The following is a 111,098-nucleotide window of genomic DNA, read 5'->3' as shown; positions in this document are numbered from 1 at the left end:
TTTATTAATAAACTTTTATTAGTTAAAATAATATTAATAACTTTTATTCACAAGATTTATAAATCTTCTTAATAAACTAGTAAATTTTATTTATAAGAACAATCATTTTTAATTTTATATTTTTTCAAATCACATAAGTATTAATTCATAAAATTAAATAGTACTATGTACTACAAATACTCTAATTATTACTACAAATACTCTAATTAAGTCTTTAAGTACTTTAATTAAAATCATGAATACAATAAATATGTGCATAATAATCATGCTTTAATTTAACTATCATAACTAAGATATATCTTTCCAAAATACCTATAAGAGTATATTAGTCAACATTTAAAATAAATGTATGACAAAGTGACATAGGGGCATTATGGCATAGAGACATTATGTCTCTAAATCACTACTCAAAAAAAAATTTGCTATTGTACTATATTTAGGATTGTTAACTAACTTATTAGTTTAATACCTTAGTTTCCCATTGATAAATTCAACAAATTCAAAGTTTTGTTCTCCACTATTAAATTTTTTCTAAATCATAATTTACAGAATATTTGTTCATTATTCATTGCAAATAATCCAAGCAAACTCAATATTCATTTTCTTAGTGACTTTAGACCATAAGTTAATTTATCTCTTTTTCTCATTTCAATTTAATTATACAAAAACAATTTTTTATAGTATTTTTACTATATATTTTTATCAAAAAAAAATCACTACCCGTCTACGAAAATTGTCTAATTTTTTATATTGGTATGTTCACCAAATTTAGTGTTATTTGTATTTATAAAAAAAAATTCACCGATTTTGTTTTTTTCTCTTGTACTTTACCAACTACTCCCCCCGTCCCACATTTGGAGTCACATTTTGCCATAAAAGTCCGTCATAGTTTAAGAGTCACATTTAGAATTTCCATATTTTGTCATACAATTTTACCCTATTATTCATCAAAATTACATCCAAATGTCATTATCTACATTAAAATAAACCAAAACAAAAATAAAAAATCAAAAAGTCAAAAAGTTATCCACCTTCAGCCAACTCACTTCATTTATTACACACTACACTATCTCACTTCATTTATTACACACTCTACCATCTCACTCCACCATCTCACTTCATTTATTACACACTCCACTAATTCCTTAAAACTCGTATCATAACTAAATGGCACTCCAAATGTGGGACGGAGGGAGTATTTCTTTTTATCTGTTTAACGTTACCAATATGCATTATTTCATTCACAAATAAGACTATTTTTCGTTGACGATGCTAATATACATAGTAAAGCCCCTACCAACAAAAAATCATGCGTCTGGCCCTGTTGATGTTGCCACGGTTTTTTAAGAAATGTAAAGAATAGTGGGTTAGAAAAGTTAGTTAAATATGAGGCCCACTATTTTATATATTAATTTTATAATAAAATGTGAGCGAAGTGAATAGTAGAATGTGAGACCTAGTGACTCTTATTGTGAGACAAAGGAAGTAACAAATATTACTCTGTATTATTTTTAATCTCGCATTCAAAAGAAATGTATCACCTATAAGGGCATTAGCAATGGGGGCTCCCTAGGTCACCATTACGGGGGGGAGAGCCGATTTACCCTCCCCAACGCCTCCGGCCTTGAGCCGATATTAAGCCCCAGCCGATTCTTTTTTTTTTCTCTTTTAGTTCATTTTTTATACTCTTTATATACTCCATTCCCCACCAATTATTCACATATAAACCCATTTTATTTTATCTTACTCTATATTTTACTTTTCTCTAGTCACAATATTTTTAATATTTTTATCAATATTTTTAGTTTTTTTTTATATTTTTTATAAATGTAGGATATTTTCTTTTTAATGAAATTTATTTTTTAATGAGTTGTCTTTAATTTATTTTTCTTGCTATTTTATATCATTTTATTTCATACGAACAATTAAAAGTAAAATACAAAAATAGTGTTGAAATGAAATGAGATATGCTCTGAGATAGGCTCTGGAATAGACCTACTGACGTGGCAAGAGAAATGAAGATAAACTCTGAAATGGGCTAAGGAGAAGGGCCCTTATTGCTAGTGCCCTGGTGAGATGACAAAGTATAAAGAGTTGAGGTGATAGGTGAATTATTAGTACGCCTTTTTAAGATGTTTTAAGATGTGGACGATCTTGCAAAATTACAAATATCTCAATAGTGCTTATAGTACATCTATAATCCTCGAGATCCACATGCATTAATTCACATTGGCTTGTTTGATTTGAGTTCAAACTCATCTTGACAACCTCCGGCTACAAACAAACCATGGAAAACTCCACTCGATCATGTCCACGTTATGAATACTCCCAAATACACAAAAACGACGGTAAGTAATAATCTGCCCCGTTATGCTCCTTCCAGCCGCTATTAGGAGTCTCATTTTTTAACGGCATGAGTTTTAAGAAATATAAAGAAAAGTGGGTGAAAATTTTTTAACGGCATGAGTTTTAAGAAATATAAAGAAAAGTGGGTGAAAAAAGGTTAGTGGAATAAGGGTCTCACTTGTATATATTCCCTCCGTCCCACGTTACTTAAGACCTTTTTTTTCGGCACGAGATTTAAGAAAGTTGTGTTTAGTGAGTTAAATAAAGTAGAGGAGTGAATAAAGTAAAAGAAAGAAGAAAGAGTAAAATAAAAGAAAGAATAAAGTAGGTGTGATTAGATGTTTTATTTTTAGCTAAAAAGATAAATGACTCAAGTAACTTGGGACAACCTAAAAAAGGAATACGACTCAAGTAACTTGGGATAGATGGAGTATTAGAGCATCCACTATAGGGGAGCCGCGGCCGGGCCACGCCAGAGCTGCGAGCTGCGGCTCCCTATAGTGACGGGGGGGGGGGGGCATGGGAGCGCCACGATCGTGGCCCGGCCGCGGCTCTTGGGCGGGAGCCGTGGCTCTCCTATTGCAGCGGCCACGGGCCGCGGCTCTCTCTATTATCTGATTTTTTTTTTTAATTCTATAAGTATACACATTTTTTTACCTCATTCCTACACAAATTCTATAAATATACCCATTTTTAATTAAAATATACACAAAATGAAAAAAATAAATTATTTGGTGGATTTGGCATGTCCACTATAGTGTAAAACATGGGCGTTGGTGGCCCGGCCACGATTTTATGGTTTAGCCACGTTTTGTGGCTTGGCCCGGCCAACTATAGTGGACACTATTAGTTTTAAATGAAATATGAGTGGAATGATTTAGTGGAAGTTGAGACCCTATTACCATTTATGGTAAAAGTGAACCGGGACTTATATTCGCGGACGGATTAATATGGCAAAACGGGATTCCTTTTCGCAGATGGAGGGAGTATTATAATAACTCATCTTATCTTAAGGTAATATGACTAAAAGTGGTCTATATTTTTTTCATATTTTGTTAATTTAATTGTGAAACTAAACTATAATCTAGCATATTGAATAGTCGTTGTAACTTGTAAATATCATTTCCCACGTGTTTACACTGTATTTAATTATTGAAATTAGTTGGAATCACAACTATATAAAGCAATTTTTGGAGGCCTTCAAGTTCATGCATCATATCTTTTTTCATTATCAAAGCGTGTGTAGAAAATACTACTACTAAAGAGTCATAATTCGTTACGCCAGTTAAGATTTTTGGCTTATATCTGTGACATTCCAAAAATAAATTCAAAAAAAAATAGTAGGAGTAATCAGTTTGTGGGTGCAGACAGCAAGCATGTCGCAATACAACCGAAGCAGGGAAGTAGAAGCATTCGATGCCACGAAGAGCGGCGTGAAGGGGCTTGTGGACGCCGGGATCACAGAGATTCCTCGCATTTTAGTGCACGAAGAATACATACAGGAAGACAAGATTATCTGCGATCTAAGCGTTCCAGTAATTGACTTGGGATCGTTAAGCAATAACCACGGTGAAATCATCGATCAAGTTAGAGCCGCCTGTGAAGAATGGGGAGTTTTCAAGATCGTAAATCATGGCATCGCGAAAAGATTGATGAGCAAAGCGATGGAGGCAGTGAAGGGGTTCCACGAGCAGGACACGGAGACGAAGAAGCAGTACTACTCACGGGATTACGTGAAGAAGGTGGTCTACAACAGCAACTTCGATCTCTATACAAATGCTGTTGCTAATTGGAGAGACAGTCTCTACTTGATCATGGCTCCCGACCCTCCCACACCGCAGGAGCTTCCTCAAATTTTCAGGTATAAGTTGTCATCACAAAACATATCAGTTGTTGTTGACTTTTAATATCACAGCACCCAGTGATATTGAGTCATGAGCTGATATGTTTTGTGATGTCAGCTAATATTAATGAATCAATGAACTGATATTTGTTTAATGGGTTGGATTTTGTAACTGGATGATTGTATGTGTAGAGATCCGATGATGGAATTCTCGGAGCAAGCTAAGAATGTGGGAATCGGTGTGTTTGAGTTGTTGTCTGAGGCTCTTGGATTGAAGAAGAGTCACATGTTAGACATGGGGTGTGCCAAGGGAGAGTTTCTTGCTTGCAATTATTATCCGGCTTGTCCTGAGCCCGACAAGACATTAGGCTTCGGGAGTCACACAGACAGTGGATTTCTGACTTTTCTGTTGCAGGACGAAATCGGGGGCCTACAGGTCCTACACAAGGATCAGTGGGTTGATGTGCCCCCTTCTCCCGGATCTCTTGTCGTGGTCTCCGGAGATATGATGGAGGTAAGCAAGTTGGTTATGTTATTCTCCATCTGTTTCTTCATCTGTCCCTTAAAAACATATATTTTGAGAACGATGCAAGTTTTAATGTGAAATTGGTAAAATATGTAAGAGAGAAAGTAATTAAAGTAGTACTGTTAGCAGTAAATAGTAGGACCCACCTTATTAGTGAGTTAATGGGTTGGTGTTTGTTGCAGTTGATCACAAATGCTAGGTTTAAGAGTGCCTACCACAGAGTAGTGGCCAAGAATTCAGGCCCCAGAATCTCGGTGGCGTTCGTGTTCAGGATGCATCTCGCAGGAAGCGGGAGCCCCCGGCTTTATGGGCCGATCAAGGAGCTCCTGTCGGAAAATAATCCACCCATTTATAGAGAAGCCAAGGGAGAAGAGATCGTTGCGTGTCGATATGCGAAAGGAATAGAGAAGACTCCTTTACTGTGGTATTTCAAGCTCAATAAGCCATAATCAGTGAATGATTTGAAGAGCATTGCATACTGAGATGATCAGCTCAATCATATTCATTTTCACCATGTACTACTATTTGTGTGCTTATTTCTTTTCTAGTCTTTATCGAATAAAATGTTTTCCTTTCATGAATATTTGAACTTTGAATATTACCTAAACTATGCGTTTGGATAACTAGTAATGAGAGATAGAGAGCATAACATTAAACCTAGAAGAGTTTTAAAAAATGAATTTGAAAAGATCATTAAGTAAAAACTTTTTTGATAGCGCCAATTTCAATCGGAAGTAGATCTTGTTTACAATAAAACTTACAAAAAACAAAAGGAAGATGTGACTTGGCCGCACCCCTGCATTGTGGAGTATCTATTACTACCTCCGTCCCCCAAAATTTGCTACACTTTGATCCGACACGGGTTTTAAGAAATGTAATGGAAAGTGAGTTGAAAAAGTTGGTGGGATGTGGGTCCTACTTTTAAAGTATTAGTTTTATAATAAAATGTGAGTAGAAATGAGTTAGTGGAATACGGGGTCCACTACCAAAAATGGTAAAAGTGAAGTGTATCAAATTTTCAGGGACGGACCGAAATAGTAAAATGTAATATCAAATTTTCAGGGACAGAGGTAGTAGTATTTACTACTAGTAGTACTCCCTATTTATTTATATTAATTTTTAATTAAATTTAATTGAGATGGATGGATAAATCTTCAACAAATTTAAGTGTAGTTAAAATAATGTTAGTAGATAGTGTGACTTTAAATAGTTGTATAATTTGTAAATAATTTGATATATAGGGATAATAAATTGGGATAACTTTTTATAAATAAAAATGTTTATATTTTTATGAGACAAATGAAAAGGAAAGGTGAACATATTTTTATGAAACTGAAAAGTATAAGTTTCTTTTAATATAATCGATGTAGTATAACCTTTTCAGCTCGCCTCAAATGGTGGAATTGAAATCAAAATTAAAAGGTTGAGCAACTAACCAGCATGTAATTACTGGAAATTCAAAATACGACCAAACCTGTGAATTTAGGCTGTCGAATTGACTGTCATGAATCAAGACAACTAGTCTATCATTTAGCTAAAGTAATTCTAGGAGTATATACCAAAGAGAATTGACAGACAAATATCAAGACAATTAGTTTCTCGTTTAGCAAATGTTCTATATACCAAAGAGAGAGTGATACGATGTCTCCTACCTTAATTTGATCTCTCTTCCAATTTACATTAGACTACCAAAATAGCTCATCTTCCAATGATATTTTTTATTGGTGGAAAATAATAAACTAGGGATAAAATTCGTGATATTATTTGTTAATTTTAAAATTCATGGGAAAATCACTACCCGTCTATGAAAATTGTCTAATTTTTTATATTGGTATGTCCACCAAAATTAGAGTTATTTGTATTTATGAAAATTTTTTCACCGATTTTGTTTTTTTTTTTCTTTTACTTTACATACTATTTCTTTTTATCTGTTTAACGTTACCAATATGCATTAAAACTTGTTTCATTCGCAAATAAGACTATTTTTCGTTGACGATACAGGAAGTAACAAATATTACTCCATATTATTTTTAATATCGCATTCAAAAGAAATTTATCACCTATAATGAAACGGACAAAGTATAAAGAGTCGAGTTGACAGGTGAATCATTAGTACTACATGATTTATGCCTTTTGAAGATGTGGACGAGCTTGCAAAATTACAAATATCTCAATAGTACTTATACATACTCCTCGAGATCCACATGCATTAATTCACATTGGCTTGTTTGATTTGTGATCAAACTCATCTTGACATCCTCCAGCTACAAACCATGCAAAAGTCCACTCGATCATGTCCACGTTAAGAATACTCCCAAGTACACAGAAACGACGTAAGTAATACTCCCTCCGTCCCCGATTAATTATCACTCTTTTTCATTTCGGTACTCTTTTAATAATTGTCACACTTCACTTTTACCATTAATAGTAAGTAGATCTCACATTTCACTAACTCAATTCACTCACATTTTATTATCAAACCAATATAAAAAAGTAGGTCTCACACTAACTTTTTCAACCAACTTTTCTTTACATTTCTTAAAACTCGTGTTCAGTCAAAGAGTGACAATTAATCGGGGATGGAAGGAGTAATTTGCCCTGTTATACTTCATCCGTCCCACAAAAATATGCACTTTTTCCCTTTAGTCCTTCCCATAAGAATATGCATTTCCCAATTTTGGAAACTATTTTCACTCTAATGAGGTTTAACTCATTCTCCATTAACAATACATTAATTACTTTCTCTCTACCTCTCTCTTATTTTCTCAATCTTGCATTAAAACTTATGCCGAACCAAAAGTACATAATCTTTGGGAGACAAAGAGAGTATTATAAAGTTATATGACTAAAAATGGCTTGTATTTTTATCATATTTTGTTTATTTAATTGTGAAACTAAACTATATAATAGCAGATTGAATAGTTGTTGTAACTTGTAAATATCATTTCCCACGTGTTTACACTGTATTTAATTATTAGAATTAGTTGGAATCACAACTATATAAAGCCATTTTGGGTGGCCTTCAAGTTCATGCATCATATCTTTTTCCATTATCAAAGTTATGATTTTTAAATGATTTCGTTCGAAAGTAGATCTTACATGAGTATTTGTTTTTATTAAAACTTACAAAAACAAAAGGTAGAGGTGACGCTGCCCCACCCCTGCATTATTTAGTTCTAGTACTCTATTTATTTTATATTAATTTTTAATCAAATTTAATTGATATGGATGGACAAATCAACAAATTTGCGTCGATTCTATAAAAACCATAATACTCCTTTTTTATACAAACACATATATACCACAATCTACTTTAGTCCCTACCCACAATATTCTTTTTTTCCAAATCTTATAATGAGTTATGTAATGAATTGAACCAACCCAATATACACTATTCCAAATGTGGTCATACATTCTCGACTAAATTCCTTTTCACTCAAGTACATAATGATTTATGATAAACAAAAGCCAATACCTCATTTTGATTTGTATGTGGCGCGAATTTAATTAATAATGCGTGTACTTTTGTGGACGAGGTTGATAGTTGACTAAATGCTCCTTTAATAATCGGTACTTTATTTTTATTACAAACAAAACTCGTTATTAAGATATTTATACCGTCAATAATTTCATTTCTGTAGTATGATTTGTGTGATGGTTCATCATCTCATGATCTTTTAATTTCATAAGAGAGATTAGTCTTCTAGGTATCGATGATAACTAAAAATTGGAGTACCAAAAGGGGTCAAGTTTGTGTAGGATTTTGGTCGATAATAAGTTTAGAAAATGATAATTTGATCCAACTGCAATGAGGCCGGAGGAGATCAAGTTGGAGGAGAATCCGGTCGAAACACTGCCCATGCCAAGACTAGCGCTTCACTTGTACAAGCGCGTTGCCGTCGACACCATTTGAGCTTCTCTCTTCATCATGTATTTTGATGCTCTTTTTGCCATCACTTGTAAAATCAATTCATTGAATATAAGGATTTCTAGAAAAAAATATGTTAATAACCCCTTCTGCTCATTCTAAGAAGACTTATTCATTCTCCAAGTTTCACATACAAAAATAAGTCTCCATTCCATTCAAATTTATAATATGGATCAATGTGAAATGTCCAAACTGTTGAATTATGGGGAAAGAATGTAGAGATGTCCAAACATTACAAAAATGGTAGTAGGAAGTAACTAAAAAGAGCACCACTTATTCACTTGGATTTTACATGACTTTAGAGGGTAGTTTTACTTGGTTTTGATCATATATTGTGTATTTTGAGACATGGTTATAGCTACTCCTCTATTATGTTGGTATTTTGACCATTTTGTGAAGAATGTGTACAAAAATGTACAAAATATGTGGATGTGCAGCTGCTCAATGTTCGAGACAGCTTATTTGGAGATTTTGAAGTTCGATTCACATGTAATGCATACCATTCTCTTCATCTTCGAAAGAACTTCACGTGGATATCTTAAACGTCTCAATCGGAGTTCGGTAGAAGAAGTTATGGCCGTTTTACCAAGATTGCGCAGAGCAGTGACATAGCTGGCGACCCGCCAGGTTCGCATGCAAACGAACCTGGCGACCCGCCAGGGACGAAAAAAATGTCGTAAGCAGCTGGCGACTCGCCAGCTTCAACGCACACCCAACCTGGCGACCCGCCAGCTTCGTTCGACAGTTTATTTTGGGCCCAAAGTCAACCCTAGGTATATATATGCCTAGGAAACGCCTCCAAACACAACTTACACGCCTCCTACCCCAAAAATACTACCTTTTCACCTAGGAAGAAGAGAAGAATGAGCAGAGGACGAGTATTCATCGCAAGATTGAAGACGAGACCTCCAATCCGCCCAATCCAATTCTAGGAGTTTCGACTTTTAGTTTTATTCTTGTTCAAACAATGTTTTTGAATATTTCTTTAAATATTTCTTTGACTTTTGTGATGAACATGAGTAGCTAAATCCTTCGTAGAGTTCTACGGGGGAGATACAATGATTCTTATGTTTAATTGATTTCCTTTTTATATGCCTTGGCTCATGTGGTTATTTTGACTTCTCTTGTGCTTATACATTTATTTGATTGATCACCTTATAAATGCATGTGGATTTTACTACAATACCTGAGAAGTGAGTAGTTTAATTTGAAAGAAGAGAAGTTGACGTCTTTGCCAATATAATCGACAGATTTGAGCCTTTGAATGAAGCTAAGTATCTTAGGAGCTTTTAGGAGTTGTTATCTTAATTCTAGGAAGGACACTTCGGTTCTAGGTAGCAATCTACAAATTATATGCTTTGAGAAAAGATATAGTTTTACCTTAGTGATAGCTTAATAACCCTTGAGACCCTTTGTTGGCATAGTTAAGAAGTTAGTTGAGCGTAGGATAGTTGTTATCGATCCTGTAGGATTCTACCCTTCTCATCCTTGATCTACATTCGTTTTCTTATTTGCTTTCAGTTCTCTAGTTGTTTTTAATTTTTTTTTATCTTGCTTTTAAGTAGATTTAGAAAACCCAAACTTTTCGATTCATCTAGATAGTAGTTGAGGTTGGTTCGTGGTAATTAGGTTGACACTGATTGTCTTTGTAGATACGATACTCTTTGCTTACTATTTGCTACATTAGCCCCGTACACTTGCGGGTATAATTGTGTTAAAATAAGTTGAGTCAAGTTTTTGGCGCCGTTGTCGGGGACAATTTTGTGTTACTATAGCCTAATATCGTGATAAAAATTAAGATTACTAATCTAGATTTTACTTGCTTTATTTTTTTTTCTTTTCTTTTTTGAGTTATTCTCACTTTTGTGTTTTTCTTTTCAGGTTGTACGCTCACTCGCTCTAAAGGACAACCATTAGAGTTATTTGATCCTGAGATCGAAGCATCCAACCGAAGGAGGAACGCTCAGAGAAGGCTCAACCAAGGGCGATCACTTTCGCCTCTTAAGAGAGAACCGTCTACTCCAGTTGAAATAACAATGGCGGTGTAACATCCCGGATTTTCATACCCTAATTTTAGAGCCCAAAAATTTATTATTGATGACGTGGGAGACGTGAATTAATTTATGAATGCATTTATTGCATGAGTTGCTATGACCGAGTCGAGTCTAGGATTTGCATTGGAAGTTTGAAAAGTCAAACTTGTTGATTATGTGATGTGGCATGTGATTTATTAATTTATGAGGTGAATTAATTGTTTAAGGGTGAGTGAGAATATTAGAGAAAAATTTCCATAAATACTAGCCACCTAATTCTTGAGATTTTCGAACCCTTGACTTTTTGAAGGAGGAATTCTATTTTTCCGGATTTAATTTAATTCTTTGGATATTTATCCAAATTAAATCCAAAACCCAATTATTCCCTATTTCTTAATGGGAAAAATCGAACCATATTAATATTAAAGTGATTTTCAAAAATCACCTACCTTTGGGAAGGAAGAATTTATTTTATTTTAATTGATCTCTTATTTCATTTCCTTCCATACCTAGAATTTAAATATTCTACCAAATCTTTCCATACCTCAAGAGATCTTGCCATATCTTATTTTAGTTAATACAAAAAAAAAATCCATGCCTTATTTAAAAGGCATAGAAACGCCTATTTCCAATCCCTAGTTGGGAGAATTCTTATTTAATTTCTATTTTGCTCCGTGATATTTTATTCTACTCTGAAAAATATTCAAATCAAAATATTGGCTAATTAAAAGCCCCAAATTTTCGAAAATCATATGATTTTGCCTTAGAACTTATTTTTGGTATTTCTTCTTCCTTACTCCACAATATTTGTTTTATTTAATTGTGGAGAATAAAATCTTACCAAATATTCTATTTTAATTACCTAAAGATCTTATTGAGCACTATAAATAAGAGAAACCCCAAACCCTAGCCCCATAATTTTTGCCCCCCTCCCCCATAGTACACGTCTCCCTCTCTTCTCTCACCCTCTCCAATTTTTCTTCTATTCTCCAATATTTTGTCATGTTTTGAAGAAGAATTGAAGTTCGATCCAAGAATCTTGAAGAACTGAGTCTAATACTTAATTTCTACCGTTCGTTTTTCTCATAAGGTATTCTTATATTAATCTCCTTCTTTCTAACTGTTCCCCCTTCTTTCTAACCGATTAATCGGTATTCTTGAACTCTCATGCATCTTGTTTGAGAGAAAGTGGGATAAAGGGAATATGGAATATATGTGTGCATGTGTGTGCGTCGCGTGTGTGTGTTGTGTGGTGTGTGTATGTTGGCAAAATACCCTTGTGTGACACATGTGATGTTAGATCTAGAGTTGATATGCGAATGGAACTTATGCAATGAACATGACCTTGATTGATTAATGATGCTAAGATAAATCGGTGGGAAAAGGGAAAACCGTTGAGACATGCATGAGTTAGGAATTGGTGTTGAATCTGATTTGTGATACATGCCTATGTGATTAAAAGGTGAAACTTCAGTTGCGAAGCCAGATAACAAGGGAAAGAACATACTTGAAATCTAAGCAGTCGAGGTGGGCTTTACTCTTAAACTCCTTTATGCGCAAATTTATAAATGTGGAGAAATGAGGGTGGTTTAACTGTTATGCCATGCCTATGTCTGTTTTGTTGTGATATTGTGCGTCTGATGCCTAGTTTGTGAGTACGCTCCATTGGGCTATAGGGCTATGGATATGTTTATACGAATTCGGGTCTGAGTACGGGCCGCAAACCCTACCAGGCTGTGTACACGGTGGGATCGGGAGCCGTCCTTGCTAGTCGGCCGATCTCGTGGGCGAATAGTATGGCCACACTTTCGTCGCACTATGGAAAGATTGTAATCGATGAATTGTTGAGAAAATGGGAGATTGTTTGACTGGCCAGTCTATGGAAATAATTTTTGTGATACTCGTTGAATATTTATTTTGATAATTGTAAAACCTCGAGTTCACTATGGTAAGGGTGGCATAACTTATAAAATGTTTTGGCAACGAGTTCACTGAGTATTTCAAAATACTCAGCCCTGCATGTGTTTTCCTTATGTGCAGGTTGAACGACGACGAGCGGTGGCAGGTGTTGAGCATGTTAACTAATTAAAATGGATGTTTTGAACTTCAAGCGTAGTTGTGTCTTCATACATAGCTGCACTTTCTCTTAGCCGTTTTCCGCTGAATTTTCTTGAAACACTTTAGTATTATTTGGATACTTTGCACTTTTCCTTTCGGTTTAGAGGCTTTAGACTTCCGGTGGTTTATCTTGGAAACTATGTCAAACTCTTGAGATTTTTTATCGTAATTTATGGTACCTTTCTTTTACTTATTAAAGTTTCTAGGTTAAGATGTTGATTTATTGCTCTAATAGTCCCTTTAAATACTTTGGTCAAAACTCTTTAAAACCCTAGCCTACGTTAATTTCTTTTAGGTCCGTTTTGGTAGCAGTCGCCGCATTTATTGTACCCTAGGAGGGCGGGCTGTTACATGCGGACAACGAAGAGAACAATGCACCACATCCAGATCCGGTAGTCCAACAGCTCCAATTACAACTTGCAGATGTGGTGAAACAACTGAAAGAAAAGGAGGAACAACAAGCCACAGTGCCATTGCTAAACATGTACGCTTACAGAGAGGTAGAAAATCCACCAATTGGCAACGATGGGATCGATGCCAATCATTTTGAGCTCAAGCCAGGATTGCTTAATATGGCTGAGGCTAATGCTTTTACGGGGAAGGCCAATGAAGATCCCAACAAGCATCTCACTAAGTTTATTCAAATCAGTAACACGGTGAAGCTTAAGGGGGTGAGAGATGAACAAATCAGACTAAGGCTATTCCCATTTTCCTTGAGAGATGATGCTAGAGACTGGTACGACAGCATGGGGTCAGGATCTGTTAAAACATGGGATGCCATGGTAGACTTATTTTTGGAGAAGTACTTCCCACCCAGCGAAGTTCTAAAGAGGCAAGCAGAGATAATTCAATTCCAGATGAAACCTCATGAGACAATCCGAGAAGCATGGGCTAGATTTAAGACACTGCTGAAAAGATTCCCCAAGCATGGTCTAAGTCCGGGACACCAAGTCATAACATTTTACAGGGGGTGTACTCCAGATGCAATGCGTGAACTGAATTGGAGCGCAGGAGGAGCACTCCTTCAACTAGGGGAGAATGATGCCATGCAAGTGATTGAGAGAGTAGCTTCCACTGATGAAGGATGGAATAATGAAAGAAACAAGTCATACAGGGTGGCCTCTGCTACAGAAGATGATAGGATAGACAGAATGTCAAAGCAGCTAGATCTTTTGACCACTCAACTGGGGATCATAGAGATGAGACAATCTGGACCAGAACTGCAAGGAGGAGTTGAAGGTGTAAACTATGTGCACCAATGAGGGAATAACATGAACTTCAACAACTATCGCCCCAACCAAGGTGGTGGTAACTATAACAACTATGGTAACAAAGTGCATCCCAATCTCTCATATGGGAATCCAAACAATGCTCTGCAATCACCGCCAGGATTCACAGTGTCTAATGGGTTGGTAGAACAGCAGAAAAAGCCTACTACTAAAGATATCTTGGCAACATTCATGAATCAGACTACCAAGTACATGGAGAAAACTGACAAGTACATGGAGAACACTAGTCAAAGGATGGGGAAGGTTGAAAACGACGTGCAAAGCTTGAATGTGCATATGAAGAGCATTGATACTCAGATTAGTCAAATTTCTCAAGCTGTAGGTGTCCAACATCAGCCAGGGCAATTTCCAGCACAGACCATAAACAATCCCAAAGACTGCAAGGCCATACACTTGAGAGGTGGTAAAAGCTACGAAGGACCTTCCATGCCTGTAGAGGAAAAGAAGAGTACTCCAGAGGAAGATGTCAGAGCAGAAGAGAATTCCAAGGAAAAGAATAAGGTGGACATTCAGACCAAGAAAGACGCAATGCCAGAAAAGCTGCCCCCTCCCTCCATTCCTACGACAGTTAGAGTGCCCTTCCCATTTGCGGTGAAGAAGAAGAAGTTGGATGAGCAATTCTCCAAATTTCTCGATATTTTTAGGAAGGTGCACATTAATATACCATTGGTGGAAGCTCTGCAAGAGATGCCTACGTATGCAAAGTTCCTAAAAGATGTGCTCTCCAAGAAGAAGAAGTGGATTGATTATGAGACGGTGAACATATCTGAAAACTGTAGTGCGATAATTCAAAAAAAGCTACCTGCCAAGCTTAAAGATCCTGGGAGTTTCAATATCTCATGTGTCATTGGAAATGACAGACAGACAAAGGCACTGTGTGATCTGGGAGCGAGCATAAATTTGATGCCATTATCATTTTTCAGAAAGATGAAGATCGGCACTCTCAAGCCGACTACAATCACACTCCAGATGGCAGATAGATCAGTCACCTGTCCTAAAGGAATTGTTGAGGATGTTCTGGTGAAGGTACATGACTTCATATCTCCCGTCGATTTTGTAGTGTTGGATTGGAGGAAGACATGAATGTGTCGCTTATCCTAGGGCGCCCATTCCTAGCAACGGGAAAAGCATTGATAGATATAGCAAAGGGAGAGCTCCCTCTTCGTATGGGCAACAAACGACACATTTTGTCTATCTATAATGCTATGAAGAGTCGTGAAGATGAGGAACTTGTTATGAAGATGGAGTGCAAAGCTGTGCATGTTGTAGAGGTCGAAAAGACACAAGCAATTGAGTCCACTTTGGGGGATTTTTCATTGCCACGGTGGATGTTTGATTCATGTGGTGGATCACTTTCTAAAGAAGAGACTGCACCAAATTCTAAAGTGAAAGAGAAGAAAACAAAAGTTGCAAATTCACCGAAAGTGGAAACCAAAATTTGTGATGGAGCTTGGCTAGATCATATGCTTCCAAGATTGATAGAAAATCCAACACCACCATTTATGGCGTGACATGATGCAGCTCATGGAGGACGTCGAGCCAACGACGATAACCAAAGGCACTGTAGGGGAGGTAACCCCTAGTAGGTAACTCTTAATTTTATCGTTTCATTTTGTTTTTGGTGTGTTTTTTTGTTGCTTGCTTACCATGTATGTCTCACTTCTCCACCAACTTTTCAAACTTATTCTTTGCTTAGCTTTGAATAAGTTTGGGGGGATGATATGGTGGATAGGGACACTAACGAGGTACGTATCTTATTGCTTTTGTTGCTTTATTTTGTTTTAGGATAGAATTATTTTGTTAGAACTCTTTGAATGCTTACTTTGATTGGTTGGGTTTTGAAATTGAATTGAAAATTTTGGTAGTAATTTGGGTGAAGACTAGTCGTCTATGATAAAAGAACCTTCCACTTTGAGCTATCACTTGACCATTGACTTGAGAGTTTGAGTAATAGGATGCATAAGTAACGAATTGCTTGTTTGCCTTGATTCGTGCTATTTGCCCAGTGAGACTTGAGCTTTTAATTCTTTCATGCGTGATTTATCATCAAATGTGTATGTGTTTCTAGAACTTGCTCCTTGTCTTCTTGAGTCTACATAGTGACCTTAAAGATAGGGGAAGATGTTAGGCCATCGTTGTTAGCCTCATTTTTACCTAAACACTAACCTTATTATATAATAATACCCTTGATAGCCAAGTTTGAGCCTATTGCCTTTTTTTTGTCAAGCTAATCAAGTGGGTTGGGAATCCTAGACTTTAGAATTGTTGAGCTATGAAAAGAAGAATTTGGAGAGTTTAGTTGTTGAAAGAAATTGGTCGTGTTTAGCTTATCAAGTTGGAAATTGGTTATACTTAGAAAAAAAAAAGAGAAAATGAAAGAGAAAGAAAAAAAAGAAAAAAATAAAAAGAAAAAAAATAGTATATAGAGAATAATTTAAGGTCTTTGGAAGTTGGGAAGAAATTAGACAAAGTCTTGTTATTGTTGAGAAGTGTTTTGGTGAATGGTTGAAGTTGAAAGTGGATTGTGTAATGTCTTAGAATTTCACATCTTATTGGGAATTAGTCACTTTAGCCAAATATTACTCTACCTTACCAAAGAGCCTACATTATAACCTAAACAAAAGACCTTTCGGACTCTAGATTTATTGTCACACGAAGTAGAGGAGAGGTTAGACATTGAGCAAGCATATGGTAAACCATGCATTTTTGATTGATTTGAGTGTTAATTGATATCTTATACACTTTTGAGTGAGGTGAATATACACACATATATACATCCCGAGTGAAGCACGAATCCAAGGTGATATACGAGTTAGTAGTAAAAGTGCATTCGACGGCTTAACTTGATGGAATTTGTATTGTGATATGCTCCTTTATTCCGTATTCTTTGAGACGATGATGATGTCTAAAACTCTTTTGAATCCAAGTTTCTTCTAGTTATTTTTCTTTATTGCTCGAGGACTTGCAATTGTTTAAGTTTGGGGGAGTTGATTCACTTGGATTTTACATGACTTTAGAGGGTAGTTTTACTTGGTTTTGATCATATATTGTGTACTTTGAGACATGGTTATAGCTACTCTTCTATTATGTTGGTATTTTGACCATTTTGTGAAGAATGTGTAGAAAAATGTACAAAATATGTGGATGTGCAGCTGCTCAATGTTCGAGACAGCTTATCTGGAGATTTTGAAGTCCGATTCGCAGGTAATGCATACCATTCTCTTCATCTTCCAAAGAGCTTCGTGTGGATATCTTAAACGTCTCAATCGGAGTTCGGTAGAAGAAGTTATGGCCGTTTTACCAAAACTGCGCAGAGCAGTGACATAGCTGGCGACCCGCCAAGTTCGCATGCAAACGAACCTGGCGACCCGCCAGCAAAAGACGAAAAAAATGCCGTAAGCAGCTGGCGACTCGCCAGCTTCAACGCACACCCAACCTGGCGATCCGCCAGCTTCGTTCGACAGTTTATTTTGGGCCCAAAGTCAACCCTAGGTATATATATGCCTAGGAAACGCCTCCAAACACAACTTACACGCCTCCTACCCAAAAATACTACTTTTTCACCTAGGAAGAAGAGAAAAACGAGCAGAGGACGAGTATTCATCGCAAGATTGAAGACGAGACCTCCAATCCGCCCAATCCAATTCTAGGAGTTTCTACTTTTAGTTTTATTCTTGTTCAAACAATGTTTTTGAATATTTCTTAGACTTTTGTGATGAACATGAGTAGCTAAATCCTTCATAGAGTTCTACGGGAGAGATACAATGATTCTTATGTTTAATTGATTTCCTTTTTCTATGCCTTGGCTCATGTGGTTATTTTGACTTCTCTTGTGCTTATACATTTATTTGATTGATCACCTTATAAATGCATGTGGATTTTACTACAATACCTGAGAAGTGAGTAGTTTAATTTGAAAGAAGAGAAGTTGACGTCTTTGCCAATATAATCGACAGATTTGAGCCTTTGAATGAAGCTAAGTATCTTAGGAGCTTTTAGGAGTTGTTATCTTAATTCTAGGAAGGACACTTCGGTTCTAGGTAGCAATCTACAAATTATATGCTTTGAGAAAAGATATAGTTTTACCTTAGTGATAGCTTAATAACCCTTGAGACCCTTTGTTGGCATAGTTAAGAAGTTAGTTGAGCGTAGGATAGTTGTTATCGATCCTGTAGGATTCTACCCTTCTCATCCTTGATCTACATTCGTTTTCTTATTTGCTTTCAGTTCTCTAGTTGTTTTTAATTGTTTTTATCTTGCTTTTAAGTAGATTTAGAAAACCCAAACTTTTCGATTCATCTAGATAGTAGTTGAGGTTGGTTCGTGGTAATTAGGTTGACACTGATTGTCTCTGTGGATACGATACTCTTTGCTTACTATTTGCTACATTAGCTCCGTACACTTGCGAGTATAATTGTGTAATTGTGTTAAAATAAGTTGAGTCAACCACTAACTATTGATTATTTATATCGGAGTATTAATTGTTAGAATGTTAACGATATTCTATTCTTTCAATATTTCTTTAGAATAAAAAGCATAAATTTAAAACTTAAGTTATTAATATTGTTTAATATGTTGATAAATTTAACAATATAAAAATTAAGTGTTGAATTGGTATCATATGGATTATGGATGGTAAAACCAAGTAAAGATTTTTTCTTAAATCATTTTCGATGATACACTAAAACTTAAAACTAGGGATGTCAATTCAACCCAAAACCCGTGGACCGGTCCGAATAACCCGGTAAAATAAGCGAGTTAGGATTGTAATTTTATCACCTGAATACAAAACGGGCTAAACGGGTTGGCCTGAATGGGTTGACGGGTTAAACGGGTCGGCCCGAATGGGTTGCGGGTCGGCCCGATGGGTTGCAACTTTTAATTAAAAATTATTAAGTTTTATGGTTTTTTTTTTATTTTTGAATCCTCAATCTTTCTACATATAATCATTAGTCTTTATTCAATCTTCATTCTATATTTTTCCACTCGATCCCACAATATCAACTTTCAAGTTCCACATCAACTCATTATTCCACCTAGGCCTGTCAAAATGGATATCGGGTATTGGATACCCGATATCCAAACCCGAAAAAGTCGGATAATTGGATACCCGAAACCCGATTTTTCGGGTATCGGATCAAGATCGGGTAGTGAGAATTTTGGATTATCGGGTATCGGGTTACCCGATATCCGATCGGGTATACCCGAATTACCCGATTTATCCGATTTATTTTCTAAAGTTAATAAATTATATTTTTATTATATTTAAATATAATTTAATTTCTTAATTATAATTTAATTAATACCTAATAGTCAGCATATAAGATATGTAATTTAATTTTTTTAATTACATTTTAATTTCATTGACTTGTGATATTTTGAATTTTTGATGATATTATTGTTAGATCTTGATTCTTATGAATTATTGAATTGTGTATTTATAAAGGATGAATGTTTGAACTTATGAATTTTGATGGTTATTGACTTATTGTGGATGGATATAAGATGTTAATATGTATAACTTATGAATTTTGTATTTTTCAATGTTTTTAGTTATTTTCTTTTAAATTCGATCTACTACAAGAATTTTGTATTTCTATAAATTTGTAGTTATTTTCTCTTAAATTCGAGATACTATAAGAATTTTGTATTTCTAAAAGTTTGTAGTTATTTTTACTTGAATACTAGTACTTCAACTTTGTATTAAATTTGAATTAAATAATATTAAATAAATTCTAAAAGTTTGTAGTTAATTTTTAAAAATAAAATAAAATAAATTCAAAATCACAATTGGGACTGGATATCCGATTTTTCGGGACTGGATACCCGAGTCGGGTATCCGGGTACCCGAAAATTTCAGATCGGGTATCCGCGGGTATCCAATTTGACAGGCCTAATTCCACCGTCCCATCATCTACCACTGTCTTACCACCACCAAAGCCAATCAAGACAAAATTAAGAAATAATTCATCAAAATCTTAATATATTATCATTTTAATAATGATTCATGTAAGATGTGATTTTTAATTTTCACAAAGAATTAGTTACAAACAATGCCTAATTAATGACATGAATACAAGCTATAATTTATGTTGTAGCTGATCGAGATGAAATGCTTCTTTCCAAGTATTATTGTAGAATACTATGAAAATATGAAGATTTTATATGATTCTAATTATATGATTCTAATAAAAAGAAAAAAAAAGTATCTAAAATTAAAATCATTTTATAGATGAAAATTTTATACAAAAAATTATTTTCGAAAGCTTTTAGGCCCGAATAGCCTGATGGGTTAGCCCAAAACCCGGCGGTTTAGGGTTAGGGTTGAAAATTTATAACCCAAAAAATCCATAACCCGAATAGCCCACACCCAAATAGCCCGGCAATCTGAGTGGGTTGGCCGGAACCCGAACGGGTTAGCCCAATTGACATCCCTACTCAAAACAAAGTACTTAAGTAATTAGATTATCTCCAACTATTTACCATAAACTTAATTTTATTTTAATGCAAATGTCACATCAAATAGTGATTTTACTCTAACTATTTACGTTAAATTCAAACTTAGAATATTCATTATCCAATACCTTTTTTCACTCATAAAATTTGAAAAGGCAATCTAGTAAACCTAAAAATAAATACTCCCTCCATCCACAAAAATTAGACTAGTTGTACCATTTCGGATTGTCCATCAAAATTAGACTCATGTCATTCATAATTTTGTCTATTTATTATAGGAGGATGGAGTAATATTTTACACTATGATGAGATTAGTTAAAGTAATATCAACGTGACATTTATATTAAAAATAAGTTTTTAAATTTTCGCATCTAACACATGTCCTAATAAACAAATCCAACCGGTTTAATTATCCAAGGTTTGCTTATTCAGGAGATTCACGTATTTATGAACAATTTTTGGTAGCTGTAATTCAATTTAATTTACGCCGTTTTGACTATTATATGCTATAGTCAAGTCAAGTATTTAGATTCGTGTTCAATGAATATACCATATTCACGAGAAGCGTCTTTCGTTTGTCTTAAAGAAACATATTTAATTTTAACTGAATTATGCTTTAGCTTTATCGATGTAGTATAAATGTTTGAGCTCACCTCAAATGGTGGAATTGAGTTCAAAATTAATTGGTTGAGTAACTAACCAACATTTAATTTCAAAATACGACCAAGCCTGTGGATTAAGGCTGGCAAGTTAATCAGACAAGAATCAAGGCAACTAGTCTCTTCTATATACCGTAACTATTACTACTTGCATGTTAGAGTGATACAATGTCTCCTACCTTAATTTGATCTCTCTTCAAAAATTTACATTAGACTACCAAAATAGCTCATCTGGAACCAACTCACATGTTTTGGGTCTTCAACCTGTTCATCAAAGGTTCAATTTCTTTGCCTTGTTGCTGCAAACCAAAACAAAATACAGATTTCAATATGAATGCAGGAACAAAGAAATACTCCAAGTAATAAGCTTCGTTGGCGTACCTCTTGCAACGCTGCCCACCACCTCCGTGATTTTTCCTCAAGTTCACGCCACAGAATAGCCATCTCAAACTCGACTGTATTGTCCTGGGAGAAGTGTGACGTCGCCACTGCATCCCTCTGTAGAGGACAATTGTTTAAGTAACTTCATTGAATATTAGCATAAACCTAGAGTGGGAAAAAAACAAGAGGGTAAGTAGGAGAAACTACCGTTTCTTTGCGTTGCTTGTAAGCTCTGCCTCTGTCAACGCTAAGATGGCCAACAAACCTGTCAGCAGCACCAACTTTTCTGATGAATCTTCTTCGACCAACAATAGGCCTGTAAAGAAAGTAGCTGCACGCTATTATCGATATATCTAAGTTGCAAGCAGAAGAAAGAAATCCCAGATACAGATTCGACCCTTTGTTGCATGGGGAGGAGCTTGAATAACCATATGCTAAAGCCTTAAAAGATGAACGTACCTTCCATCACCAAGCACAAGACAACCATTGAGCAATTCTGACATGACCTTATCTGCTGCTTCTTTTGTTTTGAAAATTACAAGTACTTGTCCTATGAAAACCATTATTTAGGGCCACAAATGGATCAATCAAGGGTGTATAATACAATTGCGTGAAATGATGCCACAATACTATACCAGAGCGTACGCTGGAAAAGGCAGTGGATGGTACCATCTTTGCCTTAACATTTTCTCTAAAAACATGCCAAACAATATCCTGAGACAGGAAAAAAAGTAGTTTATGAAGTCTTGTAGATCCAGATTCTAACAATGACGCATTATAAGCATTCGACATATATGACTGCTCAGAAGATTAAATATCTCAATCAACTAACAACTGCAACTAAAATTGACCCCAGAAGACAAACTAGTAGTCAATCAACTGCAGAAATAAATTATTAACAGAAACAAACTTACATTTAGCGCTGAACTAGTTACTCTACATAAATTATTAACAGAAACAAACTTACATTTAGCGCTGCAACTAGTTACTCTACATATCCACACAAGTGTCATATTGTTTCCTAATATTGTTTCCTAGTTACAAATTTTGAAATGCTTTAAACTTTTCTAACTTACACAATGACATTCAAATAATTGATACCGGTACTAAGGTTTTAGGGAAAATGAAAACTTCATCTAGACAATGTGCAGACGCCTGAACAAGTTTTACTGTCATACTGGTACATGTGCTTTAAGACATCAGCTTACAAACATTATATATAGCAGGGGATGGAAGCTCTTCCATATGTTGAGTACGCTGACATGCACTACATCCATGATGATATATCTACGCCATATGCAGTAAAATAAAGCTAAAATTTCAAAAAAAAAAAAAACCCAAAAGGTAAAAATAGTTAAAATCAACACCTATCAATGAAATACCTCAACTTCTGAAGCCGCAAATGAAGGGTCAAGGTTTTCTAATACCAGTAACGTCCCTTTGGTATTTGCTTCATTTAACCTTTCCTCTGCCCAAACCTGGGAAATAACAAAGAGTAAATAAAGGCTATAAAATAATTGTACTTCTTCTGCAAGATTTTTTCTTGTTATCCTTTTTTGCATGAATTAAGTGATACTCGTGAATAAACCACCATCAAAAGATTAAGAGTATATCTTCAAAACATAATTGGTAATTCCATAAGTTAAGTAGATATCATAGAAGTTTGAGTTAGTTCCACAAGTCGAGCTTGCTTTCATGAAATTTGAGGCAACTAAAAGAAGACACGAGAAACATTTATGAACAAGTAAAATGACAAATAAGCTCAAGTAGTTAGGTTGCAACATGAAAACATAGGATGTAAATTAGCAAAAACCAAATTCAAAACATTGGCAATGATGTGTCAAACTTTCATAGGAAAGAGAGGTAGGAAGACAAGGTAATGGATATAGCGTATGATCACATATTGTATGTGTATGTTTCTTTAAGACAGGAAACAAAAAAATACTGATAGAGAAAGTATCAACTTAGACTCCGCAGTCCGCACACAAACATTTTACCTGGGCCCAAGAAAATGTACATTCAAATATTAACTAGTCTCCCCTCAATTCAATCTCTCTTTGCAAATTTTATTCAACATAAACATATTTCAGCAAGGAAATGATGCTCAGACTGGAAGTAGTAGACACCAAAAGCACATTCATTTAGAGAACAGTCACAAACATGGTATTCAAACATTTCACCTAAGGAAAGTAATATCATTTTCATATAAAAGATTATCCCCATTGGCCCGAAACTAAACCAACATGCATTCTAAGAAATATCTATTTGAGCTTCCAACTTAGACGATGCAAAGAGGATAAAAAGTTATTCAACCATACAAGAGGAGCCACGACCATTTCAATAAAGATATTCCCTTGTCAACTCAAATGCTACGAGTTCTAGAGATTCTTTAGAATAACATTGTCACTTGCAACTTTTTATATATACATTGTAATATTTCTGTCATGCTCTCGCAAACCAGAAGAACTATAGCCTATAGGAAGATCAGGAAAAAACTCACCTCCAGCTTCAACCATTTGCTGGCGTCCTGCAATCAACATATGCATATATGAAACCGATCATACCAATTGAATCCGCAATCTTAATTTCTCAATGAAACAATTCTTCAAAATTTAAGCTATAGATAAATAGAAAGCTATTTCAAGGAATCATTTCTGGTAAGAGACAGCTCAATTATTCACATATTCCAAAATTGATAATGAATTACCTCTAAAGTCTTTAAATGAATAACTAAGAATTAAATTCCTTTTGAAATAAGGAATACCCTACAAATGAGAGGGAAATATCCAAAAAACAAGCGAGGCCAATTCTTAAAGCCTTTGTTTAACTAAAATTACAAAATTTGCAAGAATATATATATAATGTCTGCAACTAAGGTAGAATGACTCACCATACCAGGCTTTCTTGTGACTTCCGAGAACTTTTTACTGATACCCATTCTTACTTGTTGCTTATTTACAGTTCCTTTCCCAGTAAACTCACTTGTTTTTGAGTAACTACTCTTCCTTGCAGAGAGATCTGTTTTTTTTCGGAAAGAAAACTTAACCTTTTTGTCTTCCCCTGAAGCTGTGGTTGGAGGATTAGACAATGCATCATCAGTTCGATTCCTGACTTCTGAGAACTTTTGACTGATTATTGTGCCCACATGTTGCTCATTAACTGGTCCTTTCCCAGTAAACTCTCTTATTTCTAAATAACTACTCTTCCTGGCAGAGAGATCTGTGTTTTCTATGCAAGAAAGCTTCACGTGTCTCTCTTCTCCTGAAGCCATGGTTGGAGGATTAGGCAATGCGTCATCGTTTTGATTCCTGACTTCCAAAAACTTGTGACTGATATCTGTGCCTACATGTTGCTTATTAACAAGTCCTTTCCCAGTAAACTCTCTTGTTTCTAAATAACTACTTTTCTTGGCAGAGAGATCTGTGTTTTGTACGCAAGAAAGCTTAACATGATTCTCTTCTCCTGAAGCCGTGGTTGGAGGATTAGGCAATGCATCATCGGTTTGATTCCTGACTTCCGAAAACTTGTGACTGATACCTGTGCCTACATGTTGTTTGTTAACAAGTCCTTTCCCAGTAAACTCTCTTGTTTCTAAATAACTACTTTTCCTGGCAGAGAGATCTGTGTCTTCTAGATTCACGTGTTTCTCTTCTCCAGAAGTGGTTGGAGGATTAAACAATGCATCATCACTTCGATTACCTTTAGACACAGCACAAATTAGAATCAACATCCCAGAGTAGGTGTCTGCTCAAAAACAATAAACTAAAGGATACCTGAAGAAGGTAGAAGTTTTCTTTTCTTCGTAGGACCTATATCAGATGGACTTGCTGGGAGGAACTGCACAGACCTCTTGATATTATCTCTAGCATGAGGCCTATCTGTTATAGAATTTTTTATCTGCCTACTGCTAGTGCTAGAAGTACAACCTGGTGCATCAAGACCTGCATGCATAACAAATAATCTGAAACCCTCTCTTAAGTGCTTGATTAATTCGTTAAGAACAGGCAACCTGATAGTATGCACAATTTTATCATGGTATGATAGAATGGAGGTCTGTCTTCTAATTGGCTTTAGCACATAAAGTTTTCAATTCATTGGAGAATGAGATTATATCAGATTAAGATACTCTTCCTTTGCAAGGAAACAACTTGAAAGCCACATAAAACTGTTACTTCACTGTTTTCTATTAATAAATTCAAGTATGTGGAGCATTAATATAACCTGATGTACCATTTAAAGTAACATTTTTCAGCCAAATCTACTCAGACAACTACTCCACTCCCTATAAAAGCAGGGCAGAGTTAAAACTCAGGATATAAATAATGTGACATGGTGCACCTGTTTTTTCTCTAAATCTGTCATACACTAATGAAGACATAAGTATATATATATATAGTATATATATATCAATATATATGTGTGTGCATACATGCTGTAAACATAATTTACTATTAACCAGCATAGTACATGTGACCTAGTCAACCATGGCATCAGTAGTTTAACGAGCAATGCAGTTCTAATTGCTTCATAGGTCAGGCCCAGCAGCATGTGTTTATCTAAGAAACGTTATTTCTTTTTCATTCACAAATTGCACGCATTATTTAACATTCCTATTTTGCATCTAAGTAGGCAGAGGACCAAGTGCTTACCGAAGTCACATTTTGGACTCTTGGCCTTCAGAGGTTCTTTACACTCGGAACCATCACCTAAAGTTTCAGAACTCCTCCTGTTAAAGAAATGATCAACTGCATAGATATTTAGTCATTTAAGATACAGACCACACACACGCGCAATAACTTATTGCAAGGGATCATTTCACAAACCTTTGATTCCAGCAATTGAGCTAGGAAAGTTCTCTAATACTTTGCGCCTTCCGACATCAAAAGTCCGATAAAAAAGGAAATCAGCCGATCCCAATTCTTTTTCAGTTGGTTGAGGGTTTCTTTGGTCCTTCGATGAGCAAACCATATCGCATTTCCCCATAATTGCTTCCTATGTAACCATCAGGAAAGCAACGAATGATGCCAGCAATGCATAAAGAGGTATATGTCTAAGAGCATTGGCTAATTTGTTCCAGCATGTAAAAATGTTAAAGAAAAACCCACTCTGGTATATGATGAAATCAGAGAGACAATTAAAAAAACAAAGTAAAAACAAGTTACCAATGGATTAACGTTTGAAAGACCTATGCCTTCACCGCAAGCTAGGAAAAGCTCTCGTTCAAGCGGCTTGACATCTCCTAAAAAGTTAGCTATGTCCCTCGGTTTAAAAAACCACACAACTTCTACTTTCTTCTCACGGTTGTCAATCTCCAATATCCTTATAAGCTTCCCAATGTCGATCCGATCATCGCGCCGCAAACACACAGTATCATAAAGTGAATATTCAACACCCTCCAGAGTGAAAGACTCATACAGATTGATACTCCCCCTTCTCACCCCCCAAGAAAATGGAACAACATGCTCTCGTTCCGGCGTTTTTTCATCATGTTCCATAGGCTGAGACATAGCACATACGTGTCTTAAAAAGCTTGGACTCAAATCTTCAATAACCTGAAAATAAATCAACCTCAATTGATAGAATCGAAGAATCTGCATCACAATGGCAAACCACAATAGAAACATATACCATAGGAAAGAACCCCACAAATTCCACTCAGATTTACATGTGAGCTTAATTAGAGAGCAGCAAAGCCACGTAGAGAAATGAAAAACCAAATTAACAACTCAAACTCTAGTCTCAAATGGTGGAAATGCTTGATTCTCTGCTTTTCAGTCATGTAAAAGAAGAGAGAATTGTAACATTTCGTTCACGACCTAGGTTTTGTGATGAGCGAGTACTGTATTGAAGCTGGGGAAGTTATTTTGTACAGAATTGTTCACAGAAAGTGTGTGTGGTAAAAGAAAAATTAGTACTATTAGAAATTCCTGCACCTTTCTTCAGTCTTCAATCTTCCAAAGCATTCAAAAAAAACAAAACAAAATCACACAGTAGAATGCAGAAATCACAGCACGAAACCCTCGAGAAAGGAAGAAGAAACAGAGACATGGTGGTGCAACAAATTTAGAGGGAGACGGAGATAATGCGCGTAAAAATAGTGGAAGTTGGGAGAGGAATTACGTTGGAGAGGTGGTAAGAAAACGAAAACGTGAGTTGGATTGTGGGTTGTTTATCCCGAAGAACGTGTGCTATTTAAGGGGGAAAAGATGGTGTTTAGCTTGGGAATTTGAAATACTCTCAAGTGATCTAATATTGGTAATGGAGGCTAGAATGCGCGGAGGCATTACGCCTATTGTGCGCCGGGATTTGTACGGCCAGCCAGCATCAGAGAGTAGCCATGCAGGCAAAAGCAGGGATGGAGCGAACGTTTTAATAGCGCACCTACACGCGCTTCTGCCTCGCGTGACTTTCTCCACTTTCCATAAAATAAATCAAGTTTTACGTCTTCGTCATTTCTACAGGGTCAAATGATATGAGTGAAGTGACCGATGCCCGATGGCAGTGATGGGTAAAAGTTTTAAGTCTTTCTCATTATTTATCACTATTTTCTTTTATCTCACTTAATTAATTAATACTCCTTGTTAGTAGTACTTATTTTTAAATAATGGATCTTTAGTTAGCTAAGTTCTTTTTTTGATAAAAATTTTTTTCTTTTTAGACTTTACTTTCTCTTCATCTATCTTACATTTACTTTACTCTCTACTTTAAATTGTAAAATACCAATTTCTTAAATTTCGTGTACAAACGAAATATCATAATTATCTTAGGACGGAGAGAATATATCAAAGTAGGACTTATATTCCACTAATTTTTTCAATCCAATTTCTATTATATTTCTTAAAACCCATATCGGATCAAAATGTGATGTTCAATGGTCAAAAGAGGCCAAATAATGGCCTTAAAACAATGCGAAATTTGAGCGTATGTGACTATTATTGTGGGAAGAATCGAAAAGACAAAATGTGACTCTTATTGTGGGACGAAAGGAGTACTACGGAGTACTACTATTTTTTATTTTTTGATGGTGTAGTTGTTTATAATTAAGTATTCAACTAAAATAATATTTGATTTTATTCATTTGTCTTCAGTTATTTTATTTTGTATTTTGTTCTTTTAATATTGGTTGGCAGATTTCTAAATTTAAGTGGTGGCAATTATAAACAAAAATAAATAAATAAATCTAATTTCATTCGTAATGTTAATAATGAGGTAAAATGAAATTGAGATAAGAGAATTATTTCACCAGGTTTAGAGTTATAGTTGAAAAAATAAAACGAAAGAACAGATTGTAAATAAAAATTTTACAATTAAGAGAAACTGAATAGTGCAATATCTTGTTCAAAACTTGGAGAATTAGAAGGCAATTCATCTTCAAATCTTCGTATTCTAGGTATCTAGTATATTCCATATACATTGATAAGACCTTGAAATCATTGAAGAAGCTTGTATGAGGCAAAAATGTGGCCAATGTATTTAATTGGAGAGAGAAGGTGAGTGTATATATTAAACTAGAAGGGTAATTATATTTTACATACGAAATGTTTCATCAATGTTTCAATTAAGTACAAAATGTTTTAAGTTAACAAATATCATACAAAAAGTTTAATTAGTGTTGCAAATTATTACATTCCGTCTAAAAAACACAAACATCATTATTTTTTCTTATTTTTCATCCTTTCGACTCTAAAATTAGCTACAAATATTGGCCGAAAGTTAAATGTGAATTCATTGTTTAATAAAATGCACATATGGCAATGCATAAGGTATTATTTAGAGAAATAATATCATGTTTTTTAGGGCACAATTTTGGAGAAAAATAAGAAAAAGTAATAGTGTTAGTGATTTTTAGATGGAATGTACTAATTCGTAACACTAATCAAACTTTTTATATGATATTTGTTAACTTAAAACATTTTGTACTCAATTGAAATATTGGTGAAACATTTTGTATGTAGATTATAATTACCCTTAAATTAGAGAGAGAGAGAGAGAGAAAGATGAATATTTAAATAGGATTGAGAAAAAATAGTTGGGTGTATTAATTGTAGAGAGAAAGTTAACAAAAAAGGAAATGTGTTATCTTAGTTGGAACAAATTAAAAAGGAAAACGTGTCATCTTAAGTGGTATGGAGGGAATAGTAATTTTATTAAAAAAAACAATACAATTGACTTGTCGATCTAGGTATCTAGTTTCCATTTCTTCACCTAATCCCAAACTCCAATTTGTTCTTGGCCACATTATTAGGTAGAAATCATTTAATAATTACTATCATAAACTTGTAACTAGTAAGTGCTATATATAAATTGTACTGTAGTATTTAAAATGATATTTTGAGATTCAACAAACTAATAAAGATATTTTTAAAACATGTAGACATAAAAATATGATTTTCTTAAATTTACTTCACATGGGATGTTTTATATTGCTAACTCACTCTTAAATTGCTAACTACAACTAAATGATAGGCATTAGATTTTTAAATTAAAGGTAAATATCATTCAACCCTTGAGGATTAATATCATGCACAAAAAATATCAATAGAGATATTAATGTCAATTAACTAAAAAATTAGTTATAACTAACTTTTAAAAGAAATCCCAAAACTTTAAATTCATATAACACATATCGAATTAAAGATAATTTTATAAGGATTCCAACGATATCCTACATGCATATGTTCCGACGTCAAAATTTGAAAAAAAAAATCAATTTTTTTTAATTTTTTCATACCGCAGAAATGACAAAATACTATATAAAATATGTCAATATAATACATGTAGAATGTCAATATAAGCAATGGATTAACATTCTTAAAGCATTGTGTTGATATTTTCGAAACACTATATTGACATTTTCATCCAAAATCCTAATTTGGAGTTATTTTTTTTTTCTTTTTTAATTTAATTAATAAAAACAAAAATTACACGTGGCAAATTGTAGACCACACGTTTTCTAAAATCATATGGCATTAAATTAGTTTTAAAAAAAATTAGTTATAGTTAGCAATCAAATGACGAGTTAACAATTAATCACTCCCCTACTACACCTATACGATTTAGGATTCAAATCAGCATAGTATATGCACTTGATAATCATTTAAATACTCAAATTACCATATACTTTTACATTAGCATGTGAGTGGCGTATTTTCGACGAGTGAGATCTTTTTTTTGAGTATACTAATTTATTTTTACCAAATTGGAATAACTGAGAAATTATGAATTTAATTTCGGGTAATACCTTCTATCCTAGAATTCATTGCTTAAATATGGAAAACATAGATGCCACGCCAACTATTTTAGGATTTAGGATAAGCTAGTCCGAGGCGATTGTATTAATACAAAGTAAGTGTTTGATCTATGACAGTAAACACATAATGATACATGTGGAGCAAACATAGAAGAAAGCTAACAAATTAAACCCCTTACCTTAGCATTGATGTTTTTGTCTTATCAAGTTTAGCATTTACCTAAATCTGACCCTAGTGGATTAGAAACAAGGCCATCTTCTTCTTCTTCTTCCAATTCAAACTACTCTAACCTTCTGCATCATAATCTTCCTCCTCTTCATCCCGTGTAGAACCGAGCTGCGCAAGATGAACAGGATCTATAGCCATCCTATCCATTTCAGAAAGGCCAGGATACTCATCACTTTTTACAGCAGGGGTAGGTTCTGTTGATGTAGAGGCTGCTGCTGAAGCTGGTTTCTCAGAGTTGTCGTCAGTGATAACTCCAGCATTCAGGTCAAAATTCCTCGAGTCTGAGCTGACACCGTCGTTAACTTTGTGCTCTTTTGGTGATTCCTTCAACTCTGAGCCATCTTCCATTGTTTGCCTTCCTGGACTGACTTGATCTTGTTTGACGCTTTGTGGAGTGTTAGTAGGGCCACTGGGTTCAACCTCAGGTCGAGGGAGGTCTCTCTCTGCCGCTCCGGCTCTGCCCCGTCCCCGCCCTCTTCCTCTACCCCTTCCTCTCCCCCTGCCAGTGCTACTTGGCTGGCATGTTTCAGGCTGAGAGTAGAACATGCAATTTCAGGTGAATATAAAGTGGACTTCAATCTCGTAAAATAACACCTTACAAATTCATTCCATCTTATCAACAAAGTGGGTTGCTGAGAGTGAGAGCAGACTATCTTCTATCGCCAAGGGAATTAGACAAAACATTGGTTTAACATCATAAAGCAACACAAAACAAGACCACTCAGTTTAACAGCACACAACTAATCAATGAATCGATTGGGTGGTTAACCAATTCTCATTATATCCATGTTTTTACAAATATACCAATGCGAGCAAAATTAGTAGATTCAAACAACCAAATTCACGGAAAGTCACACCAAAGCATACCTTAGGTTCAAAGAAAAATAACCATGTCATTTTGATGTTATTGATTAGATCTTAGTCATCTTACATGTACAAAAAATAAAGGCCACACGAAACTGGTGATATAACAATAGAATTATCATTTTCAAGAAAAGAAACAGATTCCACTACAAATAAACTCTTTTGAGGAGTCATTCTACCAATAATTTGGGTCCCTTGTAGCCTGATTTATGTTAAATTTTCCCTTGGCACTACAAAGCATGTTAAAATTTGGTCCTTTTACTAGATGAAAAATAGAAGATGAAGTAGGGACCCAGTTTCAACTCAAACAAAAGTACCAAAGTGCATGAACTTTAAATTTGAGAGTTGAAGACTCGATTCAAAAGGACTGGAAACACATGGATCAAATTCAAAAATAAAAATGAAATTATAAATAATAAATCAAATCCAATTAAAAATCAAGTCAAGTTAAACTAAATTAGAGAGCAAAAAGTATTACTTTATTTCTAGTCAAAAAAAAAGCAAATCTTACCATGATGTTCCTTTTGGGCTCTTCATCGCAGTCATGAGATTCACTGGCAACAATTCTCCTGGTAAAACAATTTAACATATTGATTTCAGCCATCACTTTGGGGATTTCATTATGAAACAGTTACAAAATACCACAGACCTTCTCTTTGACACATCAGCAGCAGAATCTGAGTGACCGTAATCAGGAACTTTACTGACTACTTCCTTGAGAAAGTCAAACACATTATAACTATGTACACAATGTTTCCTGCAGGCAGGGGGAGAAACTTAGAAGCTGTACCAAAAAATGATAATTGAAATTCGGTAACTAAAACATGTATTGCTTAGTATAAGCAGAGTCAATAACAAACATTAATTTAACAACAGTCGAGCTCAGTCCAAATGCACTAAACTAAACCTAACTTTGAACACCAATATGTAGAGGGTTCACTTTTCTTTTCTCCATCTTTTCTTCAAAAGTATAGTGTGAGCAACAAGAACATATAATTGAGTGACATCAGGAGTATCGAAACAGCGAAAGATTAATCTCATTCATTCAACAACTTGCATGTTGATACTGATTACTGAGAACCAAAAACGATATCAGCAATTCAGCATGCATATTTCAGCAAGCCAATAAAGCATATATGCACAGATGGCAGATGACGAAAAGAGGCACAAAAAGTTGCTTGAATGGTGAAGCTATTATTATGAAATCCATACATATGATCACTTTCCTAAAAGGACATTTTTGGTAAACACTCACATCATCCCATGGTTCATACAGAAACTTCCAACAATGACGAACTTATTTCCTAAAAGGATAGTGAAACCCTTGATATAAAATCGGCAAGCAATTAGCAAATCGTAAAGAAGAAACTTCTAAGTAAGGAAATCATCTTTCTTACAGACATTGAACAGTGAAATAAATGGCTTCTCCAGTAACGTCAATTTACTTTCTTGCGAGCATTGGAAAGAGATTAACATAACTGGATTCACCCGTAACGCAGGTTTGATAAGGAGCGACAAAGAGTTTGTCTTCCCAACTGCGTGCAATCAGGTTCCCAGCCCCAATAGCTTTGTAGGTCAGGGAGAATTGTTCGAATGCACATATAACATGAATTTAAATTGAAATCATAATCATCATCATAAGCATCTAGCATTTTTTTAAGAATAAACATTGATTTTCATAATAAGAAACAGAAAAGAAAAAAAAGAATAGTGAAAGGTTAAATTGTTCATTTTCTTTACAATTATGACTTAAATACTAATTGGTTTAAAAATTCATTTTTAAACCATCTCAGTTACAACATAAACTAAGTAAGTTTTGCAATTAAAACACGAAAGCTAAAATGGGAGCGAACTGGTCTAACACACCCAGTAAGACATACGTGAGAGCATAGTTTCGGCCAGGTAAAACATTGTCATCTTTACTAATTAATCTAATTTTATCCAAAAAGGGGGAGAGCAATTTCTCCTCCCTCAAATTTTGCCATCCAGGAAACAACAACGGTAAAATGACCCAAGTGGCTACAATTTTAGGAATTTTACAGCATGTTCATTATTAATCATAAAAAATACTAATAAAAAAAATCGCTAGAACCATTTCACTCCCCTTGTTTTCCATCAGCATCCTAGTGCCGCACTGCACACCAATTGACGCACTGAGATTGCCATTTTCTGTCCAGCATAGCGGCTTCATCTCAACAACATTTCTTCTCCACTGCCTGAACCTCTAAGACACCACAACTGAGCCCTAGTCTTCATTAAGGTCCATGCCAGAGCTGTTGTAAGTGTTTCTGTACATGACTGCCTCTCGAACAACTGCTTGTCTGTTCTTCGACTTAATAGCCGACTCAGCTGCTGCTTTTCTTTATTTTCCCATAAAAAATGTCACCCCTTTGCTTCAGTTGTTGTCGTCTGACCAACATAACTGTGTCACCTCTTCTCAGTTGCAGGGTGGAATTTTCAGGATTTGACTTTTTCATTCCCTTCCCATAACTCCTGCTATCGCTTGTTCATTGTTTCAAATTGCCACCTCTTGGTTTTACAATGTTATTGGTTTTTTGTATCATTGTATGAGACATCTACTTTGGGTGGAATAGTGGATTGATTAGGGGAAATTCAGTTAAGACAAAAGAAGAGATTACTTGGAGTCCTTTTCTACTTTCTTTTTTGAATCCACATCTTCTATACAACTGCTTGGAGAATATATTTCTAGGTAGAAATTAATTTAGTTCCAACTGTACTAATCCGCCTAAAACATCTATTAAAAGTACATAAATTAATCATAGCAGGCTAGAATCTATGTTTTGCATTTGCATCAACTCCAAAGTTCAGGTAGCGTGTGAACCTCCTCAAGGGTATGTTGACCAACTTCTCTGGTAGTAATTTGCAACATGGAAACACATTTCTCAACTCCCAAGTGCATAGATCAACGTGTATGAACATTACATCTTAATACATATAAAAATGTTTCAAGTAACTAAAAATTTCAGAGCCAATGGTGTAGACTAACTGTACATTGTCATTTAGACTTTGAACCAACACCAAAAGAAAATAATCCGAAAAAATCAGGAACTTAGTGAATTGTTGCGCCCTACACAAACTGATTCTCACAAGAAAATCCATAAATACCAGTAGAAGAGAATTCCACGACATTCTTTTGTTAGCCTCTTACATTTTTCTAACTAAGTTATTCCAGCAAAACATGACAAAAATATGACTGGTTTTGATCTTAATAACTGGGAAATAATGTAGCATGCTCGACTAACAAGCATATTTTTTATCCTATGTGAAAACAATGGGTTGCATTGCAGCAATCCTGTTAAGCAGACACAATAACTAATAAGAAAAGGCACTCTGACTTTAATTTTCTTCAAAAGCACCTATGGGAGACACGATAAAAATATGAGTGTTTTTTAACCAAAGAAACTAACTGAAGAAATCAGCCAAATATAGACTGAGGAACCACACCCAACCAGAAATAGAATAAATTAAGGAAAGGGGAGTAGGGACAAACTGACCCAAAATGAGAATCCAAAACTGTAACCCGGTGGTAGCCATGATCAGCCCATAAAGAGGATTTTATTCCAAAAACGCTAAAAATGCATTCAAATCAGGCCTATAATGCATTTGCTACTTGATATCATAGGAACCCCATAAGTCAAGGTCATATCAGGGTCTAGTATCTACGGATGAAATGACGCAGTAACTAAAAGAGAATGGATAGAAAGGGAATTTGGTACTCACAGATGCAATGAATTAACAGTCTTAGCTCCTCTTTGCACAGTAATGTCATATGTACGGTCACAGAGATCTTGGAGAAACAACTCCAAAGCTTTAGCTGCATTCATGGCAGAAGAGCAAAAGTCTATTAACAAAATGGGAGTTGACATGCAAACAGCCAAAGCCAATTAATACATACAGACTAATACAGGAACCGCCATGGCAATCTTCCCGACATCCTCATCAGCTTGCATAATCTTTTTAATTCGAGCCTGAGAGAAACATGTTCATGTCATATTTAAAAAGAAAATCATTGCGATTCCTTTGTTATCAGGAGAAGACAAGTAGATACTGATATACTGCTCTCTGATTATAGGCCAACAATATATAGAGAAACAAAAAAAAAAGATAATGATTTTAACACCCAGTGACTCTGGCAATGGGAAAAGGCAAACATCAGGAACTTCTCACACTCACACTTATCTACGTACATAAAATATACACATCTTTACACTTCTCACATAATAACAGTAGTTCCAGACACAATTACCAAATTCCCCAAATAATAAATTCCTATACCACCAATCCTGCTGCATACAAGGTAAAGTTGGAAAGCATGGTCAATCGTTAGATAATTAAGAGTCATTAATCTCATTTCCTACTCATTCTTCTCCCATTTCTAATTTCCTTCATCTGAAAAACATTGAGAAGTGCCAAGATTTGGTTTACCATGCAATCTAATTTCAAATTTTCTTTTTACAAATTATGAGAGTGTTTCACATGATCCATCCGAGTGACACAAGTCACACAACCAGCTCATCTCATTATGTAACTCCCAACTCCAATAGGGGCTTAAAGTTCTTTCAAAATGAAAAAAAAAATGCTGAGGAAATCGAGAATTGAAAAACATGGCTGGCTTGTATTCGCTTAAACTCAGAAATGAAAATACACCAAAATTGACTTTCTTACCAGATAATTTCACATCATTTATATACTACCAAATGACCTACTGTCATTTGCACGCCTACCTTGAGATGCAAAAACTAATTAAAACCTAGTCATGATACATGAATATAAATTGGAAACGGGACAGCTATTGCAGACTATGTGAACTCCATTTAACGCCCAACCCGGATTTCTACTAGTGAAATGCAAAGAAAAAGAAAAAGTTCAAATTTTTATCCAGGTAGGTAAATAGTCTCATTCAGAAACCCAAAACGACAACAAAAAGAGAGGAACGGGAAGAAGAAATCGCACAAAATTGCCGGCGAAAACGTCGAAGAAGAAAGAGGAACTTACAGCGGGAAAACGGGTATCGAGCTTCTTCTTCATGGCAGTCAGATTTGGGGAGCCATAACAAAAATTCAACTGAAAATAGAGATGGACTGACAGGAAAGAAAACCCCAAGCCAATCAAATTTACCTAATTTACTTTACCTATTCAATTCAACCATGAGTGGTGACCCATTAATTTAAAGAGAATAAAAAAGGGTTCGCCGAGGAAGAAAAACGATTGATGAAATGATGAAAAGGAGTGAGAAACGGGCTTTTGGAATCAGATCCGAAGCTCAGATACAGCAGCAGAATTAACGAATTCTTCCTCGACGAGTCCGTACAACGGTGGATTCGGAAGAAAGGAGCCAATTTTTTTATTAATAATTTTAGTATTTGCAGTAATATTTATTCAGTGACTGCTTATGCATTTGACGATTTGGGGGGTACAACTTATGCAGCACAATGTACCTTCGCCATATACCTGATTGATTTTTCATACTATATATTATAACTGATGCTTGTGTTAGTCAGAATAGTACTTATTATTTAATTATGTCGAATTTCAACACAAATAATTATGTCACGGTAATAGCTATGACTGATAAATATAAACTATATTTTGTTGAGTTTTGGTGGATGATTACTATGCATTGCAATTTATATGTGATAATGTAAATACAAAATTTCATATTTCTTTTTTGTTAGGATTTAATCATCTTGAGTTATTGATCGTGGCGGAACATAGAGATTTAGCAACACTATGTCACTAAAGTTCAATTTCCCATAATCCTTGATTATAGTGGAGGATGATGATGAACCTAAATAAGGAGGATATGATACCGTTACCACCCTATACCCAACCATCATCAAACCGAACATAACAATTCAGTAGGAGTACATGTTTTCGGTCCTCAATACTTTCAACATCAAACGTTAACATATACACGCAGGTAGGGCTGGCAAAACATACCAAAATACCGCACTTACCATACCGAAAATACCGAATTTTCGGTATACCGCACTTTTCGGTACGGTATGATACCTTACCGGTAGATTAAGGTACGGTAAAGGTATGGATTATGCATATACCGCGGTATACCGCATCATACCGCAATTACGGTATATACTGCAAATTACGGTATATACCGTAATTTTGCGGTATATACAGTTAATAAATATATTTTTTTAATATATATATTATTTATAAAATTATAATATTTATATTTTTAAAACTAAAGAAAGATTAGAGGCATACTTCGTAAAGCAGTAGCAGCCATCATTAATTCATTATTCTGCCCTAATTCTAAATCTCAATTCTTCAATATTTTATATATCAAACAGGTATGATTTGCGGTATACCGCAACACGGTACGGCATACCGAAATGTCGGTAAGGTAAAGGTTTTCAAATATTGACTTACCGAATTTTTCGGTATACCGCATTGCGGTATACCGAAAAATTCGGTAAGGTATAGGTATGACATTTAGTCATACCGCAATTTGCGGTACGGTATGCGGTATGGCATTCTCGGTGCGGTATACCGTACCGTGCCAACCCTACACGTAGGGGAGTGTTAGGATGCTATCACCTCTTAAAATAACACCATACCATCATTTCTAGCCAATCATTTGTACACGTGGACGAATAATAAGCTGTCACGTGGAAAAAAAAAAACTTAAAAAGACGGCCAGCAATATATTGTACACTATACAACAATTTTTCTCGGCCACCAATATCCAACACGCTATATATCAATCTATATCATAAATCATTCGCAAATATTCACAACTCATCACATAATAATAATAATAATAATAATAATAATAATAATAATAATAATAATAATAATAATAATAATAATAATGATGGATGTCTTTCTTAAAAAAACACGGCTTATCTTTATGAGTTGCGCATTAAAAGAATAGTTCGATGTGCTCAAATAAATTCCAATTTGCATTTGAACACAAAAAAAAAAAAAAAAAAAAACAACGCAGAGGACATTACAATACTAACTATTCAACCCTTGGAATCCAAAAATAAAAAATGTAATAAAATACTAGAAAATCCTAGAACAAAATCCAAAAATAAACAATGTCATAAATAAGTAGAACAATAAAAAAAGCAATCAACCCAAAACGAAATCAAAGCCTAAGCTCCAAATCAATCCCTGAAGCATCATGTTGATCGCCGCCGCCATCACCAACTCTTAATCCAAGCCATTGATCACCGCCGCTACTTTCACCATCCTTGGCCTTGCTTGTTACTCCATCATCAATAATTATAGGATTATGATATCCTCCTAAACTAAGAAATCCACCTAGATTAGAGTAGGGTTTTTGAATCTTGGATTTTGACCTAACCCCAAGCAAACACCTATTGGTAGGGTAGGGGTAGTAGGGGTACCCACACGGCGGTGGGGGAGCGCCACCCGTCATGTCCACCATGTCGCGGCGGTGCTTGACCCATGCCCTCTGTTGTTTGTGGGCGTTCTGGTGGCCCCCTAGTGCTTGCAAAGTCGAAAACTTCCTACTGCAATGCTTGCAGGCCAAAGTTCTCAACTCCAACGAGGAGGGCTGCTGAAGACTGCCCTCCTCATTGGATTCTCTATTGTTGAGAATTTTGAGAATTTCATCGACACTCATAAGCCTGAGACCTACCACACCACAAGGCGCGTTTAGCATGCACATTGTGGCATCTAGCGTATTACTTCTGGTCGACAACATCAGAGGTTTGTCTGATGTCACCGAGACGTCAGAGGCCTCCGTTTGGTACGATGGCTCTACCGTTTCCATTGGAGAAGTAAGAGAGAGGGCTACTTCGTCGTCTCAAGCAAGAAACTCTTTTTGAGTGCTGAATTGTTTGAAAGTATGATTGAAGAGAGTACTAATGTACATTTTATAGTATAACTTTTGCATGGACAATTATAGAAATTAATTATGAATCTCATAATAAAGGAAAAAAAATCGCAAATATCCTTCAATGCGTAGTGTTACAAGTCAACAAATTTAAATTTGGACAGTAGAAGGTTATTTTAAAGGGAAATTCTTAATTAACAAGTTTATATATATGTTGTAGATTTTCATAGAATATACCTATATCTCATACCAAGACATCTCTCAATTCCAACATGGAAACACGCGTTTTTCTTCTTTACAGAAAAATATCCTAATTCATAACTTACCTAATGCTTGAGATGATTTTAAACTTTGAAATTCATAATCTCATCCAAAACGGCAAAACCTATGACGCGAGAGAGAGTCAGAAACAATTTTATCGAGAAAGTGATCAGATGGTAAAGATTTTTGTAATTTAGTCAATTATTATATACTAGGAATGAAATTATGACAGCTAGTTTCATTAATAATTAATTAATGATAAATTAATATTTATATCACTGATCAGCCGCGTTGTAATAAGGTACGTGGTAATATTAGTATATTACTCCCTCCGTCCAAAAAAATAGATCACTTTGTGTATGCCACGGGTTTTAATGTAGAATTAGTAAAGTAAGAGAGAAGAGGAGAAAAAATAGGTAAAGTAAAAGAGATAGGGAGAAAAAGTGGGAAAAGTATGAGAGATAAAATTTCTATATTTAGAAAGTGATCTATTTTTTGTGGACGTCCCAAAATGGCAAAAGTGATTTATTTTTTGTGGACGGATGAAGTATGTTATAATTATATTCATATCACTGCAATAAAAAAAATATAGTCAGTTAAAGGATATTTTTTAATACAATTAAAGACACTAATTTGTGTTTCTAAATATATCACCACGCTTCAAAAAGTATCTTTATAATTGGTGTCCCAACTAAAATTATATTAGAGAACGCAAATGGAAGCATGCTTAAAAGATAAAAATTAAGTTAATTTGTTCTTAATTTAAGAACGCTTCTTTTGAGTCTTAAATTGTTGTTATTTAAAAAAAAAATTCAACGCAAATATTTGTATCTAAAATTGTGTCCTTTACACACAATCGGTCGACTTGAAATCATGTTTTTTCAGCATACCGACTCTTAATAAGCATACCAACTTGAAACCCTAAACCCTAAACCCTTTTCAATAGTCTAATGGCAACCCAAAATCAACTTTTACAAAGAAGATAACCTAAATTGGTTCCACTATACTACTAGCAACATAACAAACTAAAAAGCATGCATTTACATTCATTGATGAAAATAAATACAACCAACCAAGTGAAACTAATTCCAAGAAGATAGAGAGAAAGCTCAATAAAAAAAATTTTGTCCGTCCACAAGAATATGCACTATTTCCTTTTTAGTTTGTCTCATATGAATATGCACTTTCCAATTTTGATAACTCTTAATTCTCTAATGAGGTAGGACTCATTTTCCACTAACAATACTTTAACTACTTTTTCTCTCTACATCTTTCTTACTTTACCAATTTTGCATTAAAATCTGTGTGACGAACCCAAAGTGCATATTCTGGGGACGGAGGGAGTCCAATTAGCAAATTTAGTAACTTTATATATTTAATGCAGTAATAATAGGTGAACTCACAAACTCACCACGAAAATAACTCATTCCATCCTTTGTCTACCTACCCTATATATAACGTGAAATCTGCTTTTATAAAACATGAACAATTTTCAACCCTCGAATCATAAAGATGTATACTAGGTTCATCCCTTGTTGAAATTGCAAAGATGACAAAATTTTCAACTTTTATTCATACAATTTTCCAGCTAATTCATATGCTGCATAGAAAATGCATAGTTAAAAGTGTATATTTGTACCCTATATATATTAGCATTTGACTTTTGTTCAGTTCGATTTAATATTTAAATTTATTGATGTTTCAATTGGGTTTGTTTCGATCTTTTAGTTAAGTTTTTGAAAGAAAAAAAATCCAAACAAAAAGTCACAAACTGAATACTCAAGCCTAACAGTGACAGGAAAAATACACAGTACTAAAAATTACACGAAAAAAGTTAAGCCACAAGAAAAATTCATATTGATTGCCTCACGACGAAATATTCACTGTGCTACAAACATTTTGTTAAACTTACGGAACATTTTTTTTTGTTTATTTCAAAGAACAATTTTGAACTTACACAAAAGATAACAAACAACTATGTCATCAGCCTAATGTTCTTCAAATGCTGAGAAAGAATGCTAAATTTAACAAAACAAAAGGACAGGAGATTTATGCCCAAAGTAAGGTCACTATAACAAACATCAAGAAAGCCAAACCAAAGCAAAATCCAGCTATCACCATAAATGCCTACAAAAATCATCACAATATTGGAATCAGAGAGCAGGTAATAACATCAACAGAATTCTCGTTGGCCTACCTTCCCTTGCGAATCAAATCCCATCTTGTTAGTGAACCACGATAAACCCCTATCCACGAATGGTGCAAGCGCCAGCGCCCTGCCATAGAGAGACCCATGTTTACATCTTGCCAACAAGTATTCTCATTAGTCGTTACGAGCTCATCCAACATCAACTCCGTTAGCTTAATAGTATCTTATACTGACTAGGATGCAATGACATAAAGAAATGCATAAATGTGACATAACTATAACGGAGAAGCCATAACTCAGTTATTCATGTAATTTGGATGAACAAAAGAAAAGCAAGAACAACCATGAAACCAAGAATAGGGTTGGGCAGCTCACCCTCCAGCTCGTATGAGCTTGGTTACTTGGCTTCCTGCCCACACCATAGCCATCACCTTGAGAAACCTGCAAATAAGAGTAAATTCTAAATAAACTTGGAACCACAAACAAACAATTGAAAGCAGTATCTAACCTTTCCGCAGCTGCCAAATAACCCATTTTCGCAGGAGCGGGAGCGACATAAAACCTGTCAGTTAGTTCGGTGAGAAAATCAGAGTTTCAGAGCAGTGTGGCAGATCAAAGAACAGCAATTGTAAGGTCATGGTATCAACTAATGTCAAACATATGAAATGATATTTAATGATCAGCTGATAAAGGAATAAAGGTTGGCTTTATATTTTATATGTTAAGGTAAATAACTCACCAGACGACTAGGAAAGTAGTAAGGTAGTAAGCAGTATTAAGCAAACCATAGGACAAAATTCCAGAGACACCATATCTCTTCAATCTGGCTAATATCCTGAAAAGCTCAACAAACAAAATAAAAATCAACATCAGAAAATAAGATAATACTCTTGTCAAGTAAACTTATCGTGGTAGCAAACAGAGCCACTCCAAAAAATATCAAGGTTTGATGGCAGAGTAAACAATCCCCACAAGGATCTTTCCTTAATGTTAAATCAGCAGCCAGCGCATCGATGTATTTAAATTGATTAAATAAGAAATTTTGTCGATGTAGTACAGCAATTGCATCAGGAAAATTGGTCCAAAATTAGATTTTAGGCATCAATAAGAACTAAAACTTTGCATGGCCAGTAGAAAGTACTCATTTGATGAGGCAGCTTGAGAAGTATCGTCCCTTCCATTTGAACCTAACACAGACATAATTGGAAAATTCTCAAGAACAGATTGAACAGTAATGTAGCTTATCGTAACCAGTTATAATATCACAACATGCTGTACAAAGTTTGTTGATAATCAATCATCTGTTAATACCTTGCTTCTCCACAGAACCGCCATCATAACCTGAAGAGCACGGTCTCTATCAATGCACCAACAGCATGAATATGTAAACAAGCAGCAAAGATAAAGATATACCCAAGAATAAAGCAGCAGCAGTTAGCAGATAATAGAACTTCAGATTCCAATAAGATTAAAAGGGCACCATACATCCTACAATAATTTATTTATAAAATACCTCAGTCTATTTCATTAACAGAGAAAAACTGGACTAACCGGAGTAAACCTCGGGAAATCAAATTAACCAAGATCAAGCTAGAAGCAGTCATATTAGACCAAATCTTTTTGTTCACCAGTTACATATGCAGGGTAAACCAAGCCAAAAATCCCAACAAATATAGATTGACACAAAAACATCATCGCAAAATGGACATAAACCATCCAGGAAATGATTTAAGTTCAGCAAAGCCTTGCATGCCGAGAACCTCATAAACAAAATATTATCTCAAGATAGCTATCATTTGAGTGGAGGGCTGCTTGTAGTCCATAATGGCTAAACAGATCATATTAACCATCTCCAGCACCGCATCAACTTTTCGGAGAACATACACTACCCCATGTCCAATGCAAATGACAAAACATTACTATTTTGTTTTACAATCCTGTATTTACAGGCATCAATGCAATTGTTTATCTTCGGGATATTCTAATCCTCTAGCAATCCAGAGAAAAGGAGTCAGCAGATCAACCCCTGGTTCCATCTCTATTAGTAAGAAGAAGTTCAACTATCCAATTGTAATGACATGGCAGGCCTCAGTGCAATTCAAATCAGAGAAAACTATTAAAAGAAACACACAGACTCACTGTATGATACTCTATTGCTGATGGATGAAAGGCAACCATCAAAGTATATACTAGGAATACTCTTTACTAGAACCAGATATAGTGGAGCAAACAAAATGTAATTGAAAAAAGACAAATAATAATCAAATAGAAGAGTTAGTTACAATTCACACCAAACTGCAATTTCGACTTGTACAATATTTGCAATGCGATGTAAAATTCCTTGAAAAAGAAAAGCAAATTTTTGAGTAATATTAGGATTTTGCAACGAATCGAAAGTAAAATATACCAGCGTTGGTGGAAGTAGTAGAGCATAAGCGAAGCAGATGGGTTTTGGTGGAAAAAGGAATTCCGGCAAATCGAGCGGCGGAGAAGAGCGGCATTTGAGGCGGAGGACGGGAGTGGACGACAGCACAAGTAACAGGATTTAACGCCAAGGAGATGCTCATTTTTTGAAGAAACTCAAACCATGAATCAGATGATCAATTGCTTTTTATGTCGTTGTAAAAAATAATACTCCAATAATTAAATAAAATTAGAGATTTCTCTTAATTAAATGCGTATGTAACTTTTGATGAAATGTAAATTTTAGATTAGTACTACTTGAGAATATTAGTTCCTTTTAATTTGTGACACTACATATTGCCACGTTGGTCGAAGAGTAAATAATTGAGGTATAAATATAAAATAGTTCTGAAAGAATATTTCTTTTTGGGTCACCTACATAGAAATAGACCTGTCAAGGTTTATCGAACCGGCGGTTAAAACCGAAATCGTAACCTGGTTACGATTTCGAATAGAGACCGTGAAAATTTATCCTAATCGAAACAGTCGATTTTTGACCGTGGTTCGGTTCATGTTCAAAAATTTTCGAACCGAAACCGTGCTGGAACCGCCGGTTTCAAATCGAAACCGCAAAAAATCACCGAAAAACCGTGAAATCAAGCCGGAACCGCAAAAAAAAAGGCGGTTCGGAACCGTGAAAAAACATTAAAAAACCGTCGGTTCGAAACCGAAACTGAAACCGGCAGTTTTGGATCCAGAACCGTAACCGCGAAACACCCTCGCGGTTCGATTCCGGTTCAACAATTTCCAAAACCAGAACCGGCGGTCCGAACCGTAACCGCCAGTTCCTAAACCGTGGGCACCTCTACATAGAAATAGTCCATATCATTTCCGACGATTTTTTTTTTCTCATTTATGAACCCCACCAACCAATACACAATTTTAACTACTTTTTTTCATTCTCTCTTACTTTACCAAATACGCTTTAAAACTCATATCAAATGATCTATTCCTACGGGACGGAGGAAGTATTAGTGTGTCTTCCTCGTATTAATTGCAAAATGAAAATCTAGTGTAAAGCAATAAAAAAGAAGAAATATTAAGTCAATAATGAAAAATAACTAGTAGAACCTTAGAGTTGCTTGAATTTTCTTGTTTCAATACATTAGAAATCAATACAATAATGATGTCAAGAAACGTTCAAACTGCAAATTCTAATCATAGCGGAAACCGGGAAGAGATATAACAAAAGGGGGAGGGAACTTTATACAACCGATATTTTCTAATCCCCATAAATTAAAGAATCAGATTGCATGCACACGATGCAACGATGAAATTGAGACATTAAACCTGTATCTATACAACACAAAATTACACCACCTACCATATCTAACATGCCTCTTTCCATATTATATGTATTAGTATTAATTTAACCCGGGATCAGAAAAAGGCAAGTAGTACTACTACTTAGCAAAAGCCCCAATCATGAAAATTATCTGATTCTAATGTAGACTGAGTGACTTCCCCTTCTTTCACCGATGAAGTCTCTCTTAGCACCACAAAAATAAGGCTTGGTAACACACCCGATAAGAGAGGTTGGGACACCAATCGGAGATGTCTTAATTCCAACACGAACGATAATGCCCACAGAGAAAAGGTGCTATTTGACACGGAAGTCATGCCTAAATACAGTCAAATTCTGTGTGAACTTGTCTCTGTTCTTTGAATCCAAGCTTCGGGTTATATCAACCATTAGTTTATCAAAACAGGATGCAAGGCGCTGATGTTGATCGGCAGGCTGCAATGTGAAGGAAATGAGATCAGCATGCTTACACATACAAGTCTAATTGATGTGCAATCTACTGAGCACAAGGTAAGCTTTTTGTTGCCAATAAATACAAAAGATATTTTCAAATTTTGCTGAAGATTTAGATAACAGAGCTAGAAATGCTTTTAATAACCCTAAGTTGTAAGAAATAGCTAAAGGGCTTACCTGAGAAGCCAAAATATGAGCTTTCAAGTCCGTAAACATCTGCATGCATGTATAGCCATCAATCATTAGCCGTATTGTCAATATTGAAACATTATGTAGTGAAAAATATAAACATTAAAGAATTAAAGCTAAATATCACCACCTGCTCATTTATAAGAATCAAGCTTAACATTGGCCGACTGAGACTCCATTGGTTGCTACAATCCTCAAAGAGAACAATCTCAAAGAGAGTTTTCAGTATCTGGGAATAATTAAGCTTTGATGTTAGGATAAGATAATGAAATCTAGTTAAGGAAAATTCCACAGCAAATAGTGAACAAGTTCAGTTCACAGAAAACAGTTAGAATACTATAGTCTGGTTCAAAGACTCAATACGTTTGCTAAAAGCTTATAATAACTCACAAGTCAATTTTATAGTAGTACTTGTGAGAGGCATTTTGCAATTTTTTAATGCTTCTGATATTTCAATCTTATAGGGACTTGTTCCTATCTTTTGTTTGCTTATTATGCCAATTTTAGAACCAAAATACAGGGTACTTAAATGACAATATGTCTAAATGAATTAACTGACAAGTGTACTAATTACCATAGCACATTACTTGAGTCGACGCATACTCCTCAAAACCAAATATATATACATACATAGTCATCAAGTATTTCCCAGCACATGAACAGGGGTATGCCTTCTGATAGTCTCGACTATTTAGTCAAGTAGAGAGTAACCCATCCAATCCCAACTTTAGGTTAGTAACGTTAAGATTAACTATGAGAAAATTTTACTGAAGCAAATAACCTAGATTCATAATAGATATGGAAATGTCATATAACAACCTAGACCAAAAGCTTAGACTAATTTAAGTATCCAAAACTTACTTCAGGGAGCAGTGCTGGACACTCGACAATGTGTCTGGCAAGATTAACTGCGGCTGGTGATGTGGGAGCGTCCCCCATGGTGATGTTATTAAAATAAAAGGCAGCCAAATTATCTACTGCAGATGCACACTGCCACCAAAAAAGTTAAACATTCAGCCTGACTTATGCAAGAATCTTAACTACTGGTGAAGTAAAATAAGCAGACGGAAGAATCATAGGTCATGAAATTGTAACGGAAGCATCTGGAGTATAATCTATGGCTACTACCCTCAGATAGTCATTAGTAGAATGGACCTAGTGTATCAAGGATGTATCAAAAACCGTGAAGTACATCAGAACATGCCAACATAGAGATAGGTAATCATTCTTGACCGAAGAAACAACAAACACAGAGAAGTGTGCTGGAGATCTTTGGTTCTTTCTACCTTTTCATGAATGTGCTTATGAGAGAGGGAATTATGTGAGTTATAGTGAGTGCAAACTCAATTAAGCACAAAACTTATTCATGTCCTGCTTAGTGCTCATAAAATAAGAGATTTTTGAAGATTTACCATTCTAGATCTACAAGCTACCCCATGTTTATGGAGAACAATTCATGAAAGTAAAGGTGCATTTGAATCTACTTAACCATCAAGGTCAAAATAAGTTCAGAAAAACTAAAGCCACATATGAATATTCCGTGGACTGCAACAGCAGAAGAAAATAGCATCATCCTATGTTTAAATTTAGCATACTAAAAGAAATCAACAGCCAGTTTTTTGATAGGGTAATGAGTTAAAATACAATAAGGGATGGTTGATCTCACGAACCTGAGATGATATACCAGCATCTAGACCTTTGAGTCCGGACTCAAGCGAGCCAACAATGTGCATGAAGGTGTGAGTATCAAGACTCAGTACAAAGAGAAGATGGTTGTTAAAGAGAACCTCCACAAATACAAAGTACGCCCTTGTTAACTGCCAAACATAGAAAGTTAATATAACAGACTCATATTATGATCATGAAAAGGTCTGGTATGAAACTACAGGACAAAAACTATCATTCTTGGGGAGACCTCAACTCAATCACTGGTTTCACTCTCTTTTAAAGGCATAAAGAGAAGAGTTAGCATTATAATGAAACCAAAAAGAAAAAAGAAATTCAACACACATTTGATATTTGATGGGCTAAAGAAACTGAAATAACCATAGCAAAGAACTATCCAGAAAAGAGAGAAGTATTAGCAAACCTTCCTGTAAGCCAAAATGTCCGCAAGTGGAATTGATAGTGTCATCTTGAGAGCAATATCAAGTGCATCAGCTAGTGCTCGATCACCATATAGTTCAAACACCCCAAAGTTGACATAATTCCCAGCAAGCGCTGTAATTTTGATTTTACAAATTCATAGGAAAAATAAGAGAATAGAAATCATAATCACATATATAGGATATTTCAGTATCCAGGATGTGAGCCATATGGGAAGTCAAATTTTCTTATGTGCCATATTTGTTACATTCAACGAAATCAAACATCAGAGGATGAACATATGAATGCAGATTATATTAATTCCAGTAGCATGTCCTAAGTTGCATCCGTGCATGTTCCATCAAGTCCCAGTAAAAAAGGAAAAGCTAAGTATCTGACTGATGCAAATTAAGTTCTTTTTAATGAAGTTGTTTCAACTGCTGGTGATATCTCATCTACAAACTATACAGAGAGCTGTAAAGGCCGATACTACGAAGAAGCATAAATAAGTGTAGAACGAAACTTTACAGAGTAGTTTAAAATGCATCCTCACATGCAAATGGATTATTTATTTAGCTTTAGTTAATGCCTCATTTTTTTGCAACAAGGTGGTATTGAGATTCATCCACAGTCTTATATTTGTTATAGCTCCAATACTTATGCAGCTAAAGCCCAAGATTTTATATAGAAGTTCGTGTTGATTTTTAAACACACAACCTTTTAAAATTGAATAGACTTTAAAACCATCAGTCAAGAGATAACTTGTTTTAAATGATAAACTTTAAAACCATCAGTCAAGAGACCTGCGACTCGTTAAATTTTTTGAACTCTAGTATTGTAAAATAAACTCATAAATTAATAAACAAAAGATAACTTGTTCACAAAGACGATAGAGTACAGAACAAAACTCCAGTTTGATATTTCGAAGCATGAAGTTACAGACATACCTCGTGAAAGAATCGTTAAGGAAATCCACATTCCCTTGTATTTGAAGCCATATATGTCACTAGTACTTGGAACAGATAAAATTCTTGTGCCGTATGCAACAAGCAATTTGCTAACTTCTCTGAAAAGCAGTATACCATTTGGAGATGAGATATCAAAAGTCAAACGCTGAGTTTTGTTTAACACGAATTCGGCCATAAATTTCAGCAATGGTGTTGTCACCTACACAAGAGTTTCCAAGTCAAATTTCGTACATGCAATAAAAATAAATTAGCATTGAACATTACACAAACAGTTGTGGTTGTTTCCTTTTCCCTCTCAGCCTCTCTGCAGGGGGGTGAATAGCTCTGCACATACTTGACATTTTGTGGAAAGAAAAGGAATGTTGAAGGAAGAATTTGATGTAAGGTAATTACTGTGATTATGTTAGCCAAAATAATAGGAATTGTGGATAATGGATATACATGTAGACTTTCCTGCTCTTTTGGACAGATTATGCTTATAGAATTGTTAATTGATCTTTTAATAAGGTCATAACTAGGCCACACAAGGGTGCTGTCAGCCTTACCACCCCAACACAAATGCATCACCAGAGTTTCACATGCGAGCATCACAAAGGTCTAATGTCCTAGAATGCAGGGCATGTTAACGATCACATGTCACTTTCAGGAATCTGATCCCCCATTCCCCCAAAAAAGACAGTCACTAGTTCATGTCCGGAACATAACTATGTTTCCTGGGAAACAAGCTCCCAAAACCAGGAGTACCCCCAGATCCAAAGGCACATCTTTTATCACCCTTCATATACATTTGTAGGGATTAATCTCAGTAACATGTGGTGTCTGTTCAATCTTTAAGCATCATGTTACATCCTATACATTAACCAACAGGCTTCGACATTTCAATATTTATGTCTGATTATTACATCCTATACATTAACCAACAAGCCCATTGTCAGGTATAAGTGACATTATGACATTGTAGAGTCACTCAGAAAATTTCAGCGTGAAGCTCTCCGCAACAGTAAAAGTTAGTCTCAGAATTCTACTTTCATCGACCTACCCCCACAAACCTGCATGAACTTCTCTCCCCTAAGTCCCCTTCTAAATTTTTTTTACCATATAATGCAACTGATTGAAACTTATCAGGCAGAAACAGTTGCAGCATAGTTCAACTAGGTTCCAGTGATTGTTTCTCATTTTCTACTAGTTAATGAACTTCTTACCATTGTCATATAGTACTTTTATCCTACATGCTGTGCTAGACTACTCTAACTTAATATGCCTAAGTATCCAGTTCGATAAACAAATTGAAAAATATCAACTGCTCCCATTCAACATAGAGTGTGAGAAACGCAACACTTATGAAGGACTATCTTTATAAACCAACCTCCGGTGTGTCAGCCCAGTGTGAGATCCCTCTTAACAGAATTGGCATGTGAGCTGGATAAATCCAGTCAAAGAGAAGCCCATAAGTCCTGCGGCTGAAAGAAAAACAGAGAGGAGTTTACAAGAGCTAAGGTAAAATACATGAACATGTGGTATTTACAGTCAATTATACCAACCTATTTGTGGCCATAGCTATCCCCCTCAGATCTCTCATCAACCCAATTAGAGCATATTTCACAGAATCGGTTCGAAACATAGTCTCAGGGGTTGATTCCAAACTAATAAATACCTATATGATATTTAAAATATCAATCAGTGACCATCAATAATAATACTATGAAAACCTTGAAAGTGTTGAATCTGCCAAGATAAGTGATGCAATAAGAATTCCACAATCATAACTAATATTACGTATATCTTGTAATTCTCTGCAGATGCCCTCAAAGTTTATTTCATGTAAATCAAATATTGTGTTCAAAGAAGACTAACATAAATAAATTCGACTGATCTGCTTGTTTTCTACTTTTGCCTTAATTGACTGAAGTCCATGAATCAAGTTAATGTGGTTAATTGGAGAGAGAAAGAGTGGGTGTAAGTACTAAATGGGAGAGAAAGAGAGTTGAATATTTAATTGGAGAGAGAAAAAAGCGGTAGGGTGTATTAATTGGAAAGAGAAAGTTACCAAAAATAGAAATGTGTCATCTTAGTTGGGACAAACTAAAAAGGAAAGTGTGTCATCTTAGTTGAGATGGAGGGAGTATTTTTTTCAGAAAAAATGTATTTATAGGCATGTTTTTTTGAATTTAAAGGCATGTTTTTGCTAAAAGAAACCAGCACTCTTCAAATAATAATAAAACATCTATGGACCAATAAATCTGCAAATGTATGAATAAAAATAATGCATGGCAAGATAGCTTTAATCTTATACAGAGTGTTGCATCATCCCACAAACTTGTTTCAAGCACAGAAATAAACTAGAGTTATGTAAATACATAGTGTGCAACATAGTTAATTATCACATTGTTTATCTGATAATGATATTGTCATTTTCAAGAAAGATGACTAAGTTATCTTATCATGATATTTTAAATTTTTTCCTTCGGTATAATCATATAAAAAAAGTTATAGCTTGAATTGACAAATATAAATGTCCTACCACCCGTGCCAACATACTTGAACAAATACATAATAAACATATAGACTTCAAGGATAAGATAGAGGAAGAAGTTGTGGGAACAATATGTTTAGAGTCGTTAGGTAGACCTCGAGTCACAAATACCAAACATATATCACCAAGTGCATATCAGGGAAATGGGGTTACGTAAAACATAAGATAGAGGAAGAAGAAGTTCAGTATACTTGAAGCAGAGGATCCATTGAAGACTTGAAGAGGGAGGTACTGTCTTCCAGGAATATCAACCACCCAATAGTGTAGTAGAACGTTGTCCTGCTCCTAGAGCATCTGTACTCTTCAAGAAAAGGGAAATGCTCCCTCTAAATTTATAAATGACAAGAGATGTTGTAAGTGAGGGTATAAGAGAAAAAGGCATACATTAGAAGCTTTTGAATAAATAAAACAAGGTCTTACAGTGTGATTAGCTACAATGAACTTGATTGTGTCCAGCTTGAGTAATAGCTTTCCAGTCATATAACTACAATAAAACAAAGTAGATGTGCTTAGAAGATGAAGAAATTGTAACCAATCACATTTTCAATATCCTGAACAAGCAAACGTACCCAGATGCCAGCTCCAAGAACAGACTCAAGGTTTGATCAATGACCTCTTCACTCTGTAATGACAAAATAACTGAGATGCAGAATGAAGAAAATTCCAGAAACAAAAAGCAAGACCAAACATCGAAAGACTACCTCTGTATAACACTTGAGGTTTGTAGCAATTTTCCGAACAAAAAAGTCCAACAGCAACAGATGATCATTAAGCCCAATGAGTTCAGACAATCGGGCATACAACTGCTGTAACAAACCAGAGAGCCTCTGACACTTATAAACATTACCGGACAGGAGGGATGATTCCTTGCGAGCAAAAAAAGACTTTTTTTTACCTTTGATGAGTGCATAGCTTGATCACCCACATAGGACTTCCTGAAATTCTGGAAAAACGTGAGTATTGCCCGATCTAGTCTTTGCTTGCTTAATTCACTGTATCTCTGCCAAATACAAAAGTAGAGAAGTGTGCTTCAGTATCATGATATCATCCCAAAAATGAGATGGCTCAACAAAGAGAAGACACTGATTTATGCTTTCTAGTCTTCCAATAGTAAACATAGAAATGAACATAATGTAATTGACTTACACTTAAGCTTTCACTTTGTCTATTACTATTTCAAGTAACAATAGTTTATAGAATAGAAATATGATGATGTAAGTAAATAGGGAAAAAAAGTCCACCAAGTCATTTTATAAGAAACATTAAACTCAAATCCCTAGCAATCAGAGAAATTCTTTAACTCTTTTCCCAAATCCCATGTTGTTACTAAGATCTTTAACCCATTCTATACATCCTCAAATGGCTCCTCAGTGTCTTCAAAGATTGGTTGCTTTCCAGCCAAATGACTCACATGGTTCATAAGTAGTGACCCATTATAATCTGCCCTCTATCAAGATGTACTAACACAAACCTAAAAGAGTGCCTCACTATTTAATAAGCCGTTAAATGTTCGCTCATGCAATATTGGAGTGTTTTTGGTGAATATTCTCCATCACTCATTAATTCAAATGTAAGAGATCAAGAGTTTTATGTCAGGTATATAGTGTTTCAGACTTATATCAGATTTATTGAAAACTTTGCAAGCCAAATATATAAATGAAAAGCCTTCAAAACTGATCTCTGGAGATGAATTTCATACGAATTTCCACTCACACTGATATCCAACCTTATTCACTTTAACAAGTCAAAATCAATACAAAAGCCACACAGAAAAAACATTAAAGAACTTATAAATCTAGGGGATAAGTGATAACTAATGCACTTCTGCTCATACCTGATTATGTAACCCACTGTCAGCAACGTTTACTAATCGCAAAACACGAGCTGCAAGTTCTGCATCGATTACTTCTTGTGATTCAGCACTGTAAGTCATACACGCCTCTACATGGTTAACAGCAATATGAAAGAAACCAAGCTGCTGAAGAGATTGTAAGAGGCCAAGAAACAAGATTACCTGCAACCTACAGATTGCTTTATTTTTAAAATAGCAGCAATTATATGTACAATCCAAGCCAGCTTGGCTTCAACCACAGAAAGTTCAGTATTATCACCACCTTGTACCTGCGCTCTTTCCTATTAAAGAGGACATATTCACACGGTATGTTAGTGCCCAAAAGCCCAATATACAACATAATAATACAAATTTAACATACCACATAAATTTGCAAAACAGGCTCCATGATCTTGATAATGAACAAGCTGCTGTTTTCATACTGGAACAAGAAACTTCCAAGGTAAGGTACAAAAAAAATACAATGTAATTAAAAAATTAAAGAACGTGATAACTCAATCAAGAATCAAATTCAACCTGGAATCTGCAGAGATATGGAAAACAATCAAGCTGATCTTGAAGGAGGTCAACATTGTCAAGTGGATGCTCTGAAATATCGTCAGGTAAGCCTGTCTAAAATAACAAGGAGAAACACATAAAATCTACAATACCAGACTATTCTGAAACTCAGAGTGATTTTAGTTAAGATCCAAACCTGAGCAGAATCCAATCTTGAAGTGATGAAACCTTCAGTAATTTTGGGCACAAATTCGTCAAGCAAACTTGGTGCATCACCCTTCAAGTAGGGTACAGAACTCACCAACCTAGACCATAGCCCTAAAAGGTAGTAGACACTGCTACTGGCCCACTGAAAAAGCAACAAATATTAGGTTTCTAACACCAATATTCCTAATTTCCTACCATTCTGTATATAACCTAGTTGCAATAAGTCAGAGATAAACAGCCAAAGAAGCTCTGTTTTAAGTTAAATCGAGTTATCAACACAAAATTAAAAGAAATTAATGAACAACATTCAAGACCTGCCAGGACAACAGAGATTTTGATGTAAACTCTGCAACTAAGCGTATCCAATCTCCATAGCCTTCCATTGTCACAAGCTCAGACAACTGCAGTAGAATAGAGAGTGAAAACAGAAAGTCCCGATGAGAAAAAGAAATCCATGTCAACATACAAAAATACTTATGCTCTTGGTACATATTCAATTGCATGTGCCAGTGAGATGCACTTTTTTCTCCTTCGTTCTTTTATAATAAACCAAAACTTTTGTAATAAAAGAAGGGTTTCAATTGCTTCTAAAATCATAAAATTTGCACATAGTTTATTTTTCTCATGAACTTAAATTTGTAACACTAATAAGATGATCAGGCAGTTCGTTGTAATTTTTTCCTGAAGTGATAATCAGAAAATTTTTAAATCTTAAATATTGTATAAGTGTGCTAAAAAAACTATAGTCCCTATAGGTAATAAAAAGGTATTCTAGGGATTTGATTTCAATGGATAGTCAAACTTAAACTTACTTCACCAACCAACAACATGAAAAGCTCTTAAGTTATTGCTAAATGCATGAGAGTGATATGATTCATTATTACAGACTAAAGTCCAAAATTGGTCCTCTACATTTGCCCAAAAAAAACTTTTTTGCTCCTACACATTAAGTGTGGTAGCTTTTTGATCCCATCATCCCACACAGTATGTATTGATCCATAAATAACAGTTCTGTCAAAAATTAACGGTCAATCGCGTTTGACTAATTAACGGTAAAAAATTAACGGTCATTCTAATTAATCAGATTTATGAGTTAATTACCATTCTAATTAAAAAGATAAAAAAATACTTGATTTTACAATAGTTAATTAGAATGATAATGAACACACTAATCTGGTCAAAACAGAGTTGAATAGTTAAATTTTGACAAAACTATTAATTAACACACTTAATATGTAGGACCAAAAAGTTGTTTCCAGACAAATGTAGATGACCAATTTTGGACTTCAGTCTAATATTAAACCAAAAGGTGTTGAGAGCACAAACTAATTAGCTGTAGTGTATAAGGAACTCAATGACTGAGTAAAATTAGTTGCGTTAAGCCACGATCAGGTGAAATATAACAATACCTGATAATTAACTCTGAATCTTCCAAGAAGGCGACAAAATTCATGGTAATTATCATGGTCAGCAAGACCTAATTTCAAATTCAGCAAACATTCAAATGTGGAATGATAGGGCTATCATGAAATGCTGAACATCATTTCATGAAGCAAGATAGGGATCAAAGTACCAGCAGAAGTAACAATAAGAAAATTTGTTATGGAAGAAAAGCGCATAGTAAAGAAGAGCCTAAGCACAAAATGTATTCTTCCTAGTATAATGCAAGTGTATTTCACAAATATAGATGGCTGTTCCACCCTTTCAAACAAAACAAAAAACTTAACAAAAATTCCTAGCGCCAGAGTAACATAATTGAAGTCTTAAATCTTATGGCCTACTTTGAAAATCTCATGGAAGGAAAGCGCACAATAAAGAAGAGTCTAAGCACAAAATATATTCTTCCTAGTATAATTCCAGTGCATTTCACCAATATGTAAGATCGTTCCACTCTTTCAAACAAAAAAAAAACATAACAAACATTCCTAGCACCAGAATAAAATAGATGAAGTTTCAAATCACATGAGCAAACCCACATCTATCCTAAACAAATGCGTGAGATTTGCATTTCCAATAACAAGTCTGACATAAGGATGGTGCACCAGTCTCATGGAATAGTGACAGTTCCTGCTGGCTGATATGTGGAACAACACAATGAATCCAACAGAACAAATTCAGACAAATGATCTTAGAAGTAAAAAAAAATTGGACACGAAAGTGTCCCAGCATTGAAATTCTTTGTAAGCAGCATAATTAAGTGTTATTAAAGTAGGATATAACAACTTAGCTTGTGAGTGAAATAGAAAGTACATATTCTATAACATCACAATGTCAAGAATGATGTCAGGCCAATGTTTTGAGAAATATCATCTAGCAATGACTGGAATTATCAATGCGTCACAAGACTTCAAATTGAAATTAGAACAAATCACAGTCACAATCTTACAAGGACCAAAAAAAGGGTATAATGAGTCCGCAAACAATGATAAAGGATATCAAGGTCTTTTTCACCTCATAAGTTATTCAGAGCTACAACAATAGAAATGCTGTCATCCTTTTAGAACTTAGAATTAACAAGATACCAAAAGTCATCGTAGATAGTATGAAATGGATCCGTTAAGCAAGTAAACATGATAACATAAAAGCCTAAGAATTCACCTTCCCAACTTAATGAAATTATAATAAATAATCCTTTTAAAATCTGAGCGGAATTCACTAATTTGAAAGGAATATTAGCAGAATAGTTTAAACTGAGTACAGCTACAAAATGTTACCCGTACTCAATCCAAATAACTAAATGCACAAAATATCAAAGATAAAACTGTGAAATTATACTCCATAAGCAAACACTTAAAGATGACATAAGTTTACAAACCTTGCCCAGTTCTTAAAATTTCTTTGGTTCCTGACATTAGATGGTCCAAGAACTTGGAACGTGCAGCATCATTGGTAAACAGAGAACGTCTAACAGAAGCTAATCGGACCAAGCACTCCAGTGACTGGAAATTAACAGGAGATAAATATGAGTAGAAAATGAACACTGAAAAAGAGACAAAAAATTTGAGGAAACAAACAGAGCTCAGAGGTGTCAAAACAGAAAGAAAGAAAAATACATGATTTATAAATTATAAGCAAAAGCAGAAAAGTGAATGGCAACCCAACGAATGAAAGCCCAAAATAATAAGTTAATATTAGTAACAAAGAATAAAATGTTCCAAAACAACAGTTGTGTGCATGTGCATATGTGTGAGAAGAAATCTAAGTACACCTGCTCAATAACACATACAATAGACACAATTCTTTTCTAATATATTCAAATAAAACCATGTAAAGCTAACAAGATAACACAGTTTTGGTTACCAAAGAAAAACTATTCTGGTATAACTTAGAAAACATTTGTTATTGCATATTGACCAATTGTAAGGCTTTCAGGAGAGTATAGCTCACAAATGAAGCAATTGGTGAACTAACCTCCTTGGAGATAGGGGGCTTTGTGAGTGCATAGTAATCAAAGTATATCTGCAATGTTGAAGATTCCTCTAATATAGGTTTCCAAGAAGATGGAATCTGTGGAATTAAACTCAGTCAAAAGAATAAACCTTGCAAAACAAATCCCTGGGCACCATATTTACATGATATATTGATATAATGTTATATAAATAAAAAAATACTAGAATAACACATCCTTGACAATGGTAGTAGCTTTAAAGGTCATGAAAGCAAAGTATCAGTTCTATCTTTTATCTCAAAATATGTACCTGCACAGTCCCAAACTCTTCAGAGCTTTCATCAATTGATGTCCCGACAAAATCAAAAGAAAGACACTTTAATGAAAGTGAGAGAGCCAATTCTTGCAACCGGTTATTGGCTGCAAGTATCAGAAATTAGTGTATATTAGTTTCAATCTTACTGAGGAAAAAATCAATATATCACCAACATTATAGAAACAGCTTGTTAAGCCAGTGCTATACCATCATTTTTAAGTTGATGTAATGAAGTTAAGGATATTTGGAAGATTTGGAAAAGGCATTGATCCCTGAAGGAACAAGCCACCCTTCGATGATGTGATGAAGGCAACCCAGGATTGGCCTGGGAAAACAAGGAATATAAGATCCACATTAGATTCGTGCATGCAAAGAATTGTAAGGAAGAGGAAAAGGAAGAAGTCATTGAAGGTCTATCATACTGACAAAATAAGAAACATTTACACAGTAATACAGTATGTGTATATTGGGTAACAAGGCCATATTTTACTTTTATATACTTCGCAAAACCAAGAAAAGTGTTAAGAAAGACGAACCTGATTCATCTCACAAACAAGTTGATTTAATATTTTTAAACCAATAGCGTAATGATCTGATGTTGCCTGACAAATATAGAATCCATCAGATGTAATGCCCACAACATGTATAAAACAAGTGCTTTAAATGTGACATACCAGAGTAAAACAAAGACATCCTGAAGGTTGAGTTTGCATATTCCAAAAAGATTAATATGAGGCATTCAAAATGACAAATGGTATGGAAACATTATAATTATATACATGGACAGCTGGTACAAAGAGAGAGGAGTCTAAATTATGCACATGTGATTGTGCTTCAAAATTAACTAAAGAGGTTTTAATACGAACTAGAGCTTTGGTCAGAGAAACAAGATAAGAACTAAAATGGTAAAACGAGCTGCACAATACTCATTCATATAGTATATATTACATGACATGTACTTCACCATTATCATTTAGCTAAGAGAACCTGAACTATTTAGGAAAATACGAGTTTAATGTTCCCACTTCTAGTTTTAAAGTCACGTATGATTAACATTAGGGTAGAACGCTCAAGTCCCCACTTCAAGGTCCTCTCAGATATCTTGTTAGGAGAGGTATAAGCAGAGAAGAAGGTTATATTATGACCTTCGTAAGTACTTAGCTTCTGATACAGTGACAGTGCCTTGAATTAGCCAATCAGTTCATATTATCCATATGCTCAATCAAATAATGTCATAAAGTTCAACTAATGTGGTTATATTACACTTCTTAGTATCTTTCAAACAACTAAATGAAAAAATAAAAACAAATTCTAGTGAAGTAAACTGGCACCAATAGTTAATTCACTAAATACTACAAAAGTTACTCAAACACTTACTAAAGCACTTGTTGTCTCCTAATGAATGTCTCTACTGCAAACTTAACAGAACACACATAATTGGAGATGTAGAGGTCAAGAACTTTAAGATGCATGTAGCAAATCTAAAGACGAATTTGCATCATCATAAGTCATAACATAATTTTATCTGACACAATAAAATACCTGGCTCAAAAAGTTAATTGATTCTTTAGCCACATCTCTAAATCTATCATCATCGAACCATCCGAATTTGGTAAGTCGACACAAAAGTTGAACTAGAGATCCGATGACAAAGGGCTGCAGCTCAGGACCTCTGTTTGCCAGATAGTTTACAAGATAATTTCCTTCATAGACAGTTAAAGCCAAAGAATTTAGATTACATAATGAAGATGATGGTGATAACAATATCAAATACATAAAAGGCAATCAATTCTGTGATGAAAAAGTTGTAGTTTGGAACTTGATTGTCAAAATTGTCATAACGTTAAGATGACTTGCTAACATTAAGGATCAGACCAATTGAGACAGACAAGGCAACAGAATAAATTCATTTAACGTGCCCAACATAATATGTAAGTTGGATATATTTACGGATATCAAGGCGAAGCTGCAACGATAGACTATGCTCAGTCACTTGCTTCAATAAGCTTGAACTGGCCAGCATCAACGCATAAGGGGTCAAAGCATTGTCCAGAATATACTGACACTGTGAAATATAATCAATATTTGTGGAAAAGCATTTCAGAGTGTTCTCAGCATGTGTCCTTTCTGTTGAGTCTTGTGAGTTATAAAGTCTTTCACACAACAGTTCCAGCTGCGCTAAGCTCTCCATTGACACTAAAGCCACACCAAAATGCCCTTCTACAAATCCAGCAGATCAATGACCAGCACTCATCCAATCCAATATCAGTCTACAAAATGTTCCACATACAGAAATGCGTTAAAATACATACACATTGTCAGTGGTTAGGTGGTCGTGAAAGATAATGATACACATGAACAGGGGAAACCAATCAAGAGAACAGATCAAACAGTAGATGAACTTATGCATAAGAAACGAGATCGACTTAGGCACATACAAAACTAAGTCCTGCAATGCATCAAATCTATCTAACTAAGTTCAACAAGACGGCATCACAACAATGCTCTCATACAGCATATCGAACCGCAGTAACAGAGGCCCTGTACCCTTTGCATCTAATGGTATACCATTGCAGAATAGATCGTTTGGCATGCAAAACGTGATTATGAAAACAGCCCACATAAAGAATATACAAATGTTACATATGAATCCACAATAACAAAGATACAACAGATGTTCTCTCTCCCTTGGAGAAAAATCCCCTACATAATAAACTGAAAAAAAAATGAAAAATGAAAAAACCCCTAACAAGGATGGAATACAGCTATCACAGATATCATAAGAGCTCCAGTAAAATCAACCAATAGCTGTTCAGCATCTCAAACCCTGACAACAAAACCAACAACAAATAACAAAAAAATTAAATCAATTGGAGCTTGATCAATGTAAAGGCAAAAATCAATCGTAGACGCACATTCAGCTCATACATATTACTAATTGATTACAAATTGATTACAAATATATTAAACCCACTGTAAATTCTTCAGTTTCGTACAATACACGAAAGAAAAATGAAAAATTACTTGCGGAAGAACCTCGAAGTTATCAGCTCAAGTGGAGAAAAGGAATTTATCAGCGATCGGAGCCGAATAAATCCTTGGATTCCTAAGCGATTATTTCAAATATATTTATCTTTTGGGAAATAAAAAGCAGAGAATAACAGTATTGAATTTGTGAGAAAGGGAGAAGCCTACAAAAGGTGTGCAAACAGATCAGAGAGTCAAAATCACGCAGACTCGAGTTGAAATCATCAACCAATTCATATAAAATTCACTAATTACTGCTTAGTTACTTTTTTTATTTACTATAGTCGATATAATAATAATTAAATAAATTAATAGATGCTGTATCGAGATTCCTGATGATCCACTTAGCTAGAGTTGAGTATGTAATTTGTTTCAAACTAAGAATTAATTAAAAGCATAAAAATTTATAGGAAAATAATTTTGTCGTGTGTGAAATGGTTATTTGAAATATTAATGATCGACTCTATAGATCTATTTTCGTAAAAATTGTTTGATATTTAAATTTATATTTTTGTTTTTAGTTATTCAATAATATTATCATGGTATTTACTCTGAGTCGAATCTTCGCATTCAATTATAACCTTTTATATGCATTCGTAGAAGATTAGTATATTACGAAAGGGGAGCACTATGGTGACACCATAGTTAAAATGACAACATAGGCAAACAAACTGCGATACATAAGCAAATAATCTGTGATACATAGAAAAACAACTGGCATAGGGTTCCATGCAATCTGCTATACGAAATCGAGGGATAGGATTTAGGATCCTATCGAGGTTAAGAGCACCTGCAATTCGAGAGATTGAAAAACGTTTAAGAGAGACGTGATTTTGAGAAAATAAAATATTCTTATTTCTCGTTGGTTTTTTTAACTCTCTAATGAACTCTATATACAAAGTTCACACCCTGCTTGATTAGACTCTATGATTCAGGAAAGAATTAAGAAAAAAATCCAAAAAGATTTACCTAATCAAAATAGCGTTCAACAAGGAATTAAAATTAAATAAACCAAAAATAAGCAAACATAATAAATCTTCCATATCTATTATCCTAATAAGACGTGAAGTCCTTGAATCGGGCCGGTATTGACGTATTGCGCTTGGGCCTATATTATCGCTGACGTCTTGTACGTCGGCCTGTAGCTCTTGTTGTGGTGGCTCAATGTCAAGATTTCTATAATCGAGATAATCAAGCAATCTGCGATACATAGACAAGCAACTCTAACACGTGACAGGCTAAGGTTGAATCAGCTTTAGAGTCCTCATGGTGGTAGATTGTCATTTTAATTTGGGTTGTCATCTTAGTTTAACTCTGAAAAATAAATTGGAAATAAAATGAAAGGAAAAAGCAAGTTATTTGCTGAAAAACTAACAAAGAATATTGTGGTCTTTCATTTAAAAATATATTTTTTCTCTCCATATTAACAATTCTTATTCCATAAAAAATAAATTTTATTTCTTTTGTCCCAATTAAGTTGGGTCACTTCTTTTGGACACAAAGATTAAGAATTTGTCTTGAATGAGTTAAATGATATTATTACTTAATAAAATAAAAGAGGAGAGAGGATAAAAGTAGAAAAAAAGAGAGAGAGGGAGGAAAGTAGGTGATTGAGTAAAGTAAGAGAAGAGTCATTAAATTTTTTATTTTTATCGAAAAAGAAAGTGACTCAACATTTCAAAAGGAAATATGACTCAACTATAAAAATTTCATACAACTTTCAATCTAAAATGTCTTTCTCTTTATAAAATATCTACTGAAAGAGAAATAAAAAATAAATTATAATGGTTTCATTATCAGTTTTGAATTACAAGGAAAATTGCTGATTTATTTCGCTTCCATTCCTTCATCATCATAGGTAGTTTAATATTCCAATAACATATTAATTAAAATAACAAGCAATTGAAAATTTAATCTAAAAAAATCTTTCGTCTACCGTATTCTGTATTGACACGGTATTGACAGTATTTACCTATTGAGTAAATGAAGATTGCTTGATCACAATAACGTGAGTATTTAAGAAAATAAAATCTTTGACAAAATCTTTGGCAACTATTCACACGCATTGCTTGGATAAATACTCCTAGAAAAAATAATTTGATATAAATAGGGATCATTAAATTACCAATATTACATTTATCATAACTTCTAACAACCATAGTAAATGAAAACCTAACTAAAATATTGAAAAAAAAAATCGTAGCCCTAACCCTATAAATATCTCTTGATAGAGGATACATTGATAATTGATCACCTACAACAAGAGCCAAAATTCCAACAACTTCATCCAATATTCAGACGCATAACGCATTGCTTGCGATGAACAACGATGTCGTGTTCGAGATACTCTTGCATCTTCCCGTTCGATCCCTCTTGAAATTCAAAGCTGTCTGCAAATTCTGGTATGCCGTTATCGATTCTTCACGTTTTTGAGAGCTACATAACAGCAACAACAACGACAACAAAGCTGATGAATGCTCTTTTGTTTTATTTGGTTTATACAATGGGACGATGAAAGTTTATGAGTCGAGAGTTGAAGGAAGTGAGCTTAAGTGAACTCTTATGATAGATGTGAGACAATGTTTGTTGGAGAATATGAGTATTTGGAAAGAGCGATGAATTTGAGGTTTTCAAGGAGCGTGATTATGCGGTTTTGAGGTTTGGTTTTGTGGCGGAAAGGATTGTGTATGATTGTCGTACTCGGAAAATTCATCGCTCGTTTGGAGCTGCCGGCAACTTTGGCTTTCGTTGAGTATGAAGGAAGCTTTATTTCACCTTAAAATTAGGCAAATCTGCTTTTTTCTTATTTTCTTTAGCTTTTAAGTTCTTTTAATTTTATATTGGAGTGAATATTCAGAAATGTTTTCATAAACAATTATTTGATGTTCTAATTAATAAAATAAGTAGATGGAAAGCTGGTGATCAAATATTAATATAACTTTACTTTGATTTCACAATTACGGATGTCAATCAGACCAACCTGCCCGAATTTGGGCCAACTATTATGTATCACCTTCGGATATTAACTCTGTTAATTAAGATGGAGACTCTCATCTGGTCCGTTCCACCAAAAATGGTTTGAATGTTAGCATAACTGCAATCGCCTCAATCGCGTTGAGGATTAAGAAAACCATTTGATCTCCTGCATCACCATAATTAACCTTTTTTACTCTAACCATATTTATCTTCAAATAATTAAAATTGAGAGCACATGTAGTACTATTATATAGTACCTGGAAGAAAAACAGCACCTTGACGTTTTTCAGCCCAAGAAAATCTGCATTAGTAGCATTAGTTATACATGAGAGAAATTAATTTGATTTAGCCATGTTATTCTTTCTGCTATATATATTTATTTTTGGTTGTAATTTAATAGAAACTCACAAAGCTCCTCCCCCTGCTGGACCAAAGGCTTTGAAGAATGACATGAGTGTCATGGCTATACCATTTGCTGCTCCTCTCTGGTCTTGGTCCTGTCACATATTTATCAGATCTTTTAAATCAATTTTATGCAGATTAAGCACGAATACGGATGGATCGAGGATTACCACTGCTCTATTCTGTAATATGAAAAGCCCCGTGTCAATCGAGATCTGCTTCAAGTTCAACAAACACGCGATTAGAATCCAGCTCAAGCTCATTCACATGTTATACTATATAGCTAGACTCTTACGTACCGATAGGACATTCTTCAGTAGAGATGCGGCATTCAACACTACGACCAGCGTGATCCCGGACAGCATGGCTATGTAGTGGTAACTTGTTAACAGAGGAATTGAAATCATCTGCACATGATTTCAACATTCTGTACATAAGTCTGTTTGTTAACATCATTCACACATTTATAAACATATGGTCAAGTTTCGAAGATCATACTCCTAGAGCTCGAGAAACCAGGACGGGGCCCATGATTCTCTCCACTATCGGATAGAGTGAAGATTGGAAGATGAGAAGGCCTAAGCCTGAGATTGTGAGAACTGTTCCAACATCCTTGGTTGTGTATCCGAGGCCGCCGATTCTTGTGGGGCTCTCGGCCCACAGCGAGAATATCTGTTGATGCAAGAGAAGGAGTTAGCCGCGCAGCTGAAAAACAAAGAAAGCAGCTGCATAACTTGCCTCAGTGTAAGCCATGTCATGAAGGTTGAAAATGCAATACACAATGATGGATGACATGAGTGGCCAGTTTTTGAAGAGGCTCTTTTTCCGTTCCTCCAAAACATCTCTCCTCTCTTGCTTGTGAGTGTGTAGGCTTTCCTGCCATGTATACTTGAATTGAAAACTAGCAACATCTAATTTGGTAGGAGTGTTTGATAAAAAAAGAGGTATGAGAGATACCGGGATCCAGAAACAAGCAATGGTTACAATGGCTGCAAATATTGAGATTATGAGGCAGGGCAGGAAATATGGGAATCTGTAGTAGAGTTACCAAAACATGTTAATTAATAGTACTATTATGTTAATGCACTTATGCATGTGAAAGAGTAAAACCACACCTTGCAAAAATAGAATCTTGTGTGAATATTCCAGGGTATTTGTCTGCAGGCTTAGATCCAAAGAATAAAAAGCTATTAACTGGTGATGATATATGAAAAGTGAAAACAAACAAATGTATATATACCTGAGCAAGAAAGCCTCCCAAAGCTGATCCTATAACTAACCCCGTGCCCCAAGATGCACTCACCTACCAAAATTTTAACTTCATTTTTCACAACTGAATTGGACTACATATTTACTTATAGTAAACATTGAACAAAAATGATGGGCTTAATTACCACAGACAATGCCAGAGATTGGTATTCTTCAGCAACTGTTTCACATGCATATGCCTGCACCCTCATACATACATTCAATCCATCAAATTAAAGGGAGGAAATAATAATACTAGAAATAATGAATTAACATAAGAAAATAACAAAATTCTATCTAAGCAAATAACAATGTAGAAAATGCATTAAAAAAAAAAAAGAGGGTAAAAGCAATGTTGTTGTGCATTTGCTTTATACTCCACCTTAATTGGTCCAAGTAGGCCATTCAAACTTCCAAGGAGAAACCTGGTTGTGATGGCCATCCAATAATTTATACTAAGCCCAAATAGAGTGTTGAAAACAACCCTGCAAAAAAATTATTCAATTATTGGGTGCCGAAATAAATAAAAGTAACAATTAATTAATGAAAATGATTTATTAGTACTAACACAGTGGCACAGCCTATAATTATGACAGGTTTCCGACCATATCTATCAGCAATTACTCCCCACAACGCAGAAGTCATGGCTCTTCCAAGCATGTATGAAGACCCTAATTCATGAAATTATATATGCTTAGTTTAATTAGTTGATGAAACTATAAATACTAGTATAGTATAGGACTCTGATCAATACTAAACCAGTCTTAAACCTGAAACGCTGAACAACATCATTATAAAATAACATTGTATTTTCATTATAATGAACTAATAACAAACTTATAATGAACTTCTGATTTTTAATTATGCTAGATGATGACATTGCTTTTAAATCTCTGTACTCCTTATAATGAACTACAATTAAAGTTGTAATGAACTCACTTTATTTTATAATGATGTGTTTAGCGTTTAAAACTAGTTTGGTATATAATACAACCCACTGCATACATATAGTTGAGAACAATATTTAATTCGCCTACCAACAAAGCCAGCATAGTAACCAATATCTTCTTCTGTTTTTGCAATGTGGAAATCCCTTATCTGCCAAAATAAATATAAGTAGATATGAAGTAGGCATTATAGCATATAGTAGTGGAGCATCCATGGCATAGAATATATACCATATGTTAAAAATGAAAAATTAAAGTACTCCCATGTATGTATGTATGTATACTTATTGAGGAAAAATTGGAATATTCGATAATATATAAATAAAAAAAGTTAGTGTTTATCGAATTTGTCTGGCGCTCGCACTCAGATTGGTCGAGACACGAGTGCTTCATAATCGAACATCTCGAGCTTATGTTGTGTGCATGCTTTAATGAATCAAAGTGTGATTGAAATGGTTGCTTACCATGAAGTAGAGGAATGGGAAAAGAGATGATATTGTGAGAGCTGTAAAAAAAAAAGTTTTCATTAGTATGAAAGAAGTAATGGAGGCCCCATAGTCTCACACATGAACATGATTACCAGTGGAGAGCACAATAATCAAGACAATGAGAAGTTGATTAAGGGGTAATCCAGTTTGCATTTGTTTGTGCCTATCAACCTCACATCCCGGGCAACCATCAACATACTTTTCTTTCGAAACTAACATCTCTTCATCTTCTCTCCTACCCATCTCTCTTCTCTTCAAAATTAAGACACCTTTCTTGATATATTGAAATTTGAGCTGAAATAAATCCGCTGAAAACGAATTGGCTATTTATGATACAAAAATAGAATCTTAGCTGAAGTGGAATCGCATTAATCTGTTATTAAAATAGCTGGAAAAATGGGAATATTGGGTTAATTAAATTAGTATTAAGGTATTAGTATATTTATTTATGATAGGCGGGCGCAGCCACAAGCTGCTGCTACCATCACTGAATTTCCTACAGAAAAGTTGTGTGATCAATATTTTTAATCTTTCATTTCAAAACAATAGTTAGTGAGACTTAATGTTTGGTACCGAATTCATTAAATTATTTCCAATTTTTTCAAAACATTACTAAAATAATAGTGCATTTTTCAAGATGCCTCTGTGTATATTAGTGCACCTTTAGTAGAATTTATGGACGTATTTAGCCCAAGGCAGTCAATTCCAACACCATTTTGAATATCTTTTGTAACTTTGTTTTCATTTGATGTTTGCGTATGGTGCTTCCATAGCGCCATGCGTACAAAGCACGAGCGCGGGTCAATGCTTAATGTCTGGTTGCTATGGATGTGAGAGCACCAGTAACTCGCGCGTTGGAGCAATCAATGCGCGTGGTCAATCACAACATGCTAATGTGCTATATATGTGACATGGTTTAATTTTTTTTCTTTAATTCGAAAACTAGTACTAGTATTTTTCATATAAATATCCCTATTTAACATTTCATTATATACAACTTCACATTCTACTTCTTTTTACTCTCCCATAGATATTGAATTCACCTATGACCTTGAGAAGAGCAATGCTCAAACATTCAAGGTGGAGTCAGCAGCCTCTAATCTTGTCGACATTATTAGGCTTGATTTTACTTCAAACCACGGGAGTGCTTCTCATATGTGCATCTATAGGCTGAGGGTGCATGGCCGTGAACCGAGCCATGCTCATCTTGATGCAGCAGTCTATTATTCTCAAGTGGAAAGCACAAGTTTCCCACGTAGGACCTTGATGTAGAAACGTTCTTTGCCAAATCAGACAATTTGTTTTAAGGTGGTTTAATTGTACATTATTTACTACTCATTGTGGACATCCCATATAGGTGATAAGGGGATTAGGTGTGATTGAATTTTAACAAATCATGGTATCAAATTGATTAATTAGTAAAATACTCGATAGTAATGAATTTCACTAGTCTATCAAGTAATCCAATGCTAAGCAAAATCAATACCAAGACATAAGATACCGTATGCAAATTTGATTAACACAATTTGCATAGATCACAAATTCCTACAAGATTTGTTGAACTCGAAATAATTATTTTGTAGAAATATCAGAAATTAACATCACTTAAAAATACAGTACTGCATAATACCACAACAACTTTACATATGCACAAAATCTCAACTTGATTAAGTACAGCACGTGAGAGAGAGAGAGTCAGGCAGATTTAAGGAGGATAACAAACTTAATACCACCATCAAAAGAAATGGAATTAGAAAATAAAAAAACTCTCCTACTCAAAAGTGACCATGAAAGAGAGGTGTTCGGTATCTATGAGATGAAAAGTGCATGAATTCCCAACTTTGACAAAATTATCTCTATAAAACTTAAACATACCCTTTTGTAGTCGAATATTACTACCATTGTATATCACCATTCCCACATTCCATGATTTATTTTCCACCCAAAGAGTAACCTCTATTCTTGGTCCTGTTTTCCCATTCATGTGTGCCCTCCAAAACGTGACTGGTAAACACTGCAGTGCACCATATACAATCAATCATTTAATGAATAACCCAAACATCTAAGTAGCACTAAATATAATACAATTAGCTCACCAAAGTCCCTTTCTTTAAGTTTCTCTCCGTTATCACAAATGAAATACTAGGGTCTCCGTTGATACGTGCCACTGGCTTCGTCTTGTTATAAATCCCACAATTTTCTGCATATATTAATTACTAGTACTATTTATTTTCAGATAAATTAAATAGGCAAATTAATTTCAAATAGATCGAGAAGTAGTTTGACCTCGTTTTGGACAGCCATTTGGTGAGAAAATGTGGACATGAAAGATGGATTTAGCAACATAACAGAAAGTGAGAAAATCACCATCTTGTAGGGAATTTTCATCTACAAAATTTGGCCAACCCTTTTCCAAAAACCAACAATCATTCACTTTCTTCACATCAACTTCCCAACTCATGTCTCTTTCCCCTCGCCTTTCTATCCTGCATTTTGTCGGAATATTCTCACCAAATTTGTCCACAAAATCTGGAGGAATTCTCTATTATACATGCAAACAAATTAAGGAGAAATATAATTATTAAAGCATTATTATTATTATTATTATTATTATTATTATTATTATTATTATTATTATTATTATGAAAGGAGCAACAACAAAGGGACTAACCAGCAATTTGGAAGATAGAGCAGGCGTGTAAATCTTGAAGAACTCTGGCAAATTATCAGTGCTTTCACATTCCATTTGGGCAATTTCTTCAGCTCTGTCATAAACATCACAAAATCATAAACAAATAAAGTCTCAATTTATGTTTTTAAACTCCATGGTTAGTATATACTATATGTATATCTCATAAATTAAAATAGCATATCATTAAACATTCAATAAAGCAATGCTATTAAGATTGGCATGCATGGCCTAGAGATAGAATTTACAATTTCTGGATATGAGTCATTCTGTGCACTTCTTTGGATACTGAATTTGGAACCAAATAGGAGTATTTCTTTTGGGATGTGTGGTTTTTATGATTTAGGGAAAAAAATAGTATCTCTGTATTGGAACTTGAAAGGTTGAATCGATATATATTGAAAAGCCCAATATTCTTCCCCAATCAAAAGCTGGGTGCTTTTTATTTTTCCGAGACTTTTGATCTGGATGATTTTACATTGTGCCTCACGATGCAATTTGAATTGTTTACTCACATTTGTTAGAATTAGAGCATTGAAGTAGTGCGGCCCATAAATCCAAGATATGAAGAAAAAAAAAAAAAAGTCCAAGATATGAAATCAATCAAAATTTTGTTTTATCTGTACTTTCTTATTAAAAAAAATAGCCTCATTGGTTGATAATACGAATTTTATACGGAGTTGATAAAATATGAAAAAGTTGAAAATGTGAGTAAATTATAGTAATAAATTGGAAAAAAAGTTTCGTACATCCATAAATCATAATGTTGTTTGACAATATTAATATATAATTTCAATTAAAATAAGAATTGATCTTAGTACACACGAACCAAATCCTAATCACGAGACAATATGATAGGTCAAGAAAAATGCATCTCATACGGATACGAACCAAATCCTAATCACGAGAGATAATATGATAGGTCAAGAAAAATGCATCTTATACGGATATAATGATTAGTTAAGTTTTAGGTAATTTTATAAAATCCAGATTTAAGGTCATTTTTAATTCATTTTCTCAGAATACGTCCGGTCGCACGTTTTTTTCACTACATTCGTAGTCTTCGTAAAACAATCATATCTTCTTTTACCGGACTCTGATTGAGGCGTATGAGATATCCACGCGAAGCTCTTTCAAAGATGAATGCAATGGTAGCCTTATAGAAGCATTTGAAATTAATCTTGGAGGGATGATTATTGTTCAGATTTGGACCTTTTTTTCTTTCTCCGCTCTCTCTTAGAGCTTGGTCTTTTGTCCTACAATATATCAAAATGGGTCTATTTTTCACCATGTGTGTTACAATAATGAAATAAAGGACTATAATTTGATTCAAATCAGTTTTCAAGTACATTCGTAGAATACAATTATGAATTATGCGGTATATTTTTTAGGTGTAATTATAAGCACAAATTTTTTTATTATTGTACTTTTGTAAAAAGAATGTCTTATCTATTCTTTCATATAGAATAAGATTAATAAGACTATTGTTTGTAATAGAGAATATTACTTTAAGTTGAAAACAATTTCTAGTTTAGGCTCGAAAATTGACTCGTTTATTTAAGATGGAGTGCATATGATCATACCAGTGGAGAGCACAATGATCAAGACAATGAGAAGTTGATTAAGGGGTAATCCAGTTTCCATTTGTTTGTGGCGATCAACCTCACATCCCATGCAACCTTAAGATCATCCACAATGGGGCGCCCTCTAGCCCGCCCTATAGGGTGTCCTATTCTCCGCCACATCAATATTTTATCCTCCAACTCATTCATCTTTAGTGGAACACCCTATAGCCCGCCCTATAATTTTAACTCTTATTTTGTATTTATTTTTTATTTTTTATGTTTATAAATATATCAATTAGCAAGAATAAATATAAAAACATTACAAATTAAAGGCAAATCCTATTGTCAGTATTTATTTTTTATATTTTATGCTTGCAAATATGGAAAATCGTCGGAATTTATTATTGAATTTAGAGAAAAAAATTGAGATGGGGAAGAGAGTGGAGTGAAAGGTGTGAAATGAAGTAAAAAAATGGTGATATATATAGAAGAAAATACAAAAAAGTTTTAAAAAATGAAAATGTATGCATAGTCCGGACTATCTTCCTTACTCCCCCGCAATGGGGCGGAGGATAGGCTGGACGATGAAAAAAATGGTCCATCGTCCACAGACGATGCATAAAGCGTGAACTAAGAAAATCGCATAGCAGCGGGGTGCTGCAGCACCCTAAGGCGCGCCCGATGCATAAGACGGGCTTTAAGGCCCCCCACTATGTGGATGCTCTCAAATATACTTTTCTTTTGAAAGTAACATCTCTTCATCTTCTCTCCTACCCATCTCTCTGCTCTTCAAAATTAAGAGACACCTTTCTTGATATATTGAAATTTGAGCTGAAATAAAGCATATAAATCCACTGAAAACGAATTGGCTATTTATGATACAAAAACAGAATCTTGGCTGAAGTGGAATCGCATTAATTTGGTACTACCTCCGTCCCCCAAAATTTATCTCATTTTAATTCGGCACGGATTTTAAGAAATGTAATGAAAATTGAGTTGAAAAAGTTAGTGGATTGTGGGTCCTACTTTCATATATTAACTTTAGAGCATCTCCGATAGCAATAGGCTAGCCATAGGCCAGCCACAGGCTAGCCACTCTCTCTCCCTGCCTCGTCATCAGCACTAAAATTTCACCTGTCACATCATCATTTTACTCAAATAGGCTAGCCGCAATAAAAATAATTAAAAAACAACTACATTTATGGAATTAAACACAAAACACAGAATTAAATTTACGACACATATACGGGAAAAAATCGTTAATTTTATTTAAATAAAAAAAATTACATTAACTAAAAATCAAAAAATTACATAATAAAAAAAGTCCGGGCTCCACACACGAGCCACCGCCCCACTCTACTCCTCACTAATTTATTAAAAAAATACATTAAAAAATGTTAGTATGCCTTGAATCCGTTATAGTTTGCCGCTAGCCGAACGGGGGTCAGCGAGTCAGGGGGTCAAGGGGGCGACGCCCCCTTGCCATGGGGGTCCGGGGGTGCGGAGAGGGCCCCGGCCCGACACTATGACATGTTTCTGTTTTAGGTCTTAATTTTGTATTGGGCCTAGCCATCGTCTGTGTGCCTATTTAAAAATTACATAATTAAAAAAAAATCATAAAAAAATACATTAAAAATGCAATAAAAAATGCATAAAAAAAATGAAAAATGGGCGCTGGCCGATCGCTAGCCGATCGGCACGCCACAATAGCGGCCAGCACATCGGCCAGCGCCCTCAAATCGGTGAGCGCACGCCGATTTCTTCGCCGATTCGCGGCTGGCCGTTTCCAATAGTTCGGCTAGCCGACCGGCTAGCGACGCGAATCGGCTAGCCGCTATTGGAGACGCTCTTATAATAAAATGTGAGTATGAATGAGTTAGTGGAATATGAGGTCCATTATAAAAAATGATAAAAATTGAAATGGGACAAATTTTAGGGGACAGACGGAAATGGAAAAATGGGACAAATTTTCAGAGACGAAGGTAGTATTAAAATAGCTGGAAAAGTGGGATTGGGTTAATTAAATTTGTATTAAGGTGGTATAATTTTAGTAGTATATTTATTTATGATAGGCGGGTGCAGCCACAAGCTGCCGCAACCATCACTGAATTTCCCAGAGAAAAGTTGTGTGATCAATATTTTTAATCTTTCATTTCAAAACGATAGTTAGTGAGACTTACTGTTTGGTACCGAATTAATAAAATTTTTCTCAATTTTTTCAAAACATTACTAAAATAATACTAGTGCATTTCAAGATGCCTCTGTGTACATTAGTGCATTTTTAGTAGTAGAATTTATGGACGTAATTATAGCCCAAGGCAGTCAATTCCAACACAAGCTTGAATATATTTGTACGTAACTTTGTGATGTTTGCGTATGGTGCTTCCATAGTGCCATGCGTTCAAAGCACGTGCGCGGGTCAATGCTTAATGCATGGTTGCTATAGATGTAAGAGCACTGGTAACTCGCGCGTTGGCGCAATCAATGCGCGTGGTCAACCACGTGACATGGTTTAATCTGTTTTCTTTAATTCGAAAACTAGTACTAGTACTTTTCATATAAATATCCCTATTTCACATTTTATTATATATATACAACTTCACATTGTACTTCTTTTTACTCTCCCATAGATATTGAATTCACCTATGACCTTGAGAAGAGCAATGCTCAAACATTCAAGGTGAAGTCAGCGGCCTCTAATCTTGTCGACATTATTATGCTTGATTTCACTTCAAACCACGGGAGTGCTTCTCATATGTGCATCTATCGGCTGAGGGTGCATGGCCGTGAACCGAGCCATGCTCATCATGATGCAGCAATCTATTATTCTCAAGTGGAAAGCACCAAGTTTCCCGCGTAGGACCTTGATGTAGAAATGTTCTTATTCTTTCAAAAGTCTTTAAGGTGGTTTTAACAAAACATGGTATCAAATTGATTAATTAGTAATTAATATAGTTGATAGTAACATAATTCAAATTTATATTCACTAGTCTATTAAATCAATGCTAAGCAAAATCATACCGTACCCAAATTTGATTAACACAATTAGCATAGATCACACAACTTATTACAAATTCCAATAAGATTTGTTGAACTCGAAAGAATTATTTTGTGAGCAATGATGGGTATAAGTATAAAGATCAGACATTAACATCACTTATAATTATAAATACATAATACCACAACAATTTACACAACTGCACAAATCCCAACTTGAAAAAGTACATACAGTCAGAGAGAGAGTTATGTTGGATAACTAACATAATACCATCATCAAAAGAATGTGGAATGAAACCAACAATCTCTCCTTAATCAAAAGTGACCATGAAAGAGAGGTGTTTGGTATCAATGAGATGAACAGTGCATGAATTCCCAACTTTGGCTGAATTTTCTCTCCAAAACTTAATCATACCCTTTTGAAGTCGAATTCCATCATTATATCTCACTACTCCCACATTCCATGCTTTCTTTTTCACCCAAAGAGTAGCCTCCATTTGTGGTCTTATTTCCATATTCATGTGTGCCTTCGAAAACGTGACTGGTAAATACTGCATTGCAATTGCACCATATATAATCAATCAATTAATCAACCATTTAATGAATAGTAAATGTCAACTTTGCTCCTAAATAAAATACGAATTTAGTTCGAAACATGCACTTTTTGAAAAACACGTCCATAACAAATAAAATCCTTGTCGGAGTGGTCTTTTTTTGACGGTTCAGTCAAAAAACTAACTGTCATGCCACGGACGGAACTGTCCAAAAAACAAACTACTTCGGTGACATTTTGATTTATTATAGACCCGTTTTACAAAAAGTGAATGTTTTGGACCAAATTCGTATTTTGATCATATGTAGAAGACTAAAATTTACCTTTACTCTGTAATGAATAAACCCTAACACTTAAATAGCTCTAAATATAATACAATAAGCTCACCAAATACCCCTTCTCTAAGTGTGTCTTGTTTATCACAGATGAAAAACTAGGGAATCCGTTGATATGTGCCACTGGCTTCTTCTCTTTATAAATCCCACAATTTTCTGCATATATTAATTATTTATTTTCAGATAGTAGTAGTAAATAGGCAAATTAATTTTAAATAGATTGAGAAGTAGTTTGACCTCGTTTTGGACAGCCATTTGGTGAGAAAATCTGGACATGAAAGATGGATTTAGCAACATAACAGAATGTGAGAAAATCACCATCTCTTAAGGAATTTTCATCTACAAAATTAGGCCATCCCTTTTCCAAAAACCAACAATCATTCACTTTCTTCATATTAACTTCCCAACTCATGTCTCTTCCCCCTCGCCTTTCTATCCTGCATTTTGTCGGAATATCCTCACCAAATTTGTCCACAAAATCTGGAGGAATTCTCTATTTTATATGCAAACAAAGGAGAAATAGAATTATTCAAGGGAATTATTATTATTATTATTATTATTATTATTATTATTATTATGAAAGAAGCAAGAACAAATTAAATGGGACTAACCAGCAATTTGGAAGATAGAGCAAGCATGTAAATCTTGAAGAACTCTGGCAAATTATCATTGCTTTCACATTCCAATTGGACACTTTCCTCATCTCTGCCATAAACATCACAAAATCAAAAACAAATAAAGCCTCAATTAAGTTTTAAACTATATCTAAAAAAAATAAAATAGGCTGTGATTAAACATTCAATAAAGCAATACTACTAAGATTGGCATGCATGGCCTAGAGAGAGAAGTTACAAATTCTGGGAATGAGTCATTCTGTGCACTTCTTCGGATACTGAATTTGGAAACAAATAGGAATATTTTTTTTGTGACGTGTGGTTTTTGTCATTTAGAAAAAAATATCTCTGTATTGGAACTTGAAAGGTTGAATCGATATTTGAAAAGCCCAATATTTTCTTCCCCAATCAAAAGCTGTGATTTTTGTTTTTCCGAGACTTTTGATCTGTGTGATATGATAATCTTCATCATTTTCTAGTATTATTTACATTGGGCCTCACGATGCAATTTGAATTGTTTACTCACATTTGTTCGAATTACAGCATTGAAGTAGTGCGGCCCATAAATCCAAGATACGAAATCAAACAAAATTTTGTTTTATGATTTTATCTGTACTCTCTTATTCAAAAAACAATAGTCTAATTAGTTCATAATACAAATTTTATACGGAATTGTAAAAATATGAAAAATTGAAAATGTGAATAAAATATACTAATAAATTGGAAAAAAAATTTCGTACATCCATAAATCATAAATCATAATGTTGTTTGACAATATTAATATTGGATTTTGACTAAAATAAGAATTGATCTTAATATACGCAGATCAAATCCTAATCATGAAAGTCAATATGATGGTCAAGAAAAATGCATCTTATACGGATATAATTAATTAAGTTTTGGGTAATTTTATAAAATCCAGATTTAAGGTCATTTTTAGATTATTTTAAATAAAAAACATACAAAAACGCTTGGGCGGGCATATTTTTCCTTGAAAACGTCAGATCACGCGTTTTTCACTGTATTCGTAATCTTCGTAAAACAGTCATATCCTCTTCTACCAGACTCCTATTGAGGCGTGCGAGATATCCACGTGAAGCTCTTTCGAAGATGGATGAAATGTTAGCCTTGTAGAAGCATTTGAAATTAATCTTGGAGGGATGATTATCGTCCAGATTCAGACCTTTTTCCTTTCTGCGCTCTCTCTTAGAGCTTGACCTTTTGTCTTACAATATATTAAAATGAGTCCATTTTTCACCTTGTGTGTTATAATAATGCAATAAAGGACTACAATTTGATTTACATCAGTTTTCAAGTACGTTCGTGGAATACAATTATGAATTATGCGGTACATTTTTTAGGTGTAATTATAAGTACAATTATTTTTTTATTATTGTACTTTTGTAAAAAGAATGTCTTATCTATTCTTTCATACTCCCTCCGTCCGCAAATAGGAATCCCGTTTTTTCATTTTAGTTCGTCCATGACTAGGTGATCCGGTTCATTTTTACCATAAATAGTAATAAAGTCCCACATTCCACTAACTCATTCCACTCACATTCTATTTAAAACTAATATAGTACAAGTGAGATCCATATTCTACTAACTTTGTTTACTCACTTTTCTTAACATTTTTTAAAATTCGTGCCACCAAGAAATGAGACTCCTAATACCTGACGGAGGGAGTATAGAATAAGACTAATAAGACTATTGTTTGTAACAGAGAATATTACTTTAAGTTGAAAACAATTTCTAGGCTCGAAATTAACTCGTTTATTTAAGAAAGAGTGCCTATGATAATAACATGAACGAATTTAATACCATCGAATTACATTTAAAATGTAGAACGAGTCTCATCTGGATCACATTCGGATATTAACTCATTTATTTAAGATGAAGTGGGGATCATAATAACAAGTGATTTAATACTTAATTACATGTAAAATTTAGAAGGACTCTCATATGGTCCGTTCCACCAAAAATGGTTTTGAATGTAAGCAGAAATGCAATCGCCTCAATCACGTTGAGGATTAAGAAAACCATTTGATCTTGCATTACCATAATTAACCTTTTTACACTAACCGTTTATCTTCAAATAATTAAAATTGAGATCACATATAGTATTACATACCTGGAAGAAAAACAACACCTTGACGTTTTTCAGCCCAAGAAAATCTGCGTAAGTAGTACTGTATTAGTTATACATGAGAGAAATTAATTTGATGCAGCCATGTTATTCTTTCTGCTACATGTATTTATTATTGGTTGTAATATACTAATAGAAACTCACAAAGCTCCTCCCCGTGCTGGACCAAAGGCTTTGAAGAATGACATCAGTGTCATGGCTACACCATTCGCTTCTTGTCGTGTATGCGTTCTGTTTCTGCTGAGCAAGTTTTGTATAAGAGAGCGACGCATGTGGCACATGCGTCGTTAGTAAAACGCATGAGCCTCATGCGTCATTTAATAAAAATAAATAAAAAATATAGGAACGCACAGTACAAAAAAATCGCTATTTAGTGGCGGAAATATCCGCCACTAAACCTTATATTTCCGCCACTAATCGAGTTAGTGGCGGAACAGACCCGTGGCAATAAAATCGCCGCTAAAATATCAGTGGTGGAAATTTTTCCGCCACTACGGTTTACTGACGGATTACCGACGGAAAACAGTTCGCCAGAGAAATTCCGCCACTAAAATTTAAACTAGTGGCGGATTTGGAGCGCCATTGTTAGTGGCGGATTTGTATCCGCCACTTCACATTCCGCCACTATTCCGCCACTAACATATAATGCTATATAGTGGCAGATGAATCCGCCACTATATTTTGTAGTAGAAATTTTGATTTTATTTATTTTTATTCACCCACCCTGGAGATAATTTTTCCAACAAATAAATAAATAATTTTTTCATGGCAAAAGTAAGAATAGATACTCGAATACTCGTTAATTACTCAAAATTACTCATAATACCAAAGTTTAATAATATTGAGTATAAGTGCAAATTCTAAAACTTAGTTAATAACAAAATAACGTTAGAGCATCCGCAACGCAGGCTCGATTTTGGCTCGGTCTCGTCTCGACGAGACGAGCCAGCATCGAGTCAGCGTTGCGAGGCTCGTCTCGTCTCGACGAGACGAGACATCTCGTCGCGCGACGAGACACGGCGAGTCCGGCCTCGAGCTGGCGAGACGACGCGCGCGCCCACGTGGCGCGCGCTGGAGCGTTGCGTGACACCCACTCGCCGGCTCGCGAGTGGGCGTCGTATTTATGACGTAATAATTTTTTTTTTATAAATTCGAAAAAATCGAATTTAATTAAAAAAAAAATATATTCAAACGGTCAAATGACCGTTGGGGACCAAACGGTCGAATTTTTCAATTTTTTTTTTTATTCTTCTATAAATATACTCCACACTCCATTCACCATTTTACACACAAACACAACTTTCATTCCTCATTCCTCTTCCATTTTACACACAAACACTACTCTCAAATTGTTGAAAAAATGTCCGGCGATGGAAACTCCAGCGGCGGCGGCTCCGGCAGGCGGCGCTCCGTCGGGTTCGACTTGAACTCGTTCGACGATTGGGCGAGCATGTACAACTGTTTGGGTACTCCCGGTTCGTCGCCGGGCACCCAAGGCTCGACCACCCCGCCGGCTTACCAAACACCACATTTTGATGTGGATGCATACTATCATCCCTCCCCCCCCCAGAGGTACGGGCAATCGCCGGGATTATCCCAAATTTCGGAGAATTTTTTGGCGCCTGATCGCAATTTGCCCGACTGGCCAATCGGTGGAGGCTCCGGCTCCGGCAGGATCAACCTCAGTCTCGGCGTCAATGCCGAGGAGGAAGAGGAGGAAGAGGAGGCGGCAGCGGCTGCAGAGGTTGGTGGAGACGGCAGTCGGCATGCATACAGCCAAGCCGAGACGTTGGCTTTGTACGACGCTTGGATCAGCGTCTCGTACGATCCTGTCGTCGGGAATCAACAAACCCACAAGTGCTTTTGGGAAAAAGTCACCGACCTTTACAACGCCCGAAGGCCGACGACTACCGTTCGCCGCAACGTGAAGATGCTCCGCAGTCATTGGGACCGAACCGACAAAGATGTCAAAAAATTTTGCGCGATATACAGGGGAGAAGAGGCGAATTATCAGAGCAGAGCCAGTGGAGCCGACATTCTGAGAGCGGCGTTGCGGGTCTTCAAAGACGACGTCGGCAAAGATTTCAAGCTTGTCGATGTTTGGTCGCAAGTCCACCACCTTGACAGGTGGGCTGGAAGTGTCGAGTCGGCCTCGGGCTCGAAACGCACGAAGCGCACGGCGCGTGGCCACTACTCGTCTAGTGATGGCGGCGAAGGAAACACCTCACGTGAGGGCACGCCAACCGATGATGCAGGGGGGTCTTCTCCGGTGCACGACGTCGGCCGCAAGGGACCAAGGCGGCGAAGGCGGCTAGAGCCAGGGGGAGAGCGAGAGCGAGAGGGATGGGCCGCGGCGGACCAAGCCAGGCGGGCGAGGGCTCGGGCACGGGCACGGGCTCGCACACCCTAATGTCCATGTACCTAGTCGCCACGATGGCGGACCTCTCAAAAATGAATCCTGGCCAAGTTGCAGCCCATATGGCCGGAATTGAGTATATGAGAGCTCAACTTGGTATAGTTGTACCGCCGACTTCGGGGGATGATGATTCGCCGGCGGAGTAGTTTTTTTATTTTTTAGGATTTTAAATTATGTATTTTTTTCTATTTTTTAAGCTTTTTTTAAGTTGTAATATTTATTTTATTTTAATGAAGTGTGTTTTTATTAATTGAATTTGTTGGAATTAAAAATAAAAAATGAAATTGAATGAATAGTTAAGAGATGGTTAAGAGATGGAGGGTTGCAGGTGCTGTCTCTTAGTTAAGAGATGAGCTGAAAAGTACAGTGGGGCCCATGAATAGTTAAGAGATGAGACGGTTAAGAGACGGATAAGAGATAGCGTTGCGGATGGCCTTATGTTCATGTAGAATAATCTTTAGGTCGGGCAGTCTCGTGTTATCCTGTCAGCCTTCGCTCGTTTCTCTTTTCCGCATGCGCTGATGGTTCACTTGGAAATTCCTCTCTCATGCTCAGGGTGCTGAAGTCTGAAAGAACACACACAAACTCATGCATAAGTAATTAACTAAAAATTTAACTATAGCAGTAGCCCAGCCCAACAAGGCAACAATACCTGTAATAGGTGTGACATTCTGCTCCGTTCCAGTCCCTAAACCATCAAACGATCAAGAATAGATTAGTTAGCTACCGTCAAATTGACAGTAGATCAATTGGTTTTGGATCTATAGTGAGCACAACTCCAGTTGGTTCTGCAATTCTCTGTCAAGAATAACTTGAAATCAACTAGTTTTCAACTATCATCAAATCTAAAATAACTCAAATGTGTGGACCTTGTTCTCTGGGCAATGAGCATAGGGGCATGTGTAAGAAATATACAGCCTAAAATTGAAGAAATTAACCTAATTAGAATATAAGGATCCAAACATATAAAGTAAAAAGACAAAAAAAAAGTAATGGACTTTTAATGGATTACTTTAGGTTCCATCAAATACCCGCTACCCGACGGAAACGGGTAACGGGTCGGGATCGGGTAGTCATATTTTTGGTTTTGCGGGTATCGGGTATACCCGATACCCGCTCGGGATACCCGACAATCCCGAAAATTACCCGATTATAATTTAATATTTTTCAATTTTTAATATTAATATAAATTTTAATTTATCCCAGCGAATGACTTTGATTTAAACCTATTTTTTTTTTTTTTGTCAATTTTCCTCTATTATGAGTAAAGCCTGTTTTTCCGCCTACAAAGACCAATATTATGTATTCAATAACATATGTATTTTATTAATATATACTACAAGCTACACACATGTGCATTATACATACAGTATCATATATATACACATACTTACTAAATTGTGGATGATCAATGTCTAATGATTTGTGGGCTTTTTTATGTTTTAGGATGCATCAAAATACTAATATTATTACGGATGACGATCAACAAGTTTGAAGATAATGCAAATAATAATAATAATAAAATAGATTTTCAAAACAAAAAAAATCGGGTCGGGTCGGGTACCCGCCGTGTCGGGTGCGGGATACCCGACTCGGGTATCGGGTAATACCCGACAAAGTGCGGGTCGGGTATCGGGACAACAATTTCGGCCGAAATCGGGATCGGGTACCCAACTCGTCGGGTGCGGGTACCCGCGGGTACCCGTTTTGACACCCCTAGAATAAATGCGTGAATTCTAAGTGTGCCCTAGTATAATTCAGATTTGTTACAGTGGCGGAAATAATTGGAGGAAATCCGCCACTCTTTTTTTATTATTTATTATATTTATATTTTTTATTGAAAAATGATTTTTTGTGGCGGAACTAATCCGCCACTGCTATGGGCAAATTAAAATCCGCCACAGATCCGTCAGTATTCCGACACTGACTGTTGTAGCGGATTATCCGCCACTATTCAGCCAGTATTACTGACGGAAATAGTCCGCCAGTAAAATCCGCCAGTAATGTAGACTTTTTTTGTAGTGGCATAGGCTCATGCGTCGTCGCCTAAAACGCATGACTCTCATGAAGCTTAAACAAAGCCACTACTTTTATTGAATTCCATCGCTATCTAATAACAAAAATAGAAAAACCTCGTGGCGACACGGAATTACTCTTAAAACTATTCTTCGGAAATACTGAAATGTATTCAAACTTAGCTATCGGTCATGAAGATGCAATTTACACCCAAAATTAAGATGGACCGAAAATACCAGATAAATTATCTAGGGTATGAAATTATTGAGAATTGAGCGAAACTTGAGTTCATTTATCCCTCTTCATCAATTCTCATATTCACTATCATTTAAAATAACGCAGGCTTTTTTCTTGAAATGAGTAAAAAGAGAATTAACTTCTCAAACTAGGAGGATTTTGTTTCAAGTTCAAAAATTAGATAGCATTTCGGGTCACTAAAGGTGACACATGGTTCCATTTCACATGTAAGTGATTAAAGGAGAGTCTTTGCAATTTGTTTCAATTAGTGTTCAAATCCAACCTACAGTTTGTAATTAGATTTTTTGTTGTTAATAAATAAATAAACATAAATGTACATGGAAAAAAAACAAAAAAACAATAATTGATGTTGCAAGTAAAACAAGACTAATCGAAACTGAGTGTTTGAAAGCCCCGAGTTCCCACTCCAGAATAATTGCAATGTCTTTTTCTCTCGAATTTGCACCCTTCTCCTTCACTACTAAATCTTTACCGCCGGAATAAGCCCTAAATTCCTCTCCAAAATCGGCAATCTCTCTCGTCTCGAAAGATTTTGGATGACATTTTCTTCTCGGTAAAATTTATTTTTTTCATTTTCTCTCTGATTTTGCACCCCTGTTCTGCACTACTAAGTCTTCGTCATTAGAATCAGCTGTCGCTAGAATCAACGCTGAATTCCTCTCCAACATTGAGTATCTCTTCCTCTGGAATATTTTGGATAACATTTTCTTTCTTGTGAGATTTCTTTTTTCTTTTCTCTCTAATTTTTGCCATCTCTAGGAAAAAGCATCAAGTTCAATATCTAAAAATATAAAACTATCTACCTATCCATTTATATTACTATAGTAGTATTTAATAAAGAGGAAGTTGTTGAAATATAAAGATATATATTGGAGGAATAATTTAGTTTGAGATAATTATTTGAGAGGACAAATGATTTAGGAGATGTTGGTGATATGTAAAAAACTAAAGAACACTTGATTCTCAAACTTCTCAACTTATACAAAATGATACAACTCTTCCAAATTTATAGCTAATCCTAACTTATTTTGAAATTCTCCACTTCATTCTTTTATATTCTAAATATTTAAGATAAAAATCTAGAGATTTATCTTATATAATATCTATATTCTAGAGAATTCTATATCTAGATAATTATCCCAAAAATATCTAGATATTATAACACCTAATTATAGAGAATTCTATTGCATAATACTCCCTCCGTTTTTTAAAAATAACAACTATTTTCAATTTGGACCGTTCCTTAAAAATAGAAACTTTAGAATATTTCTATTTTAGGACATGGACCTCACAATCCATTAATTCTACTTTCACTACTTTTTCTCTACCTCTTTATTACTTTACTCATTTTTCTTTTCCTCTCTCTTACTTTACCAATTCTTCTCACTTACTTTACCAATTGTACATTAAAACCAGTGCCGTTTCAAATGTTTCTATTTTTTTAATACGGAGGGAGTATCTAGATATTTGTATTTATATCCAGATATGTCTATTACAAAAATCAAGTTTATATTTATTTATATTCCAACACCCCCTTCCCTAAACTTGATTTATCGTTCCGAGCAACGTCCTGAACCTGAAGTTGATAAAGTTTTCGGACTTGAGTAGCTTTGTGAAAATATCTGCAACTTGATCTTGCGATTTCAAGTACTCAACCTGAACCTCCTATTGCAACACATTCTCTGATGTAGTGGAAGTGGGTGTCGATGTGCTTGCTTTGGTTGTGAAACATTGGATTTTTTGGATAGCAATTGTCGACTTGTTATCCACACATGTTGTTGTTGTCTCCATTTGTGGTCACCCAAGCTCCGATAATAAACTTATGAGTCAAATTGCATGACAAGCACTGAAGGTGATGGCCACATATTCAGCTTCGCATGTTGATAATATGACATTGGGCTACTTCTTAGACATCCAAGGGAAGACAATGTTCCCATGTAGAATACATATCCACTTATACTCTGTTAGTCATCGTTGTCTCCGAATGAATCACTATCACTGTAGCCAACAAGTCTATAATCATTAGTATCTGAATATAATAGGCTATAGTCGAGCGTACCTTTGGGATATCGGAGTATTCTCTTTGATGCCTTGAAGTGTGTAGCGGTTGGATTCTCCATGTAGCGACTTACGAGCCCTATAGCGTACAATATATCCGACCTTGTACAAGTTAAGTACCATAGGCTTCCAACCAAGCTCTTGTATAATGTTGGATCCGCCTTTTCATCTTTATCGTTATTAGATAGCTTGACCCGCATTCCACCGATGTGTTGATTAGTTTGCGATCCTCCATTTTGAACTTCTTCATGATCTCCTTTGCGTAGTGTTTTTATGTGTTGAATACTCCATCTTTGAGTTGCTTTACTTCCACTCCGAGATAATAAGCCATTAGCCAATGTCTGCCATCTCGAATTCTTCGGTCATGGCTTTCTTGAATTCCTCGAGCATGCTTGGATTGTTTCCTGTGAAAATAAGATCATCCACATACAAGCACATTTTTAAGATATAATTTCCTTTACTTTTTCGCATAGAGCGCATGCTCATGTGAGCATTTGGTGAAGCCGTTATCTTCAAGATATTTGTCGATCCTACTATTCCATGCCCTTGGTGATTGCTTTAGCCTGTACAAGGCTTTCTTCAACTTTAAAATTTTATCTTCTTGACCATTCACCACGTAACCATCAAGTTGCTTGAGGCACTCTTCTTTATCAAGAAATCCATTCAAGAAAGTCGAATTCACATCCATTTGATAAATCTTCCATCTATTTGAGGCCACAAGAGAGAGTATTAGTCTAATAGTTCCTAAGCGAGAGACAGAAGCAAATACCTTGTCATAGTCGATTCCAGCTCTTTGGCTACATCCTTTTGCGACCAGTCTAACTTTATATCTTTCTACTTTACCATTGAAATTCTTCTTGATTTTATACACCCATTATCTCTTTGGTAGTGTCACCAGCTCCCATGTATCATTTTTCTCTATGGCTTTGATATCTTCATCCATTGTGACTCGCCAATTGTTGTCGCTTCTTCAAAGCTAACTCGTTCACAATCAGCAAGGAGCTTAGACATTATTGTATGAGGTGTCGAGTTCGAGCCATCTTGACATCAGTTGTAATTTCCTCCTTTATATATAGGAGTTTATTAAAAAAAAAAAAAATAGGTTCACAATCAGCAAATAAGCAAAATAAAGTAAGTTCTTCTAACCTTTCGGTGTTGTCATACATTTCACCCAATCTTCGTGTGCATTGTGTGGCTCATTCATTCAAGAAAGATGGTGGCATGCCACCAACAACTGATGTAGAATATGTAGGTAGACTTGTTTGTTCTGGACCACTTTTTTTCTCGAAGGAAACCTTAAACTTCTTGAAAGCGTCAAATGGTTCTGATTTCTTCTTCAAGAAATATAACTATGTTTTTCTTGATAAATCATCAATGAACCGTAGAAAATAATTATTTAGACTGAGGGAGCATGGCTTGATTGGTCCACACACGTTTACACATATACCGTTATTATAACAGAAGACAATTATTCAACTCTACGTGGTTGTTCTGTATGTTAGATAAAATAATCACGAGGTTCAGTCTAAGATTGAGTTGTGAGATTATTTTATTTATAGGAGGTGACTATAACTAATTATCACATGATTATCCATCTAGGAATGAATTGTGAGATTCAATCTTATGAACCAAACATAATACATATTTAATCACGAGATATAATCTTGCAAACTAAACAACCTCTACATAGAACTTCTCTTCTTAGTTTATTTAGTGAAACTAATGAGGTCATATTGTCAAGCCTCGCATAACAAATAAATACACATGTAGTTCATAGAAGCTACCTCATCAGATGGACACACAATGAAGCTTGTATATCAACAAGTCAATTATCCAGACAAAAATATATATTGGATTTAGAATTTTTTGGTGCAATTTAATCACAAGATGATGAGAAGATAACATTAAACAATATGGGTAGTTCAATTAGTTAATGCTCACCACATACTTTAAACACAATTTTCATCACATTACGATGTTCTTTGACTCGAAGAATGATACTTAGAGAAGTGAATAACTATAAGATTCCACATATGAACAAAGAAAGATTTATAAGGAATAGTGAACTTCATGTTTCTCTATAAGTGAAAAAGTTACTTATAGGAAAATACTTGAAATTTTTAAATGTGACAGAAATTACAGATGGATCAGGGTACAAGCCCAATACATTAGTCCATGAGTTACATGACGGCTTGTGAAGCAGAAATGCGTTATACTACCAATCATAAAAGTGAAAATTGTGATTACTTATACTTATTTCTTATTCTTTTGAAATATTTTCAAAAAGTTTAAGAACAAACAATAAGACTTTTCCACATTATAAGGAATTAATAAACTTTAATATATGTAGTCCAATTTGCATTAGGTGACAATTTGACTGATTTTTTTATGGGGTTTGCAGCGGAAGATTTTGTAATTCAAACAAATTAAATAACATGATCAATTTAGGTGATTATTCAAACTATATCTATTCATGCAATATCACATGTTGCATGTAAAGAACTTGAATTAAATCAGGTAACATGTATAATTAAACCCTAAAACATGAATTTTACAGGGAGCAATCGATACCTAGATGATTCTCCAAAGAATCAAAGTGACTTACTGCTTCTCCACGTCATGATCTTTAGAATTTTACCAAAGCTCTTCAATCTATTTCCCACAAACTGAAATTCTTGTTCGCTCATTATATTACTTGATGTAAATTGTATATATTATTATTGCACATACATATGTTGGTGTCTGATAGGCTTTAATTGCCTATCTTGAAGAAAAGGGTGATTGGCGTGAATTTGAGAGAGATTGAGGGAGATATCGGTTTTCTCCAAGAGAGAGAAACCGTGTTTGAGAGAATGATAAATATTACTCCCTCCATCCCCTATTAGGAGTCACTCTTTGACCGACACGGGTTTTAAGAAATGTAAAGAAAAGTTGGTTGAAAAAGTTAGTGGGATGTGTGACCCATTTTTTTATATTGGTTTTATAATAAAATGTGAGTGAATTGAGTTAGTGGAATGTGGGACCTACTTACTATTTATGGTAAAAATGAAGTGTGACTCTTAATTGGGGACGGACCGAAATGGAAAAATGTGACTCTTAATGGGGGACAGAGGGAGTATAATTTAATTCATTCTGCTTGATAATAATAAAAGACTCCACACATATTTATAATATGTGTGGTACAAAAAGATCTCTATAAACTAGGAAAACAAATCAAAAGCAAATCAAATCCTAACCAATATGGAAAGTAAATAAAATCATAATAACTAAATAATACTAAAACATAAATAAACTAAATAAATATACAAAGAGAATATCAGCTCCCTTCCGGAATAAAATAGAATATCAGGTCCCTATCAACTCCCCCACCGTTGAAAACCACCTTGCCCTCAAGGTGGAAGTCGGAAAAATAATCTTCCATCTCGTTGTCTTTGTTTAGATCTTCAAATAAAATTGTATCGCTTGTGACCTCAACGAATGATGGAGAAACTGTCTGAGGGCATGAAATCTCTTCAGCGATTTCAGTGACATAACCAATGATGACAACATTGAGTTTTGGGCTATGAGATTGTGGAGGACATTTGGTTTCCACCAAAGCCATTGCCTCATCCAACGCTTGAGGCGATTCATCGTCATCTTTTTCCGTCTCGTCGATGATGGGATCAGACTTGACATTTGTTGTTGACACATTGTCATTTTTTGCAATAGTCTCGACGACAGAATCAAATGTGACCTCCTTTTTAGCCATGGCTTCCTTTTTTGCTAAATATGCAACTGCCTCCGAAATTTTGTTGAGAAGTTTATTCGTTTCGGCGAAGTAAATGGCATCCTCATCAAAGTTATGATAAACAACATCCAGAAATTCTTGCCATGAGCAATTAGGATTCGAGCGTCGATACTCGTGGAACCATACAGATGCTGGATGGTCAAAAAATAACCTCACAAAAAACAAACGATCAGTATCAGAAAACAAATGATAGTCAAAATACTCCTGAACATCCAAAATCCATCTCACGGGGTTAACACCAGAAAACCGAGGAGAAGAGTTTGACAGCAAGACGGACATGGTGGTAGAAATCAATAGGAGGATGAGAACCTAATGAAAGCACCAATTTGATAGGCTTTAATTGCCTATCTTGATGAAAAGGGTGATTGGCGTGAATTTGAGAGAGATTGAGGGAGATATCGGTTTTCTTCAAGAGGGAGAAACCGTGTTTGAGAGAATGATAAATATTATAATTTAATTCATTCTGTTTAATAATAATAAAAGACTGCACACATTTATAATATGTGTGGTACAAAAAGATCTATATAAACTAGGAAAACAAATCAAAAGCAAATCAAATCCTAACCACTTGGAAAGTAAGTAAAATCATAATAACTAAATAATACTAAAACATAAATAAACTAAATAAATATACGGAGAGAATATCAGCTCCCTTCCGGAATAAAATAGAATATCAGGTCCCTATCAGTGCCCCAATATTTTGGTAATGTAAATATACACCACTGTAATGTAAATTTTTAGTAATTAGTAATGTAGAATTGCACAATATCATATGCGATAATATTATAACATATACAACACACAAAATAATGTAAGAGATATATACATAAAACGACTATATTTGTACATTACAATCAGTAAGAATTCGACAAACATTAAGTCAAACACGAGTTTTGATGTCTGGGTTGGTACTATACCCTAGACCTAGGGATAGCTTAACCCTAGGAGATGGGAACTAAATTCGGGCCACGGGGCTTACCTACATGAAGTTGTGGGTACTATACCCTAGTCTAGTGAATATGTTACACCATAGGGAATGACTCTAACTCCATGCCATAAGTGAACGTTGTGTTAATGAGTCGGTAATACACTCTAGCCCCATAGATTGCTAAATCCTTGGGGAATAGATTTAACTTTTGGCCCTTATCGAACAAATAAAAATCTACATTACACATTAAAAGACATACATTAAACGACTATATTCATACATTAGAATCAGTACAAATACAATGAACAGTAAGTCAAACACGAACTTTGACGTCTGAATTGGTACTATACCCAGCCCAAGGGATAGCTTAACCCTAGGGAATTGGAACTAAGTTCGAGCAATTGAGGAATGGATTTAACTTCCGACCTTTAGCGAACAAATAAAAATTTACATTACTTCAGTAATAGACATATACATTAAATGACTATATTCGTACATTAGAATCAGTATAAGTGTACGAGTTGTCCATGCCAAAATAACAACGTGTTATCTACATTATTCAAACGCAAGATTTACATTATATACACAAAAAACAACATAAAAATTATAGATGTCGGATTGGAATACAAATATACTAGTATAAAATATCAGTAGTATAAGTGTGTAGAATTCATTTTTATACAATAAGAATTGTTAAATGAAAGAATTTTATGTATTTGAAATATATAAAATGACGTGAATAAATTAATTAAGGTAACTAATCTTGAAGTTAATTAAAAATAAAATCACGTTATAGATTAAAGAAAGAGAGATTTAAGGGACATGCACATAACCGTCCAATATGTAATCCCCCATGTATGCCCTTTTTTTTAAAAACAATTTCCAGCAAATCCACGTGGCAAAATACAGTACATTAGATAGACAAAATCGAAGGACTAAGATTGGTTTGTGGTTTGACAATATTTAGCATATTGACATGAATACATCTATACGTGTATTCATATCATAACCCTAAATATATGGAAAACAAAAAAACTAATCTCATGCCATTGCTGAAAAATTAATAAAAAAAGGATATTGCACCCTAATATTATGAAACTTTCAAAAAGTTGAGTTTTTCCCACGAACTTTTAATTCGGAAAATAATATCACAAACTTTACCCGAGTTTGTTATTTTCCACGAACGAAAAATTTCAGCTATATTATTGGATTGAAGAACAATTTTGGAGGGTGTACTTCAAGAAAAACTATCATCAAATATTTAAGAACTTGAAGCTCTCGAAATTGTTGTTAAGAAATTACGAAAGAAATGCATATCATGATATTATTTGTCATAATTTATTCGCCGGTGGGAAAATAACAAACTTACATAAAGTTCATGATATTATTTGTCAAGTTTAAAATTCATAGAAAAAATCCAACTTTTTGAAAGTTCCATGATATTAGGGCCTAATATCCCTACAAAATCAAAAAGGCAGATTTGAAAGATTTAATTTAAACGATTATTTGCATTACATGATATTCTCTCCCTACAAGTTTGGAAATTATGCACCCGTAAATAATCGCATGCTACCATTTGCACACGATATTTAAATGATTCATTTTCATTAATTAATATAAAACCTTTATTGTATATCATAATTGAGTGGAAAATGTATTATCATATTTTTATATGCATACAATACTTATACCTTCATTTGATTTTTTCTAACTTTGTATTTCTCATTTATACATCCATTAATCGTAACTATAATTCCATTATTCATAACCCCAATATATAATACATAGTAATATATTGATCCATTAGTGTTGTTTTATCGCAATTTTTATTTTATGTATGAATTCAAACGAATTTCACAGTTTGTACAGTATGTGTTCTTGTTTATAATGTACAATTTGTGTTTGTGTAATGTAGAACACGAGTAATGGAAAACTCGAAAGTTTGAAGTAATTAATGTGCAAATTTAGTAGTTCAATGTAGATCAACCTTATGTCATGATGCAGATCAATTATTGTTTTGTATGCATTTTTCCTAGGGTTCCCTAAGGGCTAGAAGTTAAATCCATTCCTCAAGGTTAAGTAATCCATGGAGTTAGGGTGTAGTATTGACTCAGTAAAATAACGTTGACTAAAGGCAAGTAGTTAAAGCCATTCCCCTAAAGTTAGCTTATCCATTGGGTTATGGTATATTACCCACAACTTCCCGTAAGGACCCCTAATGGCCTCAACTTAGATTTCATGGGATTAGGGCATAGTACAAACCTAAACATCAATGTTCATGTTTGAGTTCATTTTGATAGAATTCGTACAAAACCTAATGTACAAATATAGACGTTTAATGTATATGACTCTTATGAGTAATGTACATTTTAATTAGTTCACTAAGGGCTGGAAGTTTAATCCATTCCACAAGGATTTAGCAGTCTATGGGGCTAGAGTGTAGTCTAACCTAGTAACCTTGAGTATATACTTCCCATTCTCCCTGGTGTTAACTTATCCTTGAGGCTAAGGTATAGTACCCATATAGCTAGCAAATGTCAATTCTCACTTAAGTAGCACATTAATAGAAAATAATGTAAATACTCCCTCTGTTCCATTAGAAATGAAACGTTTTCCTTTTTGGTTTGTCCTATTAAAAATGAAACGTTTCTAAAAATGGAAACAATACCCTCTCTACTTTTTGTTCTCTCTTACTTTACTCTCTCTTCATTAATTCACAAAACAACATTATATAAAATCTTGTGCCGTAAAGCAAATGTTGCATATTTAATGGGACGAAGGGAGTAGTTGCCTACATTATGTATCACAGCCTAATGTAAACATATAATATACCCTGATGAAGTATATTAATCTCACATAACATATCGCAACACCAAAAAATATACTCTCTACGTCCCGTCATAAGCGAGCCACTTCTTTTGGCACAAAATTTAAGAAATTGGTATTTAAAGAGTTAAAGTGGAAAGAGGAAAGTATGAGATGAATAAAATAGAGGAATGAAAAAAGGTATATTAGGTGAAAAAGTATAGTAAGGTAGATGATTTTAAACAGAAAAAATATAATAAGAAAAATGATTTTTTGTTTAAAATGAAAATATCTCACTTATAATAACAAAGAAAGGGAATATTACATTAGTAAAAATAATGTAAACATTTATCTAAGATTCTAAGTAATGATTCACAACCAAATTTAATTAAGTAAATAAACGTTTCGCCACATACTAGTCAACCACGATTTTGCTTATAGTATCAACCATGGTTAAATTAGTTATACTTTATCCGAAAAGGAAAAATTAGATTTAATTCGCATAAGTAGCATTTACTACCATTTCCCATTTCTTCGCAGCTTCTATACTTCTCTCTTCACCTGCTTTTTCAACTCTTACAAAAAGGCGAAACCCACCAAAAACTCCCCACATGCTCTCTTCTCTCTCTCTCCTAACTCATCCTTATCTAGTTATCTGATCTAGAAAAAAGCTAGATTGGGTCCTCAGCACCTGATCAGAAAAGTAGAACGTAAATTGGTAACTTTCCTTTGTATGAATCTATCTCTGTTTGTTTCTAAGAATCAAAGTTCTAATTATTTTAATTGATTTCTGCATCAACATCAACTGTGTAAAGGTCAAGTCTTGGAATAGTTGAGAGTCAAATTTTGTGAGCTGGGTTTTACGCGTGAAGTGATTGATCTTTATTGTGTTACTTTTGCAGAGCTTAGTGATCATGTGTTACTTTCTGTGTTCTGTTTTTCATTTTGTGTTTTAGACTCTGGTAAAAATCTGATCTTGCTCAGAGGAACCTATTAGATCACAGATTCTGTTAAGGTTTTTGAAGATCACGGTGTTCGTAATCAAGAATTTTGGTTAGATTTGTCATATGTGTAGGATTAAAGAATCTGTGACCTGTTCTTGTACTTTTGCAGTTTAGGGTTATTGGGTTACTATTTGTAGCGTAATAAATTGTGCTTTAGATGCATCTGGTTTTGATATTAACTGGATCTGTTTGGTTGATGTTCGATTTGTTGTTTCATTGTTTCTTGGATCAGATTTGGAATTTCCCTTTAAATTTCACCTGATCCCAGAAGTCGATCGAGTGGGGTTTAGGGTATCATCGAGGCGTGAAAAGAATTAAGAGGTCGATCGAGAGAAGTGGTGTTCTTGGATTCGTTGGACTTGTCAGCTAAATGGGAATTTTTGAGGAGATGGGGTTTTGTGATAATCTTGATTTTCTGACTAGTCCTCCTGGAGAATTGAAGGGCTCCCAGGAACTCGAACCGGTGGGAGAGGTGGACGGAGACTACAGTGACGAGGAGATGGATCTTGATGAGCTGGAGAAGAGGATGTGGAGGGACCGGATGCTCTTGAAGCGGCTCAAGGATCAGAAGAAGAGCAAGGACAAGGTTGATGACGGTGCCAAGCAGCGCCAGTCTCAAGAGCAAGCACGGAGGAAGAAGATGTCCCGTGCCCAAGATGGCATCTTGAAGTATATGCTGAAGATGATGGAGGTCTGCAAAGCTCAAGGTTTCGTGTATGGAATCATTCCTGAGAAAGGGAAACCTGTGACAGGAGCGTCTGATAATCTCCGTGCATGGTGGAAGGAGAAAGTCAGATTCGACCGGAATGGCCCTGCAGCAATTGCTAAGTATCAGACAGAGCATTCGATCCCTGGGAAAACTGAGGCTTCGAGTGTGGTGGCATCGACTCCTCAGACTCTTCAGGAGCTGCAGGACACTACGCTTGGATCTCTGCTTTCGGCTCTGATGCAGCACTGTAATCCCCCGCAGAGGCGCTTCCCGCTGGAAAAGGGTGTCTCGCCTCCTTGGTGGCCTTCTGGGACAGAAGATTGGTGGCCAGAGTTGGGTTTGCCCAAGGATCAAGGACCTCCTCCGTATAAGAAGCCCCACGATCTGAAGAAGGCATGGAAGGTTGGCGTCCTGACCTCCGTGATCAAACACATATTTCCTGATATCGCCAAGATACACAAGCTTGTCCGCCAGTCTAAGTGTTTACAGGACAAGATGACGGCAAAAGAGAGTGCGACTTGGCTGTCTATAATTAACCAGGAAGAGGCTTTGTCTAGAAAACTATATCCTGATAGCTATCCACCATCATCATCCTATGCTGAGAGCGGATCATATTCGGTCAATGATACTAGTGACTATGATGTGGACGGAGTAGAAGATGATGCCAACATTGCAGTCGACTGCAAGCCACTGGATAGGAATGTGTTCAACTTCAAGGTTTCTGGAAATAAAAATAACCCTATGGTACTTCCCCTAGCTCCTGTCAAGGGAGAGATCTTCGATGTAGATGTAGATTACACCATGAAAAGGAAACAGGTTTCTGTTGAAGAGCACAAGAGTGAGAGGGTATATACCTGTGAGTTTCCTCAGTGCCCCCACAGTGATAAGCTCATGGGATTTAATGACCAAGCATGGAGGAACAATCACCAGAATAACTGCCAATTCAGATTCAGTTCTTCTGCACCAAACTATCAGACCAACGACGAGAAACAAGCTGTGTGCCTGGCTCCTTCCATTGAAACCAAGTCTTCCAATCCTAATGCACCGGCTTGTGTAAATGTTTCTGAACTGGGGATTCCCGAAGATGATCAGAAACTGATTAGTGGGCTAATGTCAATGTATGACAACAATCTTCAGGGAAACAATAGCTTTGATTCCGAGAATTTGAACATTCTCATGGGGCAGAACCCTCAGCAATCAGCCAGTCAGCTTGAACAGGGTGGCGACTTTTTCAGACAGGGTGCTTTGTCGCATGCCGGTACATTTCAACAAACCAGTGTGCCATTAAGCAACACTACTTATATGTCAACAGAATTCCAGTATGAGCAGTGCAGATCATCGTACAACTCCTCTTACAATGGTGATGTAGGGGAGAATTTTGCTGACTTCAGACTTGACTCACCATTCGATTTTGCACCCGGTGACTTCTCTGTGGATCCATTCCCAAAGCATGAAGTTCCTCTGTGGTACATTTAAGACAGGAGTGATCCCATCCGAGCACCTTGCTAAGAGATCTTCAGAACTATCGTCTGTTAGGTTTGCTTAAATTGGTGAAATATATGCATAATTGTAGATATTGCTGCCAGCTTAATCTGAGTGCGTTTACTATGTATTGCAACTTTAGCTTATTAGACTGTTTCGTTTGGAGGTGCTTAGTCGGGCAGCACCTCCCACGCTCTTCTTTGTGTTGTGGTTTTGAAATGCTAGAAGGCATTACCTGTTATTATAAATAATAATGCTTTCACCTAAGCTGAGTTAGTTATTTCTCGGCTTCTCATACGCTCTGTTGTTGCACTGTGCTAAATTGTAGATTATGCCTCTCAAATGTTGAAGCTTTAGATCTGTCTATTAAAGCAAGACAATGGGGATGCAAGGTTTTCTTGATGTCCTGTTCAAGTTGATTACTTAATTAGTTTTATGAAATGTGGATGGTGTTCATATACGCGTTCGACCTCCAAACTCGTTTGTGGATACAGCGAGCTAAGAGCTGAATGTTAGCATTACCTGCTTAAATGTACCCAAAATCAGCTAGACTTCACATTTGTTGTATGACTTTGTAGCATATCAATATCTAATTTTACATGATTTGGTCTACATAAGATTATTACCAGCCATGCTTTTTTCATTTCTCTGAATGAGATATTTTACTTTATTGTTTATGTTCTAAGCTGAAGAGTGTAAATTTATGAATGTGTCACTTCATCACTTTGTTTTCTTATAGTACTATCTGTCAATGTCATTTATGGAAAAATTTATGTGTCGAAACAGGAAGCTAAAATAACTCACTGAATTCATTTTATGAAAGAACAAAGAGATCCTAGAATTACATACTGATAAACAGAGCTATCTCTTGAGACAGTCTTTATCTCAGGGAGGGGGAAAAAGGGGGCCATGAACAAGCCAAAGATCTGAGCTTGAACAGAAGCACTGCATCTTACTCTTATCATCTACAGCTAGCTTCCTCACCTAAAGTTACAGTAACTTAAAAGGTCTAAACATCTTAAAACTTGAAGGTAGATTAGATGTTGCTGCAGGCAGATGTGACTGAAGACAATGGCGATGAAGAAGGTGAAGCCGAAGTGGAGGCATCCCGCCCTTTCACGTCCTGAGATACCAATGCGCCCGCTGCGTCAATCTGGCTGCCATATTGGAGGATCTCGTTATCATCCAATGGCTCATCGAAGATGCACTCAATATCGTCATCGAAGCCCTTGTAGTCGAACACCTCAGAGGCTTTCCCCAGAGGCATGTCGGGTATTGGGAGGATGTTGAATAGAGTATCTAGACATAGGTCCCAAGGGTGCCCGTGCTCATCGATTGGGTCCATGGTGACCATGCCTTCTGACTCGTTGGAATCTTTGGGTTCGGGCTTAGGGCTACTTGTTTCAGCAACCGGGTTAGGTTTTTCCTCTGCTTGTACTTCGTCGGGGGGAGTTGAGTTTGCTTCCTGCTTCACATGGACCTCTTCCACTTGCACCTCAGGTAGGAATTTCTTCAACTTATCCGCATAATTACTTACGTCGAAATTTGTTACAGCATTCGGGCCTCTGAACTCTATCGCTGCCATATCATATGCTGCTGCAGCTTCCTCTTGAGTGCCTGCGCGAAATGGGATCATTAGCTAGGCCGGTGGTAAAAAAGCGTTTTAGTCAAATTGACTAGGAAAGGGACACTTCTTGCAGCATGTTAGTGAAGCATATCCATACATCTATCACTGAAAGATATACATCAACTTTTAAGTGGGATTTTGTTTATATAAACAAATTCTTAGCACTAAGAAATTCCAATTATTAAGGTGCAATCATTTTACCCTGTTGTTAGTGACCACGAAGATGGGACGAGGTTGACTAGAACTTGATAGTTCCAAACAAGTTGTCAACTTTCATAGGCATTGCATTAGTTGAATATCCACTAGCAATAGGGTATAATTGCATACTGTTATTTAAACATGTAAATCATGGTTGTTCGTGGACGGAGGACTATCCATTCATGAAACGACTCAGATTTCCCCTAGTTTTTAGGTGTGCTCGGAATTGTTCTAGTTGCGCGAGTACTTGGATTGTTCACACTCGTATTTACGGAGTTCAACTACATTGTGGGTTTACGGTTGGGTTTAGGGCTGAATATTTATTTAGTAAGTTTAGATCCATCCAAATAAAAATTTCTTTCTAGTCAAACTTGTTAAGTTATAAAATATTGGAACCTCCTAGTCATAGTCTTAGTCATACTACCCCCAACCCATCCCACATCACCAAGGGAATATTTCTGAGTTTAATAAAGGAGAACAAAGTTTCCTTTGTGAGGTCTGCAGATACTGTCTTAATACTAGTATAAATTAAGTAGTAAAACTAGTCATCAATGTGCCATGTCAGCTTTTTAATCCTTTATAAATGACTTTAATTTGTTTAGCGACAAGATGATGGGGATTTCCGATATCAGATCTCTGCAACTAATCAGGTGGGGTTGGTAACTACATCACGCTGAGTAATACTTATCGTCTATTTATTTTAATATTTTAAGAATCTAAAAACATAGTTAATCAAATTGTTTAGAATAAATCGATTTTGAAGAGATGAGGGTTACTCACTGTAGGTTCCTAAGTAGAGATACTTGTTTCCACAAACGCGCCCAATTCTAGCCTCCCACCGGCCATTGTGATGGTGCCTGTCCAAATACAAATTCATAAAAGTCAAATATTTCATTTTCAGAGTTTTTTTTTCTTTATTTTATTTTATTTTTAGAGGTTAAGTGCACAGATAATAAACTAAAGTGAAAAAAATAAGAGAAGAAGAAAAAGTTAATTAGGAGAATAAAGTTTTTGACAAAAAAAAATATCTCAACTACTTATGACGGATCAAAAAGAAATACGACTCATGAACGCAAAGTAAGTCAACTATTCAATATGATATCTCAACTACTTATGACGGATCAAAAAGATATACGACTCATGGACGCAAAATAAGTCAACTTCTTGATATGAGATTCAGTTACTGATTTTAGTGTATAATATATCGAATTCCAAAAAATGGAAGTTGCCTAGATTTAAAATATACTATTAGTTCAATGAATTACTATAAAACAGATTTTGTAGTTTTATAGTACATTTTTTATGAGTAAAATTATTTTACACATACATAGCATTAGTAAAAAGTGACCAATAATATCAGAAAAAAAGATAACTTATGAAATCAATTTTGACGGGTCAAAACCAAAAATCCAAAGATATAAACAGTGACAAATTAGTAAATTTGAATTATGAATTTTGACCAATTAGTCGGAGAGGAAGAATCATGCAAATAATTCCTCCCTTAGTATATTTATGTAAAAGCGACTTTGACGACATAGAAATCACATTTTTTGCCACTAAAACATCATGTAAGAATGAAACACAACGTGGGCCCCCAGTAAACTGATTTTTTTGTTAAGAATACAGAAAATTCAAACCGTTTTATGTACTTCAATGAGACTCCAATGCAAAATTGCAAATCTCTATTTATTTTACACTATTCAATTTATGTTTGGATTTGTTGGCAAATGAAAGAAAAATAAATACTCACACATTATATAAGTTTCATGTATCACTTCTTCTATCACCAATTAATTTTATAATATAACATGTCACAATGTATCATAAATTGGTACCTTGCGACGCCGCGATATTTAGAGACGCCTCTGGAGAAGCCGCTACTCCGCCTCCGAAGTGAAGCCAAATACTCCTCCTTGGTCAATTTTTGCATCTCTTCAAGATCATTGTTGTAGCCCTCCACCTGCATAATCATGTGGCATTAGTAATCCTCATTATCAGTCAAACATACTATTAATAGTCTTAATTAGTTTGCTAACTTCACTTTCAACACATAATCTACTCTCAATTGAATATCCCCTTTTCCCACTCTCCTCATTTTGTCTGCACACCGCACGTGCTGCTCAAAAGCAAATTCGCATAAACCCTCCTAATTTACTATTCACCATCACAGATTGCAGATCCAATTAAGCAATTAAACAGAGTAATTAAAGAGAGAGTTACTGCAAAATTGAGGATGGTGGAAGGGCCCCAGTATTTAAGTGCAGCTAGATCGTAGGTTCGAGCCGCATCTTCTTCATTATCATAAGCACCTACATTAATTGCATCATAATTCAATTAAATTGCTCTCTGCATGCACACATTAATCACAATTAACGTGAATTAATTATTTCAAAAAGAGAGGTTACCTAAATAGACTGCGGCAGCGGCAAATGCGTAAATGAATCGGATCATCGCCAAGAATAAAAACACAGTCAGCCTCCTTTAATTAACTAACTAATTAATTAAATGCGTAATTAATTAAACTAAGATCGATCTCAGATCTCCTTGCTTTCACCAAATTTCGCTTTTCCATCAATGATTAAATTAAAAGGAAAAAGGAAAAAGGAAAAAAAAGAGATAATCACTTTGTCTTCCTCGCTTGTTCTGGATGCTGTTCCAAGTAGTCTTATCCCAGAGATGAGCTTCGTATCTTCCAGTCCAGCGATGCCTAATTCGGGAGACGAATCGATGAATTGAAGCGATTGAAACGGCATGCATGCATGAATTGGAAAGTTGATGGCAGTGTATGAGTACCTGGTGACGCCTCTGTAAATCGAGCTTCGCGATTTCGCAGAGGTGGCGGAATTTTCGCTCTGATTCTTCTTCGCTCTGACGCGCTTGGGCTTGGGCTTGGCGTCGGGCTTCGATTGAGGCGCGGCGGCGATTGATGGCGATTCGATGCAGCAGGAAGAGGAAGAGGAGGAGCACGAAGATGGAGATGACTTTCTCTTCATCCTCTGTTTTTTTTTTAAAGTTTTTGTGTGTGGTTTTCTCACTTTCTCTCTCTATATCTCTCTCTATAAGAATTGAGAGAGAGAGGGAGAGGGGGAGTGAAGAAATGTGTGTGAGGATGGGTGGGTTGGTGTGGAATGAACAACAAAAGGGGAAATTAAAAGGAGAGGAAAAAGGCTTCTTTTTTGGTGAGCTAAAGTGGTTTGCCAAAATTAACTCTCACTCTCTTCTTCAAATATAGGCTGAGAATTTGAAACAAATAAAGTCTGTGAAGACGAAAATTCTCACCAAACTACTGCGGTTCAATTCAATTAATTGTCTATGTTTTTAGCAAAAAAATCAATTGCACTTACCCACTATTTAAAGTATTTTCAGCAGAATCTTCGTCTTTGTGTAGATCACCAAGTTAATCAAATTCAAATTTCTGAATTCTTCATTAAGTTTTCTCCATTTTTTATTGATAAATGAACAAAAACGGAAAGGCGTCATCATCACGGTGGACTCAAAATCGAGGCTTTGTCTTAACCACTTTATCACTAGGCTAACATACACACATCAACTATCTCGAGTTTTTAAATCTTAGTTTAGTCTGTCGAGCAAGGAGAGTAAATCTGAATTCAAGAAATTAATACTCTCTTCGTATGAAAAATAGTCAACAATACAAGTTTTAATGTAAACCTGGTAAATTAAGAAAGCAAAGCGAAGAAATAGTTAAGAAATTATTAGTGAAGAATGTGATACAATTCATTAGGAAAAAAAAAAGATAAAGACCAATTTTAATAAATAGATTTAAATTAGAAAGATATGATTATATTTCGTGAACTTATGTATACATATAGTGTGGGTAGGGGTTCATTCTTATGGTATTTCATTAGCATGAGATTGTGGTCGGTTTTAAATTAGTAAATTACTGTTGTGATTTTTTTATAACTTTGTAGTATTTTTTTATTCTAGTACATATATTAAGACGCATGAAGAGAAAAAATGAAGTGACATTCAATAATCTTTTAATATGGTCCCATATAGTTTCCATATACTACTATTCCTTCAATTAAAACATGAAATTACACTCTATAAAAATAGACAAACCCAATAGCAAATACTAAGATTTAGTAGCAATCAATGATCCCAAAGAGAGGTAATTGAAGAAGCAATATGGTTAGAATTTAACCTTGTGGTTGAGTCAAGTAAACCATAGTTAATAAAAAATTTCAACACTTGGCCTCAGCACTCAGCCATGCTACCAATTGGCATCATACCCCTCTGTGGGTTTCTGCACCTACATGGTCCAAACACAAACATACATATTTATTCAAAATTGTTATGATTAATTATGAACCATAAGATTTCAATAATATACTATATAGTAATAATGTTTAGTTAAGGGGAGAAGAGATCTGTGAATTTGTCAGTAGATATTTGTCGCTAGAGATGCATGTATGGATGATTATATATTAGTACTTAACAGCTTAATTAATCAAAATTACAGTGTGAATCAAATGACTAATATGCCCTCGATGGTTTGGTCAATTTACAGGTCAAAAACCACTGTGCATCCACTTCATGTGTCACGATTTTGTCTCGCATCAATTTGTCAGTTATATATTGATAAACAAAATCTTTTTCCCCCTTTTATGTTTATGTTCTTTTAATAATGTAAGAGGATCATCATTCTGCCGTTGTACTTCAATAAAATTCGAATTCAGACATTAAATTCGTGCTTGAAAATGAAAAAAGCAATTATGTGACTTTAATTTTAATCAGACAAAGGTTTAACTCCAATTTAATTTATTTAATTTTTAAAACCAACAGGAATTGCAAGAATTAACCAATAGAAGCAAATCGTGGATGGTATTGTTTTTCACATTTTAAATATTATTTTACATTATAATACAAAAATCATTTGGATTTTGACTTATTTATAGTATTATGTAATTTTTGCATGTACCAATAGACCCGCCGCAATTAATTGTGTTCATAGTTGTTTTTTCTTTTTCTTTCTTTTTTGTTTTAAAAAAAACTAAGGGGATTTAACTTAGATTCCTTACATGTATAAAAATTCCCAAAAAAATATATTAAATTATTTTTTTCCCTCTCCTGCTTTCAAAACATAGCCTTCTTCATTTCCTTTTTCTTTCAATAAATTATGTCATTCTCTTTCATTAAAAAATATTGCAGTTACAACCATACTCCCTTCGTCCACGGATAGAAGTATCATTTCTATCCGGCACGGGTTTTAAGAAATGTTAAGAAAAGTGGGTGTAAGAAAGTTAGTGGAATAGATGTCTCACTTGTATATATTAATTTTAAATGATATGTGAGTGGAATGAGTTAGTGGAATGTGGAGTCTCTTTACCATTTATGATAATTATGAACCGGGACTCCTATTCGTGGACGGACCAAAATGGAAAAATAGACTCCTATTTGTGGACGGAAGGAGTATCAACATTGTTTACCAAACGAACAGTGCTGCCCGGCCCAATCTGACTCTTTTTTTGCAGATAAAGTAAATCACTTGTTGTTTATAAGTATAGTACAGTAATTTTTATTCATAATAATTATTATTGCTGGACACACTTTGAGCCCCAAGGCTGAAGCCCCTACCAAGTTTTTTTTTCAAAATATCCATTTTTATTATTATAATGTTATTGAGTAGTATATAATTTTTTTTTGTAAATCATTATGCAAAGTCCCTATCATCAAAACATAATACAGGAAAATTTTCCTTTTAAAATTTTGAATATGAAATTTAGAGAATACAACTCCTATCAAAAAACAATAATGCATCTGCTCCTATGAAGTATGAACGATCATTTTATTTATAATAATATTCACTTTTGACCAATGTTACTTTTATAAATAAGACCATGGTTTGAGTTAGTATTGGTATTTGGATTAAACCAGAATCCAAATATGTCACATCACCTCACTTATGATTATTTCAAGCAATATCAATCCTGAAATCACTTATGATTGACTATTGCACATAATAAACACGAAAAATGTGTTAATACAAAATAGGTACTTCCTCATCACCTTCATTTTTGTGTAAGTACATTTTTAGAAACCACACGATTTACATACATTCTGTGCAAAATCAAATCTTTTTTCACACATGACCCTATTCGACAAATTAAACGGGAATTTGGAAACATAAGTAGAACTAATAAACACTTTAATTTGGAAAATAATATTTTTACCAACAATAGAAAATTGAAACTTCCCTAATCTTTTTCCTTGTAACTGAACAGAGATACAAGGGTGGAAACACTCCAACCTTGACCAACTCTATAAATAATACTGAGTGCCTAGCAACAATATTTCATTCAAATGGTCTAGTATTAAAAAATCAGGCATGACCTCATGTAACATGTTTATAGTAAGTAAAAGAAATCTTCATACATTCAACATTGAAGAAAACAATACTCAATATTTTTGGAGTTAGCACACATCAAATTAAAAGGTACTACTCCTAGTTATAATCCTTCAAGCATCACTCATTCTGAGATGAGCTCCCTCATTCACTGAGAAAGATATACAACCTCTATTGTATCACATACATATACATACTTCTTACAAGACTATACAAGACAAAAAATTGCACAGCTGCAAATTCACAGAGACGACGGCATCATGCTAATTGCAACTGTAGATGGCAGACCAGAAGAAAACACACTTGTCACATAGTTGAAGCAAAGGGAAGACACGAGATTGCGCCACCACATAAAAGTAAACCACCCGACTCTATTCTGCGGTGATATAGCACCCTGTCAAATAGCACGTCCTCAAGCTGACCTCCTATGCTGTATTCTTCAGCATCATAGTATGAAATGGAAGCCTCCAAATCAATGTCTTTTTTAGTTTCTCTCTCAAAATTCTTGATATAACTCCTAATATCTTCTTGAGGTCTGACATCGTCCACCCTTTTATCAGCAAAAGAGAATTCATAAAGTTGACTGCTCCCTGGACCAGTGTTGCCGCTGTTGCCGGTTGGCTTAGAATCCTCACAAGGTTTGAGCTGCACCTAATCACCATATAATGAAATCAATAGGAAATCTCAGAGACTGAGAGACTGGTGGTTTGATTGAAATATCTCAACTGATCAAAACTAGCTAGTTTGGAGATGACAATCAAACACGATAAAACATTCAAATGGGAAAAATATTCAAATGGATTAATTAATCAATGATGAAGGCATGGTGGGAAGTGGCAATTTTTTTTTCTTGTTTCTCTTCGGGAGAACATGATAGATAATAACATCTATAGCAATAATACTAGGAAGTGATGCTGAAACATAACTCTAGCATACAAATGCATACAGTATTTGGAAGTGACAAGGAAATGTCAAGAAATATATTAGCCAAAAAAATTAACAAAACCTCATGTCCGGGGAAAGGAATTATTGGATTCAGAAATAGGATTCTTAAGTTGTCGATTTTTTTTTCAGTAGCAATTGGGCTATGACCAAGGGACAAAAAAGGACATACGTAACTCGTATACTGTATGAGCACCTTAACGATAAGGAAAAATTTACAAAAAAATCCCCAATTTTGAGGAGTTGGGCAATGTCTTGATTTCTTAATTTCTACCATCTCTTGCAGGCCCACACATAGCTGCTTATAAAGATTTGGAAAATGACAAAACAAAGCATGGACAACGGAAGGGACTAAAGAGCTGGCCTTAAAGAGTAGATGACAGCAAACTTGTGGAATGTATATTTTGGTTTTTATTTTTGTAACATGCATCATACGCCCTTTGTCCCATTACAAGTGACACATTTCTTTGCACAAGTTTTGGGAAAATCATACTAATAAATAGTCGAAGTGAAGAGAAAATAATGTAAAAAAGAGAATAATGTAGAGAAGTGTCTCATCTACATTATTCTCTCTTTTACTTTCTTTCTCTCCATTTTAACTATTAATTATGATTTTCCTAAAACATGTGTGGAAAAAAAATGTGTCACTTGTAATGGGACGGAGGGAGTATATTGTAGAGAAATAATGGGTGTGCATTTATTTAGATGTTTATGAAAATTGCATACACTTGACTTGTCATGCCAACTGATCGTGAACTATCAACTATGACAGATTGATAACTTTAACAACTATTCTTCAGTAAAGACAGGAACCTGTTTGTGGTCAACAAGACTCCCTTGATCATAGCAGCATAAGGTGCTTGGATTTCCATTTGCCAGAGATGAAGTGCCTACAGGTCCAGCAGCTCCAACTAAACTGTAGGCTGGATCTTCTGAAGCAGAGAAGTCAGAACTATCAAAGGTGGACAAGGACACACATTCGTCAAAATATGCCATGGCTTCTTCAGTAAGGCGGTTTGACATCCGTTTCCTTTCATTGCTTGCCTAACACCAGAAAAAGTTGATGTCATCTCCAGCTGGAAAATTTATAAAGATTGTATACATGCATAATCTACCACTCTATGAAAGGATATCTACACCATCAAAGGAAGTTCTGATGCTTAGATGAATTACAGACAAAAATCTTATTACCAACCATAGATGACAGGACACAACATTAAGCATCTGCTGTTAGACGTTAGCACTTATGGAGAATTGCAGAAGTCCCTCATGGTGGTAGGAAGTTCAAATAAATATTGGATTAACTAAAAATGAAAATATAACAGATATGTTCTAGGTAAAACTATAACCGTAGTCTTCCTTTTTTATATCCAAATGAAAGGGGCAGGATTGGAGAAATCCAAGAATGAAGACAAATGTATGTCAGTATATGATGTGCGCAAGTAAGCTTTTGGAAGGATGATGGATGGTTAGTATTAAGAAATTAAAGATCAATTCAGACAATATATGCACAAAAACAAAGAAATGGAAACAGAAAACACTACTTTTCTTCCTCGACGAGATCTCTGCATATCAGAAGTCTTTCTATCAGGAAGCATCTCCTTAAGTATTCTATCCAGCTCTTGCCCACGTTGCTCTTCAATAGCAAGATCTGCTCGAAGTTCTCTGGCACGTTCTTCCGACTGCAACAATGTACTTAATAAGTCTTGTGACACAAGTGAGGATAATCCTCTACAAATTAGCTAACTGTCACCTCTTCCAATTTTATGGCATATTCCCTTCTGATGTCCGAAATTAACTCAACAGACTCAGGGTTTACTAGATTCGAGGGCATATCAGGAACATTAGTAGCTGCAGCCTGATTCGCATTATTTCTTCGAAAAACCTGATATCAAATAACAAAATAAGAGCACAAAATCACTCTATCAAAAAGATGGGGCTAACCTACGCACATAATGCAAACCTAGTAATTATTCATATAGCTCCTATAGGCAAGCCTTAATGCTTAGCTAAATTTTTGGACTTCAAGCTTCACATGCCTTTTGTACATCAACAAGATCTCTCTAACACAAGTAATCGAGCAAACATATAAATCACTCAATTTGCACTCTATGCAATATACATGATTTAAGCAAACGATGGGTAACAGCATTTCAATACGCACACGGAAACACTCATAAATGGAAAATGATATATGAAAGAGAAATAAAAGTACATAATTCCGACTGCAGTAAAGCTTCCTACCGATGGTATTGTTGCCGTGGACGTAGGCAACGTAGATGTATGGCCATAGCAGTTTTATATCGATCAGTCAAGTAACCAAATTCCTAAGGGTTACATTTAGTACTCTTAAGGGATAATGAGAGGACAAATTTATGCTCTGATTGTGTAAAGGTGATTTTTCCAGAACATCATGATTTTGATAAAATTCCTAATAAACATTATATGTGTGCTATTTCAAGAGTCCGCAAAAGCCTTATTGATTTACTCCCTGTCTCCAAATAAAAAGGTTGGAAGCAAGTCCAGCAAATGAAATATCCGCTGTAGATGTTGGCAATTTACCCATCCAGCATTGAAGACTTGAAAACATAATCTCCCCATATTGACAATTTACCCATCCATGGTACTTTTCTCAAGAGGCAAGCTACTAAATTTTAGCTCTCAATAAAATCAGCTCAACTTTACAGTTATAGAACTGGCATGCATTAAATATACAGCTATTAACTCAGTCATAGGTCCCGACTCACTACATAGCGATCAATAAGATTTTATGACAGGGAATTAATATTCATCCATGGAGTACCAGTATTCTAGGCAGTAAAACGATAAAATCTCAAGATCCCAAGTTCATTGGCTGTTGTATTTAGCTTGTCCCACCCATAAATCAAACAGCTTTGTCTTTCCGTATAAAGCACATATCACACAGCTTCATTTTTCACTACATGGCATGTCCCTTCCCATTTCTCCCCCCATCAAAATTACTCTAATTTATGGCCATTTTGAGAAAGAGGTAAAAAACAAAATTTAATAAGTCATCACTTTATTGCTGAAGTAATCACAAATAATCGGAGAAGACAATCAGAACTTACATTCAGCTCTTCAAATGCAGTTCTAATGGTTTTCTCTTCAGCTTCTGATAAGGAACCAACTGAAATACTATCTTCCAAATTTGATATCTGCAAACTACACTGGAGAGCATGTTGACCATGGTATTACATATAGTCATTGCAACCTCAAAACTATGAGTAGTCAGTCAAATATAATGAACAAGTCACACTCACAGCAGAGTCGTCTTCAGACCACTCTTTTGCTTGATTCCTGGCCGTTCTCACTCCAGCATGTTTAGCTGGCACTGGGTTACTTACCCTATTTCTTACTGAATTAGTTCTACTTATAGGATCACTAGTCCTCTTTGCCTCATGCCTGCTTCGAGAAATTGGAGTCGTGAGACAACCCTGCTCTTTTTCACTCTGTCACAAAAGAAGACATGGCAATATGCATATCAATTAGTGCGAGGAAAACATTCGAACTTTTGGTTAGTTACGCTCCAAAACTACAATGAAAGCTTTAATATCATTAACCATCTATTTGCATTACACTTGGATTATTGAGTGGATTACTCTCAACAACCATATGTATCATTACACAAAAGTCTAAATTTATCATTACAAAGTGTACATCTGGATGCACAGTGCATTCACTCCAAATGGGGTTACCAATCAAGGTTTAGTAATCTCCGAGGTTTTATAACTCTAATAATCCCTAGTTAGGATTTACTAACTACGATTAGGATTTAATTAGGGCTTCATTGTTCAATAAAATCTCAAACTCAAATCCTTTCAAAATCAATTACATCCACTCCATCGTGTTCGAGCTATAGTAGGTGAAATTAAAGCAACGAATAAAAACATTGAAACAATATCTTTCTAAAACTCTACCTCGTAAGCTCCGCTACGAGAAGCTGCAGAGATGGACCGCCCTCGAGTCCTCGACAAACTGCGGCCGATCCCGTTGTTATGGCTATGACTGCGGGTAACAGAGCGCCCCCGCTGCTCACCAGAAGAATTACCACCACCACCATTGCCGTTTACTAAGCTTTTTGCATCCAATTTCGATGATAGTTTATTACTAGTGGCAGCAATCTCAAAGATCCTTCCGCTTTCGTCTTTATCTGGCGGCGAAGAAGATCTGGTCCAGAAAAGGGGGTTATCTCTGCTGTTGGAAAAATCGGTTGAAATAGAAGGATTGTCGTCAAAGGGGGCGTGGGTCCGCCGAGAAACAGGAGTGACGCTGTGGGAACGGCGCCGAGAAGCGGCGGATGGCGGCGGGGCTTTGGGTTCTGTGGCTGCGCCTCTTCTGGAAGTGGATTTGAAGGAGGAGGTGGCCATTAATTGATTAATTAAATCTGTGGGAAATACAAATGAAGAAATGTATCTTTCAAGTGATCAATTTTGGATTTGTTTTGTTTAATCCGCCTCTTCAATTAATTGTGTGTGCAGTCCAGAAAGGGATCATTATATGATGAATAATTTAATAACTCCATGTTTTTAGACATTTTGGATTTTAGGTTTGAAATATGAAATGCGGTTGCTTTCATATTGCTTTCATCGTTATATTAGATTAAACTGTACCACCTCTATCTATAAATCTTGTTTTTTCATTTCTACCCGTCCTTAAATAAAAGTCTTGATTCACTCTTACTATAAATGGTATATAGGTCTTAGTGCATCTGCAATGGTGCTTAGGCCAGCAATAGGCCAGTCATTCTTTCCCCTGCCACGTCAGCAACACTAAAAAATCCACCTGCCACATCAGATTTAGGTCAGCCATAGGCCAGCCGCAATAAAAATAATTCAAAATATACTACATTTACGGAATTAAAATTACGATTAAAATACGGAATTAAATTTACGACACATATACGGGAAAATTAATCCATTCCATTTAAAAAAAAGTACAAAGATTTTTTTTTTAAAAAAATACATGTTTTTTTTTTTAAAAAAAAAGGGCTTCAACACACGAGCCCTGCCACTCTCTACTCCTCATCGCCGTCGCCGTCGCCGTCGCCGCCGCCGCCCGTGGTATCTGAGCCCACGTCGAAACCCGCTAGCCGTGCCCTCGCGATTTCCAAATCAACCCGCATGCTCTCGAGCATCTCGTGAAGAAACATCTTCTCCGTGGGGTCAGTGGCGGTCTTCCACTCTTGGAAGACCTTGTACATCTGATCCCGCTTATGGTTACGCGAATGGAGAGTGTACTCGAGTGGGGCGGGTGGGAGGGCGGAGGACTGGACCTCGCGGGGCGATAGGAGGGATCAGTAAATGAAGGAGGGGATGGAAACTCCTCAGCATCCGGGGGGAGGTCGTGGGATCCGCCGCTGCTGCCGCTGTAGTCGCCGCTATAGTTCAGTCGCTGCTTCTTCGGCCACCCAGCGTCGCACCCCGCCCGGAACTTCTCGGAGTCCTTCAGCAACAAGAAGCACTCCCAGAAGGTGAACTCCTTATACTTCCCCTGCAAGGGGAACTGACTCGCGGCGATCCTCCGGGCGTCGTCCTCATTCTGCCCACTACTGAGCTGACGGAGGGCGTTGGCGTACAAATTCGCAAAACGGCCCACCGCGGCCCTGGTGCACTCCCACCCCTTCTGGACCTCCTCCGGGCTGAAGTCCTTCCCGTGCGGGCAGTGCCTCCTATAGGCAGCTCTGATCTTCGCCCACATGTTGACGATCCGCTGGTTGTTCGCAACCAGCGGATCGTCGCACACCTCCAACCACCCCCTGGCCACCTCGGCGTACTCATCCTCCGTCCACTTCCTCCGGCCAGGGGTGTCGTCAACAGCGGGTTGCGATGACTCGCCGACCGCCTTGGCCTTCCCCCTCGTCTTCTTCTTCGGCGCGGCCCGCCTCGCTGGAACGGGAGTATCTGGATCCCCGATATCGATCCCCATATCAAGCAATGACAGAAGGTCATCGCCAGTGAACTGCGTCTCCACTGAGGTCGACGTGTGAGACGAAGCCGTCAAAAAATCAAGCGAGGGCCGATATACCGTGTCCCCTCCCGGTGACCCCTGCACCCCCCCTGCATA

The 111,098-nt window shown here is 35.5% G+C and overlaps 10 protein-coding genes and 2 pseudogenes across 19 annotated transcripts; 2 read left to right on the top strand and 10 right to left on the bottom strand.

The window, feature by feature from the left end:
• The first annotated feature begins 3,568 nt into the window (after positions 1 to 3,568).
• On the top strand, positions 3,569 to 5,296 carry LOC125202390 (deacetoxyvindoline 4-hydroxylase-like). Its single transcript, XM_048100781.2, has 3 exons — positions 3,569 to 4,207; positions 4,382 to 4,703; positions 4,898 to 5,296. Exons 1-3 carry the CDS (start codon positions 3,723 to 3,725, stop codon positions 5,162 to 5,164), a joined length of 1,074 nt encoding a protein of 357 aa, XP_047956738.1. The 5' UTR covers positions 3,569 to 3,722; the 3' UTR covers positions 5,165 to 5,296.
• Positions 5,297 to 21,317: 16,021 nt separating this feature from the next.
• LOC125203202 (protein ANTI-SILENCING 1-like) lies at positions 21,318 to 27,125 on the bottom strand. Its single transcript, XM_048101513.2, has 12 exons — positions 26,742 to 27,125; positions 26,403 to 26,571; positions 26,229 to 26,324; positions 25,353 to 25,520; positions 24,470 to 25,278; positions 24,080 to 24,106; positions 22,962 to 23,057; positions 22,215 to 22,293; positions 22,039 to 22,129; positions 21,787 to 21,895; positions 21,580 to 21,696; positions 21,318 to 21,497 (listed from the first exon to the last, which is right to left on the bottom strand). Exons 1-12 carry the CDS (start codon positions 27,084 to 27,086, stop codon positions 21,441 to 21,443), a joined length of 2,163 nt encoding a protein of 720 aa, XP_047957470.2. The 5' UTR covers positions 27,087 to 27,125; the 3' UTR covers positions 21,318 to 21,440.
• Positions 27,126 to 30,862: 3,737 nt separating this feature from the next.
• Positions 30,863 to 37,301, bottom strand: LOC125201108 (uncharacterized). Its single transcript, XM_048099033.2, has 6 exons — positions 36,939 to 37,301; positions 35,839 to 35,911; positions 35,664 to 35,757; positions 32,572 to 32,679; positions 32,434 to 32,491; positions 30,863 to 31,589 (listed from the first exon to the last, which is right to left on the bottom strand). Exons 1-6 carry the CDS (start codon positions 36,969 to 36,971, stop codon positions 31,116 to 31,118), a joined length of 840 nt encoding a protein of 279 aa, XP_047954990.1. The 5' UTR covers positions 36,972 to 37,301; the 3' UTR covers positions 30,863 to 31,115.
• Positions 37,302 to 41,863: 4,562 nt separating this feature from the next.
• On the bottom strand, positions 41,864 to 44,786 carry LOC125215885 (Gag-Pol polyprotein/retrotransposon). Its single transcript, XM_048117470.2, has 8 exons — positions 44,586 to 44,786; positions 43,490 to 43,519; positions 43,320 to 43,365; positions 42,918 to 43,013; positions 42,687 to 42,740; positions 42,554 to 42,619; positions 42,227 to 42,305; positions 41,864 to 42,156 (listed from the first exon to the last, which is right to left on the bottom strand). The coding sequence occupies exons 1-8, from the start codon at positions 44,743 to 44,745 to the stop codon at positions 42,079 to 42,081; spliced, it is 609 nt and encodes a 202-aa protein (XP_047973427.1). The 5' UTR covers positions 44,746 to 44,786; the 3' UTR covers positions 41,864 to 42,078.
• Positions 44,787 to 45,692: 906 nt separating this feature from the next.
• Positions 45,693 to 61,671, bottom strand: LOC125200547 (ARM repeat superfamily protein). Of its 5 annotated transcripts, none has more exons than XM_048098189.2 (30): positions 61,458 to 61,671; positions 61,184 to 61,260; positions 60,384 to 60,703; positions 59,976 to 60,136; positions 58,970 to 59,035; positions 58,641 to 58,758; positions 58,428 to 58,537; positions 58,141 to 58,236; positions 57,545 to 57,668; positions 56,139 to 56,206; positions 55,044 to 55,130; positions 54,719 to 54,871; positions 54,541 to 54,636; positions 54,386 to 54,445; positions 54,187 to 54,305; positions 54,007 to 54,094; positions 53,068 to 53,172; positions 52,874 to 52,978; positions 52,742 to 52,794; positions 52,593 to 52,656; positions 52,364 to 52,498; positions 51,181 to 51,293; positions 51,006 to 51,099; positions 49,619 to 49,838; positions 48,676 to 48,806; positions 48,257 to 48,403; positions 47,448 to 47,576; positions 46,717 to 46,815; positions 46,575 to 46,613; positions 45,693 to 46,379 (listed from the first exon to the last, which is right to left on the bottom strand). In XM_048098189.2, the coding sequence occupies exons 3-30, from the start codon at positions 60,622 to 60,624 to the stop codon at positions 46,242 to 46,244; spliced, it is 3,159 nt and encodes a 1,052-aa protein (XP_047954146.1). In that variant the 5' UTR covers positions 60,625 to 60,703; positions 61,184 to 61,260; positions 61,458 to 61,671; the 3' UTR covers positions 45,693 to 46,241. The 5 variants fall into 5 exon arrangements, with proteins under 5 accessions (XP_047954146.1, XP_047954147.1, XP_088920501.1 ...); XM_048098190.2 differs by having other exon boundaries at positions 61,470 to 61,671; XM_089064375.1 differs by having other exon boundaries at positions 52,874 to 52,975; positions 61,470 to 61,670.
• Positions 61,672 to 64,379: 2,708 nt separating this feature from the next.
• Positions 64,380 to 67,803, bottom strand: LOC125216600 (protein ZINC INDUCED FACILITATOR-LIKE 1-like). 2 transcript variants are annotated; one of them, XM_048118362.2, is made up of 16 exons: positions 67,614 to 67,803; positions 67,498 to 67,538; positions 67,124 to 67,184; positions 66,655 to 66,757; positions 66,469 to 66,571; positions 66,233 to 66,286; positions 66,079 to 66,141; positions 65,954 to 66,003; positions 65,796 to 65,871; positions 65,577 to 65,714; positions 65,337 to 65,510; positions 65,138 to 65,245; positions 65,009 to 65,053; positions 64,845 to 64,933; positions 64,694 to 64,737; positions 64,380 to 64,602 (listed from the first exon to the last, which is right to left on the bottom strand). In XM_048118362.2, exons 1-16 carry the CDS (start codon positions 67,762 to 67,764, stop codon positions 64,511 to 64,513), a joined length of 1,392 nt encoding a protein of 463 aa, XP_047974319.1. In that variant the 5' UTR covers positions 67,765 to 67,803; the 3' UTR covers positions 64,380 to 64,510. The 2 variants fall into 2 exon arrangements, with proteins under 2 accessions (XP_047974319.1, XP_047974312.1); XM_048118355.2 differs by having other exon boundaries at positions 65,577 to 65,871.
• A 1,466-nt stretch (positions 67,804 to 69,269) lies between these two features.
• On the bottom strand, positions 69,270 to 70,280 carry LOC148931518 (B3 domain-containing protein REM9-like). Its single transcript, XM_089063871.1, has 4 exons — positions 70,193 to 70,280; positions 69,808 to 70,063; positions 69,618 to 69,721; positions 69,270 to 69,535 (listed from the first exon to the last, which is right to left on the bottom strand). Exons 1-4 carry the CDS (start codon positions 70,265 to 70,267, stop codon positions 69,293 to 69,295), a joined length of 678 nt encoding a protein of 225 aa, XP_088919997.1. The 5' UTR covers positions 70,268 to 70,280; the 3' UTR covers positions 69,270 to 69,292.
• Positions 70,281 to 74,903: 4,623 nt separating this feature from the next.
• Positions 74,904 to 76,609, bottom strand: LOC125188793 (B3 domain-containing protein At2g35310-like). The gene is made up of 5 exons (XM_048085882.2): positions 76,513 to 76,609; positions 76,272 to 76,365; positions 75,898 to 76,153; positions 75,713 to 75,816; positions 74,904 to 75,323 (listed from the first exon to the last, which is right to left on the bottom strand). Exons 1-5 carry the CDS (start codon positions 76,530 to 76,532, stop codon positions 75,084 to 75,086), a joined length of 714 nt encoding a protein of 237 aa, XP_047941839.2. The 5' UTR covers positions 76,533 to 76,609; the 3' UTR covers positions 74,904 to 75,083.
• An 8,263-nt stretch (positions 76,610 to 84,872) lies between these two features.
• Positions 84,873 to 85,558, bottom strand: LOC148931517 (secreted RxLR effector protein 161 pseudogene; annotated as a pseudogene).
• Positions 85,559 to 93,228: 7,670 nt separating this feature from the next.
• LOC125202280 (ETHYLENE INSENSITIVE 3-like 1 protein pseudogene) lies at positions 93,229 to 96,180 on the top strand (annotated as a pseudogene). Of its 3 annotated transcripts, none has more exons than XR_016134983.1 (2): positions 93,229 to 93,406; positions 93,925 to 96,180. The product of XR_016134983.1 is annotated as an ETHYLENE INSENSITIVE 3-like 1 protein pseudogene, transcript variant X1 (transcript). The 3 variants fall into 3 exon arrangements; XR_016134984.1 differs by having other exon boundaries at positions 93,229 to 93,419; XR_016134985.1 differs by lacking the exon at positions 93,229 to 93,406 and adding an exon at positions 93,479 to 93,503.
• Positions 96,181 to 96,674: 494 nt separating this feature from the next.
• Positions 96,675 to 100,904, bottom strand: LOC125202281 (uncharacterized). The gene is made up of 7 exons (XM_048100656.2): positions 100,502 to 100,904; positions 100,333 to 100,415; positions 100,114 to 100,122; positions 99,929 to 100,017; positions 99,544 to 99,668; positions 98,489 to 98,565; positions 96,675 to 97,500 (listed from the first exon to the last, which is right to left on the bottom strand). The coding sequence occupies exons 1-7, from the start codon at positions 100,699 to 100,701 to the stop codon at positions 96,920 to 96,922; spliced, it is 1,164 nt and encodes a 387-aa protein (XP_047956613.1). The 5' UTR covers positions 100,702 to 100,904; the 3' UTR covers positions 96,675 to 96,919.
• A 3,168-nt stretch (positions 100,905 to 104,072) lies between these two features.
• On the bottom strand, positions 104,073 to 109,529 carry LOC125201675 (uncharacterized). Of its 2 annotated transcripts, none has more exons than XM_048099886.2 (7): positions 108,953 to 109,529; positions 108,296 to 108,484; positions 108,104 to 108,202; positions 106,768 to 106,899; positions 106,559 to 106,696; positions 105,828 to 106,058; positions 104,073 to 104,717 (listed from the first exon to the last, which is right to left on the bottom strand). In XM_048099886.2, the coding sequence occupies exons 1-7, from the start codon at positions 109,400 to 109,402 to the stop codon at positions 104,379 to 104,381; spliced, it is 1,578 nt and encodes a 525-aa protein (XP_047955843.1). In that variant the 5' UTR covers positions 109,403 to 109,529; the 3' UTR covers positions 104,073 to 104,378. The 2 variants fall into 2 exon arrangements, with proteins under 2 accessions (XP_047955843.1, XP_047955842.1); XM_048099885.2 differs by having other exon boundaries at positions 104,073 to 104,723; positions 108,953 to 109,523.
• Positions 109,530 to 111,098: the final 1,569 nt, after the last annotated feature.

This window comes from Salvia hispanica, chromosome 2 (genome assembly GCF_029641045.1).
Source record: "Salvia hispanica isolate PSC_SH4W2 chromosome 2, Shi_PSC_v1, whole genome shotgun sequence".
Classification (NCBI taxonomy): domain Eukaryota; kingdom Viridiplantae; phylum Streptophyta; class Magnoliopsida; order Lamiales; family Lamiaceae; genus Salvia; species Salvia hispanica.
The sequence above is the reverse complement of the archived record's forward strand: the minus strand, read 5'-3'. Positions and strand labels throughout refer to the sequence as shown.

What these genes read in the sequence shown, in the direction of transcription:
- LOC125202390 (XM_048100781.2), top strand. Translation starts at nt 3,723, where the DNA reads ATGTCGCAATACAACCGAAGCAGGGAAGTAGAAGCATTCGATGCCACG. An exon ending in GAGCTTCCTCAAATTTTCAG is followed by an intron (nt 4,208 to 4,381) that starts GTATAAGTTGTC and finishes TTGTATGTGTAG; the next exon opens with AGATCCGATGATGGAATTCT. An exon ending in TCTCCGGAGATATGATGGAG is followed by an intron (nt 4,704 to 4,897) that starts GTAAGCAAGTTG and finishes TGTTTGTTGCAG; the next exon opens with TTGATCACAAATGCTAGGTT.
- LOC125203202 (XM_048101513.2), bottom strand. Translation starts at nt 27,086, where the DNA reads ATGTCTCAGCCTATGGAACATGATGAAAAAACGCCGGAACGAGAGCAT. An exon ending in CTCAATTGCTGGAATCAAAG is followed by an intron (nt 26,325 to 26,402) that starts GTTTGTGAAATG and finishes ATATCTATGCAG; the next exon opens with TTGATCATTTCTTTAACAGG. An exon ending in ACAAGCAACGCAAAGAAACG is followed by an intron (nt 21,697 to 21,786) that starts GTAGTTTCTCCT and finishes TGTCCTCTACAG; the next exon opens with AGGGATGCAGTGGCGACGTC.
- LOC125201108 (XM_048099033.2), bottom strand. Translation starts at nt 36,971, where the DNA reads ATGAAGAAGAAGCTCGATACCCGTTTTCCCGCT. An exon ending in GGCGGTTCCTGTATTAGTCT is followed by an intron (nt 35,758 to 35,838) that starts GTATGTATTAAT and finishes CCATGAATGCAG; the next exon opens with CTAAAGCTTTGGAGTTGTTT. An exon ending in GCTGATGTGTCAAAGAGAAG is followed by an intron (nt 32,492 to 32,571) that starts GTCTGTGGTATT and finishes TTGTTTTACCAG; the next exon opens with GAGAATTGTTGCCAGTGAAT.
- LOC125215885 (XM_048117470.2), bottom strand. Translation starts at nt 44,745, where the DNA reads ATGAGCATCTCCTTGGCGTTAAATCCTGTTACTTGTGCTGTCGTCCAC. An exon ending in TATTTGGCAGCTGCGGAAAG is followed by an intron (nt 42,620 to 42,686) that starts GTTAGATACTGC and finishes TCTTATTTGCAG; the next exon opens with GTTTCTCAAGGTGATGGCTA. An exon ending in GATTTGATTCGCAAGGGAAG is followed by an intron (nt 42,157 to 42,226) that starts GTAGGCCAACGA and finishes TGATTTTTGTAG; the next exon opens with GCATTTATGGTGATAGCTGG.
- LOC125200547 (XM_048098189.2), bottom strand. Translation starts at nt 60,624, where the DNA reads ATGGAGAGCTTAGCGCAGCTGGAACTGTTGTGTGAAAGACTTTATAAC. An exon ending in GCAGCTTCGCCTTGATATCC is followed by an intron (nt 60,137 to 60,383) that starts GTAAATATATCC and finishes CTGTCTATGAAG; the next exon opens with GAAATTATCTTGTAAACTAT. An exon ending in CTTAACGATTCTTTCACGAG is followed by an intron (nt 48,807 to 49,618) that starts GTATGTCTGTAA and finishes TCAAAATTACAG; the next exon opens with CGCTTGCTGGGAATTATGTC.
- LOC125216600 (XM_048118355.2), bottom strand. Translation starts at nt 67,764, where the DNA reads ATGGGTAGGAGAGAAGATGAAGAGATGTTAGTTTCGAAAGAAAAGTAT. An exon ending in TTACTATGCTGGCTTTGTTG is followed by an intron (nt 66,758 to 67,123) that starts GTAGGCGAATTA and finishes TTCATGAATTAG; the next exon opens with GGTCTTCATACATGCTTGGA. An exon ending in TGGGAGGCTTTCTTGCTCAG is followed by an intron (nt 66,004 to 66,078) that starts GTATATATACAT and finishes TTTGGATCTAAG; the next exon opens with CCTGCAGACAAATACCCTGG.
- LOC148931518 (XM_089063871.1), bottom strand. Translation starts at nt 70,267, where the DNA reads ATGGAATGTGAAAGCACTGATAATTTGCCAGAGTTCTTCAAGATTTAC. An exon ending in CTCTATCTTCCAAATTGCTG is followed by an intron (nt 70,064 to 70,192) that starts GTTAGTCCCTTT and finishes CATGTATAATAG; the next exon opens with AGAATTCCTCCAGATTTTGT. An exon ending in ACTTAAAGAAAGGGACTTTG is followed by an intron (nt 69,536 to 69,617) that starts GTGAGCTAATTG and finishes GGTGCACTGCAG; the next exon opens with TGTTTACCAGTCACGTTTTG.
- LOC125188793 (XM_048085882.2), bottom strand. Translation starts at nt 76,532, where the DNA reads ATGACTCATTCCCAGAATTT. An exon ending in AAATGGCTGTCCAAAACGAG is followed by an intron (nt 75,817 to 75,897) that starts GTCAAACTACTT and finishes TAATATATGCAG; the next exon opens with AAAATTGTGGGATTTATAAA. An exon ending in ACTTAGAGAAGGGGTATTTG is followed by an intron (nt 75,324 to 75,712) that starts GTGAGCTTATTG and finishes ATTGCAATGCAG; the next exon opens with TATTTACCAGTCACGTTTTC.
- LOC125202281 (XM_048100656.2), bottom strand. Translation starts at nt 100,701, where the DNA reads ATGAAGAGAAAGTCATCTCCATCTTCGTGCTCCTCCTCTTCCTCTTCC. An exon ending in AAATATCGCGGCGTCGCAAG is followed by an intron (nt 98,566 to 99,543) that starts GTACCAATTTAT and finishes GTATTTGGACAG; the next exon opens with GCACCATCACAATGGCCGGT. An exon ending in TCTCTACTTAGGAACCTACA is followed by an intron (nt 97,501 to 98,488) that starts GTGAGTAACCCT and finishes CATTTCGCGCAG; the next exon opens with GCACTCAAGAGGAAGCTGCA.
- LOC125201675 (XM_048099885.2), bottom strand. Translation starts at nt 109,402, where the DNA reads ATGGCCACCTCCTCCTTCAAATCCACTTCCAGAAGAGGCGCAGCCACA. An exon ending in CTGCATTTGAAGAGCTGAAT is followed by an intron (nt 106,900 to 108,103) that starts GTAAGTTCTGAT and finishes ATTTGATATCAG; the next exon opens with GTTTTTCGAAGAAATAATGC. An exon ending in GATCTCGTCGAGGAAGAAAA is followed by an intron (nt 106,059 to 106,558) that starts GTAGTGTTTTCT and finishes TTCTGGTGTTAG; the next exon opens with GCAAGCAATGAAAGGAAACG.